At 49.1% G+C, this 144,179-nt stretch overlaps 4 protein-coding genes across 4 annotated transcripts; 3 read left to right on the top strand and 1 right to left on the bottom strand.

Annotated features, from left to right (window-relative positions):
- Positions 1–1,031: 1,031 nt before the first annotated feature.
- Positions 1,032–20,673, bottom strand: LOC133358534 (myelin protein zero-like protein 1). Its single transcript, XM_061576895.1, has 8 exons — positions 20,644–20,673; positions 19,204–19,286; positions 13,195–13,246; positions 11,773–11,942; positions 9,705–9,915; positions 7,903–8,143; positions 6,527–6,603; positions 1,032–1,849 (listed from the first exon to the last, which is right to left on the bottom strand). Exons 3-7 carry the CDS (start codon positions 13,226–13,228, stop codon positions 6,540–6,542), a joined length of 720 nt encoding a protein of 239 aa, XP_061432879.1. The 5' UTR covers positions 13,229–13,246; positions 19,204–19,286; positions 20,644–20,673; the 3' UTR covers positions 1,032–1,849; positions 6,527–6,539.
- A 6,270-nt stretch (positions 20,674–26,943) lies between these two features.
- Positions 26,944–34,066, top strand: RPS25 (ribosomal protein S25). The gene is made up of 5 exons (XM_061576909.1): positions 26,944–27,015; positions 29,958–30,053; positions 30,783–30,966; positions 32,055–32,189; positions 33,993–34,066. The coding sequence occupies exons 1-4, from the start codon at positions 27,013–27,015 to the stop codon at positions 32,183–32,185; spliced, it is 414 nt and encodes a 137-aa protein (XP_061432893.1). The 5' UTR covers positions 26,944–27,012; the 3' UTR covers positions 32,186–32,189; positions 33,993–34,066.
- A 38,818-nt stretch (positions 34,067–72,884) lies between these two features.
- Positions 72,885–94,181, top strand: LOC133358548 (cornifelin homolog A-like). The gene is made up of 4 exons (XM_061576915.1): positions 72,885–72,943; positions 75,071–75,236; positions 82,310–82,446; positions 90,904–94,181. The coding sequence occupies exons 2-4, from the start codon at positions 75,128–75,130 to the stop codon at positions 91,021–91,023; spliced, it is 366 nt and encodes a 121-aa protein (XP_061432899.1). The 5' UTR covers positions 72,885–72,943; positions 75,071–75,127; the 3' UTR covers positions 91,024–94,181.
- A 21,041-nt stretch (positions 94,182–115,222) lies between these two features.
- Positions 115,223–127,488, top strand: LOC133358541 (cornifelin homolog). The gene is made up of 4 exons (XM_061576903.1): positions 115,223–115,380; positions 123,897–124,085; positions 124,518–124,654; positions 125,919–127,488. The coding sequence occupies exons 2-4, from the start codon at positions 123,911–123,913 to the stop codon at positions 126,063–126,065; spliced, it is 459 nt and encodes a 152-aa protein (XP_061432887.1). The 5' UTR covers positions 115,223–115,380; positions 123,897–123,910; the 3' UTR covers positions 126,066–127,488.
- The last annotated feature ends 16,691 nt before the right edge of the window (positions 127,489–144,179 follow it).

Raw genomic sequence — 144,179 nt, 5'->3', positions numbered from 1 at the left:
GGATGAGGCACACGGATGGAGGAGGCCGGAGCAGGGAGCGGCACCCCCCCCCCCGCTGCCCCTGACCCGCTGCTCTGTCCCCTACGCACTGCCCCGCCAAGCTGCGTGGAAAGCGACGATCCGAGCGAGGCGTGGGGCAGGGGCTCCGCTCGCCCTGCGGAGCGAGGTCGCCTCGTGTGGGGTAGGCAGGCGTGGCTGGGTGCCGCGGTGAGAGCGGTAAATCGCCGAGGTCACAGTCCCCCCCCCCCTCCTCCTTCTCCACGTTAAATTTGGCGAGCTGCTTGCAAAGGTCGCTTGGTTTGTGGATGGAACCCCGGGGGGGGGGGGGGGCATTGCCGGCGAGAGTTCCCTCGCTGGGTTCGGCCTCGTGCCGGGAATATATGCCAAGGAAGCGGGGTTTAAATTTTTTAAAATAAAAATGTTGGTCAACAATTATATTCTATTTCAGATGTATATAGTGCCCTTTCCAGGGCTGTGTGTGCCAACCGTGCTCATCGGAGGTGCGGGGGAAGGACAACTAAACACGAAACGCAGTTGTAAAGAAATTAATTGGCCATGGTAGATGATTTAAAAGTGCATAGCTCCAGTGGCTTCCTAATATCGAAAGAGCGTTCCAGACGGCGACAGAAGCGCATCTGAAAGCGTGCGATGCGGTCTTTGTTCGATGGTCAGCCAAACGCTGCTGCTGCTGCGAGGATGACCGGAGCTGAGTGATGATGGTTTATGCTCCTTGACGAGATCAGCGAGGTATTGTGGTTCATTTGTGGCAAGCACTTTGTGTATACTTTATATAGATATATACAACAGCCCGTCTATTCTCATCCACAGTATGTTAAAGTTATTTTGCACTGTACGAAGCCAATTGGAGGTGCGGGAGTTTGTGCAGCCACCACACCATACCACCGACTCATTTGAGACTGAGTCGACCTAGAGGAGGCCCAGGACCAGTTCAGATAATTGTCACTGGTGTTGGCCGTGAGCAGTAATCGAACTCGGATCGTCTGGTTCGTAGCCGAAGTGCGCCAACCGCTACACTACCACTCCTCACATCCACTTAGCCACTGACTCGGTGGTGAGATGTTAACTATCTCGCCTGGTAGAGAGGTCGTGGGTTCGATCCCGATTCCTGTATATTTAGGGTTTGCATGGTCTCCCCGTGGCCGCGTGGATTTTTCTCCGGGTCGTCCAGTTTTTTCTTCCACATTTAGAATCAACATTAGGCGTTTAGAGTATTTGGCTGCGATACATTTCCCCATAAGCCACTTCGTTGAGCTATCATTTATGGCCAGGTCACTTCTCAAAGAGTTACATAGCAGCTTAGTGGGCCTTATCTGGTAACATAAAAGTTTCGTTTTAGTTTAACTCGCCCAATCGCTCGCTCACCCGCCTTCCACACTGCAGGTCACAACGTCTCTCTCTGGGAGGATCTCTCAAGCCAGCGGGAGAAATTACACGTTCCCATGGCATAAACAGATTTATTGTTGTGGGACGACCCACCGTTGACTTTTTTGACACGGGTGAAGCTCGGTTTTTTATTTTACAAACCCCAGAGAAGGGGATGGCGACGATTTAAAAAGATGACAGTGGGCCCCGTAAGTTGAACCCTCACCTTTGGATTTGCATTCGTGACTTTGGCGGCTTGTGAGACGAGTTGCGGTGAGCCTTTGAACCGCTCTATGAAGAACGCGAGTGTGGTTTGACGTACAAGGCTTATTTATTCGAGAGCGCGAGTGTGGTCTGACGTACAAGGCTTATTCGAGTGCGGTATTAGCAGCTTTCATTCCGCTCGTTTCACTCCAGGAAAGCCGCCCGAGTCTCAAGACTTGTTTTTGTTTTTCTAGGGAGGGTCCTGCCAAGTTTGCACGGAAAAAAAAAAAGTTAAGCTCCTGGCGAAATTGCAATCGACCCTTTCTGGCAATAAAATAGGAGGTGTTAAGATATTCAAGCACCAGATACATTTTACAAGGCATCACACATCTCTATTAACCACACTTGTGGTGAACATGCAAACACACATGCTCTGATAATATAAGCATTGCCTATGAAACTGATTGGCCTACACAAGAGACAGCCTTCTTTATTGCCTAGTCTCACCGGTGCCAGACCAGAGAACGCCAAAAGGCGAATATCACAAAGACCACGCTCCTATCAGAGCACTTGCAGAGCTCGGGTTGAGCAGCTATATCCATGGGACCCTTTTTGCCAGTATCAAAGTATGAAAAACACAAATAGGTTTTACTCTTTCTGGCAATAAAACAAGTGTTCAGATGTTTTATTGCCAGAAAGGGTAAAACATTCTTATTTTTCATATTTTGATACGAGCAAAAAGGTCCCTTGATACCAGTTACACGATTGTGTAACTGGTAGAAGCCGGAGAAAACCCATTGCAGAACAGAGGGTGGGAGAAAAATAATAAAAAACACCACTCGATCTCACACAAACACACTGTCGCTCACGCTCTGCAGAAGAGGGAGAGAACTTGCAAACTCCGTACAGAAAGGCGCCCCAAGTCGGGAATTGAACTCGGGCGCAGTGCCAGCGCCCTGCCGCCCCATGTATACCCCCCCCGACAGGCACCTTGGATCGTCTCGCTAAACAAAAACAATTGATATATTTTTTAATGCTTACATTAATCATTGGCGTTAAGAATGACAACACCAGAGCACGAAATGACATTGAAGCCAGCAATAAAGGAGTGCTTTAATTTACATTCAACCATTCATTACACCGCCATGTATCACTTTTATATCTCCACTGGCACGATCAGAATGAAAGGCACGGAGAGAAAACTCGCCCCCACACACACCCAGAGACTGGAGTGCAACACAACAATGTCTAATGTACTGTGGACTCTCCATTATCCGCGCTAATGATGGGGAGGATGGCCGCAGATAATTCAAAATCACGAACAATTCCAAAAATATCCATTCATCGATACGCGTGCTCAGTGATAGCACTTCCCTGCTCCCGTGCAGAAGACTTCTCTCTAAGTGGATGACAACAGAGCCACCCCAATCAACATCAAACTCCACCCACTGTTGTAAAGACTGCAACTACTGTACTGTAGAGGCGATCACGTGGATTTCGCATTAATTGGAGCACATATTTGTTGGGTTTAAGCACGTGACTTGCAATAAACATTTCCAAGAATAAAAATGTCTAACTTTTTAGGATTATTAATTTGGGCTCAAGGGAAAATCCATGAGTTATAAATTTATGTTAAAATCTCAGGTGCGTGATTTATCAGCAAATCGGATGAACCGCACGTGTATAATCGAGAGTCCACTGTATTTATATTTACTCATTTTTTCCCCCCCACTGGCAGAGGCGAGCCGAGCCAGGGCATCACGGGTCAGTGGGTCGCGCCAGGGCTGGATTTAGTTTTCTCCCCCACTGCAGAAGCCGAAGCCTCGTGCAGCGAGCGCGCCGACGTCACACACCGCACGTAACCACGATGCGACGTCTCCCACCGTTGATTTACATTGACGAACATTGCAGGCCGGCGAGCGAATCACACGACGCTAGCCCGCCCCCCACCCCCCTTGCTAGATTGAGACGTCTTCTTATGAGGGGGGCCGTCGTATGGCATCGCGATTTAGTAACGAGTCAAAACAGCAGCCAATGAGGGAAACCGGCAGTAGCATGAGGGGGGCCATGCCTGCCGGGGGGCCTTGGATTTCACCAGCAGAAACGGGGGGGGGGGCCTGGGGGTTGACACCCAGGAGAAGCCTCACGGAGTCTCAAGACTCGTTCAGTGGAGGTGGGGTGCTGGACACGTTTGGAAGGTTCGGACAATTCCAAAATGGAGACGTTTGCGCTTCACGGCGACAAGGGCCCTGGTTTCTAATCCCGACTCTGGCGACCTTCTGTATGGAGTTTGTGTGATCTCTCTCTCCCCCGTTCTGCATGGGTCTCCTCCGTGTTCTTTACTTTCTCTCTCCCATGTGAAAGTATTGGTCAAAATATCCCAATCCTGAAAAAATCCCAACTTGAAAATTGTTCAATTTGGATCAAACAAAGTCAAAGATCCCCCACATAGCCTATAACAGACTATAGGGGCAAGTGCTGTGAGCGAACACCCCCTCGTGTGCCGTTCCTGCTGGCCACCGACCCCCTCGAGGGGGTGGGTGGCCAGCACCACTCCCCGGTAGCAATGTACTTACACACCGCACCAGCTACTCATTTGAGGGTTAGCCGACCTAGGGGAGGCCCAGGACCGGTTCAGATAATCGTCACCGATATTGGTGGCCGTGAGCGGGAATTGAACTCGGGTAGCTGGGCCCATAAGCGCAGCACGCTAACCGCTACACCACCGCTCCACTCAATTGGGATCGTGCACAACTCTTGAGCGAAGATTTTTTCTTGGTAAACAAACGTGAGTACAAACAACGGATTAACTCACGGCCCACCCTGGGCAAGGACAGAGAAGCGATATCACCGGGGCCCTATTCTCATTCGCCTCCGAGGGTCTGCGGCGTCGCAAGGCAGGACACACCCCGAGACGCACTGGGGCACGCGAGTCGGTCCGCCTTTCCAGGGGAGCCTCTCCTCTTGGCTTCTGCCAGCACGAGCCCCCCCCCCCCCGCCGCCGAGAAACGGGCTCCCACTGACTCCAGCACAAGAGCCGGCGTCATGTTACGGGGTCCAGGATTCACCCACCGACGAACTGCCGATCGGTGCGTCCTACCGCACGTTCCAGAGCCCTGGGGGTGACTGAATTAATTTTAAACAATTTTTTTCTACGTCGCAGGTGAGGCCCACTGAGCTACGTAGCTCTTTTTCAAAAGTGACTTGGTTATCACAAATGATAGCTCAACGAAGTGGCTCGTCGTCATCACGTGGAAATGTGATAGCGGTAGGCGAATACTCTCAACGTGCGTGACGTGGATTTGGAGAAAAATCCACACGGCCATGGGGAGACAGACACGCAAACTCCAAATGTCAAGATGCATATTCGCAGGTTGGTGATCGAACGCTCGACCTCATGCACACCAGGCGAGGGAATTAACTCGTCACCACGGCGAGTTGCGTCTCCCGACGCGGCCCATTTGTGAACTTCCGACTAAGAGTCACGCCTCTGCCCTAGACAGTCTGGTGCTTCTATGACACCTGTAGACGTGTAACAGCAGGGTCGACATGACAATAAATAACACCGACAAATACTCATAATAAAATAGGAATAACTTAAAGAGATGCCACAGTCAGCGATCACCGCTTGCTGGAGAGGTTCCGCGGTTCGAATCTGGCAGGCCTGCCCTAGGTCATTACTGCGGCAGTGAGCGTTGAGCACATTAACTCCAATGCGCCGTCCGCTTCACTCGCATTTGACGACGGAGAGATCCCGTGACGTCGTGCAGAGAGAGAGCGGTTGGGGGCGGCTCTTCGTGAGCCAGCAGCAGGAATCAAAATTTGGCAAATATTCCAAAAAGTGTATGCTCAGCGATGTGGAAAATGTCAATCAAAAATTACCCAATTGGGATCGCACACCGTAGCAGCAGCGACATCGCCCGCTGCCAGTGTAAGCTGTGCAGACCGCTCTCTGGCTGTTGCCTGATGAGGCTGGTTGATGTAATTACCGGCGAAACGTCACTGTACTCAAACTGTAAATGTTGTTGTGGGTTTACTCTCCAACACACATTGGTGTGTGCTGAACTAGCAAAGAATTGGCATGTTTTGTTTAAATGACAAACCCTTAGTAAGTGGGTGTGACGGGTGGTGGCGGGTTAAATGACACATTCACATTTACGCGATCTAATCCAACAAAACCTCTATTATGGACAAACTTCTGTGAAACACAGCAGGCCCAGCAGCAGCGCCTTCCGTGTGCTGTAAGAACAACCGCACCGGTACCAAATGTACTCGATCAGAACTATTTCTGTGGAACGGCCACTGTTGCAGGAAAGATGTCGTGGCAGCAGCACCTCACACGCGTGAGAAGGACATGATTAGATCTGTACGCGGTGTACGCAGTGGGTTCATGTAACCCCTGGCAGCCCACTACAGGCGCCAAAAAGCATTCACCACAATGCTATAAAAGGAACGATTGTTTTTGGAATCAAACTGTGATCCTGACTCTTTGGAAGGGGGATAATCATTTCACCACTGGTTACCATCGTTGACTCACAGCCTCAACACTGACCAACAGCCTCAATGCTGACCTACAGCCTCAAAGCTGACCCACAGCCTCAACTCTTCACAAATAGCTTCAACGCTACCTAGAGTTGTCAACGCTGCCCATAGCTTCAAATCTTCCTACAGCTTTAACGTTAACTACAGCCTCAGATTCAATGCTGACCCACAGCCTCAATTTTGACACACTGCCTCAATGCTGACCGACAGTCTCAACGCCAACCCAGAGACTCAACGCTGACCTATAGTACACAGCCTCAGTGCTAACCAACAGCCTCAATGCTGACCCACAGCTTCAACGTTAACCTACAGCCTCAACATTGACTAACAGCTTCGTCCTCCCCGGCCCTCCCGCACCCCCCTCCCACCGCCCCCATTGTCCCCCGTCGTTCCCCACCGCCGTGCTGCCCTCACGAGGTCACCAGGGTCACGGTGCTCCCATCCCCGTGCTCCTCTGGCTCCTCGAATCGACTCCTGTTACACGGAGACAAGGAAGTGAAGACGCAACTCCACACCCATGCGTCCGTTCAGCAGCGAAGACAGCAGCCGCAGGAGCAACAGTAGTAGCAGCCACAACAATAGCAGCAGCTGCAGTCGCAGCAGCTGCAGTAGCGGCAGCAGTAACAGCAAACGCAGTAGAGGTAGCAGCAGTAGCGACAGCAGTAGCAACAGCAGTAGCAACAGCAGTAGCAACAGCAGAAGCTACAGCAGAAATAGCAGCCGCAGCAGTGGTAGCAGCAGCAGCGTTCATTCACCACTAAGTGAAGGCGTCGTCACCACAGCGCTTGTGTCAGGCTAGGTGCATGTTGGTGATCAAAGATCGAATGATCATTCTTTCCATTATGGACTGTAATATGTGGAATTGGACATTGATTTGTGATCTCCTCAGCAACCCGCGACCACCACTCATCTTCAGTCTCCAACGTGGGATGTTTTAGGCCAGTGTTCCTCACTAACTTTCAGAGGGGGGCCCACTTTCACCGATTAGACATCATCAGTGAAGGCCGCCACATATTTGAAACCATTGGGGTTTTTGACAGTACGATGATGGGGGGTGTTTTCACTATTTGTGTATTATTGGGGGCCGCATGTCAGAGGCTGCACTAAAGGCCACCCCGGGGCCGCCAGTGGCCTGTGGGGCCTTGCAATGATAAACACTGTTGGAGACGATGGGAGTGGGCCTGTCACTTTCTCTCAAGCCAGCTGGAACACCTCCTCTGTCAGCCAGGGTCTCTGGTGAGGAGGTCTGAACCGTGTATCAAATGCAACCTTTGCAGCTGCATGAGCCACAGTCCTGAACCTTACTCAATTACCCTCGGAATCTGGAGAAGGGGGGACGATACCAACTCCAACTTTCAATGGCTGAGATGAGGCTATTATTGGTTTGATTGGAGTTCATAGACAAAGATTCCCCACATAGCCTTTAACAGACTGCTGGAGCAAGGGCTGTTAGCGAGCAACACCTATGAAGGCTTAAATGGCACATGAGGGGGTGGGTGGCCATCACCACGCCCGGCCGCCTTTGTCTCCCAAGAAGCGATGCTTGCACACCGCACCAGGTACTCATTTGAGGCCGAGTCGATCTCGGGAGAGGGTCAGCTACCGGTTCAAATAATCGTCACCCATGTTCGCCGTGAGCGGGAATCGAACTCGAGTCACCGGGTTTGTAGTGCAGCACGTTAACCACTACGCCACCATTCCCACACACACCCACACAATCAGACCCCAACACAATCACACCCCCCCTTGTCAGCTGTAGCGGAGCCGCCTCACCTCGTCGCCTTCCTCCGTGACCTCTTCACGAGCGCTGCCGCTGCGGCCAGCAGGGCCACGCCCACCAGAAGGCCCGCACCAGCCAGCACAAACTGCATGGCGCCAGACCCCGCACACGACACGTTTCCCCACGCCCTCTCGCGTCGCTCGCTCTCCACGGTGGCGTGCGCGGGCGGCGTGGGCGTGGGCGAGTCAGACTCCGACTCCGGTCGCGTCCTATTGGTAGGTCTGGGGGTCGGCGCTGCGGACGAGGAGAGGCGAGAGACGGGGCGCATGGACGGCACTGAGAGCCGGTTTCCCCCGCGCCGCCACAGAAAGGCTTTGTTGCCCCGGGGGGGCTTCAGCTGGCGCTGGGGCACCACGGGGGCAGGAGCCGCCAACGCCACAAAGGCGGCGGACTGTGGGATCCCGGCAATTACCCCCCAATTAGGGCCAATTAAAGGGAAAGCAGATCTGAGAACGTGCCCTGCTCCGTACGGCTGGATGGTGGAAATCGGCGGAGAGAGAGCGCCTTTGATGGCTTCACTCTCTCTTTCTCCCTCTATTTTTCTAACTTAACTCTCTCCTTCTCTCTCTCCTCCTCACCCACATTCCCTTTACCTCTCTACTTCTCTACCCCCCCCCCCCTTCTCTTTCTTTCTCTGCCCCGTCCCACAGGGGAAGGAATCGTGCCTCAGGAGGCTACAGCATGTTCCAGCACCTCGAGTACAGACCGAGCGAGCACAACCATTCCCTCCCCCCTATAAACTACTTTTTTATTTTACCAGGTAAGGCCCCACTGAGCTGCCAAGTAGCTCTTTTTTCAGAAGGGCTCTGGCCATCACAAATAAAAGCTCAACGAAGTGGCTTATTTTCGCATGAAAATTTATAGCAGCAGCCAACTACTCTGAGCGTATGACGTTGATTCTACATGTGGATGGAAAAACCAGAGGACCCAGAGAAAAATCCACACGACCACAGGAAGAGAGACATGCAAACTCCAAATATGCAACAGGCGTGAGGCTCGGGATCGAACCCACGGACCTCCTGGATACCAGGCGAGGTAGTGAACATCTCGCCACCATTACACCCTCTCATGAATCCACCCCCCTTCTCCCCTCCTCTCCCTCCTCTCTCACGCCTCCCTCCCGAAATCGTCTGGAGGTTCAGAGAGCCGTGAGGCGCTGCGAGTATGAGTGGTGGTAGCGGGTTGCAAACTTTGCTCATCCTCGCAGCAGCAGTGGCTTTTGGCTGGCCATGGAACAAAGACGGTCACCGCATCGCGCGCCTTTGGATTGCGCTTCTGCAGCCCTCTGGAACGCTCTTCTTATCCGATATCAAGAAGCCACTGGAGCTATGCACTTTTAAATCGAACGTGACATCTTATTTCTTATAAACTGTTTTTTGCGCTGTTTGTTGTCCTTCCCCGCCCCTCCGATGAGCACGGTTGGCTGCATACGGTGTGAAAGAAGTTCAACATGCATACGTCAGAGACTACGCGGGGAATCTTTGTCATTGCATTATCGTCTCCCTACGCGTCCGCGAAGGTAACACCTGCAGCCTTGTGTCAGTTTCATAACTCAGCCTTGTATTAGTTTCATAACTCAAAGTATTCTGTGTTGTGTAATTATAGAGGTATGTGAAAAACTAGCACTCATATCTTGCTTCTATAAACATCTGAACGTTCATAAGCAGTGGTGCAAGCAAACCTTGCTCTGCTGAAACACTGAATGTCGAAACCGGTCCAAAGATTTTACACGCTACACGGGGGGGGACCTTTGTCTCAGTGTGTGCGTGCGTGTGTGCATGTGCGCGTTTGTTACCGCGCGCGAGCACAACGAGCTGCGTGCGGGTCGGCACGCCGTCCACGTCGGGGAGGTTGAGGACATCGCACAAATAGAGGCCCGAGTCGGACGGCTGCGGCGCCAGCAGCTCCAGCGCGGCATTGCCCTCGGTCACACGGCCCGCCCAGCGAGCACGGCCACGCAGAGGCCCCGCGCTGCGCCAGTCGCTCGGCCCCTCCAGCAGCAGCACCTGCGCCGGTTCACGTCAACCACACGCACCCGTACAGCCTTGCTCAGGCACACGTGCCGCACCCCGCATGGGTTCCCCGTGACTACCACGCACGGTGTTGATCTCGCATGCAGAGCCCGGCAGGTGTTCCTGCGAGTTGCTCTGAATGTGCACTGCTGCCACCAAGTGGCAGGGAAATAAAACTGGCATCACGTGGCAACGTCAAGTGGCAACATTGTGTGGTAGCAAGTTCTCAAGGTAACGTATCATGGCAACTATCGTGGTATGGTAATTACCCCGGATTACGTCGGGGGAAGCATTCCTGAAAGGTGCTAACAAATAATATTCAAAACGACTTAATTAAAAGAAGCGTTTGACAGGGTAGGTGGTGGAGGCGAAGGTTGAGAGGCAACGGAGAGCGAGAAAGGACGGACGATGCTGTCAGCGACGTAAGTGTGGTGGTGTTGAGGCGATGCTAATCGGGTAGCGGTGTTAATCAAGTGACGATGTATTTGCGTAAATGAGGGTATTGGGTGAGGCGTAAATCAGGGTTTTGCCGGGGCACCGCGGTGGCTAGGAGATGTTAACTACCTCGCCCAGTATACCAGGAGGTTGTGGGTTCGATCCAAACCCTGAAGCCTGCTGTATATTTGGAGTTTGCATGTTCTCCCCATGGTCGTGTGGATTTTTCTCCAGGGTCCTCCAGTTTTTCACTCCACATTCGTGTTTAGAGCATTTGGCTGCTATAAATTTCCGTGTGTAAAGCCACTTAGTTGAGCTTTCATTTGTGGCCAGGTCGCTTCTGAAAGAGAGCTATACAGTAAGCCCTTCTCTATCCGCGAGGGTTATGTTCTTAAAAACAATCACTAACTCGGAATTTGTGAATGCAGAAAAAACCTCATTTGAAATGGGAAAAATGGGGATTACGTTCCTGGTACGAGTGAACATATTGGGGGAAATGGTAAATGTTTAATAACAATCACTACACTCAAAAAAATATAAATACAGTAAAACCTTGGATTGCGAGCATAATTCGTTCCGGAAGCGTGTTTGTAATCCAAAGCACTCGTATATCAGTTGTGATCACGTGACGCTCGGCAGACAAAGCGTATACTGTACGTACTACAGTACTCGTATTGCAAGACCTTTCTCGTTTATCAAATGAATATTTATTTTAAAAAATTGCTCATCTTGCAAAACACTTGCAGACCAAGTTACTCGCAATCCAAGGTTTTAATGTATTAAACTAAGTGTTTTTAATAACGTTTAATGATTTGACGACGATTGAGGTGGTGGTGATGAATTCAGGAGGATAACTCCTCGGGAGATGCAGGGGTGTTTGATAACAATGTCGCACAGTTGTTATCATTTTAGCACTCTGGGGAGCGAGCGCTAGCCTGCTTCCTGATTGCATTCGCTTTCCTTTAAAAAAAACTCAGTCGACTTGTTTATACAAACATGTGTAGCCGAGTTGACTGTAAGTCGTACGCATAAAGTAAAAATGCACAATGGCGAGTTCTGAGATGGATTACTGCGAGACTTGTGGATTAAGCGGGCAGCCGAGGTGGCATGCCTAATCATCGCAGCAGACCGTTTCCAATGTAACAACATTCAATATGAACAACATTCTGCGCACACCCCCCTGGTGTCGGTGGTCTGCAGGCACTATGCCCACTGGTGGGTGTCGCGAATAGGGAATCGGTAAACATTTGAGTAACTCGCGAATATGCAAAACTCGCGAATCCAGAACTCGCGCATGGCGAGGGTTTACTGTGTAGCTCAGTTGGCCTTACCTGGTAAAAAAAAAAAGTGTAATAGTTTTTAATTTTATTACTGTAAATACTCACAAGAACCTGCCCCCCACCACCCCCCTGGTACCGGCTGTGCGGGGTGCTCTGGCGAGTCCCGGCGCTGCCACACGACGCGCAGCAGCGGGGAGATCGGCGCCACCGAGCGGAAGTCGCATGGCAGCAGCAGCACTGGCGCCCCCTCCACGGCGCGCAGCTCCCGCGGCCCCCACAGCTCCATCGCCAGTGCGGCATGCAGCGCTGCACCAGTGGCAGCAGCAACAACAGCAGCAGCAGCAACACCGGAACCAGCAGCAGTACCATAAGTGTTCGCATATTGAGCACCACAAACAGGGTTATTAATAAAAATTGTAATTTCATCACTGTCATGAGGATCATCACCATCAACACTGTCTGAATCACCACCAGAGCATCTGCATCATTGTGTTTGGGCGTGTGTACTCGATGTGTGTGCTTTATGTACACGTGTGCGTTTGTGTGTGTGTACCGTGTGTGCTATGCGTTGTTTGAGGTTGTATGCATATGTTTGTGCTATGTTGTGTATGTGTTTTAGTGTGCATCGTGTGTGATTGGTGCTCACTAACAGCAATTGCCCCAATAGTCTGTTAAGGCTATATGGGGAATCTTTTTCTTTGTGCGTGTGTGTACTGAAGTTGTTGTGTGTTGTGTGTTTGAGCGTGTGTACTGTGCATGTGTGCTATGTGCGTGGTATGCGCAGTGGTTAGCATGCTGCGCTACGAACCCGTCGACAGGAGTTCGATTCTCGCTCATGGCCAACACCAGTGACGATAATCTGAACCGGTCCTGGGCCTCCCCTAGGTCGACTCAACCTCAACTGAGTAGCTAATGCAGTGTGTAAACATCGCCACTGGGGAGACAAAGGTGTCAGGCGTGGTGCTGGCCACCCACCCCGTCGCGTGCCGTGCCGGCCTTCATAGGTGCGAAACGCTAACAGCACTTTCCCCAACAGTCTGTTAAGGCTTTACGGGGGTGACCTTTGCATTGTTCCCATTTTGAGTGAATTATAGGTCGTTGTTTCCGCATTGCCGATATTTTTCGCCAATACCAGTCACACTGCGGCCTCCTTTCTCTGTGTTTGCACAACGTGGAGCCCTCTAAATGAACGTCTGTGCCGGTTAGAGAAACATTCAGGCTGGCCCTGCCTACGATCCATCCTGGGCTTTACCAGCAGGCAGGATTGCGTGCTGAGCTCACAAATCCTTGAAAGATCTGGACACAGTCCCATCGGTGAGCTCCTCTGGCAGGCGAGGCTTGCGTTGGCTGGGTCATTGAAGCCCGCATGCCAAGCCACCGCATACCCAAACAGCTTATTATTAAGAAAAGAATAAGAATAGGTTTTACCCTTTCTGGAAATAAAACAGTTGTGTTAAGATGTTAAAACACCAAATAGAAACCGTTTGCAAGGAATCATGTCTGCATTAATCGTTGTCTTCGTGTTGGTGTGGTGCGCGTGCGTAGGGGTGCCACTCACCCAGCAGTATCTGTATGGTTACTGCGAGCATCATTGCTTCTCCTTCCGCCACCTACAACCGACACAGACAAAGTATCATCGTTACCTCTTCCACTCGTTTGCCCAGGAAAGCCTCAACGAGTCTCAAGACGCCTTTTGCAGGAGGGTGGTGCTAGTCCGTTCTGCAAAAGCCGCGTGTTTTCATAATGCGAACTGGATATATAACGCGATGAATGTATCATAGGGAACATTTTTTTTTAGAATACGGATGCGAGTTGTGATATAACGAGATTGAACGAGCGGAACTACATCTGGCGAGTAGGTATAAGCAGCTGTACAAGGTGGGATGCTGCTGGATGCTTCTAGATGCTACCCACCACGCCTCAGTCTTTGATCGGTCTTTGTTACGCATCTCACGTGCTACCAAACGGTTAATATAACGCGGTTTGTTCCTGTTATAATTGTTCCATAACGTGGTGTTCTTCAGGAATGCAACTACCACTGCTTTATAGGAGATCGGACTGTTTGTTGTCTTTAGCTATAGGAATAAACCCAGAGGAAGAACACACAAACTCCACTCACTCGCACACAAAGATGAAGATCCCCCACGTAGCCTGAACAGACTGTTTATGGCAAGTACCCATGAAGGCTGGCACGGCTCATGAGGGGAGGTGGTGTGGCCAGCGCCACGCCAGTACTGACGCGATACATACCGCACCAGGAGGAATGTATCGTAGTCGATCTAGGAGAGGCGCCTAAGGGCTGGTTCAGATGACTGCCGCTGATGTATCTGTGAAAGGGGAATCGAACTTGGGTCGCCGGGTTCGTAGTGTCGTGTGTTAACCACCACACTGCAGCTTCCCACAGGCATCAACAGGCACTAAAAAAAGATCCCTTATAGCCTTCACAGATATTCGCCTGATCGCATTGTCTCCCCAGTGCTGATGCTTACACACTGCAGCAAGTACTCATTTGAGGTTGAATCGACCTAGGAGATGCCCAGGACCAGGATCAGACAATCATCGATGGTGTTTCCCGTGAGTGGGAATTGAAATCGGGTGGCCGGGTTCGTAGCGCAGTGCGCGACCCGCTATGCCACCGCTCCCCCCCACATTCACGAACAGATACAAACACAAGATCGAGGCGAACAGACAATGCACATACACTGGCACACACATACAGACTCAAAGAAACCGGAAGATTCAGACACGTACAATTCGACACCCTCACACAAACGCACACTCACAAAAGACAAAGATCCTCCGTATAGCCTACACGGACTGTTGGGGAAAGTGCTGTGAGCGAGCACCTACTACCTTCTTGCACCAAGCACAAACACACATTCATACATTCACTCACTCTCTCTCAGTTTCATTTCATTTATTAGGTATAACCCTGTGAGCCAGGCGGCTCTTGACTCGGGTGCAAATGCAACAAACAAAAACATGAACAAGAAACATCTTAAAGTGACTACACGCAACAGAAAAATCCAGGAAAAAACAGCAAAGTCTTCCAGAAAAAACACCGTATTTCAACGCTGTGTGCAAAAATCCAGTGGGATGCAAGTCAAACAATAACAACCACAAGACAATTTAGATTCAAGTTAGCAGGCTAACTCTGTACTACAACAAACAAACATGGCCAAACCAAAATGTTTTCAAAATCACCAAAATAAAGCTATAAAAACAATGTAACAGTGATCATAGGAACTGTGATTCAAATGTAACAATAAACGATATACATAACATGTACGACCAAAATTTGCAGCCACAGCTGGCTGCATGAGTCACTCCATAACAGCAGGAGTATCAGTAGCAGTTTCAAATGTTTTCCATACACCACCCATACCTACTCACTTTCACACTCTCGCGTTCTCCTACAAAGACAAAGATCCCCCTATAGCCTTCAGAGACTGTTGCGGTAAGTGCTGTTAGCGAGCACCTATAAAGGCCACCACGGCACACGCGGGGGTGGGTGGCCAGCACCACGCCTTGCCCAATGGCGAAGTTTTAACACACCGCACCGAGTACTCGTTCGAGGCCGAGTCCACCTAGAGGAGGGCCGAGGACCGCTTCTGCAGCGCGTTAACCACTGTGCCATCGCTTCCAACAACATTCACTCTCCTACGGAGATAAAAATCCCCGGTACAGCCTGAACAGATTGTTGTTGGAAGTGCTACACAAATTGACACACACACACACCTGTGTGACCCTGTCCCACACACACACACACCTGTGTGACCCTGTCCCACACACACCTGTGACTCTGTCACACATACACCTGTGACTCTGTCCCACACACACCTGTGACTGTCACACACACACACACCTGTGACTGTCACACACACACACACCTGTGACTGTCACACACACACACCTGTGTGACCCTGTCCCACACACACACCTGTGTGACCCTGTCCCACACACACACCTGTGTAACCCTGTCCCACACACACACACCTGTGTGACCCTGTCCCACACACACCTGTGTGACTCTGTCACACACACACCTGTGACTGTCACACACACACACCTGTGACTGTCACACACACACACCTGTCCACGTGGGCTCGCTGAGGGATAGTGGGCCTGCTAAGTGAGGGAGGTGGGGGCCCACTGGGGGAGGGAGGTGGGGGCCCACTGGGGGAGGGAGTGAGGTGGGAGGGAGTGAGGTGGGGGGTCCACTGGGGGTTCACTGGGAGAGGGAGGGAGGTGGGGGGCCCACTGGGGGAGGGGTGAGGTTGGGGGCCCACTGGGGGAAGGGTGAGGTGGGGGGCCCACTGGGGGAGGGGTGAGGTGGGGGGCCCACTGGGGGAGGGGTGAGGTGGGGGGCCCACTGGGGGGAGACGGGGAGGTCGACCATTGCCATCACCAGGGCGTGTCTCGACGTGTCGGCGTTGCCGGGCGCGGTGGCAGTGCACAAGTGTGCTGAGTCACTCTGACTGGGTGCATTTACCTGGACAGTCACGGAGTGCTGTGTCCGCTACCTAATAGTAATGTTCGATGCAACCTGTACAGCATTCCATAAAGCCGACTAACAACACTGGGGGCATCATTAAACACGCGATTCTCAGCAGGGCCCCAGAGTTAAATTTCGATTTAAAGCTTTCGTGACTGCAGGGATTCATCTTCTTGGTTCTTTCGGTAAAGTCACGTAGAAGGGAAGTAATAAAATAATAAAAATAAAACATAATAAAACAATTCTCACGACGTTTCGGCCACAACGCAAGCAGCCGTCCTCAGGTGAAGAATGAGACAATGCCAAGCTAGGAGCTTATTTATAAGCTGCGTTGGAGGTGGAAGAAAGAGTGCCTTAACTATATGCTATATGCTATATGCACATTCTTTAGTTAAGGCACTCTTTCTTCCACCTCCAACGCAGCTTATATATAAGCTCCTAGCTTGGCATTGTCTCATTCTTCACCTGAGGACGGCTGCTTGCGTTGTGGCCGAAACGTCGTGAGAATTGTTTTATTATGTTTTATTTTTATAATTTTATTACTTCCCTTCTACGTGACTTTACCGAAAGAACCAAGAAGATGGCCCCAGAGTTGTAAGCAAGTGCCGACTCCCACTCTCTTCTGGCATATTTCATGTGCTCTGGAGGACCGCTGCCCGAAACATCGTCAATTGTATCATCGTCCACACACCCAGACGCGGTGTGGTTCTTGACAACGGATGGTGGTTGAGTTTCGCTACCTGTGCGCGTACAGCAGCTAAGGGACCGTCCATAAATGACGTCACGCGATTGTGGAGAATTTTTGACCCCCCCCCCCCTTCGTCACACGCCGTCACAAAAAGTCAGACCCCCCCTTAAATATGACGTCACAAAGCCCCCCCACCCCAAAAAAAAACATGCTTCAAATCGCTTTAAACTATTGTCATTGTAGTGCGTATTTAATGTGCCGCTGCACTGAATTTGTAGGAAAAATATGTATTAAAAAGTCTACTTAATTTAGTAGAACGTGTTGTCTATATTTATTTAAAGTTGCGCATTTTGATGTGACGTCACATTTCTCAACCCCCCCCCCCCCTAGGTGCGTGACGTAATTTATGGACGGCCCCTAACACTCAGAGATGTACTACTGTATAGGGGGGGGGGGGGTAGCATGCAGTGTAGTGCGACAGTAACTGAACCCGAAATGATCCTTCTGCCTTCCGTCGATGTTGATGGAGGGCGACTGCCTCCCAGCTGCCCAGGAGCAGCAGCGTCCTTCACGAGCCTCCTCCTCCTCTGACCCACAGAGGCCGATCTTGACACCGCTGCTACCGGCCATCGGCGAGTCCACTCACGGCCATCGGCGAGTCCACTCACGGCCGTCGGCGAGGCCACTCAGGGCCATCGGCGAGGCCACTCAGGGCCATCGGCGAGTCCACTCACGGCCATCGGCGAGGCCACTCAGGGCCATCGGCGAGGCCACTCAGGGCCATCGGCGAGTCCACTCACGGCCATCGGCGAGTCCACTCAGGGCCATCGGCGAGTCCACTCACGGCCATCGGCGAGGCCACTCACGGCCATCGGCGAGGCCACTCACGGCCATCGGCGAGGCCACTCAGGGCCATCGGCGAGGCCACTCAGGGCCATCGGCGAGTCCACTCACGGCCATCGGCGAGTCCACTCAGGGCCATCGGCGAGGCCACTCACGGCCATCGGCGAGGCCACTCACGGCCATCGGCGAGGCCACTCAGGGCCATCGGCGAGGCCACTCAGGGCCATCGGCGAGTCCACTCACGGCCATCGGCGAGTCCACTCACGGCCATCGGCGAGTCCACTCAGGGCCATCGGCGAGGCCACTCACGGCCATCGGCGAGGCCACTCACGGCCATCGGCGAGTCCACTCACGGCCATCGGCGAGTCCACTCAGGGCCATCGGCGAGGCCACTCAGGGCCATCGGCAAGCCCACTCACGGCCATCGGCGAGTCCACTCAGGGCCATCGGCGAGGCCACTCACGGCCATCGGCGAGGCCACTCACGGCCATCGGCGAGGCCACTCACGGCCATCGGCGAGTCCACTCACGGCCATCGGCGAGTCCACTCAGGGCCATCGGCGAGGCCACTCAGGGCCATCGGCGAGGCCACTCAGGGCCATCGGCAAGCCCACTCACGGCCATCGGCGAGTCCACTCAGGGCCATCGGCGAGGCCACTCACGGCCATCGGCGAGGCCACTCAGGGCCATCGGCGAGTCCACTCACGGCCATCGGCGAGTCCACTCACGGCCATCGGCGAGTCCACTCACGGCCATCGGCGAGTCCACTCAGGGCCATCGGCGAGGTCACTCAGGGCCATCGGCGAGGCCACTCAGGGCCATCGGCAAGGCCACTCAGGGCCATCGGCGAGGTCACTCAGGGCCATCGGCGAGGCCACTCAGGGCCATCGGCGAGGTCACTCTGCTCCGCACGCTTCAAGCCCCATCTCTTCCCCAGTCCCGTGTCGCGCCCGTTTAGCCCCCTCTATCCGATCAGTTTCAAAGAAAATGCCATGCATTGTTGTCAGAGCATGTTTGTTTGCATGTCCACCACAAGCATGTGTGGTTGGTTCATGCAGACATGGTTCTTTGCAAAATGTTTCTATTTGGTGTTTGAACATCTTAACACCTTTTTTATTTCCAGAAAGGGTAAAACTTATTCTTATTATTTTCTTCATAATAAGCTGTTTGGGTATGCGGTGGCTTGGCATGCGGGCTACAATGACCCAGCCAACGCAAGCCTCGCCTGCCAGAGGAGCTCACCGATGGGACTGTGTCCAGATCTGTCAAGGATTTGTGAGCTCAGCACGCAATCCTGCCTGCTGGTAAAGCCCAGGATGGATCGTGTGCAGGGCCAGCCTGAATGTTTCTCTAACCGGCGCAGACGTCCCTTTAGAGGGCTCCACGTGGTGCAAACACAGATAAAGGAGGGGACGCAGTGCGACTGGTATTGGCCAAATATCGGCAATGCGGAAACAACGACCGATAATTCACTCAATGCAAAGGTCACCCCCGTAAAGCACCAACAGACTGTTTGGGGCGAGTGCTGTTAGCGAGTAGCACCTGTGAAGGCCGGCACGGCACACGAGGCGGTAGGCGGCCAGGACTACGCCCGGCCGCCTTTGTCTCCCCAGTGGCGATGTTTACTGCACACCGCACCAGGGATTCACTTGAGGCCAAGTCGACCGAGGGGGAGGCCCAGGACCGATTCAGACAATCAAACATGGGCCCCCACATACACAGCATCAACATCACCCCCCCCCCCCTCTGCTCCTGACAAGAGTCGTGAGAGTCGGTGAGTTTCCCGAGGTAAAACACAAGCGGAATGGCAGCAATCATCATCATCATAATGATACCCCCACCACAGGTAAAGCGTGGGGGAGCTGACGAGTTTGTGAGCACGACTCACCTGCGGCTTGTGCACCTCACCCACCCCTCACCAGCCCCCCCCACTCGCTCTGTCCCACCACTCTCTCTGCCCCCACCACTCGCTCTGTCCCACCACTCTCTGTTCCACCACTCTCTCTGCCCCCACCACTCGCTCTGTCCCACCACTCTCTCTGCCCCCACCACTCTCTCTGCCCCCACCACTCGCTCTGTCCGACCACTCGCTCTGCCCCCACCACTCGCTCTGTCCCACCACTCGCTCTGTCCCACCACTCGCTCTGTCCCCACCACTCGCTCTGTCCCACCACTCTCTCTGCCCCCACCACTCGCTCTGTCCCACCACTCGCTGTCCCACCACTCTCTCTGCCCCCACCACTCGCTCTGTCCCACCACTCTCTCTGCCCCCACCACTCGCTCTGTCCCACCACTCGCTCTGTCCCACCACTCTCTCTGCCCCCACCACTCGCTCTGTCCCACCACTCTCTCTGCCCCCACCACTCGCTCTGTCCCACCACTCGCTCTGTCCCACTACTCGCTCTGTCCCACCACTCGCTCTGTCCCACCACTCTCTGTCCCACCACTCGCTCTGTCCCACCACTCGCTCTGTCCCACCACTCGCTCTGTCCCACCACTCGCTCTGTCCCACCACTCGCTCTGTCCCACCACTCGCTCTGTCCCACCACTCGCTCTGTCCCACCACTCTCTCTGCCCCCACCACTCGCTCTGTCCCCACCACTCTCTCTGTCCCACCACTCGCTCTGTCCCACCACTCTCTCTGCCCCCACCACTCGCTGTCCCCACCACTCGCTCTGCCCCCACCACTCGCTGTCCCACCACTCTCTGTCCCACCACTCTCTCTGCCCCACCACTCGCTCTGTCCCCACCACTCGCTCTGTCCCACCACTCTCTCTGTCCCACCACTCGCTCTGTCCCCACCACTCGCTCTGTCCCACCACTCTCTGTCCCACCACTCTCTCTGCCCCACCACTCGCTCTGTCCCACCACTCGCTCTGCCCCCACCACTCGCTCTGTCCCACCACTCTCTGTCCCACCACTCTCTCTCTGCCCCCACCACTCGCTCTGTCCCACAACTCTCTCTGCGCCCCCCCCCCTCACCCAACAGCGCCGGCTCCCGCGATGCCGCCACTGCCGCGTTGTGAGCCAGACGCGCCGCGCCTGACGGACCAATCGGCGGCGAGAACGCGCGCCCTGGCCCACAGGAGCCCGCGCGTGATTGGACGAGGATGTTGTAAAGTAGAAATTACGTCATCGCAATGTTTGAAGAAGCGGAGGGTCAGGGGGCGGGTGTAGAGCGGAAATGGCGTCATCGCAATGTGTGAAGATGGCCGCCATCTTACCTGGGGGTGCTTTTGTGACCAGGACTTTATGTGAAGGAATGACACAAATGCACACCACGTTTTCTCATTCAAATTAGGCACCTTTCAAAATATCACTGTCCTAGTCACAAAAGAAAAGTTTGTGGGGAATAATAGCCTTTTGAGGCTTAAGAAATTAGATAATAACACTTACTACCCAGGAACCAAAAAATTGTTACAGTGTAATCATTGTTAGCGTCGTTGTGGAGAATATAAGTAACAGCATAAATAAGATAACACGTATACTTATTTTACCAGGTAAGGGCCACTGAGCTATATTGTTCGTATTCAGATGCCACCTGACCACAAATCATAGCTCAACGAAGTGGATTCTCACGTGGAAGTGTATAGCAGTCAAATATTCTAAACGTTTGTACTCTTAAGCTTGTATAAAATAAAACACCGGAGAAAAATCCACGCAACCATTGGAAGAAAATGCAAACTCAAAATGTACAGGTTTCAGCGTAGGGATCGAACCCACGACATCCTTCACACCTTCCCCACGTCAGGTGGCAGAGGAGGCGGCGCTTCACAACGATTTCCCAAGCTCTGCCGTCCTCTATATATGAAGGGTGTTGCCAGACGACGAGAAAACCGGAGAACCGGGAGAATAACGAAATAAACACAACACGAAGTTTATAAAGAAATACAATTTCAAGCTATGAGTCTTTGGGTCTTTAAACGAGTCTGCATTTCAGAGTGTATGGGGTCTCTATGTGATTCTATAGATTTATATGCGGATCTATGAGTCTCTATGTAAACCACTGGATATCCACGTAAGTCTATGGCTCTGTGAGTATATTGGTCCCTTTATATTGGTAGGAACGAAGTGGACCAGACCACCAATAGATTAATGTGTCCGTCCGACTGTCCGTCCGTCCGACTGTCCGTCCGTCCGTGTATCAACATCGCCCCCTACTGCAAACACTTGGCATGACCCTACAAAAACCTTTAGACTCAGTGACGCTATCCTGGTAGCAACATCGCCCCCTACTGCAAACACTTGGCATGACACGTGTAACATTCCCTTATTCCCTGAGATAGCTTTTAATTAAAACTTTGAAATTAAATAAAAAAACTCACAGCGCCCTAAAGCCTACAGCTAGGCCTAAAGCCTACAACTAGGCCTGAAACTCTCCCTTCGTATCGTACCCCCGCGTGTGTGAAAGGGAGTTATGTTTAACAATATTACATTCCCTCATGTTTTTAAATAGAAACATTTAAATTTAAAGCTTTTACATAAATCATTAAAACATTTAAATAAAAAATTAACTCACAGCGCCCTAAAGCCTACAGCTAGGCCTAAAGCCTCGAACTAGGCCTCAATCTCTCCCTTCGTATCGTCCGATTAGGTGTAGCAACATCGCCCCCTACTGCAAACACTTGGCAGGACCCTACAAAAACCTTTTGACTCAGTGGGGCTTTCCTGGCTTAACAAGTGTAATAATAAACTTCGCTTCAAATTTACTTTACTGAAACGCAGCACGTTTTTTTAACACAGAGACAAGATACATTTATTAACACAGAGACAAAATACATTTAATCGCCTTATTTGTGCACGAAAAGCACGGCGCGAGGCCTAGTGCGGCAGGCTTTCGCGAGGCCTACTGCGGAAAAGGCTTCGCGAGGCCTACTGCAGAGAAGGCTTCGCGAGGCCTACTGCAGAGAAGGCTTCGCGAGGCCTACTGCAGAGAAGGCTTCGCGAGGCCTACTGCAGAGAAGGCTTCGCGAGGCCTACTGCAGGGAAGGCTTCGCGAGGCCTAGTGCAGGAAGGCTTCGCGAGGCCTACTGCAGGAGGCTTCGCGAGGCCTAGTGCAGGAGGCTTCGCGAGGCCTACTGCGACAGGCTTCGCGAGGCCGTCCGTCTGTCTGACAAGATGGCCGCCCGCTCCCCCTGCGATCCGTGAACTAAATGAACTAAACAAGATGGCCGTCGCATCCGGCGCAGCCAATGACATCGCCTGTTGCAATCCTTGCTCTGTGTGCGCGCGAGTCAGTGGGGAGGGGGGTGTGGACGTCATCGCTCTGTGGGCTCGCGAGTCAGTGGGGAGGGGGGTGATGACGTCCTTGCTCTGTGTGCGCGCGAGTCAGTGGGGAGGGGGGTGATGACGTCATTGCTCTGTGTGCGCGCGAGTCAGTGGGGAGGGGGGTGATGACGTCATTGCTCTGTGTGCGCGCGAGTCAGTGGGGAGGGGGGTGTTGACGTCATCGCTCTGTGGGCTCGCGAGTCAGTGGGGAGGGGGGTGTTGACGTCATTGCTCTGTGTGCGCGCGAGTCAGTGGGGAGGGGGGTGTTGACGTCATCGCTCTGTGGGCTCGCGAGTCAGTGGGGAGGGGGGTGTTGACGTCATTGCTCTGTGTGCGCGCGAGTCAGTGGGGAGGGGGGTGATGACGTCATTGCTCTGTGTGCGCGCGAGTCAGTGGGGAGGGGGGTGTTGACGTCATCGCTCTGTGGGCTCGCGAGTCAGTGGGGAGGGGGGTGTTGACGTCATTGCTCTGTGTGCGCGCGAGTCAGTGGGGAGGGGTGTGTGGACGTCATCGCTCACCCCCCATGCACAAATCATTTTCTTTTTAACGCCTCTATACCCGGTCGATATCCCTGTACCGGTATTAGTATTATTCCTACCAGCCCACCCCGCAGGGTCCTGTTATGTTAAAGGGTCTCCGTGAGTCTATGGGTTTCTGTGTCAGTCTAAGGGTCTCTGAGTCTGTAGGTGTGTGTTGTAAGTTTGTGCGTATACGTGAGTCTGTGGGTCTCTATGTATGTTGAAACTTCTTTCGCACCGTACACGTAAGCCAACCGTGCTAATCAGAGGTGCGGAGAATCGCTTACCCGTTCAGAGGGAACAGGTGGAGTCCATACTCTTTGGTTCTTTCGGGAATGTCACGTAGGTATAAAATATAATAAATCACGACGAAAAGGTGGGAAAAGGCTTTTCCTACCTGATGACGGACGCGTGTGTTGCGCCCGAAACGTCGTGATTTATTTTAATTTCTACCTACGTGACTTTAAACCAAAGCGTATGGATTCCTGCAGTCACGAAAGCTTCGAATCAAGGTGGAGTCCACGCATTATTGCCGTGCCACTATTTCCTGGCGAGCCAGGGTTATACGGCTCATTGTCAATGCCCATGAGTGAGTTGCACAGCATCTGTGTGTGTGGTGATCCACCAACACTCGCCTGCACGGGTTTGGTGGTCCATGTTGTTTATGTCGTTTATTGTGAAAATTCGGTCATAGTTCCTATGATCACTGTTACATTGCTTTTATGGCTTTATTTTGGTGATTTCGAAAAGTTTTTTGGTTTGGCCATGTTTGTTGTAGTAAGGAGTTAGACTGATGGCCTTAATCTAAGTTGTCTTGTGGTGGTTGTAGTTGTTTGACTTGCATCCCACTGAGATTTTTGCACACAGTGTTGGTGTACGGTGCTTTTTCTGCAATATTTTGCTGTATTTTCTTGGATTTTTTTGTTTGCACTTAGTCACATTAAGATGTTTTTTGTTCATGTTTTTGTTTTCTGTTTGTTGCACCCGATTCAAGAGCCAAATGGCTCACAGGGCTATACCAAATAAATGAAACTGAAAAACTGAAATAATTGCAGGCGTCCGTCACCACCGGACTATTGCACTTCTATAAAAACTGCGCTACCCCCCCCCCCCCAACTCGCCTTCCCCAAAACGCAATGAGACCAAAACATTCAAACTAGATTCGAAGCTTTCGTCACTGCAGGAGTTACTCTTTGGTTCTTTCGGTAAAGTCACGTAGAAAGAAATTAAATAATAGCATACAACATTTCGATTGCAACACAAGCAACCATCATCAGGTACAAATGAATGAGAAAACAAACCCAGTAAACTTAGAAATATAATGCAATACAACACAGAGAGTCGGCCAACACAACAGTCAACACCACACCTGGTTGATTACGTTCTTCCAAAGATTGCAAAATTTTAGAGACAGAGACAAAACATAGACACGGAGACACATAGACAGACACACAAGCAGAGAGAGACTTATACAGAGACAAACAGAGAGAGACACACACATAGGCACACAGAAAGACAACGTCTCTGTGTCGAGGCCTTAAATAGAGAGGGGGGGTGGGGCAGAAGGGGAGTTGTGTGGAATTACTGCCCAAAGCGGCCAGAGGAGAGAATGGACTTAGAAACAAGCACGGAACAAGCACGGTAGAAAGCAAATTTAGCATAATTAGGAAGTGTAATGCAATGCAACACATAGAGTCGGTTAGCACACAGTTAACGCATAGCCTGGTTGATTACGTTCTTCCAAAGATTGATAAATTATAAGTCGTTTTTTTCTCATTCATTTGTACCTGATGATGCTTGCTTGTGTTGCAATCGAAACATCGTATTCTATTATTATTTTATTTCTACCGAAAGAACCAAAGAGTAACCAAAACATTCGCCTAGATTATTCCCTTCCTTCTTCTAGACTTGAAGCTTTCGTGACCGCAAGGATTCCTACTCTTTGGTTTTTTCGGTAAAGTCACGTAGGTTAAAAAAGGAACGCAAATAAATTAAATCACGACGTTTCGGAGGCAACACACGCTTCCGCCTTCAGGTGAAACCGTCACAGCAAAATTGCTGTATCAAGTGAAGAGCAGTCCCAAGAGAGCTTATATATAGTAGCTAAGGGGGGAGGAGCCAGGATGGGCCGCGGGAGAGGAGTTGTTGTGAGATGGTCAGTACAGCTGCTGGAACTGAGCCTTTGTAATGTAGATGGCAGAAGTAGATAAGCAAGCTAGGGTTAAGCCGCATTTTCTTATGCTGCTGGGTGGGTAAAATTCAAATCAGGCCACCAGCGTGTGAAAAAATAAGCTAAACATGATACATCTAAACTGGCTGTCTATCAGTAAACTGCACGGAAACTAAAGTTTAACTTGGTTAATTACATCTTTTCAATGATTGCTCAATCTGAATCCATCATCTCGGTTGAAGTTATGTCTGTGTTTGTATATCTGGATGGCCTCATGGACAAATCTTTGATACTACCAAAGATTTGTCCACGTTGCTTATCATGTGACGTCACATGAAAATGCGCAAATTTAAATAAATACAGACAACACGTTCTACTTAATTAAATAGTCTTTTTAATAAATATTTTCTCCTACAACATCCGAGTGCAGCGCCACATTAAATGCGCACTACAATGACAATAGTTTAAAGCGATTTGAAGCATGTTTGAAAAATAAATGGGGGGGAGGGGCAGAGCTTTGTGACGTCATATTTGAGGGGGGTCTGACTTTTTGTGACGCCGTGTGTCGAGAGGGGGGGCGGTAAAAATCGTCCAAAATCGCGTGACGTCATTTATGGACGGCCCCTTACACATCCCATCAGCCACACAGTGCCTTTCGATTATTCCCTTCCTCCTTTATTGACTTATTCACGTAAATAAAAGTACAGTATGTTACACATCCCATCATCCACATGCGGCCTTCTGACACTTGTGCTGAATGTGCGGAGTGCCGATTGCCGAGACAGCTCCCCCTAGAAGAGGACCACTCTTCCGCCAGCAGGAGCGTGAGCAGTTGGAACTGCCAACGCCTTCCCTACCTAAGATGGCGCTTTGGGCTCGGTCCCCACGGAAGATGGCGGTTGGACTCAATCCCTGCGTAAGATGGCGGTTTGGGCTCGGTCCCCACGTAAGATGGTGGTTGGACTCGATCCCTTCGTAAGATCGGCCAGGGAGATGTATTTGATAAGAGTAAGAAACTGCACTTCATACCATAAGGTTTGATGATTGCATGTTTATATGTTTCCTAGTAGTGCCTACTGTGCAACGTTTTCTACAAAAGTAACATATACAGGGTATTTTAAAAAGATGGACCCAATTTCAAAGCAGTACTGCTTTTAAATCTCCTTTGAAATCGGGCCCATCTTTTTAAAACACCTTGTATATAACTACCAATGAAACTAATGATCAAAGTAAAATGATAAAAAAAAAATTATTACGTAAAACGTTACCCACGTAAGATGGCGGACGGGCATCTTCCCGCGTAAGATGGCAGTTGGTGCTCCCGGATGTGACGTCACCGTGCGCGTGTTTCCGGTTCCCTGCCCCCCCCTCCTCCTTCTCTCTCTCAGCTCCATCATGGTGGGTAGTGCGCTGCGCTCCTCCTCGCGTCCGCCCCGGCTTTCCGCGCGTCTCTCCGCGAGTCTCTCTTCGCGTCTTCCCCCAAGCCGGCAGAGACGCGGCGGAGGGCGAGAGCCTGCCTCGGGATTAATTCGCTCGTCAACTACGACGATTCGCAATTTTATTTGCTTGCAGAGGCCGCGCGGCCTGGCGACGCAGGCTTCGCCAGGCGAGGCCTCGTGTCAGCCTGTGGAGAAATGTATCGCGAATTATAACTCGCGGGTTTATTATTATCTGGGCTTGTTGAGAGGGGCTGAGCCTGACGGCGCTTTGCAAGAGGCTCGCGGTGGTTTATAGAGCGGCCGATGTTTTTTTTATGGGAGGCAGCGCTGCGTTCGGAAATGTGCGCAGTCTAATCTCGTGGCTCCCATTTGTGTCTGCGGCGTCGCGGGGCTGCTCTGGCCATACTTCACCGCGCTGCTCCCTGCGTGGGTTGATGTGTAGAGGACGGACGGGGGAAGGTGTTGAGACATCCGCTTCATCGCGTGTTACAATCACCCTGAGGCACTGATGGTGGCCGTGGGGTTCGTCGCGCATCGCGGTAACAACTGCGCCACCGCACTCGAGATGCGTGCAGTGGTCCGCAGCGTTTGTATCGCGGTTTCTGAGCACGGGATAAACACGTCAAGCGGCCGTAACGCAGCGCTGTTGAAGGTGTCATGGATTGAAGTGTAACACGTATCTTTTGAGTCGAGCAAAGCAGGCATTGTTAAAAGCTTGGGGGGAGAAGAGCCTATGATTACGGGATGGAATCTCCCAAAGTGGAGTAGTACGGACGACGAAACGTGAGGTGACCTTGCAGTGGTGTTTGGGTGGACGAGTGGTTGAGTGAAGCGAATGTTTTGTAGACCCAGCCATCGGTCTGATTAAATGAATCAAAGAGTGCAATTTCAGGGGACAGTGGGAACCGTGGTAGGAACGACAGAAGGGCGACAATGAAGCTCGTCCAACTAATCGAGGCGATTCTATGGGGAGACTACACGGATCCATTGTTAAGTTCGCCGCAACATGTGCGTGCGTTGGATCGCGTGTGTGAATCGCATCACTGGTTCAACATCAAGTGTCGCGTGAAATATTTTAACTGCTCCCCCGGGACACCCCAATTCATAAACTCCTCGCTCTGACCAGTGCGGTGAAGTCAACTCAACCCCCACGAGCGAGACACAGCGTTGGGGGGGGGGGGTTAATCCATAAGTATATTTGACACAAGTATAATTCATTATTATTATTAGGCAGCCATTGACGGATAACAATGTATTGCCAGCACCTTTTGCGAATCAGCTGCTGGATGAGAGCCCCACCACCATGCCTTGTATGAGTATGTGGGTGGTGTTATTTTACCATTCTTCACTACTGTGGTAAGAGCGTATGAGTATAAACGTGAAAACATGTACGGAGCAGGGGGGGCGCGGTGTAAGTGAATTTTGTTTCACTGCTATCTACTGCCCACCATGTAGCACACAACCTGCAGCAGCAGGAACATGTCTTGGTGGTCACCCAACCCTATCCAGGCTCATTGCGGGTGGTGGTCACTTTCAGACTTTAAGTGTCACGGTTATTTTGTTTACATCAACAAGGCCTAGGTGTATGCTTGCGTGGGTGTGACCGCATTCTTTTGCGATGTAACCTTTTTTTATATAATGAAAGCATCGGGAGCATTTAGAAATGAGGGAATTTGGGATCGTAGAGAGGTTGTAGGAAGAAAGCGGCGGATAAATTCAAATCGGAAGAGTTAGTAGGGAAAGGAGGGGGATGCATTCTCACTCGGGCTATTCATTCAATTATAACTAAATAGGATATTTCCAAAATACCGGATTGGGGAAATTAAGGCAAAGCATACATGATTCAATAGCGTTATATTCTATTCGCATCTGCGTTATAAAATATGCGTTCCATAATATAGTCATCGCGTTATTCCAATTTGCGTTATGTAAACAACACATGTTATGGAAGAACAGACTTGAACACACGAGAATGATTCTAGCAAGGGGGCGAGCGTGAACCACTGGGTGGGTTTGTCCGATATCGTTCCCGGTCCGAAGCGGCAAGAGTGACAGCAAAAGGCTTCCTTTGTAGCAGGAGCGATTGTTTAGAATTCCAACAAGATTAGGTGGGAAAATGGGGGCCGTTATGGTAATGGTCTCGTGAAAATCTGGCAGGCAAGACGGTTCCCACTCGCCCCACGATAGTCGGAAGATTTGTTGGCATGTCCCCAGGGCTCGGTGTGACATGCGATATAGAATTTGTTTAGTCGGGTGCAATTCTGAACAATAGCTATATTTGATATTAGTACATCTCATCGGTAGCATCTGTTCACTGAACCACAAAGACTCAGTCCTACAAGGCGTGTGGCTGAGTTAGGAGAGATATCCGTGGTCTCGGCATTTGAAGGCCTGAAGACAAGAATGAGTGATTTTGCCGATCGTGTTTAGGGAGGCAGTTCCATATCCGCACAGCAGAGCGAAGGGAGCTTCTGTCCAGGAAGCATGTTCTGGCAACTCGGGGGCAAGTGCGTGTGGCTTGGCACGTTATTCACGAACTTGCTATCCACAATTTTGGCTATCCGCGAATCACATCTGGAACTCTACATAACTGCATTGGTATTTCATGTTTATTATTCGAAAAAAAACATGTTAATTTCCATTTAATAGCTTGTGTATGTATTTAAGGTCATTCTTTACAAAGATTGGTTTTCGTTGGCCAATATCCACGAAGTTTGCTATCCACGAATATCTCTAGAATGAATCCCCCGCGAATAACGAGGTGATATTTTACCTTACGTATGTTGAACGTTTTTAGCATGTACGTATCCAACCGTGCTAATTGGAGGTGCGATCTTGGAAGGACAAAAAACTAAACTCACACAAAAAATATTAATGCAACTCCCCCTGCCTCTCCCGCAGCCGCCCAAAGACCAGAAAAAGAAGGCCGACTCCAAATCGGCCCCGCGCAAAGACAAAGATGCGGCCAACAAGGCCGGAGGCAAGGCCAAGAAGAAGGTAAGTAAAAGACAGGATAACACCCAGTGGCCGTCTTTCGGCGTATGGCGCTTAAGCAACGAGCAGCAGGCTACAATTGTACATTTATTGTTTTGAGTCATTCTGCAGTATCTGGGTTGGTTGGGCAGTAGTCAGTGATGCGCGGCTGATGGTTTGCATCTCGCCGCATTGGCAGTTTGGTGGAGTCCTCGATCATTCCACTTATGGGAGGACGTGGTTGAGAAGCGGTTCCCAATGTTGTTGGAGCAGCAGAGAAAAAATTAGGGCTGTTCCATTGGTCAGTTCTTGAGTAGTGTTTTTGTTTGGGACGCAACTGTTTCTCAGGTATTGCCCTCTATTTATGAGACACTATGGTGGGCGGCCTAAAATGGGAATGTTTGGCCAATTTTAGAGAGGAAACTGAAGGACCGAGAGAGCAAAGCCATATATCTATAATATTTTTTTGTGATATTGCATAAATATGAATGTCATTAAACCTGCCACCACCCGACACAGCCAATTTGTAAGGTTTGTTATGTAAACAAATCATGCCAATTAGTTACTAGTGCAGCACACCGGTGTGTTGGAGAGTAAACCCACAACATGTACAATTCTATATACACAAGTGGATAACATTTGACCAATGTTAAAATCTTGTGTTGTCGATGGGTAGTAGTTTTTTGTGACCCGTGCGCTGTTGACCATTGCCCGCCATTGCTGATCGTCGACATTGTGTCGCGTGCGGAGTAGAAGTGGTCGAAGGGGAAGGTGCGCGACAAGCTGAACAACCTGGTGCTGTTCGACAAGGCCACGTACGACAAGCTGCTCAAGGAGGTGCCCAACTACAAGCTCATCACGCCCGCCGTGGTGTCTGAGCGCCTCAAGGTGCGCGGCTCCCTCGCGCGCGCCGCCCTGCAGGAGCTGCTCGCCAAGGGTGAGACACGCGCGGGAGAGACGCGGGGTACATGCGCAGGGATGCACGGGGGGACACAGGGACACTTGGGAAGACGTGTGACCATGGAGAGATGGATAGCCATGGGGAGATGGATAGCCATGGGGAGATGAAGGCACACAGGGAAACTCAGACACACGGGGGGATACGGACAGATTGCAAGATGCGTGGTCATGCGGAGATGAGGACACACGGGGAGACGTGGGGAAATGCGGGGAGGATATAGGGAGACGCAGGGATTGAGGGAGATGCGGGGATGGAGTGACCCACAGGAAAACATCAGGAGACTGAGGTCGACATGCCGAGACACAGATACGTGGACACAGAGACTCGACACATCAGGTGGGGGGGATACACCGACAATGGGAGAAACGGACATCGAGGCACGTAGAGACACGAGTGCAGACACGGAGACGCGGACACAATAAAGACATTGATGGTAAATGGGGTTGTGTCCAGGCACAGAGATACGGGCACAGACCCAAACACTAGAAGAGAAGAGGACAGGTACATAGGGGGGAGACAGGAAGACACAGGGACAGGAGAAAGGGAGATGCTGAGATCCTAGCTTCCACTAAAATGCAACGCTTGCATTACAAGTCGCAGAGTAATGCCTTCCGCAAGTTCTGCATTATCTGTGCAAACGCAAGGATCCTGACACCATAGTTATGTTGCATCGCCACAGAGGGTGGTGCCTGGCCCACAAGCGTCCACATTGTTACCACGCCAAATTATGTTCTTCACTGTCACTAACCAGCACTGACTAGCGCGGTGAGGTATGGTGAAATATAACCCCCCATGATTCAAATAAAAGTGACAGATAATCGTCACCGGTGTTGGCCGTGAGCGAGAATTGAACTCTCGTAGCCTGGTTCGCAGAGCACTAATTGCTACTACACTGCTGCTCCCCACAACTCTCTCCACACACTCGCACTCACTGCTCTTACTATCTCTGCAGAACGAACAGGAGGAGAAAAAACAAACTCCTGTTCGTACTCCGGCAGCGTTGCCACCACCACCCTGCGTTACCGTCGTTGACGCGCGTGTGTGTCGGCGATTATGGTGCGCAGGGCTCATCAAGCTCGTTGCCAAGCACCGGTCTCAGCTCATCTACACGCGCAACATCAAGGTGGGCGAGGGCGCGCCCGCCACCGACAAGCCGGCCACCGACAAGCCGGCCGCCGCCACCGAGGACGCATGAACGGGTACGCAGCTACTTAGGGGGCCACGGGCAAAGTCAGCACAGGGGCCGGCTTCGCACAACACACAAGTGTTTAGTCGGTTCACGACTTGTAATAGAATGTTATTGATTATTTAGAATACAGCAGTCCCTAGAATACGGCAGTACCTCTCCAACCGCGGGGGTTAGGTTCCTGGAAAAGGTCGCGGTAGGCAAATCCGTGGTTGGTAAAGTACAGGAGCCTATGAGAAATAGGGGGCTAGGGGAACCACGGCCGCGCTCACCCCCATCATAGCTTAACTAAGTTGCATATTTGTTAACTAAATACCGAATAAAATACAGTGCATCACACAACATAACAAAACCTGAATACTCATTACATTCACTTCATATACTTTTAATATAAATATTGATGGGGGAAGGGGTGCTTAGACGGAGGCCACAGACGGAAGCCTTCACTCGCTGCACGCTTCGGGTCCATAATTAAGGGCTAAAATTAACCATTTCCTGGAATCGTAAGAAAAAATAAAAACTATCAGACCAGTTGTCTTTAACAACGTCACGCAAGGCAATGACGTAACATGCGTCATGTGACTGCTTATTCGTGGATACTCAAATTTCCAGGCCGCGGTTGGTAAATTGGTCTTCAATTAATAGATCACCTAATCCACCATAAACCCACCATGAAACGTTCCAATATGACACGTTTTGTTTACGTGACAAACCCCTTACTAAGTGGCCGTGTCGGATAGTGGTGGGTTAACGGCACATATTTACGCGATCTAATCCAGAAAAACCTTTACGATTGATGTAAATTAGATGTAACTTTTTGGCCACTCATGCCACTGCCCCTCCTGTGGAGGTTTCCTGGCTCGTTTGGGAAGTTGGGATTGTGGTCTAGGATGTGTAGTAGAGCTCATTAACTATTTTTTCTCGTGATAACTTTGTTGTTTGTGCTGCTTTTTGATTTGATGCCATTTCTTAATTAATTTATGCATTTTTGGATTTTGTTTGGTATTAGTAGGGTTTTCATTTGCTTGGTAGTAGTGACTGTATTTGCGATTTGGTCCCCTATATATAATTGAAATATACAGCATTCAAGGATGGTATTAGCATGAATGACTGCAGTATAAAATGAAATTATTACTACCCTAAATCAACAGGGAAGCTGAACGTCTGTAGGCTGCACGCCTTCCTGATTATAGCCCGTCTTCTTTCTCTTTAGGCGCCACCGCTTTCTTTTTATGCCCCACTCTTTTTCTCTCTAATACCCGCCACTTTTTTCATAGGCGCAGCAGTAGGAGGGTATGAAGGGATGGTAGTGCTGGATGGGGACCAATGGGGTTGGGGTGGGTTCACGGTGACCAAACTCCCTCGGAGTAAGATAATGGATTGGTAATGTTTTTTTAAGGTAATAGGTAATATGAATTGTATGCAGTACCCAATTCTTCTTCCCTCAACATTTACGGGGTACCCAACGGTAACCCCCCCACCTTATATGCGAGACATGCCGTGTGAATCTGCTCGATTTCTACTCACGGCCAACTTTGGTGGCCATTATCTGAACTGGTTCCTGGCCCTGTCCGAGGTTGGTTTACTCAGCCTTAAAATGAGTATCTGGTGCGGTGCGCATGAAGCATCGGCACTGAGGAAGCAAACGGTGGCTGGGCATGGTTCTCGCCACCCACCCCTCGTGCGCTGTGCCAGTCTTCACAGTTACCCGCTAATCACTCGCCCCAAGTCTGTTTAGGCTGTAAAGGGTGATCTTTGTTTTGATTGGTCGCTGCCATTTGCGCTCACGCTCTTCTCTTCTTTATCTCCCCCACAGGTGTTTTGCCGCCGGTTTTGTCAACGTAACGGTGATGATTGGAAGTTTTAAATAAATGTTTTAAATCCACCACAGCGGCACGCGTGGGCTCGTTCCTGTTTGTCCGTGGTGCTCATGCGATGGGGCTCGGGAACTGTTCACACTGCACCCCCCCCCCCCCCGAGTCACTGGAGGAATCGGCGCGATTCAAAGTCGCGGTTTGGTTTCTTTGTCGTTGGGCTGTGATGATGCCAAACCACGGCCTCTTATTGCGGTGCTTCGCAGCCGGTGTGCCCGGGACGGCACGCCGGCAGGGTGTGCCCGTGGTATCTAATTAATAGACAGAAACGGTGAGAGAAAATTCAACTTTATTAATTAAATCTTTATTTGAAGCTTTTGTGACTGTAGGAATCCATACTCTTTGGTCCTTTTTGGTAAAGTCACGTTGGTATAAAATAAATCGCGACGACGTTTCGATCGCAACACAAGCGGTCGTCCTCAGGCGGAAAAAATAACAGGACCCTGCGGGGTGGGCTGGTAGGAACGAATATTACACTTGTTTAGCCAGGAAAGCCCCACTGAGTCTAAAGGTTTTTGTAGGGTCCTGCCAAGTGTTTGCCGTAGGGGGCGATGTTGCTACACCTAATCGGACGATCCGAAGGGAGATTTTGAGGCCTAGTTCTAGGCTTTAGGCCGAGCTGTAGGCTTTAGGGCGCTGTGACCTAATTTTTAATTTAAATGTTTTAATTATTAATGTATAATTTAAATGTATTAATTATTAATGTAAAAGCTTTAAATGTAAATGTTGCTATTTTAAAACATTAGGGAATGTAACATTGTTAAACATTAACTCCCTTTCACACACACGAAGGGAAACTGTGAGGCCTAGTTCTAGGCTTTAGGCCTAGCTGTAAGCTTAAGGCGCTGTGAGTTTTTTATTTAATTTCAAAGTTTTAATTAAAAGCTATCTCAGGGAATTATAAGGGACTGTTACACGTGTTTAGCCAGGAAAGCCTCATTAATTTAAATGTTTTAATTAAAAGCTATCTGAGGGAATTATAAGGGAATGTTACACTTGTTTAGCCAGGAAAGCCTCAGAGTCTAAAGGTTTTTGTAGGGTCATGCCAAGTGTTTTCAGTAGGGGGCGATGTTGCTACACGTAAAAGGACATCGGATGGACGAAATAATCTATTGTAGGCTGGTCCACTTCGTTCCTACCAGTATAATCCAGCTACAACTATATATAGGTCTTGTTGTAGCTGCTCTCTCGCTAGTTCAGCAGGTCCACTGCTGGATTATATTTTTTCTGCCTGAGGACGACCGCTTGTGTTGCGATGGAAACGTCGTGATTTAGTTTATTAATTTGCTAGATAAGACCCCCACTGAGTTGTGTGCAGCTTTTTTTCAGAAGCGACCTTACCACAAATGATAGCTCAACAAAGTGGCTTATCGTCGTGTGAAATTTTCTAGCAGCAGCTAAATACTCCAAACGTTGTGATGTTCATTCCAAATGGAGAGGGAAAAACTGGAGGACCCAGAGAAAAATCTACACGACCACGGGGAGAATAGGTAAACTCCACATATACAGGCGTCGACGTCGGGATCGAACCCACGATCTATTTTATACCAAGCGACTTGAGTAAACGTCATGCCCCTGTGGCCAGAAGGCGCCACATGAACACATAACTATCCGACACAAACATTGACATGAACACAGCAGATAACACGAATCCAAGCAAAACTATGAAATAGATTAATACAATTCCACATTTCCATGAAGGTGCCAAGTCCCATCCGTAGCTGTGCATAATTTTTAAAAGATGCGCGCACTTCATGATCTACGACTGGATGAAGGGTACGCTGTGAGTGTTGTATTTTGTGATGCGAGTGCAAAACATTCAGCCGTTATGATTTACAAGTATGTCCGGAAGTGGACTTTTGTGAAAAAAAGGAAGTTACAGCAGCGAATAAATGGTAACATTGCACACTTGAGAGGCAAACACTGGAGAAAAACATTGAAATTGTACACCACTCAAGTAACACTGGCAGGTGACGACGCCAACTCGTGTGGTGTTCTCTCACCATGTGTGCAGGTGAAGGAGACATCCTAAATTAGGGAAAGGATTTTAAAAGGCTGGGGAAGGGGGACGGATTTGAGCTGTTTTGCTGTGACGTGAAGATTGAGCGGGCTCCAGTGCCGTGAGGTTGAGAGGCAACGCGGTGCGGTAATCCCGTCTCCTTTGTAATGGCTGCCCAGTTTGTGTTGCGCGACTCGTCTGTACAATTTCAATCGTGTGTTCTGTCTGCACCGGACCGTCTTGTTTGTATAGCCTGTTTTCATTTGCTGCATGAGCCTGATGGTACGTTTGCGTTGATTATAATTTGCACTCCCAAGTGAAAATTCGATTCTCGGGTGATGCTATGCTCTTTGAGAGTTCGTGTTTTAGTGACCTGTTCAGATAATTTTCATTTAGACTGGGGCTCACTGAAGTCTTTTGGGAGGGAAATTGTTGAGGTTTTTTTTATTATTTAAGGGTGATGGTTACTCTTCAGCTGTTGCTGCTGCTTTGAGGAGCTGCCCTGCGGTGGATCGGCCTCGTGAAGCGTGTGACGCGAGTTCGCCTCCCGCCACCCTGGCGTGTGGAGCAACGTGCCGAGGACTCGGGCCTCACGGCTTGTGGCTCCCATCGGATCGACCGCTGCAGTCGAGACCAGGAGATAGAGGGGAGCACACTGGGTAGCTTTGCCAAGAAGAGAGCCCATAGGAAGGGAGCTGGGGGGGGGGGTGTTGCCAGGTAAGACCCCTAGGGAGGGATCTCACTGGGGGGGGGGGGGGGGGGGTGCCAGGAGGGAGTCCTCTGAAGGGGTCTCACTTGGGGGGCGTTGCCAGGAAAGACCCCTAGGAAGGGATCTCACTTGGGGGGCGTTGCCAGGATGGACCCCTGTCTGGGGAGGCCATTCCCCGCACCTCCCATGTTGCCCCGCACTCCGGTTATCACGGTAGGTTTACGTGTACGTAGCGAAAGACGTTTCAACATATATCGAGACCCACATACTCACAACATACACAGTCAGACTCGTAGAGACCCTTAGACTTACACAGAAACCCATCGACGCACAAACCCATAGATTAACGGATACCTTTCAACATAGAATGGGACCAATATACTCACAGACATATCCAGGGGTTCAAGTAGAGACTGATAGAAGCGCATTGAAATTTATAGACTTACTAAGAGACCCATAGACTCACAGAGGTATAGACTCGTTTAAAGACCCATAGACTCATACAGAGACCCACAGACGCATAACTTGAAAACTAATTTATTGATAAACTGAGTTTTGTGTTATTTCGTTACATTATTCCGGTCATTCGGTTTTCTGATTAATTATCTGGCAACACCCTTCATATATAGAGGACAGCAGAGCTTGGAAAATCGTGAGGCGCCGGCTCCTCACCACCATCCTACGTGGGGAAGGCGCTTGCAGTTACCAGTTGCCTGCTGCTCACGACCCCACTGCTGCCGGAAGAGTCGTCCTCTTCTAGGGGGGCTGTCTGGCACTCCCCACATTCAGCACAAGTGTCGTGGGTTAAATTCAGGCGCACACTGCACTTTGGAGGCAATACTTTATTATTTAAACACAACGGGTAACTTTTAACATTAACAGGATAACGACATAGGGTGGTAACCACCGTTCCTAACTTAGCTAACACACCGGGGATACTACATCACTGGACCGGAGACCGAAGATCGTAGATGGTGGCTTCATCCCAGACTTGACCCAGCAGAACAGCCCAGCTCTCCGTCCACGCCCGGCTTATAACCACTCCGGCGTGGCCGGCTCCACCCCAAGCCACGCCCCCCCTTCCTGAAGGATCGGGAAGGCCCGAGCCCCCAACCACGTGACCCCCCTGGGGCCCCTGCCCCCCCTTTATTCGGTCACGTGTCCCGTTGGGTTTAATACCGAGCCACAGTAGTTTTACTACACTACACATGTATCAGAAGGCCGTGTGTGGATGTTGGGATTGGTAAAACGAATTCTACATACAGTAATTGTATTCATGATATGAAGACGTCAATATGGGAGGAAGGGAATAATCGAGGCGAATGTTTGTCTCATTGCGGTTTGGGGAAGATGGGGGTGCAGGTTTAGCCCACCGGTGTGTTGAAGAGTGAATCCACAACACTTACAATCTGAGTACGACGTTTTGCTGGTAAATACATCCAGCATCATCGAGCGAAAACCGAAGTAGTAACTAGTTTTGGTTCTTTTGGTAAAGTCACGTAGAAGGGAAATAAAATAAAACAAAACAATTCTCACGACGCGTGGTTTTCACACCTGATGATGATTGCTTGTGTTGCAATCGAAACGTGAGAATTTTATTGTTTTTTATATTATTTTATTATTTCCCTTCTACGTGACATTACCGAAAGAACCAAGAATATTTATTCCTGCAGTCACGAAAGCTTTAAATCGAAAAATAGTAGCTATTTGTCGTATTGTTTACGTGACAAATCCCTTAATGATTGGCCGTGTCGGGTGCTGGCAGTTTTCGACACATTTATACTCACAATCTAACCCAAAAACCTTTATTATAAAGTAATTGTATTTTATCATTTGCTATACAGCCCGATAATGCGAGAAATCGCTAACCTTGAACACCCAGTTGTTCATAAAAGTTGAAGGGCAGTACAGTACTATAGTAATAGAGCAAGTGCAGAATCACTGAACCGGAATTGATAGCTTGAAAGTGTTTCGCGCGGGGCCCTTGAAAGTGCGGGGCCCGTCGCTACTACACGTGTTGTAGCTACTACACGTGTAGTAGGTACTTTTGCTACTAGGATAATCCGGCACTGAGTGTGCCTCCCTTCCCTGACCCAACGTGGTTCTCATAAATAAATGGAATGAATAATGAATATCATCAATATTTTTTTACCGATTGTCCATTTTGTGAGGTTTATTCTAACTAGCGAGCAACTCCAAGCGAATACAAAAATAATAACGTTTTGCGTGCGTGATTTAGTTTGTTACCAAGGTTAACGCTAGTTACCCTTGGAATCCAAATTGTTTTCGATCAATGAGTTTAGAAGGGTCTTTCATATCGCTCTGGGTTCCCATATGGATTAAAATGTTATCCTAGTTATATTATTGCCAGATTCGTTCCGGAGTATTCACCGACAACTCACGTAACGATGCTAATTTAACACATTTATAGATCACCTCACATATCGCATGTCCCCCCCCGCCCGGGACATTGCCAAATCGTTACCCCCCGGAGGATCCACGTCCCCCCCGCCCCCATCCCTGGGTTGAGGACCACTGTTCTATGAGGCGTAGCAGTGTTACAAAGCCGGACACATTGTGCTGCATTGCCCTCTTGCTGCCCACAGCCACACTGCTGTGGGCAGCGTCAGCAATCTGCAGTGGTGCATGGTCACATCCAAGGGGCACAACTATGGGTGGGTGGGTGGGGGGGCAGCGTTATGCGACGCATAGGGGCCGCGGTCGGCCACAAGATGAAGGCAAGTACAAAAACAATGTTAAGACATTTTATTGTAAACAAAAACTATATTCCTACAATTAACCACGAATGCCAAAAAAACATTGTCATGAATGAAAAATCATGTTTCCAAAAAATACACGCAGCGTAAAATCTTAGTCGCGATTCTGTCGGTGTTTGTTACGAACTGACATGTGCATGAACTTAATTGTGAGTATTGTTATCTTTAAATCTGTTTTACTAATACGGTGAGGTTGTCTTCATTTAAACCCAATACACGATGAAATTAAACTACTAATATATAGTTATAGCCTACATATTATTGTATACGGGGTTAAAAAAGACATACATAGCTATTTCAGTGAAAGTGAGTCGGGAGAAAGGAGCGGGGTCCACATTCGCAGGCCCAACAGCTGCTGAGCTGAGATAGGACGAGATGGGAGCGAGTTGCGGGTGATTTAGCTTCAGAGGCTGTTCACCAGGGACGTGCGGCCAGGGGAGGCAGGGGAGGCACAGCCTCACCTGTCATACTCCAACAATGAAAATAGCTGTTACTAAAAGTAAAAAAAAGAATAATCAAATAAATATTACGATTTTTCCACTGATCTGTGTTATAAATGTCATTTCTTTACGATTCCTATCATTTTTATAGTCAAAATCACCAAATTTGGGGAGCTCTGCTCCCCTCTGATTGCACAACCCCTCAGTAACTGGATGGAGCGCAGGCAATAAGCGCGTGCCTGTTACTATCTCAGTGTGTCACCAATGTAATGTTTTGTAGACCCCTTCATTTCATGTCCTCACCTTCCATACTCCAGCTAATTTATTTCACGTATGTGTATAAAGATATTTAGGCTCGCTGGTCTCGTCATGAAACCAATGAAAAAGCACCAGGGGAGGCAGTTATCACATCTGCCTCACTGAGGGGGGCGTGTCTAACACGCCCCCATCAGTGAGGCTACGCCCCCTCCGTGAGGCCTAGTCCCCCTCAGTGTGTGAATCTGCTTCTGACTCTAGCCCAGGGGTGGGAAAACTTTTTGACTCGCGGGCCACAATGGGTTCTAAAATTTGACAGAGGGGCCGGGCCAGGAACAGGTGGATGGAGTGTTTGTGTGAACTAATATAAATGACATGTAAAAATCATTACATGAAAGGATTTGGCCTTTAACAGGTAGCAAAGCATTTATTTGCAAGGCAATTTAACAAATTGCACGAACATGAACAATACAAAAACATGTTGTAACGTGACTGATCAAACATCATGAAAACATCTGAGGCCTGCGCCAAACTAATGACCTCACTTTAACTTCTTTATTATCTACATTAACAGGTTAGAGCAGCCACGCAGGCTGTGTTGCGGAGATTTGGCTCCAACCTCGCTGCAGCAACACATCATCAATTTCAGTTTCAGTGGGAACAGTGTTGTTGATCTCCCATTTTTGCCAGTGCATCCAAGTCTGGAGTTATTTTGGTTGTGGCAATTCTCAGGATAGATCTGAGGTGCTGATCCGTTAACTTTGATCTGTGACGGGCTTTGTTGGCGTTCATGACGCTGAATGTCTGCTCAAACACATAAGTCAAGCCAAACAAAGTCAGTATCTTCTGTGCAGTCCTCCTGAGGTTTGGAAACGTGGCTCTGTTAAGTGAAGCATAAAAGTCATTCAGTTTAACAGAGTTGAACTTCTCCTATTGGACGGAGTCAGACTGAAGATATATCAGTTCCAACTGCAGCTCCTGTGGTGCTGTTTCAGGGTCTTGTGACAGGGGACAGGACACCAGCTGAAGTGACTGTTCAATGTTTTCGAAATCAGAGAACATACGGCAGAATTTTCCGTGCAGGTCCTCAAGTGATTTGCTGTAATTTTTTGCGTTTCGCGGTGCCTCTTCCTGCATGGCAAGTGTGGGGAAATGAGCAAAAGATTTGTTCGCAATTTGTCCGGAGAACAAAGTGAGCTGGATTTGAAGGCTTTCACATGTTTGTACATGTCGTGAACAAACTGATCTTTCCCCTGCAGTTTCACATTCAGCTCATTCATGTGTGAAAATATGTCCACAGCAAACGCAAAGTCACTAAGCCAGTTCTTGCAAAGTCACTAAGCCAGTGCGCCTTTTGGCGTCTTCTGGTCCAACCCATGTGAGACTAGGCTCGAAGGAAAGCTGTCTCGGGTGTGGACCAATCAACTTCAAGGACAGTGCACATTATCAGAGTTATGTCTTTTGTTTGTATTTATGACTGCAGGTATTGCGGTCTATGCAAACATGACTCCTTGTAAAAAGGTGTCAGTTTTGTTGCCAGATAGAAGGGTAAAGAACCAATTATCAAGCCAGTTCTTGTCGCTTAGCTCAGGGAATTCGTCAGATTTCCCCATCAACTCCAAAAATGCGATGATATCTTCTTTCAGCTCCCACACTCGTTGTAACACTTTCCCCAAACTTAACCAGCGGACACGAGAGTGGTACAGCAAGTCTTGATGATCCGCATCAGTTTCCTTCAGGAAGGTAATAAACTGACGGTGCTGAAGTCCCCTTGCTCGTATAAAGTTCACAAGTTTTACGACTGGATTCACGACACGATTAAGCTACAATACAGACTTACACAGGGATTCATGTTGGATGATGCAGTGAAGGAAAATAAGATCCTGGACAGGGTTTTCCTCTTTCACTTTATCCTGGATTCTTTTCAGCAGCCCAACATTTTTTCCAGTTAAATTTGTCGATCCATCCGTTGTGACATTGACAAGTTTACTCCGAGGTAGCGTCATTCTTTCGATGACAGCAGATACCTGGTTATACAAGTCCTCTCCCCTCGTTGTTCCTTTCAGGGATTCTATGGTCAAAACCTCCTCTGTTATCGCAAAACTGTCAATGCCTCGGATAAAAATGAGGAGATGAGCAGTGTCTTTTACGTCCGTACTTTCATCCAGTGCTAGTGAATATAATTCAAAGGAATCAGACTTTTTGTTTAATTGACTGGCTATATCTTCTTGGTTCGTTGAATTACACAAAGCGTAACAGTTATGTATATAACTTTTGTTATATCAAATTTCTAGTAAGATTAATTTTGTGAGTGTAGTCATACCCCTCCCCCTCATTCAAGCCGTAATTTAGAGAGCGAAAGCGCCGAGTACGTAAATCGCTAACATAAGAACCCGTTAATCTCTTCTCGCATCATTCATACGATGATGCGGTGAAGTAAACGTTGATACGATATTACGGTGAATGCTTCCAAAAACAATACTGTACCCAAATATTACTGTTAACTTACTTTCAATATAAACATGAATTGTTCATACGAATATTCTCTCTCTCTCAGAATCGACCGACTGATGTAGCAGACGAAACAATCATCTTGTTGAACGATTCTAAACCTTGATGCGGCAATGTTAGTTTTCTCTGTTATTCAAGGTTATCTCAGTGTTATTCAATGTTGTTACATTTAGTTTACTATTACACTGAATTCTATGGCCTAATTAACAATTTTTGTGCTTAATAATCTTTAAAAAAACAATATTTATATACAGTTCGTAGGAGTCTGGAACGGATTAATTGTATTTACATACAATCCAATGGGGAAATTAGGTTCGAGTCACGACCAAATCGGGTTGGACAAGTTCGGCGGGCCGGATTAAAAAGCCCAACGGGCCGTAGTTTGCCCATGTCTGCTCTAGCCAGTGCCTCCCCAGCCATTGACCTCACCGTGCGTCACTGCTGTTCACGTGGAGCTGTGTTCGGCACAGCGAGAGAGAGATCAGTCTACGTGAACCCAGTTTTGAGGTGGGAGGCCTTCATTGAGCCTGAACTTAAACGGGCGTCGCAGTGGGGAGATGCTAACGACCTCGCCTGGTATACGGGAGGTCGTGGGTTCGAGCCCTACCCTGACGTCTGCTGCTGTATATTTGGAGTTTGCATGTTCTCCCTGTGGTCGCGTGGATTTTTTCCGGGGTCCTCCGGTTTTTCCTTTCACATTTAGCAACAAACGTTTAGAGTATTTGTCTGATATAAATGTCGATATTATGATCCACTTCGTGGAGCTATCATTTGTGACCAGGTCACTTCTGAAAAAGAGCCATTTCGCTCAAGTGGGCCTTACCTGGTAAAATAAGTATATACATAGTCTGTGTATATTTACTTATGTCTGTTATTCACTGTTTACATGAACACTTACTGCACAAGTGATAAATGTGTGTTTCCGTTTTTTCAGTTTCATTTATTTGGAATAACCCTGTGAGCCATTCGGCTCTTGATTCGGGTGCAACCGCAACAAACAATAAAACTACAAGATACATTTAACATTTACTGTACGAAAATGAAACATCTCCTACAAAAACAATAAAATCTTCCAGAAAAAGCCCCATTTGTTTATGCTGCGTACGTGTCATCGTGTGTTTGCTGTGTGTGTGTGCCGGGCGTGGTGCTGGTTAAGCACTCACCTCGTGTGCCGTGCAGGCCTTCATCGGTGCTCACTTAACAGCACTTGCCCCAACAGTGTGTTGAGGCTATACGGGGATCTTTGTCTTTGTGTAAGTGTGGAGAGCGGTGGTGTAGCGGTTAGCGTGCCGCGCTACGAAACCCGGCGACCCGAGTTCGATTTCCGCTCACTGCCAACACCAGTGACGATTATATGTGCCGGTCCTGTGCCTCCCCTAGGTCGATTCGGCCTCAAATAAGTGCTTGGTGTGGTGTGTGAACATCACTGTTGGGGAGACAAAGGCGGCCGAGTGTGGTGCTGGCCACCCACTCCCTCTTGTGCCGGGCCGACTATCATAGGTGCTCGCTAACAGCACTTGCCGCAACAATTCGTGAAGGCTACGTGGGGATCTTTATCTTTTGCTATGCATTGTGTGTGTCAGATGACACCCTGCGACTCCCTTGCACACGAGATGTCCTATCATGAGGGATATTCCAGGTAAAATATTTCAATAAATAAAATGTAATTGCGTGAAATATGATTAATGCACCCCAGCAAGGGAACGATGCTGTTGCTGCTGTTTTTTTAAATATTCCAATTACGGAGTGGTGGCGCAGCGATTACCGCGCTACACTACCAACCCGGCGACCCGAGTTTGATTCCCGCTCACAGCTACCAACACCAGTGAAGATTATTTGGACCAATCATGGGCCTCCCCTAGGTCGACTCAGCCTCAAAATTTGTACCTGGTGTGGTGCATAAACATCACCATTGGGGAGACAAAGGCGGCCATGTGTGGTGCTGGTCACCCACCCTCGTGTGCTGTGCCGGCCTTCATAGGTGCTCGCTAACAGCACTTGCCTCCAACCGTCTGTTAAGGCTACACGGGGAGTTTTCTTGTCTTTTTTAAAATCTCAATTGAATAAAGTGCAGGCAATCATTAAGCATTGGGATTCGTATTCTTTGGGTCTTTCGATAAAGCCACGTAGATAGAAAAAATAATAAAAATAATAGTGATATTGTTATTATTTTTCTATCTACGTGGCTTTAGCGAAAGACCCAAAGAATATGAATTCCTGCAGTCAAGATTTAAGCATTGGGATGTTAGGCCAATTCCAAGTGGCCGCTGGAGGGCAGTGTTGTAACGTCAACCTCTGGTGCATGTCAATTTAAGGTCTACCCTAAATCGCATTCACTGCAACAAACCTTGGCAACTGATGCGGATACCTGATGCGGATACCTGATGCACAAATGGACAATTAGAAACTATCCAGTGGTGTGCAACTGTGGTCATCCAGAACAGAGGCCGTACAACATGTAACGACCCAATGCACCGACCCACAAATACGATGGATACATCACAGTGATGATACGCTACTCCGCTACTGCTCCTGACGCGGTTCTTTGGCTTGAACACCTGAATGTGAAAATGGTAAGTTGTTGCTCTGCATCTACAACAGCCGTACGAAAGAAAGAGAAATCGGTGCATGTAAGGTGCCTAAACGTGTGACATCGTGGGTGACAGACAGATGGAAATGGTCAGATGGTTGATTTCGTTGAACAGGTGGAGAGAGCTCAAGAGGCCACGATGTGTCTCGTTTGCAAGAGAGGCCTAGGTCAAGGAAATGACAAGAGCAATAATGTTTAATAATGCACCAAATAGAAATCAGAGCAAAGAAATCCCACATGTAAGTGAGTGTAAAACTAAGACGTAGTAATTAGAGCAACGACAACCACGTTACATCAGAATTCCAATATATGGTACAAACGTAAACAAAAATATTAAATGCGATATACATTTCCTGTAACGGGGCAAATTACTTCTCACAGACGGTTCATTCGACCATTGGGGTTGGGAAACATTACTATGGGATCTGGGTGCTGTGGTCCCATGTGCCAGTTACCTGATAAAGAGTCGAATCGGTCCCACGCAAAATGGCTGGCATGTGCTAACTGTGATATGTTAGAAGGATTTCCTCTCGAGATTCCTGATAAGATAGCAAGGTTATAGTAGTATGTTTATGATTGAGAAAAATATTCAATGGAGTCCTTTCCTTAGCAATGTTGAGAGCATGCAAGTAAAATGTATCTTCACGAAGTCAAATGCAATATCACCCTTTGAGGTGGTGAGTGAATTTAGAGCCATGCCGTAAATCTTTTTGCGGTTAACCTATCAGAGTGGCCTTTAGCTGTCGAGCCATACATCACAAATGTGAGGTGACCAACCAATTCAACCACTTCAATAAACACTTTGACTTTACATGAGGGTTCACGAACACAGGCCACACACGAACATTCGACTAAACTTTAAATTTTCTTTATTTTATCAGGTTAAGGCCCACGGAGCTGCTATATGGCTCTTTTTTTCACAAGCGACCTGGCTATCACAAATTATAGCTCAACAAAGTGGCTTATCATCACGTGGAAGTGTAAAGGAGCCAAATATTCTCAACGGATGTTTCTAAATGTGGAGAGGAAAGCCGGAGGACCTGGAGGAAAATCCACGTGACCACAGGGAGAACTCCAAATATATGGCAGGCGTGATGGTCGGGATTGAATCCATGAGCTTCCTGTATACTAGGCGAGGTATGTATGTGTAGTGCTGAACTTTACGCGGACAACTTCTTTTTCCGTCGTCACTTTATTTTACAAACTCAGCACATTCCACAACCGAGACTTCAGCGCGTTCTCTGCTCGCTCGCCATGCTCCGCTGGCCTCGCTCCCTCTCTCTCTCTCCGACTCTCCTCTCTGCTTCGCCTGTCTCGCCTTCGACTGTCTCGCTCTCTCTCGGCTTCTCCGTCTCACTCCAACCGTCACTCTCTCTCGGCTTCTCCGTCTCACTCCGACTGTCTCTTTTTCGTGTCTTCTCTGTTCCCGTTCCACTGCTAGCCTATCCTATCTCTCATATCTTTTTCTTCTCCTGCTCCACTGCTAACCTATTCTTCTTCTTCTCCCCGACTGTCTCCGTCCAGGCTCTCAGCACAACTCCCCGTCTCACTCTCACGCTCCCGTATTTATCCCCGTCCTCATTAATTACCAAATAATTAACCGGCGTCCCCACCGACGCCCCGCGCCGGAGGCCCCCGCCACCACCTGCTCCCATCCCCAGACTTGCTGTCGCCACCTTGTCCCTGACAACAACAACCGGCCAATCACTGTCCTGCATCCCATAATCCCCTAACGAGCCTTCTCTCTCCGGCCGTTATCCCCCACCAACACCTGCGTGCCCTGATGCGACCCCAATGTCCATAACCCACACGTGTTTCCAATTTCCCCCCTTGGCGCGCGTTAATCCACTACATATATATGCATGTTGAACTTATTTCGCGTAGTACGTAGCCACCCATGCTAAATGGAGGTGCGGTAAGTAACATCTCGCCACCGTGGGGCCCATGACAGAAAGCAAGTCATGTAAACAGGGTCAACGTTAACGGCAGGAGTGAGTGCGAGGTCATAACGAGACAAACATGGTCCTAAGAGCCAGCGATGGAAGAAGTGGAGACTGCAGTGCTCAGTCAAGGACACGGGCGTGTTCGAAGTGGGAGAATACACGTCGAGAAATATGAACCTGAACAGGAAATGAAAGCTACTCAGAGTATTTTCGCACTGCCCATTGCAGAACACTGGCGGCCAGTAAAAATGGCACATGTGAAAACTAGGAAAACATGGCACAATGGGTTCGGGTTAATCAGATCTGTATATAACACTTATAACTGTTAATACAGTCCCGTTTCATTGTACACTTTTTTACTAGTTCTTACTTGTGCCATTTTTATCGTGCTATTTTACTGCCATTTTGTCCCATGCCATTTTGAACCGTGCCATTTTTTCCGTGTGCCATATTTTTTTTACCTCTTGCCTTATTTTTTACCTGTGCCATATACTTTGTTTACCTCTTGCCATATTTTTACAAGTACCATTTTTCTTTACATCTTGCCACATTTGTCACCCGCGCCATAGATACTTTATTTACCTCTTGCCATCTTTATCTAAGATCACAGAACACCCCCATGATCACGTGACCTCTCTTCATCGCCCACGTGTCAGCTTTCTGTCTGTCGTACGAAATCCAACCGGGCACCAATGGCGCTGTGCTCCACCATTGCCGTGTGTGAACTTTGCTGGCTGTGCGTGTTACTACGATATTCGGTGCTAAGATGTAAACCTCCTGCGTCATTCAGATTTATAAGTGACAAAACGCCCAGTGCGCGGTGTGTATTGGCGTGGCCATGGTCACACGGTTATTTGACGCATGTTATTGTGGTCTGTTTACACACTTGTGCAAAACAAATAAGAATAATTAATCACTCTAAATCTATTTTACATTTTTTGAAACTTATTTTTAGGATGGATATGTTTATATCTTTAAAATGTGTCCGTGCCACCTTCAATTGCAGGACATTAATGTCTTTACAAGTCGATTATGTGACAATGCACTGATTTTATTATTCCTTCCATAAATCTGTTGCTTTTGCTGCTATTTCTATTTGCTTCATTGCTGTTCTTTAAACAAAATTAAAAAGTGATTCTCTCGTCATTTATTTGTGACCAAAGTCACCCTTGTAAACGAAACGAATCCTTAATAGAGGTTTTTTTGGATTACATCGCGTAAATATATAAATGTATCGTTAAAACCTGCCACCACCCGACACAGCCAACTAGTAAGGGTTGTCACATAAACACAACGTGGCCAATTCGTCACTAGTACAGCACTAACCGCTGTGTTGGAGAGCCAAGCCACAACATTCACAATCTGAGTACGACGTTTCGCCAGTAATTACAACCAGCTTCATCAGGTGACAGCGAGATTTATGCGCTCTTGCGCAAGTGAGGGGGGGGGGATTAATGAGTCAACGTCCATTATACATGCGTATTATGCGAGCCATTTGATCTTGTCCTTCCTGTCCATTGTGTGTATTAAAAGAGCCCTACCAACGGTAATCCCTATTGTAGTATGGTGGCCTGTATAGGCATGCATTTAAATATTGTATTATTTGATTATTCCCTTCCACCCAGTACTAAGTCGTTAGCTATCCGAACGGTTAAAATGACTTGTACTTGTTTCAATTTCGATAGATTATCTAATTAGTCTTGGTCAGTAGTGAAGTACCGGTGAAGACACTTGACGCCGAGGTGGAGGCACACGGATATTTATTCAACACAACTCGTATGTGACATACAGTACTGGAGGGGGTATCGGCCCCCTCACCCGATTAGCTCAAGGATACACTTCCTGGCTAAGTCCTAGCCTACCTCACAGTCCTCCACTACTGGGCTAGGGGAGGCTACTTGGCCCGACACTGGTAAGTCGGGCCGGTACCCGGAGTCCCAGACCAGCTCTTAGAAGAGCACCGGCTCTGGCTTTCGGGACCACGCCGCTGGCTCGATCCTGTTCGGCCCTGACAAGGACATCGAACGAGGGAGTCCAGGGCTCTATCTAAGACGTCTTCCGTCTTCTTAGTTAACTATAACATAACTAACCCCCGAGCCCATATAACGTCCCCTTTTATACCCAACCCTCCCTGAGGGGTGGGGCCCCGGGGGATCATAACGCCAAACCAGCCCCCCCCAGGGTGTCTGGCTCGGACGTCGCAGAGGGCACCTCCCTGTGCACACACGTAGCCCCGCCCACTGTGTTTCTTTCCCATAGACTGCCATACATAACGGCCCTCTCTCTAACATCCCTACATCACTCCCCCCTACATAGCTCGCAGCCGTCCCGGCTGCCAACATACAGAATGACAATAAAAATGAATTTTTACCGTAACTGCGCGTGTGCCTCATTAATTACCAACAATAACAAGAACGGTAACAAGAACACAAAAAAAAATGCAACAGCAAGAAGGAAAAAAAAACAACCCGACGCACCCCCCCTTGAATAAATACGAATTCCGTAAGAACAAGCTATATACAATTTGCAGCGAAGCCACCATACATACAACAGCAGGTGAGCACAACGTATGTAATTTCAATGGGCAAGGAACACACCCCCCCACACAACACACAATGAACACAACATATATACACATCTTGCGGTTTCACAACAGTCTGCGCATTTTTGCGCGTGTCCTTGCGGCGGGCCCCTCACACGGGGAAACCCCGGGTGGCGGACCGTCAGGTGGTAATCGTCCGTCCCGGAGTGAGACCTCCTCTGATGCCGCGTGACTGTTGGTATCCCCAGAAGGGGTGGTCGGGCGTGAGCCCGTCAGTCTCGATGCACCTGGAGGTGGCACGGCCGGCAAGGCATTAGGTGAGCGCGGTGGAGACGGACCTAGTGAGTCGGTCGACCCCCCACACGTCTGGCCACGCATGCGTGAAGTGGGTTTGTGTACCGCGACGAAGGGTTTCAACCGAGAGGGGTGCACGAACCATCGCCGCTTGCCCCATCGAATGCGCACGCACTGTGGTCGCAAGACCTCGACCACTTCCACAGGGCCCCGCCACGGCCGCGCCAGCTTAGGGGAGGTAGCCAGGGGCACTTGGGGACAGTGCAACCATGCCCTGTCCCCCGGTTTCCACTGTATTACATGCGCCCGACCCAGCCTGAGGCGCTCGTTCGCCTTTTGACGGCGGTCCGAGTTCAACCTCGCAGCATCCCGCGCCTCAGTTAATTTAGCCAGATTAAATTTGACGTGGTCAGCCAATTTAGTTTTTCCTTGCGGGTCGGGGATCTGCAGCTGGGCGCGAACAGGCGGGTCGGGTTCGCGACCGTACATAAGGTAAAAGGGGGAAAATCCCGTAGCTGCATGGGGTGCCATCCGGTATGCTGCCAAGACCCCCTGAATATGCAGGTCCCAATCAGTCTGTGAATCTGAGACCTGCTGTGCCATCATTGACGAAATGGTGCGATGCAGGCGCTCGACCATTCCGTCAGTCTGTGGGTGATACGGGGAGGTCCGAATTTTCTTTGTGCCTAAGAGGTCACAGACTTGTTTAAGTAATTTGCTGGAAAAATTTTTACCCTGGTCGGTCAGCAGCCGTTCCGGAGCACCTTTGTCCAGGACGTATCCCTGAACAAAGGCGTCCACGATGGCTGCTGCCGACTGGTTGGCAAGGGGCCAGGCCATGGGCCAGCGCGTAAAATACTCGACTCCTGTCAGCAAATACCTATTGCCCCTGGGGGTGGCGGGAAATGGGCCCAAGATGTCCAGCGCGACAAGCTCATTTATTCTGGACACCTTGATTGATTGCAAAGGCGGGTTAGACTCCCGTGCCGGCGGTTTCCGTTGCGCACACCGCGGGCATGAACTCAAAAGATCCCCAACATCCTTTGTCATACCAGGCCAAAAAAAATCTAGTTGTATCAGTGCAAGGGTCTTTAGAGTCCCCAGATGTAACAGGCGCTCATGCGCGGCCCACACCACTTTGCCTCGCAACTCAGAAGGGACGACCAGCCGATGTCGCTGTGATTTGCCGTCCCAATGCATGAGCAGACCCTGTACCATTTCCCATGCACCCGAATCACCTTTCACCCGCCCAGCACCCCCGACGCGATGACGCCACCCGAGGAGGGAGGTATCCTCCATTTGGAGGCGCCCCCACTCAGTGACGGGCAACCCCAACAGGGAATCCCTTCCCTGTTGTTCGATCGAATTATCAGGCAGTGGTTCGTCGTCATCGGTGGCTGCCAGGATCGGAACCGATGCGTCCCCTGAAGGTCTGCAACGTCCCGACCCCAGGAGGCATGCACATTCCGAGGTGGTTGGCATGCGTGACAGAGCGTCCGCGTTGGTATGGCGAACGCCCTTACGGTAAGTGGTCTCAAAATCAAAATCCTGGAGAACCTCCAACCATCGAGACAACTGTCCCGATGGTTGTTGAACTCGCAGGGCATACTGTAGTGCCGCATGATCTGTGCGGACGGTGAAATGCCGACCGTACAGATATGGGCGATACTGTTGGATGAAAAAAACAATTGCCAACAGTTCTCTACGGGTGACACAATATCTCTGCTCCGCAGGAGACAACACCCGACTACCGTACGCGACCACCCGTTCAACGCCATCAACCACCTGGGAAAGCACACCCCCAATACCCGTGTTGCTCGCATCGGTGTCGAGCAAAAAGGGCTTCGAAAAATCAGGGTAAATCAAGGGAGGGGCTTTCACCAGGGCGTCCCGAAGGGAGCGGAACGCAGCCTCCTCCTCTTGACCCCAGTGGAACCGAACCCCTTTAGATGTTAAAGCGTGCAGGGGTTTAGCAATTGTTGCAAAATCAGCAACAAACCGTCGATAATACGACGCGAACCCAATGAAACTCCTGACCTCTCCCACCGAGGTGGGAGTCGGCCAGGAGCTGACACACTGCGTTTTGGCGGGATCGGTAGCAATACCTGAGCGTCCCACGATGTGCCCCAAATAACGCACCGAATCACGCAACAAATGGCATTTTGGGGCTTGATTTTCAAATTAGCAGCCCGCATCTTTAGGAAAACCGCCCGCAACCTCTGGAGATGTTCATCAAAAGTTTTACCAAAGACGATAACGTCATCCAAATAAATGAGGCACGACTCCCATTGCAGTCCAGCCAAAACCAATTCCATTAAACGCTGGAAAGTTGCCGGCGCTGAGTGTAAGCCCATCGGCAACCGGTTGAATTGAAACAAGCCGTGCGGTGTACGAAAAGCAGTTTTAGGCTTTGACTCATCATCCAGAGGAAGCTGCCAGAATCCCGAAAGTAAATTGAGTGTGAAAAAGAATCGCGCTCCCGCCAAGGCGTCAAGCGATTCATCCATCCGAGGGAGCGGGTATGCGTCGGCAACCGAAATTTTATTAAGACGCCGGAAGTCAACGCAAAACCGCAACGAACCGTCCTGCTTTTTAACCAGGACGATCGGCGCTCCCCAAGGGCTGGTGGAAGGAGAAATAATGTCTGCGGCCAACATGTCATCAACAGCCGATTTGACATGGTCCTTTTCGGCGGGACTCAACCGAAACGGATTTTGGCGAATTGGCGCGCTGTCACCCGTGTCAATATGGTGACGCAGCAAGTGAGTGCAACCCAAATCATATTTATTTCGACTAAAAACGTCGGAAAATTCTCGCAGTAGTGTTTTAAGTTGTTGACGCTCTGAATCGGACAGGTCCGTCGATCCCGCACAAAGCGCCTCGAGCCACCCTTCATCGCTGTCCGAATGCGGTTGCGACGCAGGGACAGTGTTGACGCTATTTACGGCGGGTTCCTCACACGGCACCGGCGTTGCGTGAGCAAGCACGGTCCCCTGTGGGACCACCACCGTCCGCGAGCCCACATTTAGGACCGCGATGAAGGGTTCACCATTCCCTCTCACTATGGTCTGGGCTGGAAGTAAGTCAGGTCCACTAACCCCGGCCCTAGACGGTCCCAACAGTACCCCTTGTGCCCCAGCACCCGTAACGAGGGGCCGCCGAAGTTTCAAGGGTACCAACATTTGCGTCCCCGGAGGGACGCGTACCGTTCTCTCCACGAACGCCGGCACCGTCGCGAACGCCGTCCGCGTCGCAACCGGTGATGGCAGAAACGCCATGCGTCTGCCCGACGGAAGCTCTATGCAACCCTGGTCGATCAAAATTACAATCGGCATTTTGGCCAGGAAGTCTGTCCCCAGCAGGCACGGAACCGCCAGCGAGGAAGAAACAAAAATCGGCCCAGATAATTTTATTTCCCCGATACAAATTTGGGCACGAATTTGTCCGATGATGCCAAGTGAGCCCCCGTTAGCCGCATAGAATGGTATGTTAACTGGCATCAAGGGACGACTCCGGACAGGGAGAATATTATAAATTAATTCCGAAATAATAGTCGCCGACGCTCCCGTATCGACCAGGATGCGCACTTCAACCCCGTCGATATACCCCACAACGGCCGACGACCCCGACGATGCGGCAACCACACGATCGGCCAGCATGGACCACTGGCCGGGTTCGATATGGGTACCCGGAGTGGTGCGTGATGGTGCGATGGTGCGTGATACCGGCCCCCCTCTCGTCGCGGTGTTTGAGTGCGTGACGGGTGTGTGTGTGGGCCAAACGTGTGGGGTGCCGCGACTCGCCGGTTTTTGATGGTGGAGCTTGGGATGAGGCCCGTCGTCCCGGTGAGGTGTCGTCCCGCGCTGACGAGGAGAGCGGCACCCCGAGGCGACGTGGCCCCGGACGCCGCAGTTAAAACACCGTGGGAGCGGCGTCGGAGGTGACGAATGGTCGGAACGGCCCGACCCGTCCTGGCCCGGCCGTGCACTCGTCGCCTGTTGCCGTCGGTGGTCGACGGCGTAGAGTTCCTCCGTCGGAAGGGTGGCTGCAGCCACCGCACGCCCCGCCGATGCCCTGCTGGCTTTCCGCCGGAGCGACAGGAGGTTTGCGTGGAGGAGCCGCGCCGCCTGGAGCGATGTCATTTCCGCGTCCTCCTGTGTGACGACAGCGATGTCAAGGTCGTCAGCCAGGAGGAGTATTTTCTCCGTCACCATAGCGTCGATGCCGTCGTCATCCATACGGGGGAAGGCCGACTTGGCCATCGCCAGGAGGCTCGTTCGGTACGCCAGGGGCGACTCCTTTTCACCCCGCTTGCGGTCGTAGAACTCCTGTCTGCATTCCGCCGATGGTCCGTAGACCCCTCCCAGCAGCTGCAGCGCCATCGGTAACGTCGCCCGCCTCTCTTTAGGTGCCGATGTGAGGGCTGCGAGCGCGTCGCTGTCGAGGAGCGCCGGCAGCGCGCAGAGAGCCTCCTCGTCTGTCCACTTCGCCATCTCTTGATGGGCGAGGAATCGCCTGCGGAACCCGGCCCAGTCCCCCTCCGCGCCGACGAACTCTTTCAGCGGGGGCAGCCTCTGATGGAGTGCAGCGGTCGTTGTTGATTCCCGCGGGCGGATGTCACCTCCACTTGGCTGTGCGTTGGTACGAGCGGCCGATGGAATCGCCTGTCGCGGTGGTGATGACGTCGTGGCTTCAGCGACGGCGATGCCGGAGTGGATGTTTAGGCTGGCCACGCCCCGAACAGCTGCAGCGTCGATGGCGGGAGATTCAAACTCGGGCTGCTCCGAAATGGCGGGAAGGCGCCCTGGTCGTTGGGCCGTCTCGCCCCGTGCTGAATCACCGGCCCCCAGCCGCGTGATGGACTCCAGCGTGGCGGCAGCGGCGTATAACAGCTCCGCCAGCCTCCCGTGAGCCAGCCGCAACGCGTCTGACTGTGATCCTCCTTCACTCGGATGCCCCGGTGAGGAGACATCAGGCTCCGGCTGCACTGTGGCTTGTGTAGCCGTCCCGGGCGTTTCGATCTCGGCCGTATCTTCTTCTTGCGGTACTATGGCCCCCGTTGTCTTCCGCGTGTCCATGTTCGAGTTTTACTTCTGACACCAGTTGAAGTACCGGTGAAGACACTTGACGCCGAGGTGGAGGCACACGGATATTTATTCAACACAACTCGTATGTGACATACAGTACTGGAGGGGGTATCGGCCCCCTCACCCGACTAGCTCAAGGATACACTTCCTGGCTAAGTCCTAGCCTACCTCACAGTCCTCCACTACTGGGCTAGGGGAGGCTACTTGGCCCGACACTGGTAAGTCGGGCCGGTACCCGGAGTCCCAGACCAGCTCTTAGAAGAGCACCGGCTCTGGCTTTCGGGACCACGCCGCTGGCTCGATCCTGTTCGGCCCTGACAAGGACATCGAACGAGGGAGTCCAGGGCTCTATCTAAGACGTCTTCCGTCTTCTTAGTTAACTATAACATAACTAACCCCCGAGCCCATATAACGTCCCCTTTTATACCCAACCCTCCCTGAGGGGTGGGGCCCCGGGGGATCATAACGCCAAACCAGCCCCCCCCAGGGTGTCTGGCTCGGACGTCGCAGAGGGCACCTCCCTGTGCACACACGTAGCCCCGCCCACTGTGTTTCTTTCCCATAGACTGCCATACATAACGGCCCTCTCTCTAACATCCCTACAGTAGCACCTAGTTTTGCACAAAACTTCAACATCAAAATCAATTGAGTGTCCTTGTTGGCACGCGTGTTCTGCTACTGCTGACAGCTGTATTTGGGAGCATTTAATATTTATCTGATATTCTTTTAGTCTCGTGCTGATATTTGTCCTGTTTGCCCAACATAGCATTTGCCACAAGTACAGTTAATCATGTACACAGCTTCTGTTGATAGCTTTGGTAATACATCTTTGTACCAGATATTAATTTCTGTATTTTATGTACCGTGCCAAATCTGACTCAGATGTTTTGAAAAACAAAACTCATCTGGCTAGTTTATGAGTTACTCCCGCAATGTCCGGTATTTTGCTCGTTTTAATTACTTGGGCAGTTTCAATGCTCGTGTTATTTGATTTGGTTATGGCATTCAATTCCCTGTTGATTTGTGCATAATTGTAATCGTTCATTTTCAGCGCTTCTTTAACATGTTGAATTTCACTTCTCAGACTGTCACCATCTGACACTTTCTTAGTTCGATGAATGAGCGTCTTGATAAGAGCAGATCTCTGTGCGGGGTGATGGTGTGACTGCATTCAGATAGACGTCAGTATGCGTTTTCTTTCGGCAAACACCGTGTGTTATTTTACCATTTCGAACCCGTCCGACCAGAATATCCAGAAATGGTAGGGTTCTGTCAGCTTCCACTTCAATGGTGAACTGCATGGATGGGTTTTGCGAGTTGAGATGATTTAAAAAATTCGTTAAGTGTGGCCAGAACACCAATGTGTCATCCACATATCTAAACCAAGCAGAGGGGTTTAGTGTGCTTGAAGCTATTGCTTTGGTTTCAAAATCTTCCACGTACAAATTCGCTAATATGATTTCTCTACTGTTTAAAACAAACACACCCTAAACACTACTCTCCCCGTGACCTTCCTTTGCACCCCCTCCCGCCTGTTGTCTCGTCTCCCTATGGCCTCCTCCTCTGTTAGCTCGGAGGATGGTAAGCAAGTTGTCGAGGGCAATGTTGCGGTGACGGTTTTTGTTATCTTGTTAATGTCTATCAATAAATAGGGCCCGTGTGTCTGGGCTCGCTGTCGAGTCACATGGAGAGGGGGGAGGGGTCTCCCAAGACTTTTTGTTGAGCTTGTTTGTCTTTGTCTCTCTCTCTCCCATTTTTCATACCCCCCCCCCTTTGCGGCAGCTGACATGAACCCCCTTGGTTCCCCTCCGCTTCCCCGAGACCGTGCCCCCGATAAAAAAGTGTAGAACGCAACACCACACGTGCCTGTCCCCGCTCTCCCGACCCCACAGACAGCTGTGATAAAGCAATTCCACTTCCCCCCCGACCACCCACCATTGTGGTTAAACTGAACATAATCTCCCTCAATGTAAACGGCCTCAACCACACTCCATTAAGAGGAGGCTTGCAGCGCACCTCATGCAAGAGGAGACGCACCTTTCCCAGCTGGAGGCTAAAAGGATCGAGGGGGGCTCCTGCGGAGGCGAGGTATCTCACGCCGCTTACGCTGCGGGTTAGTGGACGAGTGGCTGTTTTCTAAAAACGGATTTTAAAAAGGGTGAATGTTGCCTCTTCTGCAGCAGCATCATCGCAGAGTGAACCGCCAATAGCGCCCCATTCTACCCACACTCAAGCGCCCCTCCTCCTTCCACGTTCCTATAACGGGAGCCAATAATGTTACTCCGCAGAAAACTGACACTAGACCCACGGGGTGTGGAGGGGGTGTGTAGAAAGGTAGGAGGGTACGTGTACCTAGCAGGAAAATGTTGTGTCAAAGAAATCACGTTAATGAACATGTACAATCTCGCCTCCACCCCCGTCGGATTAACTCAAAACACTTTTCCACAATCGCGGCACTGTTCGAGAGAAAGGAACGGGCGGGGGGGGGGGGGGGAGTTATTGCGGGAGGCGATCTAGAACTTGGTCCAGGACCTTACCCCAGACAAATCACACGCAAACTTTATCTCGACAGGAAAGGCTGCACAGAGACCGCTTTTGGATGAAATCATCTCCCAGCGCCAGCTCACCGACCCTGGGAGGACCCCGTAGCCCGCTTCTTTTTCCCCTTCTCATTATTCGTGTCCTCCAGTTCCTTTCCATCTGCCCTCGTGTGGTTTGGGGAAGCGAGCCTGTTACCCGTCTTTCTATCTCCTGCTTTTCATAACCGGGTTGCCTGATGTTGATGGTGTGTGTGTGTGTACGTGTGTCAGAAAGGGAAGTATTGAGCCCGCACATTGCATCAATAAAAATAAATAAATAAGAGAAGGTGGAGAATGTGCTGAACATTTTTTTGGTCTTTGTCAAAGCAATCGAGGTAGCTAAAATAAACAAACTCAACCTCTTTTGGGCAATGGACAAATTTGGAATCCCATCCCAGTTCATGGACGCACGTAAGCTTCTTCAGCCCCCCCCCCCCCACGGCTTTGGTCATAGCAAACGGGTTGACATCACGTAACTTTGCACGAGGCAGAGTAACGGTGGCGGGGGAGGCTCAGAGTATCAGGAAGAAGCAATCCATGACTGGAGTGACCCTTTGGCACGGCAGAGAATGAAACGAACCTCTACGTGGACGATGTCCTCCTAACGTTCAGGGAACCGGAAGTATCAATCCCTGGTGGCTGACGACGAGAAGGCATCGGGATATAAAGTCAACGTAGCGACATGTGAGTTCACGCCCCTGTCACGAACCACTCACACGCGTCTCCAGTCTGAACAGACTGTTGGTAGAAGGTGCACACACACGCCCCAACAAATACACTTCATATATAACACGCGTGAACACGAATGTGTTCTGTTGTCCAAATATTGAATTTAGATACCAACGTACAAATTAATCAGAATATTTATTTATACCAATCAATCACTCACAAAACCACCTACCCACCCTCTCAAGCTCACACACACACAATAACTCATTCGCCAAGCCGTGCTGACCTTCACAGGTGCTCGCTAACAGCACCTGCCCCAACAGTCTGTTAAGGCTGTCGGTGCAGGTGCTGCAGGATATTTGTCTTTGCGTGAGTGTGTAAATGTGGGAAACGGTAGTGTCGTGATGAACACACTTCGCCACGAAGTCGGCCAACCAGTTAGATTCCCGCTCACGGCAAAGACCAGTGACGATTGTCTGAATCGGCTATGGCCTCGCCTAGGTCGATCACTGTTACATTGTTTTTATAGCTTCATTTTGGTGATTTTGAAAAGTTTTTTGGTTTGGCCATGTTTGTTTGTTGTAGTACAGAGTTAGCCTGATAACTTTAATCTAAATTGTCTTATGGTTGTTATTGTTTGACTTGCATCCCACTGGGATTTTTGCACACAGCGTTGAAATACGGTGCTTTATCTGGAAGACTTTGCTGTTTTTTCCTGGATTTTTCTATTGCGTGTAGTCACTTTAAGATGTTTCTTGTTCATGTTTTTGTTTTTTGCGGTTGCACCCGAGTCAAGAGCTGCATGGCTCACAGGGTTATACCTAATAAATGAAACTGATAATGAAACTGAATATCCCCAAACCTCCAGAAGACGTCCTGTCCTTTCAGTGGTCCCCATTGGTCGGGGTCACGATCCCGTCCTCGTTGAGCTCCCTCTACCCACAAAAATGTTACCCCCCACCCCTTGCTTCAAGAAGCCACCGCCTGGGTCGACATAACCTCTATCCCTCTACAGCAGGGTACACTTTAGTACAATGAAGATCCTCCCCGGGTATAACCACTATAGATTGGACGGGAGTCGGACTCGGAGGGGTGGAAGAAAATTGTTTTATGTCATAAGATGGAAAAGCCTGGAGGGAGTCCGGCATGGAAAGGGTCGAGGATCTGCTGTCCGTGGACGGAGGGGTGCTGCTGCCTTTCAAAGTGGTGCACCGAATATAACATCCCGAGCTCTGGATTGTTTTTTAGAGATGGTTGATCATCGATTATAATCGATGATGGCCTGTGCCTCCATTGGTACCACAACACAATCTTGGACGCGTTGTTGGTCCATCCAATCAGTGTGCTGGTTAGAGACAACAAGAGTCAATCATAGGCCGTCCGAGGCCTACTAACTCCAGGTAGAAAGGGGGGACTGATTTGTGCCTCACGAGCTCACGACGCAGATCTGGCGATCCACCAAGATCCGGCCCAAGAGGCTTCCCGCTCAGACTCACGGAGCATATTTGGAGGTGTCACCACAACGCCCAAGATGGCCGCCGGGCACGATAACAAACGTATCTCCACGCCTCCTGGCTCTGTCCAAGATGTCACGAAACTTTAACTCGAGATCACGAGATTGTCTTAATGGCCTGTGGCTGCACAAAGCTCTCCCCGTCGGTAGAAAATATTCTCTGGGGTGGGGGGGGGGGGTCGGAAACCAGACACGGTGGCCAGACATCAGCATGCCCTGCTGCAGACCTGCAACATAATGGCCAGGAAAACGATGCTGGTCAACAGGAAGGACCCACGAGCCGCCTTCATTGGAAACAGTGGCATAATTTTTCTTCTCATTAAACTATTTTGTATTTTACCAGGTAAGGCAACTTCGGGCTATGTAGTTCTTTTTCAGAAGCGACCTGGCTATAACAAATGATAGCTCAACGAAGTGGCTTTTTAGGAAATGCACAGCAGCCAAATACTCTAAACGCGTGGCGATGTTGATTCTAAATGTGGAGGGAAAAACTGGAGGACCCGGAGAAAAATACACGCGACCGCGGGGAGAGAGAGAGACACCGCAAACTCCAAATATCCAGCAGCAGGCATCGTCAGGGTCAGACCCCCTCCCCCGTCACCCTCCTCCCATTAAAATCTTCATCTCCCCAACAACGTGGCGTCCTCACTGAGTTGGGGCAGCGCCCGCCCCCCCCCTCATTTTAGCCCTTCTCTCCTTTTACCCCCCTCATTTCCCTCCCCCTCCTTTCAATACCCCTCCTTTTACCCCCCCCCCCTCATTTTTCCCCTTCTCGTTTTACCCCCCTTCATTTTACCCCTTCTTCTATCACCCCCTCATTTTACCCCTCCCCTCATTTTACCCCCCTCAAATTACCGCCCCCTCATTTTACCCCTTCTCCTATCACCCCCCTCATTTTACCGCCACCTCATTTACCCCCCCCCCTAATTTTACCCCCCTTCATTTTACCCCCCCCCCCCTTTTACCCGCCCCTTCATTTTACCACCTTGCTTTTACCCCCCCCCCGCCCTCATTTTACCCCCCCCCCTCATTTTACCCCCTTCATTTTACCCTCCCCTCATTTTATCCCCCCCTTCCTTTTACCACCTTGCTTTTACCCCCCTTCATTTTACCCCCCCTCATTTTACTCCCCGACTTTTACCCTCTCCTTTTATCCCCCTCCTTTTACCCCTCTCCTGTTACCCCCCTTATTTTACAGCTTTCTTTTTACCCCCCCTTTTACCCTCCATATTACCCCCCTCCTTTTACCCCCCTTTTTTACCCCCCTTTTTTTACCTCCCTTCTTTCCCCCTCATTTCCCCCCCTTCTTTTACCCCCCTCATTTTCCCCCTCGTTTTACCCTCTCCCTCCTTTTACCCCACCCCCCTCATTGTATCTGTTTCAGCCACGGGCTGAAACGGCCTCGCGTTTTATTAAAATGAAAGCAAAACAAAACTGAAAACTTGACACTCGAAACGTGGATCCTGGCGGTTGCCCCCTCTGCAGCAACAGCAGCAGCAGCAGCATCGCAGAGTGAACCACCAACAGCGCCCCCCACACCGAAGCACCCCTCCGCCTTCCACGTTCCTATAACGAGAGCCAATAGTTTATGAGAGAGGCACAACCGCTGAAGAAATCATCCGGTTAATCAATAACACGTTTCATCTATAAAACGGTGAATCAATAACACTGTTCATTAATAACACGTTAAAACTATACAGTCCCGCAACTGCGATTAGCACGGTTGGCTACATGCGGTGCGAAGGTCAACATACGTACGTACATACACGTATTCCTCTGGGGCTCAAATACATGATTCTCCGGATGTGCCCTTGGAGTAGCAACAATAATATCCTATCTTTTTTTTTATAAAGCTTCGTTCATATAGAAATCTCTAAAAGCGTAGTGCATAAAAAATAAAGACTACACTCACAAGTGTTGGTAACATCTAAGCCAAACAGACGTCAAATAAAAATATCAAAGACAACTGCACTCGAAATGCAAATTAAATGAAGAACCAATTGTGATAAAAGCGCATAATTGTAATTACACAGTCATCAAATCAGACAAAAGGAAAAGGCAATTAATAAAAGTAGGTTTTCAAGTCTTAAGTTACTGGGAAAGCCTCTACAAATAGGTGTGTTTTAAGACGAGATTGAATAACTTACATTTGTAAGTTTAATTTAAAAAATTGCTTTAAATGTATGTATTGTATGTTGAACTTTTTCGCGCCGTACGTAGCCAACCAATCGGAGGTGCGACGGGGGAAGGACAACAGCTAAAACACAAAAACTCAGTTCGAAATAAATTAGTTTTTTATCTGATTTATTTAAAAGTGATTTAAAGCTTTTGTGACTGCAGGGATTCATATTCTTGGTTCTTTCGGTAAAGTCACGTAGAATGGAAATAATAAAATAAATATATTTTCAAATTATTTTTATTACTTTATTATTTCCATTCTACGTGACTTTATCAAAAGAACCAAGAATATTTAAAAGTTATTGCCACTTTATGGAAGCGGGATGTTAACTACCTCGCCTGGTATGCAGGAGCTCATGGGTTTGATCCTGATGGCTGCTGTATATTTGGAGTTTGTGTTTAGAGAATTTGTCTGCTGGTATATAAATGATGGTAAGGCTACTTCGTTGAGCTATAACTTGTGATGGCCAGGTCGCTTCTAAAAATAGCAGCTCAGTGGGCCTCACCTGGTCAAATAAAAACGAGTTTAGTTTAGTCTCTTGGCAATCACTGTGGCTTTGGCACGAGAGAGAGAGGAGATTGGTCGCACGGACCACGCGTTACCACCAATACCGGCACCCGCCATTCGCCAATCAGTGACGGGGGCACTTTGAGGCTACCGCTCTCGCTGCTGACGGGCGGTCACGGGACGGACCCCAGGTGCCATGGGGTTGACCGACTGAGATGACCGGCAACCCTTTGGCTCCCAACTGTGCCAACTTGCTGCGTTTATAGCTGCCCGGCACTCCGCTCATCGTTGTGGCCGTTGCTCCTCTCCCTCCACTGATGTTAATCTTCGGTGGGTGACGTCACCACGGCGTTTATGCCAGGCTAGGTGCACCTTGAGGCCATCACGTGAAATGTCTAAGGATGTCATGAGAGAGACCTCAGGTGTTATGGGTTGACTCACTGAGACGACTGGCAGATGCACACCAGCCGTGCTCCTCTTACTGTGCCAACTCGGCTGCGTTTTAGCCGTCCGGCGCTACCGCTCGTTGTTGTGAGCGGCGCTCCTCTGCCCTCCGTTGTTGTTGGAGAGCGACTGCCTCCAACTGCACACAGTAGCAGCGTCCTTCACGAGCCTCCTGCATAGGAGGGCGACGAGTTAACCGCCTTGGTGACGTTCACTCGGCAATATCATGGCTGGCATTTGAGCTCACACGGGCCACCTTTCTATTGGGCCGATAGTTACGCAATTATTATCAATCATCATCATCATCATTATGTTCATTTATAGAACGCCTTTCGCAACCTCAAGGTTCAAGGGTGCTTCAACGCACGTTAAGGTGAAGCCAAACTTTTTGTTTTACAAATACGACTTTTGTAAAGAAGGAATAAGGCAATAAAACAGGTGCAATATGTTCAAACACCACCTACTGTATTTCAAGGCATCGAGTCTGCGTTAACCAAGGCATCGATGCATTTTTGATGCCTTGCAAAAGGCTATCTATTTGGTGTTTGAACATCTTAACACCTCCTGTTTTATCGCCAGAAAAAAGGAAAAAGCGATTCTTATTTCTCATCATGTTGGACAATGGAAAAAAACAAGCTCCCGTAGGCTTGAATGAATCAGTTAAACAATCATCGCGAGATGCCAGGATGAAAATCAGATGAATAAATCATGGAAGTATGTCTTCTTAAGCCACGACGGGGGAAACATCTGGATATGATGGGGCAAAGAGAGCTCCTCCGTTGGCGGTGCCTGAACCCGCAAAGCAAAGCGACGCCTCGGCATTCCTCTTTGCCGAGAGCTCGCGCTCCGAAAAACTCGCGCGCAGCCTCCTCCTCCTCCTCGTCGTTGAAACGCGGCAAAGCCCCACCCCAGCTACGCCGCTCTACGTTCTGAATGATGGGAAAGGAAGAAACGTGGCCGTTCTCAAGCCGGGCCATACGCGAACTCTCTGCTCTCTCCGTGCCGTTCAATATCCGATCCACACCCACACATCCCACAACCACCCCCCTGCCCTCCCCTCACTATAGGACGCAGCGCAGTAGGGCAGTAGACAGCCGTCAGCTGATCACCCCGGGGTCACCTACTCACCCGGACCCACAGTGAGGATTTGGACGTGTTGGGGGTACACCGGTGCAGCGTAACAACACACCGGCTCCTCATACACAGCGTGACGGTGTCGCTATTGCCCATCGGGTGAGCTGCAGGACTCTCAATCAGTAGCCGCGTTCACATTGGACGTGTTGGTGGTGCCACCAGCACGAGTCGTAATCTTGTGGTACAACCGTCTGCCAAGAAAACATTCCGTAAATGAATCGATGAACCGTTCGAACAAGTCTAGGGCACGATGAGTCAAATCTTGACTTTGGAACACGAAGCAGCCAATCGTCATCAGGCTGGGTGCTCGTACACGGCAACAGACTGCGAAGCTTCGTGTTCAGCCGCTCGTTACAACATTCTGTCTTCCGACTGCTTCTTCTGCGTCTTGTCTCCTGTCCAACCTCGACACGGGTCTTTCCCGATATTCTGCGAAGGCCACCGCTTCTCGTGTTGGCATTTCCACATCTTGAGGAGTAGCAGCGTTGTGGTGGCTGCAGGGCACCTCGGGTGATGGTCCACGGTTTGCTTCTCCCGACCGCTTTGACATCACGAGAAGCGATGTTGACGCACCACCACCCCGCAAGATTTTCTTGCCGGGTGTTGCGAATGACGGGAACATAATTAATCAATCATAATTCAAGAAAATTATTGATTTATTATACCGCGCACCATCGGTGTACCGTCAATGCGTTCACATGTCCACTCATGAAGTAGCTGTGCCCTTTTGTTTATTGATGTCCTGATGCGTGCGGTTGATGGTTAGACCAGTGTGTTGATGGGGTGCCACGGTGGTGAGATGTTAACAACCTCACCTGGTATGCAGGAGGTCATGGATTATATCCCCACCCTGACGCCTGCTGTATATTTGGAGTTTGCAAGTCATCTCTCCCCATGGTCGCTTAGATTTTATCCGAGGCTCCCCACGAATCTTTCCCTCCACATTTAGAAATGCGCGTTTAAATGTCCACGCGATAAGTCACTTCGCCGAGCCATGGTTTGTGATATCCGTGAAGTGACTCCAGTTTGAGACGCACTGGCCTCTGTGTAACGAGCCCTCCTCGATCGGCCACCGTGGCACGCACGGTTGCAGTCTAAGACAGCGCGGCGAGGTGTCCCGTGTGGCCCTGAGTGGCGCTTACTCCTCTCCATCCCCTGTGGGACGTCAGGCCGAGTGACGCAGAGGCTGCCAATGGCTCAGTGGCCGCGTGCAACAACGCAAAGGGCCGCGAGTGGCAGAGAAGGGGCGAACGCAACAAAGGCGTGAACCGTCATCGCGTGTGCGGCAAATCCTCGGCGCGTCGCCTCTCCCTTCCCACCTCCTGCACCCCCCCACCACCAACAAAACAGAGCTCCCCGTGTAGCCTTCACAGACTGCTGGGGGCAAGTGCTGTTAGCGAGTAGCACCTATGAAGGCCGCCACGGCACACGAGGGGGTGGGTGGCCAGCACCACGCCCGGCCGCCGTTGTCTCCCCAGTGGCGATGCTTTTTTACACTGCAACAGGTATTAATTTAAGGCTGAGTCGACCTAGGGGAGGCTAAGGACCGGTTTAGATAATCGTCACTGGTGTTGGCCGTGAGCGACAATCGAACTCGGATTCAATTTCCCCCCACCCCCCCACCCACTCCCCACCCACCCACCAACCACCCCGCCACCCACCCACCAACACTCCACCCACCCACCGACCCACCAACCCCCCCACCCACCCACCAACCTCCCATCCACCAACCCCCCCACCCACCCACCAACCGCCCCACCAACCCCCCCACCAACCCCCCACCCATCCACTAACCCCCCCACCCACCAACCCCCACCCCACCCCCCCCCACAACCCCCCTTCACCAATCCCCTACCCACCAACCCCCACCCACCAACCCCCCTAACCCACCAACCCCCCCTCACCAAGCCCTCCACCAATCCCCCCCCCACCAACCCTCCCCCCACCAATCCCCCACCCTCGTGGCGGAGCGGTCAGGCGAGTTGGGGCGGTCCGACATCCGGAGCTATTTCAGTAAAAGTGAGTCGGGAGAGAGCGGGGGGGTCCACAGTCGGATCTTGAAATCGTTCGTTGCGCTTCTTGAGCCAGCCATGCTGTTATTATTACATTGGCTTCTCATTCGGAGTGGAGAGATGGTCTCTACCCGGTCACCAATGACTCCATTTGTGCTATATTCGAGCTCTGAAACCCCACAAACACTGCGCATATATAATGATATCTTTAATACAGTGAATATCAAATCAGTGTTGATGGTATAGAACGAACATCACTCCCAGTGGGAGAGCAGCAGTGAACCGTGCTACCTCGTGGGCCTCCTCCACCATTGTAACCATCAACTTAAAATCCAACCTCACGGCACTCCCCCCACCACGTTCCCTCTCCTGCCCCTGCCCTACAAACGCACCGTGTTCCTGATCGTTGCCACATGCGTGAGTAGTAGGGCAGTGAGCCCAATCGCCCTTCCCTTAACCCCGGGGCCAGGTGCCCACAGGGTGTCGTCCGCGGAATATCTCTGAGCCCCTTGGCCTCGCCGTCCCATCGCGCGTCCTCTGTACTGGGTTCTTGCTCAGTGCACATCTATTCTCACGTCACCTGATGCAAGAGGAAATCGTACCATGGACCCTGTTCATCCATACCATCCTTGTTGGCAAATCTGCGCTGTAGAGTATTGCGCTAATCCATTAACCCCATTGTAAAACCCAAGAAACCTAAAACGGCATTCTAATAATTGCCATTTAACTATCCCAAGAATTGCCGCTGTAGCAGCAGCAACGTTTTGGAACAACAACGACCATGTTCCTCCCTTAAACAGCGTAAACCTTCCTTCAAGAAAGTAATCCTAAGGCAGACAACTAGTGCCAGGTACAACCACGTTTTTTGCAAATGTGATTTGTAACTTGGAAGTCCATGCAAGTGTAGCGAAAGTTCCATTTTAAAGTGCAACTTTATGGCGTTATCTTGGCATGGTCTGGGACTGTTGTTGTTGTTTTTGCATTGCCTTTAGTGTTGAAAAATCAGGCTTTCATACTTTATTTATTGATCATATTTAGTGACTTGCTCACATTTATCTCTATTTTACACTCCAATCGTTTTTTTTATTTTGCCCCGGTTTGCCGTTGGAACTTTTGCTCGCCCCATGCCCCAAATGGACGTGTGTGTGACAACAAAGAGCTTCACAGCTTATCAGATTCCTCCTGCTGCAGTCGAAACGAACATTTCGATTCTTGTTCGCGTGCTTTAGTGTCACCTCGAAACGCAACTGGTAGCAGCGAAATAAAAACAGAAATGTATAAAAAAAGTGGTTAATTTGCATCCATGATCAGCGAGGTCGCTTGATGTGTCTGTGGCAACCACAGACGGGAAATTCCCACTGCAATTTGCCCGCAGTAGTTTTCCTGGCACCGTGTGGGGATGACGACGACGATGATGATGGCGGTGATGCAATGAGACTCTGCGTACCCAAGTGAGTGACGCAGGCGGAGGAATGATGAGCCCCCGCCACCCCCTCCAGGCGCCACACCTCCTGGTTAGTGATCCTGCGATTCAAATGTGCCCCGAGAGAGGGGGGGGGGGGCGATGTGAATCCTTAATAATAGCTGTTTAAGGAGTGGGTGGGGGTTAAAATGACGCTCATCGGAACGGGAGTGGTCATTCAAAGCGCGTGCGCATTTCTGTTCACGTGCGCACGAGTGAGTCAGAGCCACACCACCCCACCCCCATCCTCGTGTGCCGAAACGGCCTTCATAGGTGATGCTCGCTAACAGCACTTGCCCCGACAGTCTGTGAAGGCTATATACTGGCGGGCGGGGGTCTTTATCTTTGTTTGTCACAGCCGTTCCCTGTTTACCTTGGGGTGTAACGGGAATGTTCACTGCCCTCCTGCACTATTTAATATCCTGGGCCGCGTAGTTCGAAAAGCTTGATATGGCTGTCCTGGAGGAATTTCCCTCTGGTACAGATACAATGGGACGACTGAGCGATGCCCGGGTGTTGTTAAGGGATAGCTCCCTATTTATTAGTCAACCATGTTATGTAATAAAGAATCTGCCTGGGTGGGTATTTTGTATAATCAAATGCTCCACCCCCTCTATCCCCCATTAATGATGGGACAGTTGTGGAGAAAGTGGAGAAGTTTCCGTACCTGGGAATTTGTACTGATGGCCAACTTAGGTTTTGTAGTGGAGGTCTCACTCCGAATCAGTCGAGCGGCATCATTGTTACAGTAGCTGCATAACGCTGCGTAAAAGCTGCGTGGTCTATTGCTCCGTACGAAGCTCAGGATCTTCTCGGCCACAGTTATGCTTGCAAGACATGGAGCCTTTCAAATGAACATCTGCGCCGGGTTGAAACATTCAAGCTGGCCTGTCTATGATCCATCCTGGTTTTAACCAGACTGGATTATGTGAGTAACTCACACATCAATCTTGATTTGAAGCTTTCGTGACTGCAGGAATACATACTCTTTGGTTCTTTCGGTAAAGTCACGCAACACAAGCGATCGAAACGTCGTGATTTATTTTATTTTATTTCTAACCACGTGACTTAACTCGCACATCCTGGGAAGATCTGGACTCAATCTCCCATCAGTGATCCGCTTCGGCAGGGCAGGCTGCGTTGGCTGTTCGACGTAGCCTGTACACCCGGACACCGCATGCCCGCTGGCTAGAGAAGAGATGGACCGATGTGGTACAGAAATATGTGGAGCTGATTGGGCTCGCCGATGACTGATACCATCGGTGGCAGGATCGGCTTGTGTCGAGGTCGGCTTCAAACGACGCTGCCGGCCAATTGCTGGGCGGAGGAGCGACGCTCACAACAACGAGCGCAGCGCCAGGTGCCAGTCGGGAGCACAGGTGGTGGCATCTGTCAGTCATCTCGGTCATCTCTGTCATCTCAGTCAGTCAATCCACAGGACCTGGTGTCTACATTGTGACATCCTGCTGGCGAGCCTTGGACGCTTCACGTGATAGCCTTTAAAGTGCACCTAGCCGGGCATGAACGCTGTGGTGACGTCACCTACCACGTAGTGGTGAGCGGTGGCTATTGTTGTTGTTGTTGTTGTTCTTGTTGTGTGCACGTGTGTGTGTGTGTGGTGCTCCGCACTCCAAACCCGGCCACCCAAGTTCGATTCCCTTTCAGTGACGATTATTTGAACCGGTCCTGAGCTTCCCCTCCGTCGACTCAGCCTCAAATTAGTACCTGTTGCGGGGTGTAGTAAACATCAACCACTGGGGAGACAAAGGCGACCGGGCGTGGTGCTGACCACCCACCCTCTCGCGTGCTGTACCGGTCGTCCAAGGTGCTCGCTAACAGCCCTTGCCCCAAGAGTCTGTTAAGGCTACACGGGGGATCTTTGTTTACGTGAGCGTGTGCCTTTGTGGGCTTTCTATGTTCTCGCTCCGGGTTCTCCAGTAGCTAAACACAATCTACAGTCTGTTCTCCTATAACGCGGTGGTGGCTGCGTTCCTGAAGAATAACACCGCGTTATGGAAAAATCGCGTTGTAATAAGCGTTTGGTAAAGTACCGTCTGCGCTAACACGTGAGCTGCGTGTGCAGGGCGAACGAAGACTGCGACGGCCGTGGGTAGCGTCGAGAACAGTTGGTTCTTAACCTTTACTGCAGCCTGCACCCCTTTGGTACTCAATCGTAAAAAAAAATTGTACAATATTAATAAACACACCAGGGTTTGATGAAACAAATTAAGTTGTTGTTACTTACCTGCTCGCGCTTAATTTGTGTTTTCGATAAACTTTTTAACTTCTAAAAAAAAATCTGGCCACGTCTCGCCTCCCCCAGAGGGTGCGTGCCCCCCAGGTTAAGAACCACTGAGTCTAGAAGCATCCAGCAGCATCCCAATGCCTTGTGCGATGATGCTACGCCGAAGCAGCCCATAGCACACAATTAAACTGGTTTGGACCAAACTCTCCTAATGATCCATAATATAGGTTTTTTTGGGGGGGGATAGATCGTGTAACTATAAGTGTGTCGTTAAACCCGCCACCACCCGACACAGCCAATTCTTGAGGTTTGTCGCGTAAACAAAATGTGCAAATTCGTTTCCTCCAATTCACCCAATTGGGATCACACAAAGCAGCAACATCGCCCCGTAAAAGCATTTAGACTCGGTGAGGTTTTTTATGGGGAAAATGCGTAAAAATACGAACAATGACGATTATAGCATTGGTTCTTTTGGTAAAGTCACGTAGAAGGGAAATAAAATAGTGATAATTTTATTGGAATCCCTACAGTCACGAAAGCTTTAAATAAAAAATAATGATGATGATAATCATCATTGTAGGTATTACTGCTGCAAATGATAAAATGTCAACTCGTTCACTGCACAGGAGCGAGGATGACTGAGAGGGAGAGAGAACGACTCAGAGAGGACGACACACAGAGAGGACGACTCAGAGAGAGTGAGAGGGCGACTCAGAGAGAGAGGGCGACTCAGAGAGAGAGAGGATGACTCGGAGAGAGAGAGGACGACTCGGAGAGAGAGAGAGAGGACGACTCAGAGACGCCAGCAGAAGGAGGAGAAACCACAGACGAGCGGGAATGCAGCGGCATCCACGCAGTCAGGAGCCGGCGAGAAATCTCTTCCCCCAAGCTCTGCGGTCCTCTGTATATGACGGTGCTTATTATACACGTGGGAGGAAACTCGGGCGTTTAGAGAACACGTATACGTGCGAGAGGGCCACGCGATTTTCAGTTTTTTTACACATCCCATCAGCCGCACGGCCTTCTGGGAGAATGCGGATGGCGAGATGTTAACTACCTCGCCTGTTATGCCGGAGATTGTGAGTTCGATCCCGACCCTGACGCCTGCTGCTGTATATTTTAATTGGTGGTGTCTCTCTCTCCTCTCTCTCCCCATGGTCGCGTGGATTTTTCTCCAGGGTCCTGCGGTTTTTCCCCTCGACATTTCGAAACAACGTCACCACGCGTTCAGAGTCTTTGGCTGCTCGAGATTCCCACGTGATGGTGATGATGATAAGGGGCCGTCCATAAATGACGTCACGCGATTTTGGACGATTTTTGACCCCCCCCCCCCTCGTCACACAGCGTCACAAAAAAAGTCAGACCCCCCCCCTCAAAAATGACGTCACAAAGCCCCCCCCCCCAAAAAAAACATGCTTCAAATCGCTTTAAACTATTGCCTATTTCATTAAGTAGAACGTGTTGTCTATATTTATTTAAAGTTGCGCATTTTGATGTGACGTCACATTTCTTAACCCCCCACCCCACCCTCGTCACACATCGTCACAAATGTCTGACCCCCCCCAACCCCCCCTAGGTACTTGACGTCATTTATGGACGGCCCCTAAGCCGTCAACTTCGTTGAGTTACAATGTAGCTCAGTGGGGCCGCCTTTACCTAGTAAAATAAAAAAATAGTTAATAGCTAAATTGTTAATAGTTAATAGTAAAATAGTTAATAGTTAAATAATTAATAGTTAAATAGTTAATAGTTAAATTGTTAATAGTTAATAGTTAAATTCTGGTGGTACGCAGTCTGATATCTCTCTCTCTGTGCAGTTGTAGAGCAAACCCCCCTCCACTGACCCCCAGTAGCTCTGTGTGAGCCCCCCAAAACCCCCACAGCCCCCCGCCAGCCTCCCCCGAGACCCCCCCCCCGAGCCGAGCGCTCTGAGACCGCGTGGCTGCCTCCGCGAGGAGCGGGCGCGGCTCGCGACCTCCATTGTGATGCCACTCCACCTGAGTGTGTGCACGTGCGTGTGTGTGTACGTGTGTATGTGTGTACGTGCGTGTACGTGTGTGTGTGCACGTGTGTGTGAGTGTACGTGTGTGTGTGTGTGTACGTGTGTGTGTGCGCACGTGTGTGTGTGCGCACGTGTGTGTGTGTGTACGTGTGTGTGTACGCGTGTGTGTACGCGTGTGTGTGTGTGTGTTCGTGTGTGTGTACGTGTGTGCACGTGTGTGTGTACGTGTGTGTGTACGCGTGTGTGTGTGCACGTGTGTGTGCACGTGTGTGTGTGTGTGTACGTGTGTGTGTACGTGTGTGTGTGTACGTGTGTGTGCGCACGTGTGTGTGTACCTGTGTGTGTGTTCGTGTGTGTGTACACGTGTGTGTGTACACGTGTGTGTGCACGTGTGTGTGTGCGTGTGTGCGTTCGTGTGTGTGCACGTGTGTGCACGTGTGTACGTGTGTGTGTGTACGTGTGTGTGTGCACGTGTGTATGTGCACGTGTGTGTGTACACGTGTGTGTGTGCACGTGTGTGTGTGTACACGTGTGTGTGTGTGCGTTCGTGTGTGTGTGTATGTGTGGGGAGCGGTCGTGTAGCGGTTAGCGCGCTGCGCTAAGAACCTGGCGACCCGGGTTCGATTCCCGCTCACGGCCAACACCAGTGACGATTTCCTGAACTGATACTGGGTCTCCCCTAGGTCGACTCAGCCTCAAAACCTGGTGCGGTGCGTAAAAAACATCGCCACTGGGGAGACAAAGGCGTTCGGGCGTGGCGCTGGCTCCCCATTCCCTCGTGTGCTTCCGGCTTTCATAGCTGCTACTCGCTAACAGCACTTGCCCCAATAGTCTGTTACAAGCTATAAGGGGGATCTTTGTCTTTGTCTGTGGGGGGGGGGGTATTTGGGCGGTCCGACGCCCTATGTAAGCCATGGGGTGCCGCTCAGCTCCCTACTCCGTCTCTACTCTCATTCCTCGACACCCTCCCCTCCACCACGGAGCTCACCTCCACACACAGGTGAGTGAGTGGTGTGTGAGGGTTGTGAGTGAGGGTTGTGAGTGAGTGAGTGGTGTGGGTGAGTGAGTGGTGTGGGTGAGTGAGTGGTGTGGGTGAGTGTTGTGAGAGTTGTGAGTGTTGTGAGGGTTGTGAGTGAGTGGAGTGAGGGTTGTGAGTGCGTGGTGTGAGTGTTGTGAGTGAGTGGTGTGAGTGTTGGGACCGATAACTAATCGCAGTGTATGACATTATAAAACATACAATCCGCAACATTTTGGGCAATGGACCTCGTGTGTTATGAGTAAGAGCTATTTTCTGAAGCGTCGCCTATTATTTTTTCTTTTCAAGACCACACGGTTTTTACCGCTGCACGTGTTGAGTTGATATTATCTGTGCCAACGCAGCAGCATCGCTATAATTTGTGCATTAGAGAATGTTGTTGCCTCCATCTGGTACCCATTATCTAAAGAATATGTTGAACGTCTTTCCGTACGTAGACAACCGTGATAATTAATCGGAGGGGGCGCGGGAAGGGCAATAAACTAACACGTAACAATTCGTTCTTAAGAAATTAGTTTTCAATATATGCGAGTCTGTGGGTCTCGACGTGAGTATATGGGTCTCTGTGTGAGTCTATGGGTTTCTATGAGTCTATGGGTGTGTATGTGGGTGTCTGTGTGTGCGAGTCTGTGGGTCTATATGTATGTATGTTGAACTTCTTTCGCACCGTACATAGCCAACCGTGCTTATCGGTGGTTGCAGGGGTTTGGGGAAGGACAACAAACTCGGCACAACAATAAGTAGTTCTAAAGATTTAAAAGTGCACAGATCCCAGTGGCTTTCTAATTTTGCAGAATTATTTGAGTTGAAGTGCGATCCATTGTTTTAATATTTTAATAATCAGGATACTATCTTGATTTGAAGCTTTCGTGACTGCAGGAATCCATACTCTTTGGTTCTTTAGGTAAAGTCACGTAGGTAGAAAAATAATATAACACGACGTTTCGATCGCAACACAAGCGGTCGTTTTATGGCGGAAAAAATAATTATTTTTTCCACCTGCGGACGACAGTTTGTGTTGCGATCGAAACGTCGTGATATATTATTTTAGTTTTATTTATGTTTTCTGTATATTTGGAGTTTTCGTCTCTCTCTCCCCGTGGTCGCGTGGATTTTTATCCGGGTCCTCCAGCCTTTAACCTCCACATTTAGAATCAACATCACGCGATGAGAGTGATTTGGCTGCTGCTATAAATTTCTACACGATGATGATAAGACCGCTTCGTTGAGTGGTGGCGGCGGGGTTTAACAACACTTTCATATTTACGCGATCTAACCCAAAAAAGCTATTATGGATAATGATTAAAATTACAGGAACACAACAATTTTTTTAGGTTGGTGCGGGAGGGGGGGGGGCATTTTGATTTTAGTTGTAGGGTAGTTTAACCAGGATAGTTTACCTAACTTAACTTAAATAACAATTATATATTAAGATCGACCAACTTGCACTTAACGCTTGCCCGCCGTGAGAGTTAAGCAGACGGCGCGCAGCTTGCAGTACTTTGACGCTTAATTTCTCACAGCCGCGGTTATTAAACCAGGGTGGCCCGCCACGTGCGGTTCCAACAGCGAACGCCTGACCACGTGGGCCCCACAAATCTTTGGGCCGCCACGGTGATTCGGAGATGTTAACTACCTCGCCTGGTATACAGGAGGTCGTGGGTTCGATCCCGATCCCTGATGCCTGCTGTATATTTGGAGTTTGTGGTGCGTCTCTCTCCCCGTGGTCGCATGGATTTTTCTTTTTGTCCTCCGGCTTTTCCCCCCCTCTACATTTAGAATCAATGTCACGCGTTTTTGGCTGTTGCTATACATTTCCACCTGATAAGCCACTTCGTTGAGCTGCCATTTGTGATGGCCAGGCCGCTTCCGAAAAACTAGCAACATAGCAGCTTCGTGGGCCTTACACCGAGTAAAATACAAAAATAAAACATGTTTAATTTTAGGTTCATCTCATTATTTGTGCAACACAGCTCACGTGGAGACCCAATAGGTGAGACAACCGGTTCTGGGTTCTGTTTTTGCTGCTGCGCTGCGATCGCTTCATCTCATTCCCGTGCCGCTGTCCTGCTCACCCCATCCACCCCACAGCCGCAAGCCTCCTCCTCCTCCCAGCCAGCCAGCTAGCCCAGCGTGCACGTGGCGGTGATGTCGCAGCCGACCGTGGTGACCCAGCAGCCCGGCGTGCCGTACGCCCCGCGCGCCCAGGAGGAGTGGAACTCGGGCCTCTGCGACTGCACTGATGACATGGGCATCTGTGCGTGAGGGTGGGGGGGCAGCGAGGTGGGGTGGGGGGCAGTGGGGTGGGGGGTGCGGGGGGGGGCAGCGGGGTGGGGTGGGGGGCAGTGGGGTGGGGGTGCGGGGGGCAGCAGGGCGGGGGTTGGAGGTTGTGGTGGGGGGGCTAATAACAGTTAAACACAGTCGGCTTTCGCAAGCAATATTATCCATGAGGGTTTTTTTGGGTTAAATCGCATAAATATAAATGTTTACATCATATATCTTTTTTTGGGTTACATCGTGTAAATATAAATGTGTCATTAAACCCACCACCACCGGACACAGCCAATTAGTGAAGGTTTGTCATGTAAACAGAACGTGCCAATTCGTCACTAGTACAGCACACCGGTGTGTTGGAGAGTGAAGCCACAACATTTTCAATCTGGGTACCACGTTTCTCCAGTCATTACAAATAGCATCATCAGGCGGCAGCCAGATTTGTGGAAAAATCCTCCTGTTTCGTTCCATAGAGGGATAGATGTGATGACGTCACCTGTGAGCCGTTCACGTGGGAGGGTTAATGAATGCATACAAATTACAATGGGCATCGACTACCACTTGGGTCATTCATATCAACGTACATTATGTATACACATTGTTCTTGTACCTCCTGTCCCTTGTGTGCACTAATATAACAAGTACATAGGCATAGTCTGTTATTTATTCTCTTATTTATTTTATTTCTACGTGACTTTACCGAAAGAACCAAAGAGTAATTCTTGCAGTCACGAAAGCTTCAAATCAAGTCTGAACCACCTCTACAATGGAGGATTTCCAGACAACTCATACTTAACTTCAAATTTAGCAATCTTTGGAAGAACGTAGTCAACCAGGTAAAGTGTTAATTGTTGTGTTAGCCGACTCTCTGTGTTGCATTGCATTACATTTCTAAGTTTACTAGGTTTGTTTTCTCTAACTTCCAACTTCTTTCACCCTGCCGCTCTCATTGACATGCTAATTTCTCCCCCCTCTCTCTATATAATACCTGGTCACAGAGGCGTTGTCTCTGCGTGTGTGTCTCTCTCTGCGTGTGTGTCCCTCTATGTGTGTCTCTCTGTGTGTCTCTTTCTCTGTGTGTTTGTCTCACTCTGTGTGTCTCTCTCTGTGGATGTCTCTCTCCGTGTCTGTGTTTGTCTCTCTCTGTATATGTGTCTCCGAGCTTGCATTCACACCTGATGACGGTTGCTTGTGTTGCAATCGTAACGTCGTACTCTATTATTGATTTTATTAGTTGATGATTCGCTTCCAAGCAGCACTAAGCCTGTAGCTATCCGAATGGTTAAAATAAAAAAAAAATTCTCCCAGTTTCAATAGATTATCTAATTAGTCTTGGCCAGTAGTAACTATTCTTTGGTTCTTTCGGTTAAGTCACGTCTAAAGATAAAATAATAAATTAAAATAAAAGCATATTACGACGTTTCGATTGCAACACAAGCAATCGAAACGTCGTAATATGCTTTTATTTTAATTTATTATTTTATCTTTAGACGTGACTTAACCGAAAGAACCAAAGAATAATTCCTGCAGTCACGAAAGCTTCATAATTAAGACAGTAGTAACTAGTTTTGCACAGAACTTCAACATGATCAAAATCAGTTGAGTGTCCTTGTTGGCATGCGTGTTCTGCTGCTGCCGACAGTTGTATTTGGGATTATTTGATATTCCTATATGACGTTATTTTAGTCGCGTGCTGATCTTTGTTCACGGATGGTGATAAAGTCTGAGAAGTGAAATTAAACATGTTAATTTAACTTCTGAGAAGTGAAGTGAAATTAAATAATCCCAAACACAACTTGAAATTAAACTTGTTAATTTCACTTCTCAGAATATCACCACTAGATTGTGATCGTCTAAGAAGTCAAATTAAATAAGTTAATTTCACGTCTCATGTAAAAAAACGCTGCAATTGAACGGTTACAATGATGCAAAAATCAACAGGGCACTATGTCAAAACCAAATTAAATAACACGAGAGTTGAAACTGACCAAGTAATTTAAACTATTAAAATCCCGTACAATGCAGGAGTAACTGATAAACTAGCCAGATTTTGGGAAAAACAAAACATCCGAGTCAGATTTAGCATAGTACATAAAATATAGAAACGAATATCTAGTACTATAACATTTATTACCAAAGCTATCAACAGAAGGTGTGTACTGGATTCATTGCCCTTGTGGCGAATCCTATGTTGAGCAGACAGGATGAAGAATCAGCATGAGGCTAAAAGTGACGTCATCACATCTATGCCTCTTTAAGGAACGAACCAGGAGGATTTTTCCACAAATCTGGCTGTTCGCCTGCTGATGCTCGTTGCAATTACTGGCGGAACGCCGTACTCCGATTGTAAATGTTGTGGATTTGCTTTCCAGCACACCGGTGTGAGGCACATACGTTTATTCTACACTTAAACACTTCTGTTCACACACGGGATAACTACAGATGGGTCAGGACAGCCGGCACGCCGCCTGACCCACGACGCCGTAGAGACTGAGACGTAGCACGACGGGTTTCATTCCAAACGACAGCCCCGATCCAGCCTCGGGACCTCCCTTTGATGCCCCCCAGCGTGGCCTGGCTGCGCCCTCGGCCACGCCCCCTTCTGGAACCTACCAGAAGGTTCTGGGCTATACCCCACGTGTCCCCTCTGTCACCTTTGCCCTACATCCCTTACCCTGGCCTATCACGTGCCCTGTTAGCTGGGTGGTGGCGGGTTTAATGACACATATTTACGCGATCTAACCCCAAAAAAACGATATTACAAATGTCATTAAACCCACCACCACCACCCGACACAGCCAATTAGTAAGGGTTGTCACGTAAACAAAATGTGGCCAATTAGTTACTAGTCCAGCACTAACTGGTTGTGTGTTGGAGAGTAAATCCATAACATTTAGAATTCGAGTACTGTGACGTTTCACCGGTAATTACAATAACGAGCACAATCAGGCGACAGCCAGAATTGCGGAGAAACCCTCCTGTTTTGGGTGGTAGCGGGTTTCACAACACATTTATATTCATGCGATCTAACGCAGAAAAAAACTCTGTTATGGATTTCTGTGTGTAGTTTTTGGCATCTTCTCCTTTTCTGCAGACTATTTATGAGTGAGTGGGAGTGTGTGAGAGGTCGACTTAGCCGAGAGTACCTGGTGCGATGTATAACATCATCGCCACTGGGGAGTCCAAGGCGGTCGGGCGTGGTGCTTGCCACCCACCCCCTCGTGTATCGTTCTGGCCATCATAGGTGCTGCTAGCTAACAGCACTTGCCCCAACAGTCCGTTGAGGCTACATGGGAGTCTTTGTGTGTGTGAACCCCAATGGCACCTGGGTCCTGTCGCGTGGCCTCTCATGTCAGCGAGAGCCTTCAACACGTCACGTGGCCTCGGATTGCGTCTGGCCTGGCACTGGCGCCGTGGTGACGTCACCGCCACTTACTGGCGAATGGCGGCTGTTGTTGTTGTGCGTCAACCAGTCCCTGGGCTTTCCGAAGGTCGACTCCGCCTCAAATGAGGACCTGGTGTCAAGTGTAAACTAACTAACTATTTTTATTTGACCAGGTAATGCCCACTGAGATATATAGCTCTTTTTCAGAAGCGACCTGGCCGTAAATGATAGCTTAACGAAGTGGCTTATCATCATTACGTGGAAATTTATAGCATCCAGATACTCTAAACGCACGTTTCTAAATGTGAAGGGAAACACCGGAGGACCCAGAGAAAAATCCACGCGCCCACGGGGAGAGAGACACGCAAACTACAAATACACAGGCCTCAGTGTTGGGATCAAACCCACCAAGTTCCTGTATACCAGGCAAGGTAGTTAACATCTCGCCACTGCGGCACAAACATCGCCACCAGAGAAACTAAGAAAGCAGCGTGTGGTGCTGGCCACCCACCCCTTCGGGTGCTATTCCGGCCTTCTTCATAAGGTGCTCGCGAACAGCACTTGCCCCAACAGTCTGTGTAGGCTATCCGGGGGGCAGGGGGACTTTGTCTTCGTGTATGAGTGTGCTTGAGTGTGTGTGGAGGTTGTTGCGGCTGGAAACACAACCCCCCATCCTTCTCGTTGGGTGCCGGTCCGGTAACACTTTGGTGGCTGTGAGCAACGCCATTGGGGGAGAAGGGCCGATACGAGTCAGCTGTTACCCTCGTGGGCAGTGCCGGATTAAGCTAGTGCGGGGCCTGTAGCATATGTTATAATAAAAAAAGTCATAAATATTAAAACAAAATTTTAACTTGCATAGTAAATTGTATTTTTTCATTTGCTATACAGCTAGATAATACGACAAATCGCTAACCTTAAACACTCAGTCGTTCATAAAATTTCGATTTAAAGCTTTCGTGACTGCAGGGATTCATCTTCTTGGTTCTTTCGGTAAAGTGACGTAGAAGGGAAGTAATAAAAATAAAACACAATAAAATAATTCTCACGACGTTTCGGCCACAACGCAAGCAGCCGTCCTCAGGAAAAAACCAGGTCCGTCGAGGCGACAGAGTCTGAATGAAACAGCACACGAGCTTGGAGCATGTATATAAGCTGGGCGCAGCAGCAACTGCAGCAGCAGCAGCAACTGCAGCTCCCTTTGATGCTGTTAATCCTGCATAATGCACATGCATATGTAGTACTAATCACATTCCTGCATTTCCCATAAATATGCTAAATTCCTCTTGATATGCAAATTCCTTTGTCAAGGCGCCCAGCTTATATATATGCTCCAAGCTCGTGTGCTGTTTCATTCAGACTCTGTCGCCTCGACGGACCTGGTTTTTACCTATGGACGGCTGCTTGTGTTGTGGCCGAAACGTCGTGAGAATTATTTTATTGTGTTTTATTTTTATTATTTTATTACTTCCCTTCTACGTGACTTTACCGAAAGAACCAAGAAGATGAATCCCTGCAGTCACGAAAGCTTTAAATCGAAATTTTCCTGTTGTCCACCCGACAGATGTGTCCAGAGTAGTATCCAGTGTCCTTCTCTTCACTGCCTGCATTATCAGGTTGTCGTCTATCTCTGATGCAACCTTTGTCTCACTACGTTGGTTACTCTCCCATCTAAATAGTTCCAGTGTCCTCTTCGCTGTCTGCAGCTTCATGTTGTCTTCTATCTATGGTGCAACCTTTGTCTCACTACCTTGGTGACTCTCCCATCTAAATAGTTCCAGTGTCCTCTTCGCTGTCTGCAGCTTCATGTTGTCTTTTATCTATGGTGCAACCTTAGTCTCACTACCTTGGTGACTCTCCCATCTAAATCGCAGTTTGATGCGGAGCTGTCGAGTCTTCACGACAGCGTCACTCTCAGCTTGACTCGCGTGGTCACCACCCCATGTCAGGTTCACTGTTTCTGCGACGTCATTTTTGCAATTGACCAGTCCAACAAACGCGTCTGCTGAGCCGACTGACGCTGCAGGCAACTGATTTATTTGAATGCTCATTCACGTTTGCGCGATATTTTTTTAAATTTCGTATGCGACGGAGTTGTTTGGCTGCGATGTCTCTGCTTAAACCGAGCTATGACAAATGTTTTGATATTTGCATTTCTGTTGTTGTTTGCCTGTTGGCATTGTTCTCCAGTCTAACATTGGTGCGGAGGACAAGGCCGTAACAGTATGCTGCCTCTGCCGTAGGCCGATCAGTTTCAAACACAATGCGTACATTACATGTTTTACCACAAGTATGTGTGTGGTTAATGAAGACCTGGTTAATGCCTTGCAATAGGTGTGTCTATTTGATGTTTCAACATCTTAACACCCCCCCCCCCCCCCGTGTTATTTTTATCGTCGGTGTGCGGTGAGTGTCGAGTCGGAGTGCGGTGTGGTGCGTGATGTCACTTTGGGTGTGTTGGGTGAAATGTTTGCCGAGTGTTTGTTAAATGATCGGAGAGTGGTTGGTGATTGTGTGGTGAGTGTCTTACGAAGCGTTTATGACGTGGTGCTTGGGTGGTAATATTTTGGTGAGTATGTGGTGTGCCGCCAATGCTTGGCGAGTGGCTGGCGAGTTTGCCGTGAGTGTTTGGTGAGCTTCGTGCGTGACGTGCCAGCAGGCTGGGGAGCGGTGGCGAAGCGGTTAGCGCGCTTGCGATTCCAACCCGGCGACCCGATTTCGATTCCCGCTCACGACCAACACCAGTGACGATTATCTGAATGGGTCCTGGACCTCCCCTAGGTCGACTCAGCCTCAAATGAGTGCCCGGTGCACTGCGTAAACATTGCCACTTGGGAGTCAAACGCGGTCGGTCGGTCGGGCGTGGTGCTAGCAACTCACCCCCTCACATGCTGTGCCGGCCTTAATAGGTGCTCGCTAACAGCACTTGCCCCAACAGTCTGTTAAGGCAATTATTTGTATGTTACCAGGTAAGGATGACTGAGCTATGCAGCTCTTTTTTAGCAGCGACCTGGCCACAAATGATAGGTCCACGGAAGTGGCTTATCATCCCGTGGAAATTCATAGCAGTAGCCAAATATATCTACGGATGGGTGACGGCGATTCCAATTGCGGAGGGCGACAAAGCCGGAGGACCACGGAGAAAAATCCTCGTGACCACGGGGAGAGCGAGAGATATAACACGCAAACTCGGGTGCTGTTAGCGAGCAACTATGAAAGCCGACATGGTGGTTGGCCATCACCACGTCCGGCCGCCTTTGTCTCCCCAGTCCTGATGTTCAGACGCACCAAAGACAAAGATCCCCAGTATAGCCTGAACAGACTGTTGGGGAAAGTGCCGCTGGCGAGCATCTAGAAAGGCTGGAACGGCACACGAGGGGGTGGGTGGTCAACACCACGCCCGGCCGCCTTTGTCTCCCCAGTGCTGTTCACACACACCACAGCAGATAGGACGGACTCATTTTAGGCCGAGTCGACATAGGGGAGGCTCCACGGCCTTTGCAGGCATTCGACGTCTTGGTCGTGAGCGGGAATCGAAATCGTGTCGACGAGTTCGTAGCGCGGCGCGCTAACCACTGCGCCAACACTCCCCATACACGCATGTGCTTGCGTTGAACTTCTTTCGCGCCGCACGTGGCCAACCGCGCTTATCGTCGTCTTCTGTCGCCCGCCAGGCTGCTGTGGGCTGTTCTGTTTGCCGTGCCTCGAGTGCCGCGTGGCGAGGGACTATGGCGAGTGCTGCTGCTTGCCATTGTTGCCCGGCACCAGCTTCTCCATACGCACCGGCATACGGGAGCGTTACCATATCGAGGTGAGGGACCGCCACTTCCACCCGTTTTTTTGTTGTTATTTTTTTTCCACTTCCAGGTAAGGCTCCACTGAGCTATACAGCTCTCTGTGTGTGTGTGTTTTTCCCAGAAGCGACCTGGCCATCACAAATGACGACTCGCCGAAGTGGCGGCTCGTCATCGTGTGGAGGTTTATTGTCTTAGCCGAATACGCTCCTCTCAAGGCGCCCAGTCGCACCGTTAGCGCCACTGTGGGGTAACGCTGCACTCGCAAGCCGCAATCTCTGCTGTAGAGAGAGAGACGAGAGAGAGACGGTACCAGGGTGGGTCAGGTGGGTGGGTGGGTTGGCTATGGGTGGGTGGGTGGGATGGGTATGGGTGGGGAGGGTATGGGTGGATGGGTGTTTTTTTTGCATTCGACTGCAGGAATTGTGGTTAATGAAAACATGATTCCTTGTAAAAAAGGCTTCAGTTTTGTTGCCAGAAAAAAGGGTAAAAAAAACTATTATTATTATTATTCTTAGAGGATGTTTGTTTGCATGTTTTGCCACAAGTATGTGTCGTTAATGCAGACTTGATTCCTGGCAAAAGGTATCTATTTGGTGTTTGGACATCTTAACACCTTTCGATTTAAAGCTTTCGTGACTGCAGGAATCCATACTCTTTGGTTCTTTCGGTAAAGTCCGAGATTTGTTCATGAAGCCATCCAGATATATAAACACAGGCACAACTTCAACCGAGAAGATGGGTACAAACTGAGCAATCATTGGAAGGACGTTATTAACCAGGTAAAGTCTTAACTGACTGTGATGTTTCCACCTGCCTAGGTCAGCTGTTATTTCCGACTCTCTGAGTACATCACCAGGCTAAATATCCGTGAGGCTGCCTCGCCGCCTCCTGTGGCCGAGACCGTCACACATTGACACGCAAATCTCTCACATTTACATTTACTTACAAATTCCTTCTTTAGCTCCGCCCACTTACCCTTGGGTTGAGCCCACCAAAACCCTTTATAACTCTTGTTGCAGCAGCTTTTTCTCCTATGTCAGCAGTTCACCTGCTGTATCTGTTCCACCTGATGACGGTCGCTGGTGTTGCGATCGAAACGTCGTGATCTATTAATTTTCTTCCTACGTGACTTTACGGAAAGAACCAGAGTACATGTTGTATTGCCAGAAAGGGTTGGACCTATTCGTATGTCAACATTATGCAACATCCAATTCAGACGTTGGTAAAAATGTCAGCCGAGTGGCAGTTGCGACATATGAGCCTCTCGCATGCGAACGACACTGATGGCTTGCTTCCAAGGTAAACGAGCGCAATGATCTTGCGATCATCGTGCAGCGTTACTGTCACGTTTCTACTCGACCTATTGCCAAGCGCAAAGCCACAAACAGCGAGTGCAAGGGCGTGCCTTCAAGGGAATGCGAAACTTGGCCGCAAATGAACGATTCAAAGAAAGTAGATGGATCCTGTCCAGTCGGCTCTCTAGCCATGCTATTGGCCTACAAGGCTGCCACAATGGCTTAGCCCCCACATTACTTACAGGTACTGATCCATTTACTGCATATACACCAGTACCGGATTATCATCGTAGCAAAAGTAGCTACATATACTACGGGCCCCGCACTTTCAAGGGCCTCCGCGCTAAATGCTTTCAAGTTATCGATGTCAGTTCAATGATTCTGCACTTGCTCTATGACTATAGTACTAGACTGCCTTCAACTTTTATGAACGACTGGGTGTTTAAGGTTAGCGATTTGTCGTATTATCTGGCTGTATAACAAATGAAAAAATACAATTACTTTACTGTGCAAGTAAAAATATTGTGTTTTAATATTTACGTGTTTTTCTTCTATTTAGGGCCCCTTTATAACATATGCTACAGGCACCGCACTAGCTTAATCCGGCACTGATTTACAACACCAATGAGGACCTTGAGATCTTATGATCTCTTTCTCAGTTTTCCGAGGTCAAGGCTCCGTTCCTGGGGGCAATCGGGGCTTTTGCCAGTGCAGCTCCGAGACTGTGGAACGCGTTGGCCTCCTGACAATGAGACAATTCAGAATCTTTAGAGATTTTTTTTAATCTCTCCTTGAAAACTCACCTCTTTAAGATGGCATTTTCCGCCGTAGTTTTTGTCACTTTATGGCTGGCTCCATCTTATTTTTCTGCTTTCCATACATGGTAGCGCGTTGGCTTCCTCAAATGAAATGCCAAAACTATTTTAATAATATTTGCAAAACTTACATTCCATAATATGGTTAATAAAAATTGGGTTAGATTGCATTAATATCAAAGTGTCGTTAAACCCGCCACCACCCCGGCCACAGCCAATTAGTAATGGTTTGTCGTGTAAACGAAATGTAGCCAATTAGATACTAGTTCAGCACTAACCGGTTGTGTGAAGAGTAAACCCACTGCAACATTCACAATTCGAGTACTTTGACGATTCGCAGGTAATTACAACACAATCAGCTTCGTAAGGCGATATCCAGAATTTGTTCACCAACAACAATAATAATCATGATGATGATGATGAAAAATAAGAACAGATTTTACCCTTTCTGGAAATAAAACAGGAGTTGTGTTAAGATGTTCAAACACCAAATAGATGCATATTTCAAGGCGTAAAGTCTGCATTAACCACACATACTTGGGAAAAAATCATGCAAACACATGCTATGATAATTATGTATGCATTGTTTTTAAAACTAATTGGCCTACACCAGAGACAGCCTTCTAAAACCTATTCTTATTTTTCAGTATTTTGTATGCTGGCAAAAAGGGTATCCCAAAGATAGAACTGCTCGACTCTAGCTGGAAGTGTTCTGACACTTGCATTGTGTTTCTATTGTTCACCTGTTGGGGTTCTCTGGTCTAACACTGGTGGTGAGGCAAGGCCACAAATGAGGCTGTTTCTGGCGTAGGCAAATCAGTTTCAAAGACAACGCGTACATGATTATCAAACAAGGCCGTAGCCATGGAGTCAATATTGGGGGGGACCAAATCTTACAGGGGGTCTAGGGCCCCCCCCCCCCCAGAAAAAAATATCTAAATTTGAAAACGAATTTCCTGCCTAAAATATAAAAAAATTCACTAACACATGGGATGGACTTTTTATTTATTTCTTACAATAATGTCTAATAGTGTATTGTATTGTATTGCTTCGTTTTTTCTTTTTTACATTTTCTTGTTTCATTGTATGTAATGGCAGAGATTAGGGCTTAATAAAGTACAACCATAACTACAATAATATCAACAGAAATCTATGCATTGTTATATGAAGACAAGTCCAATTATTGTGGGCAAGGTTTAGCAAATTGTTTATATTTGCATAGCAATTTTTTTTATATTGTTTATAGCAATATATTGGGGGGGGGGGGACATTTTGAGCATATTTGAATATTGGGGGGATGTGTAATTACGGCCTTGTTATCAAAGCATGTTTGTTGGCATGTTTTGCCACAAGTATGCTCTGATAATATACGCATTGTCTTTGAAACTGATAATGACTTGGATATTAATTTACATTTACGGGGTGCCCGTGAACAATGCATCTCAGATGCACAGCGCGTACAACGGAACGAGTGAGACGCAGCCGGAGAGAGAGACTAACGAGACAGACGGAGATCCTGAGAGATACTTGGGGGGGAAGGGGGGGCGTGTTAATCAGGCGTCGTGGGGGTCATCAACCGGGAGACTTTTTGTCTCACATCGACCGCTGGTTGCTGAGCCTCCTGCAGTGTAGAGACAAAAGCCCCAAGGCTGGGAGTGCGGTGCGGTGAGTAGTTAATGGATGGATCTGGGACTCGGATCTTCTATTTTTGCATCAGACCTACTGCGAAAGAGCCACCTTCAGAATCAGAATATCGATTTATGCTGGAGGAATTCGACGAGCTATGAAGCTCATCTTCACAGATGTCCAGTCGGGGCACGGGATAAGAACGTGACAACAACAACCAGTTACAAAACACGGTAGGAGTGGAAAGTACAAGAAAGGTAACAAATCACCCAAACACAAACAAATACAACACTCACCATACAGATAAAACAAAAGACAAAGCCCACTGAGGTATGAACTCAAAGCGACCTGGCTAAAACTCAAATGATAGCCACTCAACAAAGTGGCTTAAAGGGCCGTCCATAAATGACGTCACGCACCTAGGGGGGTGGCGGTCAGACATTTGTGACGATGTATGACGGGGGGGGGGGTGGTTGAGAAATGTGACGTCACATCAAAATGCGCAACTTTAAATAAATATAGACAACACGTTCTACTTAATTAAATATACTTTAATACATGTTTTCTCCTACAACATCAGATTGCAGCGGCACATTAAATACGCACTACAATGACAATAGTTTAAAGCGATTTGAAGCATGTTTTATTTTCAAAACGGAAATATGGTTTTGGGAGGAGTGGGGGGCAGAGCTTTGTGACGTCATATTTGAGGGGGGGTCTCACTTTTTGCGAGGCCGCGTGACGAGGGGGGGAGGGGTCAAAAATCGTCCAAAATCGCGTGACGTCATTTAGGGACGACCCCTCACATCTGTCGGTCAAGACGAGACGGCTCAGGTTGGTAGGGCACGGCGTGTGTTGGCTACGCGCGTGCGCTTGCTCCGCGGCAGGTGTCGCGATAGCGCTGCACGCCCCCGGTGTTTAAAGCAAAAAACTAATTGATTAGAATCCAAGGGCAGTGTTGGTGCCGTTTCGTATTCCGCTTCTTTTTGTCCTTTTGCTGAGACCTGGCTTGATAGTGTGCAGATTGTGTGGTCAACGGTGCCCTGTAACAGCAGACCTTCGGAGACTGGATCCCTGGGTCGTTTTGAACCTCGATAAACTTTAAAAACAGAGTAATGCAAAAGAACGGGTTGTGTAAAAATGTCCTAGGCACAATTGTCACAGCAATAAACCATTCAAGGTTACTCTCTGATTCTTTCGGTAAAGTCACGTAGGTATAAAATAAAATTAAATCACGACGTTTCGATTGGAACACAAGCAATCGTCATCAGGTGGGAAAACCACAGCAAGAAATATGTTTTGCTGAAGTGGGAGAGAGATGCCGACTACGGCATGCCGACCACGGCATCTATCTCCCACTTCAGCAAAACATCTTTCTTGCTGTGGCTTTCCCACCTGATGATGATTGCTTGTGTTGCAATCGCAACGTGATTTATTTTTATTTTATACCTACGTGACTTTAGCGAAAGAACCAGAAAGTATGGATTCCTGAAGTCACGAAAGCTTCAAATCAAGACATTCAAGGTTAATGAGCCCCGATATGAATCACGTGACGATCGTAAATACTGCCACCAAGTCTCTCTGAGCTGTGTCCTTTCTCAAGATGTCGGTGATCATGGCCTTCTTTAGGTTTAGCTCTGTCCATAATATTACTCAAGGACCTGTTCGTCTATTGGTATTGTTAGTTTTTGGGCAATGTTAGTCAATGGGCAATGTTAGTCTACGGGCATGTTAGTCTCTGGACAATGTTAATCTATGGGCGATGTTAGTCTATGTGCAATGTTCGTCTATGAGCAATGTTAGTCTATTGGTAATGTCAGTCTATTGGAAATGTTAGTCTATGGGCAATGTTAGTCTATGGTGCAATGTTAGTCTATTGGTAATGTCAGCCTATGGGAAATGTTAGTCTATTGGTATTGTTAGTCTTTGGGCAATGTCAGTCTATGGGAAATGTTAGTCTATTGGCAATGTCAGTCTATGGTGCAATGTTAGTCGATGGGCAATGTTAGTCTATGGTGCAATGTTAGTCTATTGGTAATGTCAGTCTATGGGCAATTTAGTCTATGGGCAGTGTTAGTCTATGGGCAATGTTAGTCTATAGTGTAATGTTAGTCTATGGTGCAATGTTAGTCTATGGTGCAATGTTAGTCTATTGGTAATGTCAGTCTATGGGCAATGTTAGTCTATGGGCAGTGTTAGTCTATGGGCAATGTTAGTTTATGGGCAATGTTAGTCTATGGCGCAATGTTAGTCTATTGGTAATGTTAGTCTATGGACAATGTTAGTCTATGGACAATGTTAGTCTATGGGCAATGTTAGTCTATGGACAATGTTAGTCTATTGGCAATGTTAGTCTATGGGCAGTGTTAGTCTATGGGCAGTGTTAGTCTATGGGCAATGTTAGTCTATGGACAATGTTAGTCTATGGGCAATGTTAGTCTATGGGCAGTGTTAGTCTATGGACAATGTTAGTCTATGGGCAGTGTTAGTCTATGGGCAATGTTAGTCTATGGACAATGTTAGTCTATGGGCAATGTGAGTCTTATCTCTTTATGTGCCGCGCCCTTTCCGAAAGAAGTCGGTGAACTTGGCCTTACTTTTATGTAGTTCTGCCCATGGTAATGACTCAATAAAGTTGTCCCCGATGCTCCCAGTTGCATCCAATCGTTAAAATGGGTTGTGGTGCAACTCAACCACTGGCAGCGCCAGTGTGTGGGGGGGGGGGGGCAAGTGCCCCCACAATGATCCGATCGAAATACCTAATTTTGATCGGATCATTAGGGTTTATTAGTAATAAATCGGGATTTTGCGACCCCCTCTGCTACTGTGAAGCATATTATTACGTACCAGGAACTCTATGAGATGATAGGACAATAGTCTGTGTCCATAATTGGCAATAAGTAATGGAAAAGCAGTTATAATTGACTCAGAATTGTGCGCAGTTGCATATACAGCACACGACTTCCCTGAAGGCATCAACACCTTCAGCGAGCGCGATGCCGATCACACAACGCGGTTCGAATTCGACCCTCGATCGATGGCTGCGCCATCGCCTCACACGCGTCGAATAAAAAGCAAGGGACAAGTCCTTACTTACCAACAACTCCTATCATTTTTAATTGTTGGTGGGGTTGCCCCCCCCCATCCTGAAAATCCTGGCTCCGCCATTGCCAACAACCCCCGCTTCTTGTAGTATAACTTTCCAGTCATCTCCGATTAGCACGGTCGGCTACGTACGGCGCGAAAGAAGTTCAACATACACACACGCATTCATACCTAGTCTCTTGTTTTCTCGACGACGTGGTCAAGAAACCGACCCCTGCCACCAGGTGACATTTGAAACGTAGCTCGGAGTAGGAGATGGATAACGTCCGTAAAACCGCCCGCAATGCGCACATGTTTATTCCCCATACCGCAGTGACCCCCCCCCCGCATTAGCCACCACACCGCCCACACTACCCGTGCCACCAATGTATCCACACCGCCACTGCTGCTTTGCACGCGACCTCCTTCTGGCTACATCCAGGTATAGGAGGTCTTTGACCGCATGGCGTGAGAAACGCGCATTTCTGTGCGTGGGAGGCAATTCCAGAAGGTTTGCAAACCTCATCTGTATTGTGAGGTGTGCCAATTTCGGAACGGCGAGTGGCTGTTGTAATGTTGAGGGCGCGTTCTACCAGGAACTTGTGTTTCAACCACCACCACCACCACGCTGCATGCCACAACACGGCCGCTTCTGCTGCTTTTCCTCACACTACTCGACTTTGGAATTCCCTCCCAGGATGAGCGGAGTTCACGCAATCTCCGCTCATCCTCGCAGCAGCAGCGGCGGGTGGCTTTTGGCTGGCCATCGAACAAAAACAGTGACCGCATTGCGCGGCACTTTCGGATGTGCTCATGCGGCCGTCTGGAACGCTCTTCCTTCCGATATTAGGAAGCCACTGGAGCTGTGTACTTTTAAATCAGATTTAAAATCTAGATGATGATGATTTAAGCATCGATATACGGTGCTTTTTCTGGAAGACTTTGCTGTTTTTTCCTGGATTTTTCTGTTTGCGCGTAGTCACTTTAAGATGTTTCTTGTTCATGTTTTTGTTTGTTGCGGTTGCACCCGATTCAAGAGCCGAATGGCTCACAGGGCTATACCTGATAAATGAAAAATGTTTTTTTTTCTTTAGAATTTTTGTGTTTAGTTTTTTGTCCTTCCGCCGGACCTCCGATTATCACGGTTGGCAACTACGGTGCGAAAGAAGTTTAACATACATACATACCCAAGCTGTTATCATGAAGAATATCAACATAGTGAGAGCCGAGGCCGTGGTGGCGGCTTTGCCTGTGGCCTGTAACCCAGCACTGTTGGAGGCAGCAGCAGCAGCTGCAGCAGGGGGATTGGTGGATCACAACACAGATGATGCAAAGCTCTCTTCCCGTGAGCGTCGAGGAGGAGCCGTGTGAATGTTGAACTTCTTTGTCACCATACGTAGCCAACGGCGCTAATCGGAGGTACGGACGACAACGCGTGGACTAATCCCCATCTGTTCCAACTCCATTTTCTGTGAGCGTTGAGGAGGAGCCGTTCCCGGCCAGGCATAGTGCTGTCCAGCAACCACCCCTTCGTGTGCCACCGCGCCAGCCCCATAGGTGCTGCTACTCCCTACTAACAACACTTGCCCCAACAATCTGTTAAGGCTATACGGGGGGGGGTGTCTTTGTCTTTGTGTGTGTGCGTGTGCAGGGCACGGTGTGCCGTGATTGGGTCCACCTGGCATGCTGCTTTTCGTGCGCCTTGTGCCAGACTGCGCGGGAGCTCAAGCATCGGCGCGCGCAGGCGAACGTGGTCACCTACCGCGGATAAGAGGGCATCGCCATCATCACCACCACCATCGTCATCATCATGATTAGCACTATCATCATAGAACAACCATCATCATTACCACCACCACCACCACCTACATCACCACCACCAGTACCATCGTCAACATCATAAAACAACCATCACCTTCATGATCATCATCATCATGATCATCATTACCACCGCCATCATCATAGAGCCACCACCAACAACCTACATACAACAACCACGACTATCATCACCACCGCCATCATCATAATCATCATCACCACCACCATCATCATAGAACCACCACTAAAACCTACGTACAACCACCAAGATCAGCATCATCCTGAAACACATGCCGGGTGGATGCCGTGTGCGTGGATCAGGCTTCAAGGGAACACTTCTGCGCACGGGCAGCGGAGACACAATCACCCCACTCCCGCCCCGTGTTCGAAAAGAGCCCCGCTGAAGTGGCTGTGTGCACACACGCTTCGGATTTAGTTTTTGGCATCGAGATCCGTGAAACATATATATTGTTGGAATTATCCGCAGACAATTGAGAGCCTCGTGCAGTACGGGTTCACCACGTGGATGTCACGAGGGGCACGGCACTGACAATCGGCAATCGGTGCCTCCCAACATCCCCACTCCACCGCCACAACTGCATGTCTATCTGTCTGTGTATTTAACTTCTTTTTTATCGAAAGTAGCCAACCGCGGTGGTGCAGTGGATAGCGCTACGCTGCGCTTTGAACCTGGCGACCCGATTTCGATTCTCGCTCACGGCCAACGCTAGTGACGATTATTTGAACCGGTCCTGGGCCTCCCCTAGGTCGACTCAGCCTCAAAAATGTACCTGGTGCGGTGTATAAACATCGCCACGAGGGAGACAGCAGGTCGGGCATGGTGCTGGCCACCCACCCACCCCCTCGTGTACTCTGCTGGCCTTCATAGGTGCTACTCGCTAACAGCACTTTCACCAACAGTCTGTTAAGGCTATATGGGAGCTCTTTGTCTTTCTGTTGAAATCCTTTCGTCCCGTGCGTAGCCAAACCGCGCTAATCGGAGGTGCGGGACATCGCGTGTGTTTTGTGGCACGCCAACTCTGCACGCCTCTGTGTTATGCACTTTTAAATCACCTCGATTGAAAACGCATTTCTTTAGAACTGCTTTTGGCGTGTTTAGTTTGTCGTGCTTCCACCCCCCCTCCGCACACCTCCGATCTATCACGGTAGGGCTATGTACGTTGCGAAAGAAGTTCTACTACGTACATAGGCCCACGCGTGTGTGTGCTGTCGAATCTGTTTGTGTTTCCGGCAGCCTGAATGGATGTTTCCGTTACGATGGGGCTTTACAGATTTGCAAGATTGAACTCCGCAGCCACTCGTCACGTGTAGCCACCACCCCGCAGTTTCCAAAATGTAGCTAGCCGATCGTCTCGGCTCGGTCACCCACTGACTCACCGAGAGACACGTAGCCTTACATAGAGACCCATCTGATACAGGGAGCTTCAAACAAATACCACAAGAAATGTGACGCCACCGGGCTCTGGAGACCACCTGGAGAAGATTCCAGGGCATGTGTTGACAATGATGGCGAACAAGTGGAGACTCTTTGAGTTTTCGAAGCTATGAACATTACATTTGTTATCATGTTGCAGTGTGTTATCCATTAAAAACAATAGCCCATGTAAGCGTTAACATTGTTTTGAAGCACCCAGCATATATGGAGAGGTATAAACTCGCACACACGCACACATTGAGTTGTCACCACTCAGACTCATAGCCACCACTCTGCCCGTTGAATTGTAATTGTCTTCAAGAAACGAGACGCAATATGTGGCAATGTGGCTGCTGTCGCCGCTGTTACTGCGTTGGCAGTGGTGCACAACCACAAACCCTCAACACGCTCGTCAGATACAACCCTGTGACCCCGAAAGGAACACAGGATGTCGAGGTGATGTGTGCGGTTGGGCTTCTTTCACGCACCGTACGTGAGCCAACCGTGCCAATAGGTGGTTGCGACCTATGGGTCTTGAAGGGCCATCGTCTAAAATAATCGTGCCGGCGTGTGCGTAAACCGTAAGATGCAAAACGGCTAAGGCTAAAGATCCCGCGTTTAGCGCCGTTGGCAACGTACGTTGCGACAGAAGTTCAACATACATACACATCCACACACACACGATTTACTTAGAAACCTTTTTACCGAGCCGTTGTGCCTACCCCCCTCCCTCCGTCACGGTCTAATCTTTTGCCGAATTATTACATTTAATAAAATGACTCCATTTGGAAATCGTTGACTCAATTCTGCGAACGCCTGTCAGGAAACCCTCCTGCTCGAGTCTTGAGGCTCGTGGAGGCTTTACTGCAGGCTAATCGAGCGGAGTGATGAACAATACCATGTTTTCTTTTAGGTCGGTGTGAATAGTGAATTTATTGCTTTTTTTAATTCACCAGGCAAGGCCCGCTGAGCTGTGTAGCTCTTCATGCAGAAGCGACCTGGCTGTCACAAACAATAGCTCAACGAAGTGGCCGATATCGCCATGGCGCGTAAATGTATAGCACGAGCTAAATATTCGGAACGAGTGACGTAAATGTATAGCACGAGCCAAATATTCGGAACGAGTGACGTAAATGTATAGCACGAGCCAAATATTCGGAACGAGTGACGTTGATCCACGCGACCACGGAGAGAGAGACGCAAACTCCAATTATACAGCAGAAGGCATCAGGGTCGGGATGGAACCCACGACCTCCTGAATACCAGGCGAGGTAGTTAACATCTCCTAGCCACCGTGGTCGCCACGGATTCCCCTCATTTGCCCCGTTTGTACCGTCTCGTTCGTATTCATTGCGTGTTTAATCTCGCCTGGAGTTAAGTTCGCTTCCACGGCTCGCCAAAACGAAACGGTCACGCGTCAGATCGGACGAGTCGTAAACGAATCAATTTCTTTGTTTATCTATCGCCAGTGTAAGAATGTATTGAGAATCATCGACTTGTTATGACTTGCCTATTGTATCGCGCTTTTTTGTTGCATAACGTGCACCGAATTCCCTTTGGCGCGTACACTGATGATTGCGGTGTACACTGATAATGATTACGGTGTACACTGATAATGATTACGGTGTACACTGATCATATTTACGGTGTGCTTTCAGTTGCTACTTTGATTTTTGAGTGAATAAAAAAACAAAACGGATCCCCTCGTGCCGCTGTCAGAGCCTCGCCGAGTGTTCGTGAATGTGGTAGCCGTTTCGTCTGTGGGCAATACGTTCACGTGCGTGTTGAACTCCTTTCGCTCCGTACGTAGCCAATCATGCTCATCGAAGGTGCGGGCAATGATGGCTACACTCTGCTGATGTGTCCCGGTCACAATGAGACCGGTGATACTAAACCTTGTCTTTGTGCTACATAAATGATAAATGGCCACATCATGATTGTGACAAGCTACCTCTCTGAGATGCAATTTGTGGTAGCTATATTGCAGCTCAAATGGGCCTTACCTCGTCAAACAAAAAAAGTGTAATAATAGGATTTTCTCCTTTTTTCTGGCAACAAAACTGAAACCTTTTTACAAGGATTCATGTCTGCATTAACCACAATACTTGCAGTCAAAATGCAAAAAACCCACTAATAATATATGCATTGTCCTTGAAACTGATTGGTCCACACCAGAGACAGCTTTCTTTTGAGTCTCGTCTCAATTGGTGCTCGGCCAGATTTTGGTACTGGCAAAGGAGGTCTAATGATATAAAAAAGTGTAGTTTGTTAACCAGGATGGCCTGCGCGGATTTGAACGCGAACCTCTGCAACAAGTGACTAACGCGCTACCGCAGGGCCACCGTGCGCGCACCAAACCGATTTAATCATCTTCGCACGTGATCATGCCGGCATTCCCGTCACATTGTGCCGTTTTAAGGCACCTTGTTTGTTCGTATAATCTACTTACACGAAGCACATCGCACGCAAGAACAGTTCCCAACCTAAATGGGGTCATTCTGCCCACTCTACGGCCAAATTGCCGTATTCCTCCCCGCAGGTGCCAATGTAAGCCAATCACAGCTCGGTCACGCCAAATTGACTGCTGCGCACGTGCACCTGCAACCAGTGGGCGTTGAGACGGCGAGACGACGCTCAATCGCGGCAGTCATCCCATTATCATCACGGTCGAAGAACTCAACTAAATCGATTTTTTTATTTTACCAGGTAAGCCCCCACTGAGCTATGTAGCTCTCTTTTTGCAGAAGCGATCTGGCCACAAGTCATCGCCCAACCAAGGGACTTATCATCATGTGGACATTTTTATCAGCCAAATACCCTAAATCAGTGGTTCTTCTTAACCTGGGGTGCAGGCATTCCCTGGGGGTGCGAGACACGGGCAGATTTTTTTTAGAAGGTAAATCATCGAAGCACAAATTAAGCACATGCACGTAAGTACAACTACTTTTATTCTTTGGTTCTTTCGGTAAAGTCACGGAGATAGAAAAATTATGACAAAAAATAAAGTGAATAAAAAAATAAAGTATACTGTAGCCTGGTTCTTAACCTTGGTGAGTATATTGGTAGTCTATAATGTAAACTGTAGCCTGGTTATTAAGCTGGGTGAGTGTACTGGTTGTCTATAATGTAAACTGTAGCCTGGTTATAATGTAGACTGTAGCAATGGTTATTAAGTTGGGTGAGTGTACTGGCAGTCTATAATGTAGACTGTAGCCTGATTCTTAACCTTGGTGAGTGTACTGGCAGTCTATAATGTAGACTGTAACATGGTTGTTAACCTTGGTGAGTGTACTGACAGTCTACAATGTAGACTAGCCTGGATATTAAGCCAGGTGAATGTACTGGCAGTCTATAATGTAGACTGTAGCCTGGTTCTTAACCTTGGTGAGTGTACTGGTAGTCTATAATGTCGACTGTAGCCTGCTTATTAAACTTAATGAGTGTACTGGCAGTCTATAATGTAGACTGTAGCAATGGTTATTAAGCTGGGTGAGTGTACTGGCAGTCTAATGTAGTCTGTAGCCTGGTTCTTAACCTTGGTGAGTGTACTGGTAGTCTATAATGTAGACTGTAGCAATGGTTATTAAGCTGTGTGAGTGTACTGTCAGTCTATAGTGTAGACTGTAGCCTAGTTCTTAACCTTGGTGAGTGTGCTGGCAGTCTATAATGTAGACTACATTCTAGATTGCCAGTACACTCACTCCGATTATCTAAATGGCGGAGGGGAAAATCCGAGGGCTCGGAGAAAATATCTACGCGACCACAGGGAGAGGGACATGCCAGCTCCAAAAATACAGGCGCCAGAGTCGGGGTCGAACCCACGACCTCTTCTATTCCAGGCGAAATAGTTAACATCTCGCCACTGCAGCGCCCTGTCCAGCACTCCGAGAATATATTGTAGCACATCAACAATAGCCGCCATTCGCCACTAAGTGGCGGTGATGTCCCACGATGCCTGTGCCAGGGCCGGTGCACTCTGAGGCCACGTGAAGTGGCGAAGGCTCGCTGGCAGATGGTCACGGGACAGATGCAGGTTCCATGAGTTGACCGAGATGACTGGCAGATGCACGATGCTCTCCACTGCGCCAAATTGCTGTATCTTAGCCACCCGGCGTCCCGCTCGCTGTCGCTGTTGTGAGCGTCGCTCCTCCGCCCTCTGCTGTTGCTGGAGGGCGACTGCCTCCAGCTTCCCAGTAGCGTCCTTCACGAGCCTCCTCCACAGAGGCCGATCTGTGACCACTGCACAATGTACCAGCGACATTGTACGATTTCACTTCTGATCTAATTGAATACATTTGGCAATAGGGTTTGGTTATTGAATGGTGTGGCTGTTACCCAACAGCTACTAGTAGTCTTGATTTGAAACTTTCGTGACTGCAGAAATTCATACTCTCTGGTTCTTTCGGTAAAGTCACGTAGTTAGAAAAAATGATACAATAAAACACGACGTTTCGGTCGCAACACAAGCACCCTTTTCTCACATGAAGACGGACGCTTGTGTTGCGACCGAAACGTCGTGTTTTATTTTACTTTATTATTTTTGCTTCTATCTACGTGACTTTACCGAAAGAACCAGAGAGTATAGCTACTAGTAGTGTCACTACTCATATGCCGATTTAAACAATACTTGTCATCAGAAGACGTGGTGTAAAGTGGCAGTATCCAACTCTTATGATCCACTCTCTCTCTCTCTCTCTGGTCTCTCTACTTACGTGCTATCGTCTTCGTATGGCTGGTGCTGATGTAGTGCAATGGTTCTTAACATTTGCTGCAGCCGGCACCCCTTTGGTTCTCAGGAATGGCATCGCGCACCCCCTGGTTAAGAGCCACCGATGTGGAGCGACAACTAGTGGCGGATTAAACTAGTGCCGGGCCTGTAGCATATTTTATAAAGGGGCCCTAAAAAAACATACCTATTTTTAACTTGCATAGTAAAATAATTTATTATTTTCATTTGCTACAGCCAAATCATACGACAAATCTCTAACCTTAGACACCCAGTCGTTCATAAAAGTTGAAGGGCAGTATAGTACTATAGTAATAGAGCAAGTGCAGAATCACTGAACCGGAATTGATAGCTTGAAAGCATTTAGCGCGGGCCCTTGAAAGGGCCCGCAGCTACTACATATGTAGCGACTTTTGCTCCGAGAATAATCCGGCACTGGCGGCAACCTCTCATTTCACGCTGAGCAGGTTGGCCCGGATAATTGCGCCAGCAGCGGCGGAGTGTTTTGCTGTGACAATGCCTCAGCCGCGTCTGTGAATCGGACAATGAAGTCGTTATACGACCCACTGCGGTTTCTGCCAGGTTTCCAATTTCGGAGAGTTTGTGTTTATTTTACACGTGTGTGTGCGTATCGATCATCCACCGCACCTGTCATGGTTTTGTGTGGATGCGGTTTGGGGTTGCCTATAAGATCGACGGAAGATCGTAGCCGGGGATGTTCTGCGTTGCGTCTGTCTCGAGTCGTGTGTGACTTCTTGTGAACTCCGTTCTCGGGCTGTCCGAGCTCCATCAGGTTTGCCGTGTTGCATTTGGTGACGGGGGAACGAGATTGGGTTCCAAAGGGCGTGTGCCGAGGCCGAGTTAGACTTCGACATATTTGGCGGTGTGGGATTTCACTTTGACCCTCAAATATTATTTACAACCGAAACTACCGTTGCCTGTTCAAATTCATTACCCTGATTTAGAAATCCCTTCGCGGTCTTGCCCCCACCGTATCTTGCCACTCTTGTATCTTGCTACGTGTCGCCTTCTCTCTCTCTCTCTACGTTCTCACTCTTTGCTGCCTCTCTCTGTTCTTCCTTCACCTTGTGCTCAATCCACGCTGTCGCTTTCTCACTCTTCTCGCCCCCCCCCCTCTTCACCTTCACTGGATCAAACTTCCCCCTCCACATTAGGCGGCCACCTTCGCTCAATAAGTTCCCGCTCCTCACTTCTTGTTACCCCGAGCTCACGACCCCCCCTTAATCTTCCCCCTCATAACCACCACAAATACCACCGTTACTGTTCCCTCTTCACATTCTTATTACACGGCTATCACTCATTAAACACATTCATTCAATCTTTTCACCATCATCTACTCTCAGAATAATGATTATTCTCATTACACGGCTATCACTCACGAACTCCATTCATTCAATCCATTCATCATCATCATTTACTGCCATCAATTTCGCTCTCACCGAATTCACGCGTCACATATTCACCACTATTTCTTCCTCGCTTCTGTTTCATTCACCTCATTTACCACCATTACATTGACGCACACGTTATTCTGCTGTTCTTAATTCTGTAAAGCGACTTGGTTAGGGCGCTGTATAAATTACGTTAAGATAAGTTGAGGGGTCATGGGAGATTATAACATGTAGTCCAGCTTCACTCCTGGGGTAGGTCAGAGTTGGGTCACGTTGCACAGTGTTGACACAAACATGGACACTCCAGGGTGCGCTTGAGCATTCCTGCTATCGAGATGAAATCCATCCGTGGAACCTTTTTTGGCAGTATCCAAAATTATGAAAAGAAAAATTAAATAAAAAATAAGAATTGGTTGGACCCTTTCTGGCAATAATACAGTTGTGTTTTGATGTTCAAACGCCAAATAAGATACCGTTTGCAAGGCATCACGTCTGTATTAACCACATGTACTTGTGGCAAAACAAGCAAACATGCTCTGATAATAATGTATGCATTGTTTTTGATCGTAGATAAACATTTTAAAAAAATTATATCAGGATATTTATTAAATTTATTGCAAACTTTTGCCTGGCGAAGACAGGCTTCGTGAACTAGTTTTACATTTTTCTTGGTTCTTTCGGTAAAGTCACGTAGAAGGGAAATAATAAAATAATAAAATAAAACATAATAAAATACAATTCTCGCGAAGTTTCGGCCACAACGCAAGCAGCCGTCCTCAGGTGAAGAACAGGTCTGTCGGAAAGACAGCGTCTGAATGAACATCACCAAGCTTGGCAGCGTATATTTAGGCTGGGTTAGAGGAGGAAGGGCGCCTTGACAGAGGAGTTTAGCATATTTATGGAAAATGCAGATATGGGATTAGTTACTACTTGTGGAATGCGTAGGAAGTGGTGGGGGGTCTCAAAGTCATATTATGCCCGTGCATTATGTAGGATTAGCAGCAACAAAGGGAGGAAGTAGGGTTAGCAGTAATAATCCTTTGTCAAGGCGCCCTTCCTCTAACCCAGCTTAAATATATGCTGCCAAGCTTGGTGGTGTTCATTCAGATGCTGTCTTTCCGACAGACCTGTTCTTCACCTGAGGACGGCTGCTTGCGTTGTGGCCGAAACGTCGTGAGAATTGTATTTTATTATGTTTTATTATTATTTTATTATTTCCCTTCTACGTGACTTTACCTAAAAAACCAAGAAGATGAATCTCTGCAGTCACGAAAGCTTTAAATCGAAATTTAGTTTTAAATTATTATTTAGTGATTTTCCGGCATTTTTGAAATCCGGCACCCCGGATTTTGTGTGAATTTGTCTGGAGGTTGTGCCCGTACATCACTGCCGATGCAGCATCACCAAGTAATTTGCTCAGCAGCCATAATCCATAGGTCCTTGGTTCATCTTGGCCAGAATGAGCCCCACGTTGACCTGTGTACAATGAGAATGACTCAAGCGAGCGCTGCGATCGTGCAAGGCTTCTTCATTACGGCGTTGCTGACACTAAACACACGACCCGTTTGTCAATCAAACTGCTGGATGAGGACCTTTGGATACCATTTGATTGGATAGTTGCTCGCATGGGCTTGTGATATCAACACATTTTACTGATTGGTCAAACATCCCAATGCTGAAAGCACAAAGAGAGTAACTGGATATGAATCAATGGGGTGGGTGGGGGGGTTACACATTGCAACATCGCCACATACTGTGAAAACCTAGGAAGACCCTTCTGAAAACGATTTCCCGAGACTCGGCGAGGCTCTCACGGGTGAAACAAGTGGAAAATTAATAACAAACACCAGGGGCCATGACGGATTAAGGTTATTGTAGGTCCTATGCACTTCTGTTTCGTAGGCCTTCAAAGTGATAACTTTCGACAGTTGGCACTGCTGCCCCATGCTACTATTACCGCCGCTGTCACTCACTTGATTGTGCGAACAAACACCATTTGAATACGTTATTTGCAAATTTTGCAATGAAAATTTTTCGAAAGGTTCATCTTCCGTGTTAATTTCTCTCACCTTATGGACCAAAAAAACTATTTACATCGATATGACCCCGCCTCTTTGTATAAACACTGTGCCTATCCTTGCTAGACGAATGTCTTCAAGAATATATGTTGGTTACATGTTTCTTTTTATCATAAAAAAACAGACATGGTCACAATTTTTTTTTCGTAGGACCTTTTGTTTTTGTAGGCTCTCGCCACAGTGCCAACTGTGGCCTATTGCAGGGGTCCCCAACCCTCGGGCCGCGGACCGGTGCTGGTTCGTGGCCTGTTCGGAACCGGGCCGCACAGCAGGAGGTGAGCGGTGAGTTCGCGCGTGGCCTGCCCGTGATTTTATTTACCACTTCCATCCTCGCCTCTTTCCCGAACTGCGCACTTGTCTCAGTCACAGTTTTAGTAAGCCCACAAGCTCTAACCCCTAGTAGCCAAAATGAGTAAAAAACAAACGTCGCTGGAGAGCTTCTTTGAAAAGGGGGAAAGACCCAATGATGACCCCCCCCCCGGTCCGTGAAAAAATTGCCTTCCACGAAACCGGTCCCTGGTGCCAAAAAGGTTGGGGACCGCTGGCCTATTGGATAATATGGCTCTGGTGGGTGGGCGAGTGGGTAATGAGTGGGTGGGTGGCTCGGTGAGTCGGCCCTAGGCACAGTGCCTACTGTGGCCAATTGGATCATACGGTCGTGCACGGGGCAGCCACCATGCACAAACAGATGGTCATCGGGCTGCGGGGCTACAGAGGGAAATGCAGCAATATTCGTGCCTTCAGAGTCACAATAATCGTATTTCCCGAGTCAAGCCCATTAAGCTGCTAGAAGCTCTTTTGCTAAAGAGGTGTTGCGTCAACATCGGTTCTCGTGATGTCGAAGTGGTCGGGAGAAGCAAACCATGGACCATCATCTGAGGTGCCCTGCAGCAACCACGATGCTACTCCTCAAAAATGTGGCCAAATCCAACATCAGGAGCAGTGACCTGCGCAAAATATTGGGAAAAGATCGTGTAGGTGAGACAAGAGACAAGACGAAGAAGAAGCAGTCGGAAGACAGAATGTTATAACGAGTGGCTGAACACGAAGCTTCACAATCTGTTGCCGTGTTGCAGCAACCTGCCTGATGACGATGAGCTGCTCCATGCCCTAAAGGCAGATTCGACTTGTCGCGCCCTAAAATTGGTCGGACGGTTCCTCGATTCAACGAAACCCAATCATAGGTCAATGTTGACCTTTTTTAGCAAGTCTGCGGGCTGATGCCCCCCCTCCACCTCTACCCCTTGGACCTCCTCTCCTTTGCGCCGGGCTGCCGCCGATCGAGTGATCGGCCTCTTCGCACCAGCATCCTCCCTGTGGGACATGGCTCGTGGCTGGCTCCTCACCACCTCGGGTTAACCCACACACTCCTCACGTAACCCACCACCAATGCGGAGATGGCGGTGTGCACGCGCGTGCCCGTGCCGGTCCACGTCGCTTACCACGGCTCGCGCTAAAAATAGCGCGGCTGCTGCCCCGAACGAGGACGTAGGCAATGGACTACTCCGGCGCGCAACCTCAAGCGCCCCCACGCTCAAAATACTAGGTAATATTCACGCGTCGTACCGTGGAGCGTTATCATCGCTATGCGGACACACCGCGTGAAGCGCGCCGTGTAGCCACGCGCACGAGCACCACGGCGAACTATTGATGACAATATTCGCGCGTTAATCCCCGGTGCAAACGCCGTCGATGGTCATATACGCGCGTTAATCCGCTGTTCAATCATGCACTAGGTAAATACGCCCGCGATCGCACGCACGTGAACGTCAACGATCGTTTTAGGACTGATTACCCGCGCGCTTCACACGTATGCACGGACCCACACCACGCTGACGCTCTCTCCATACACACAGAAACCACGCGGCGTCGTTGCTCTGCTAAAGTATATTAATGGGGTACCTGAAGAGAAGCCCTGCGTGGCCCGGAGCAAAAAAAAACCCTAGGTAAATCTTTACGCTACTTCTCACCTCGCAGACGTACTCACCGTGTCCCTCGGTCTCTGCCTGGGGTCGGGTTGCAGCGGCACTCGGCAGCGTCTCTCGGACGCTCCGAGCGGCTGGGAGTCCGACTGCCTCGCTCGCTGACTCGAGGAGAACTGACCTAACGTGTCTCCTGTTCCCTCCTTTTATCCCTTCCCAATTCAAAAAAATCCTGGCCAAGTTCTGTTACCCTCCCAGCCAATCGGGGCGCCTATCTTTCAATACTCAACCGATGCCCTGCCCACCACCTGCGTGGCACGGCGTCGCCTAGCGCGTCCTAGCCGTCATCCACGTGCTCGCCCATCCCTCTCGCGTTGCCGTGCTTGTTTTAGCTTTAGCCAGCTCGTTTGGTGTTTTGCTCTCCCCACGGCCCTATCCCCCCTGTGTTCGGTGTGTTCTCATTGCGGTTGCTCGGTGAGCTCGCCGTGGCCATGCAATTTTAAGCCAATTCACGGGGACCGCGATGTAACTCGGCCTGGGGGGAGGGGTCGGCCAAACTCTGGGCACTGGGAAACCGTGAGACATCCCCACGAGGGGGGTTCTCGGGTGAAAACCCAGGGTGTCAAGCAGTGGCGGCTCCTGCAAAATCTCTCAGGGGGGGTAAATGTCTGGATGATTGATAAGGATAAGGTCCACCCATGCAATGCATAAATTAACAGCTTAAGCATGTAAAGGCAACTTCACTTCTTTAATATTAATGAAAAATAAAGTGACTCTTACAATACATCTTGTTTGTTTATATACTCACTATTAAAACAAACCACTCAAGTTTATTTTATTAAAGATTCTACTAGGTAGCGATAAATTATATTGTTGGATGAAACGTGCTTACGTATGATGACGTTAGCACGTATGATGACGTAAGCACGTTAGTGCATGCCCTCCCGGAAGCCATAGAGAATGCATTGGAGCGCCCCCGTTCGAAAAAAACATCTTTCAATGTAAGTCTATGGGGCCACTCGGGGCGATTCTCAGCCGTAGTGAAATCGCCCAAAAAGAGGCGGTACTCCACAGAACGTGACATGACGCTGATTGGACTATATCCAGAGGCTGACAGTGACGGCTAGCGTGACTCTGTGGTTGAATGACATTGGTGGTGCGTCGCCCAATCGCCCTAATGAAGAAACCGCCCCTGGTGTCAAGTGACCCTCCCACGAGGCCCTACGTGGGGGTATGTGTGTGTGTTCGTGTGGGGGGTTGCGAGGGGGTAGCAGCGCCGGCAGAGTTGCTCCGTTGATGTGGCACCACACAAGTCTCAGTCAACTCAATACACCTTCGAATGGCGTTAAACTTCGCGACAGGATCATTTAAAGACTAATGAACAGGTTTGCTCCATTCAAATTTTTCTTTTAGACTGTTCTATGAGGACCGGTGTGTTATACTGCACCGGTGTACCGCCAATACATCCCATTTAAAGACACAAGCCACCGTACGGAGACTATGGCCATGCAACCCAAACTATGGACCATATAGTAAACCCACTGTAGTCTACACTCCTTCACTATAAGTCAAAGAGGGGGGGAAACGGAGGGGGGGGGATATGCAGCAAGCGAGGGCGCCTCGTGGACGCCAAGGACTGGGAACGCGAAAATGGGCGGGTGGGGGGGGGAAGTAGGCGGGGCCAGAAGCGAGAGGCCGAGGTAGCTCGAGATGCACGGGGAGGGAAAAAGGAGAGCGACGCGGCCGCTACGGCCAAAACCAATGAGGGCACCCAAAGCGAAATAGCAGTACTGCTAAACGCTGGGGATGCAATTAACTCGGTATAATAGACGTTTTCCTTCCCGCACATCTCTAGCTCACTCGGCCTCTCGCTTCTGGCCCATCCTACTCCCCCCCCCCACCCGTTCAGTTTCGCGTTCCCAGTCCCTGGCGTCCCACGAGGCACCCTCCCTTGCTCCCTATCCCCCTCTCCGTTCCCCTCCCCCCACCCCCCTCTGACTTATATAGCCTCCTGGCATCTCTCGCACTTTAGTATACATTTTCTTGCTGTGGTGTTCACACCTGATGACGATTGCTTGTGTTGCAATCTAAACGTCGTGATTATTTATTTTTATCTTTTATTTTTATTTTATTTTTATTTGTTCTTTTCTTTACCGACGTGACTTTACCGAAAGAACCAAGAGTATGGATCCTTGCAGTCACGACAACTTCAAATCTAGAGTGTATATAAAACTTGAGCAAACCGGAAACATATTTAGGACAGGGGCGGTTTCTTCATTAGTGCGATTGGGCGACGCACCACCAATGTCATTGAACCACAGAGTTACGCGAGCCGTTACTGTGCCTCTGGATATAGTCCAATCAGCGTCATGTCACGTTCTGTGGAGTACCACCTCTTTTTGGGCGATTTCACTCTGGCTGAGAATCGCCCAGAGTGTTCCCATAGACTTACATTCAAAGATGCTTTTTTTCTCGCCACTTGCTGAGGGGCTCCCCGTCACGTGTTTCCGAGCCCCCTGTTCGGACCCGCTTGCCATCCTGTTTCCAGGATAACACCCCGTAGGGCCTGCCCGCGTGCCGTATGCACTCTGGCCCACGAGGGAGGTTGTAGGCTCCCAGCAGCACGCCTGTGACAGTGGCTGGCACTACCAACACAATACAAAAATCACTCTCCAAAATTAATCCTTATCCAACGTCGCGTATTTTACTCCGTCTATCTACCTTGGCTCTCTCAGCTACATTGCTCAAATAATAATAATTATCAGTGTTTCTCTCCCTGAACGATTCCTCGTGCATTCGTAATGAATGCTTTCACTCCATCCTTACCAACCAAACATCTGTGGTGCCACGACCGTGGATCAACTCCGCTAGCGCCACGATTCCCTCCCGGCCCCCGCACTAAACACACACCCGCATGCAGTGCACCCACGTAGTGTCCTGGCAGGGGATTGCCTGGCACATCGGGTTTTAATCCCAAGGGCCCCTAGAGGGAGAGTCCCACGGTTTCCCGTCACTAGAAGATTGGCCGACCCCCACAGGACAGGTTACATTGCAGTCCCCCTAAATTGGCTTAAAATTGTATGGGCGCACAGAAACTCACCGGGCTAACCGCAATGAGAACGCTCACAGCATGGGGGGAGGGGCCAGGGGGGAAACAGCATGCGGGCGGCGCAGATGGGGAGGGGGAAGGGAAAGCCCTGGACCCCCCACGGAGGTATATTCCGCGGGACGGCAACAGCGACCAAACCGGCTGAATCCGGAAGGGGGAGGGCGGGCGCGTAGACAATGGGTCGAGGCATATCGGAAAATAACACTACAGGTAAGGGCGGGGCATCCGTTTTAAATCGAAAGGTAGGCGCATGATTGGCTGTGTGCCGCGACGTCCCCCTGGGCCTTTGAAGTTTAGAGAACAAAAGGTAGGAGCCCCGGGACGATTAGTTAAGTTGTCTTCAACCTCTGGCCCGTCAAGACCTTCTCCCTGCCATCCTGCCTCTTCGAGCCACTCACAGCATCCGTGTGATGCCAGTGAGACAGTGATAGGTCAAGTCTTCTCTTGTCCTTCTCCCTCCGACTCTCACAGCATCCGTGCGACGCCGTGAGTCCAGCTTCGAGGTACGTGGTAGGACACTTGAGCAACTGGGTTCATAGGCAGAGTTAGGCTAAGCTCTTCTCGCGAAATATCCCCCCGCCCCCCCCAGGTAGTGTGTATTTGCGCTGGTAATAAACTTTAGTTCAGAGGATCGGTGCAGTGTGATTTGTGTGTGTGTGGGTGGAACCTCGGAGCGGTGCTGGTAATTTGAGCATGTGCGTGAGGCACGCGAGGTGCGCGCGTGTTGACATGTCCATGTGTGAAAAACGAGCGCCTGCAGTGTGCCTCGTGCGAGTAATTAGGGTGGGGGCAGGGTGCAATAAACTCCATCGCCGGCGTTTACACAGCATGTTTACACATCGGCGATAGCATTTACGGCGAGGCGTGCGTGCAAATTCGCGTAGCCCTTTAACGCTAGCCGTTGTGTGCAAGCGGATTGGGGCTTAGCCACCCGGAGGTGCGCGTGCATATTCATCCAGCCCTTTAGCATTAACATTTGTGTGCTACAGATTCGGGCTTAACCACCCGGGGGGTGCGCGCGCTAACCTTTGTGCGGAATAAGCGTCTATAGGGGCGCTCGTGGTTACGCGCGTGTTTGCAAAATACGCGCCTGCAGGGATGCACGCGTGCACGCCTCCGCGTTCGCTTTTGTGGTGGTGTACGTGGGCGTGTGCGAGATAACCCCGGGTGGTGGTGAGCCAGCCAATCAGCCATGTCCCTCAGAGAGGGTGCTGGCGCGGGGGAGGCGATTACCTGATTGGCGGGGGCCCGGCGTGAGGCAGCCGACGAGGAGGAGGGAGGAGTAGAGGGGGTAGATGACCCACCCCGCCCGCTTGCAGGGAGCGGGGAGGCGGGCGTCGGCCCCCACACATCCCTTGATGAAACTGACCACAGGCAACTACTGCCCCGCCGCCGCTAGTCGTTTCCAAGATTCTCGAACGCGACATCGGGTTCAACCGGCTTACTAAACGTGGCCCTCTGCGTTCTGATTCAATCTCTTTATGGTTTTTGTTTGCTTGGCACTTCATAGAAACTGCTCCTCAAAAAAAGGATTTGCTGCTCTCTTGTTCACTCTGGATTTCTGTAGGCAAATCCACGCGGAGCAGGAGGGGAAAGAGAACGCGCAAACTTTCCACACACGCGCAGAAAGGCGCCTGATGCATCGACAGTTCACTGAAGGGATGAACCCTGAAGGCCAGACGACGGGGGTTGTTACTGACACTGTAGGTCAGAGGGTCGACTGCGCCGGTTTAGAGATTGCCAGAGCGTGAAGGAGAAAGCGATGGTGACGTGTGGGTGCCTGCCATGAGCAACAACAATGGTTTTCGTTGAAGGCATACGTTGCCCTATTGTGAGTCGCTCGGGGAGTTGGGCTGAGTCGGAGGCGGGGGGGGGGGTCACGCAGGGCCGTATGATCCAATAGACCACAGTAGTTACTGTGCCTAGAGCCTACGCAAACTCAAAGGGCCTCCGAAAAAAAGTGACCCATGTTTGTTTATACGTATGATAAACAAACAATGTAACCAATACATCTTCTGGAATACATATATTTATATAGCAAGGACAGACAGTGTTTCAAATGAAATCGGCGTATCTGGGGCACACAGCACGCTCCCATCGAACTAGGGGGCAGATGAAATAATGAACGTGTCAGTAACGACATCTGTCCACCGCCACTGTGTTTTCTACTACATGGGGCAGCAGCAGCAGCAACTGTGGAGAGTTATCACTGAAGGCCTACGAAACAGAAGTGTCTAGAGTAACGTGCACTCTGGGGTAACGTGCACTCTGCCCGCTCCCCTGCCACACCGTGTCACTGCAAATTATTCAATGGGGGGGGGGGGGGGGGGTATTGACATTTCCACAGGCAACAAAGCGAGTGCGCAGAACAACTGCGGGATATGTTGCAGCAATAACCATTCCACTACCCCTTAGATACACTCACACAACAACACTCGCCATTCGCCACTAACTGGCGGTGACGTCACCATGGCGCTTGTGCCAGGCTAGGTGCACGTTGAGGCCACGTGAAGATGACTGGCCGATGCACCACCTGTGCCCGAATGTGCCCCCAACACTCAACACACACGTACACGCGCACGCACGTATGCACCCAAAATTAAGACTGAAGCGTCGAAAGGTTACGCGTTCAAATATCACAGGAAGAACATGACGATAGCGCTGGCAATATATATTAAAACATTTGATCTATATTTTAAAAGTGAGATTGTAAATGACAACAGAAACGATAATAACACTGCTCCAGTGCTACATATATCATGGTCTCCTGTACGAATGTGAAAGCCGGGCGATTCCAAAGAAGACAACTTAGCAGTAACAGATATGTGGTTTGTAGCAAGGATGAGGATGTTACACATTACATGGACAGACAAGATGCGTAACAAACGTGCTACGGGGAGCAGGTACGCAAAGATATATAATTCATAATAATGATTAAGAGAAATGTGAGTTACATTTCTTGAATATGTATTGAGACAAAAAGTGACGGTGTCATGCAGTGGAATGGATTGGCCTTGGTGCGTGCTTGCGAGGAAATTTGGCAGAGGACCATAGATCTCTTCTCCAATGTACTTTGCGTGTAACCATTCGAGAACTCAAATCGAACTGGGAACACAATAACACCGCAAATAACAGTACTTAGTCTCGGCACCGACACAAGGCACCAACAATGCAACTCGCACGCAACCGCCCGCCGTAGGGCATCTCCACACGGCAAGGCATCAGTACGACAACGTCTGCAGGGACATGCAGTTAATCGTCAGCGATGGAGGGTGAGTGGGCAGGATAGGCCTCGTCTCAGTTGGTGATACACAGGGGCAATGGAGGGTGAGTGGGCAGGATAGGCACCTAGGTAAAAAATAAAATAAAATAAATGAAAACAACTAAATTAAATCACGACGTTTCGGGCGCAACACAAGCGTCCTTCTTCAGTAGCGAAAGCACAACCGCTTAAGTGTGTCTAAGAAATGGTTGTGAGGAGGTATTATATAGTCGCGGGGGATGGAGGGAGGGGAGGGGCCATGGTGAGTGTGTGGGCGATGTGAGGAACGGGGTGGGCGCAACGTACGGAGTTCAAACTAAAGCTTTGTGATGCCGGGGGCGGAATTAGATGAGGAAGCTAAGATTACGCAGCCTTTTGTTATGCTGCCGGGGGGGTAAATTGCGCAAGCTGAAGATACCGTGTAGTAATGGTGATGGTAGTGTGTGAAGCAGGGGGTAACAGACTGGGAATATGGATATGATTATGAAAAAAATCAAAGAGTATGAATCCTTGCAGTCACGAAAGCTTCAAATCTCTAAGGATAGGCCTCGTCTCAGTTGGTGAGACACAGTGGCTGTGCAGGGTGAGTTGGCAGGATGGGCCTCGTCTCAGTTGGTGAGACACAGGGCAATGGATGGTGAGTGGGCAGGATAGGCCTCATCTCAGTTGGTGAGACACAGGGCAATGGATGGTGAGTGGGCAGGATAGGCCTCATCCCAGTTGGTGAGACACAGGGCAATGGAGGGTGAGTGGGCAGGATAGGCCTCGTCTCAGTTGGTGAGACACAGGAGTTGGTGAGACACAGTGACAATGGATGGTGAGTGGGCAGGATAGGCCTCATCTCAGTTGGTGAGACACAGGAGTTGGTGAGACACAGTGGCAATGGATGGTGAGTGGGCAGGATAGGCCTCGTCTCAGTTGGTGAGACACAGGAGTTGGTGAGACACAGTGGCAATGGAGGGTGAGTGGGCAGGATGGGCCTCGTCTCAGTTGGTGATACACAGGGGCTGTGGAGTGTGGAGTGTGAGCAGGGTAGTGATGTTTCTCGGTGCCTCCTGAAGACAATAAAAAGCACTAGTGCGTGACATAAACTGGGGGGTGGGGGCTCGTGTCCAATACATTTCTGACGCGTGGCCTTTCACAGCCTGTTCCCGCAAGAGCTGTTAGCCACCTTTGTCTCCCCAGTAGTGACATTCACACGCTCCACCAGGTACTCAATGCTCAATCGACCTAGAGGGGAGGCCCAGAACCGGGTCAGATATAATTGTCATTGGTGTTGACGGTGGCAGGAAGTCTAACCCGGGAGACCGGAGTAGTCGAGCAGCGTTTTAACCGAGACACCACCGCACACCCAGAGTCTCTATAGACACCACCTGATGTTGCTAAGGGCTCACAATGGATTATGTTCCATTCACTCCGCGTCCGCGTCCTCTTATTGACATTTTATATATTAGCGTCGTATTTAACATTCTATTCACTTCCCCGAAATTACAGAGTTGTGGCTTGAACACCAAATTCGGTCTCCATGGAGCATTGTAACAAAGTCCTAACTCAGGTCAGACTTGCATTACGCCTGTTACCCACCGTCCCACCCCATGAAATCACACGTGTACATGGACGAAGCCGGTTATGCACAGTTAAGAGGGCAATGTTGCAGCTGCATAAAATCTCAATTGAGTCATTTGCAACTAAGTTTTCAGCGTAGGGATGTTTGAGCCAATACCTGCCACGTTTATTTTAAGCTATGGCAGGAAAGCCATAAAAGCAGTTGCGTGATGTTATCTTCGTCGCCTGATATGCAAGAGGATAGGGTTCGATCGTGACCCTGACGCCTGGTATTGACCAGGCCGACCCAACCTCTATCACTACCCCTATCACTGCCTCTATTACTACCCATTATCACTACCCCCTATCACTACCACTATCACTACCCCTATCATTACTCCAATCACTACTCCTATTACTATCACTACCTCTATCACCACCCCTATCACTACCCCTATCACTACGCCTATCACTACCACTACCCCTATCACTACCCCTACCACTATCACTACCTCTATCACCACCCCTATCACTACCCTTATCACTACTCCTATCACTACCCCTATCATTACCCCTACCACTACCCCTATCACTACCCCTACCACTATCACTACCTCTTACACTATCACTACCATTACCCCTACTACTACCCCTATCACTACCCCTACCACTATCACTACCTCTATCACCACCCCTATCACAACCCCTATCACTACCTCTACCCCTATCACTACCCCTCTCACTACCCTTACCACTATCACTACCCCTATCACTACCACTACCCCAAGCACTACCCCTATCACTACCACTACCCCTATCACTATGCCTACCACTACCTCTATCACTACCCCTATCACTACCCCTACCACTACCCCTATCACTACCCCTACCACTATCACTACCTCTATCACCACCCCTATCACTACCCCTATCACTACCCCTATCATTTCCCCTATCACTACCCCTATCACTACCCCTACCACTACCTCTATCACCACCCCTATCATTATCCCTATCACTACCCATACCCCTATCACTACCCATATCACTACCCCCATCACTACCCCTGTCACTACCACTACCCCTATCACTACCCCTATAACTACCCCTACCACTACCCCTATCACTACCCCTATGATTTCTCATATCACTACCCCTACCACTACCCCTATCACTACCCCTACCACTACCCCTATCACTACCCCTATGATTTCTCATATCACTACCCCTACCACTACCCCTATCACTACCCCTACCACTACCCCTATCACTACCACTACCCCTATCACTACCACTACCCCTATCACTACGCCTACCACTACCTCTATCACTACCACTATCACTACCCCCACCACTACCCCTATCACTACCCCTATAACTACCCCTACCACTACCCCTATCACTACCCCTATCACTACCTCTATCACCACCCCTATCACTACCCTTATCACTACCCCCATCACTACCCCTATCACTACCACTACCCCTACCACTACCCCTATCACTACCCCTATCACTACCCCTATCACTACCCCCATCACTACCCCATTCACTACCCCCAGCACTGCCCCTATCACTACCCCTATCACCACCCCAACTCTTATCACAACCCCTGATACCCCCCCTATCCCTATCACTACCCCTATCATTACCCCTATCACTACCCTATCACCACCCCAACTGCTATCACTACCCCTACACTTTATCACTACCCCAAAGCCCATCACTACCCCAGCCCCCATCACTACCCAACCCCTTCCACCTGCCCTCCTAACTGTCACCATAACTACACCACCACCACCACTTTTAATAACACCACTTTTTATCTCAACCACTATCATCTCGCGTACACATTAAAACATGTTATAACGATAAGATGATGATAATGACGGCGATCATGATGATGATGCCATGTCCGGAGCTGGAGACTTTGAGCAGACATCAATCTCGGTGACGTCGTCGTTGTTGACGTCAAGGGATTCAAGCTCACGGTTACCGTCAACGGTTCCCTTTCGCGTCGCTGAATGCGGTAGGCGTACACGTGAAAGAAACCGATCGCTCAATGCCCGCGTGCATCGCGTGTCGTGTGAACGCGCAGACCTGCCCGTTTCAATAACCCCACGTGACGTCCCCAAATTTTGCGTCACTTGCCCGCGGCTGACAGCAACGGTGGGCGACACGTGAAACGCTGTGATCCATTCTGGTGGATCTTTGTGTGTTTTCGCAATGCACCGGAAAGCTATGGCCACACAATAATAGCCTGAATGTAACCCTGTCATGTCCTATCGCCACGGTGGCTAGGAGATGTTAACTACCTCGCCCGGTATACAGGAGGTCGTGGATTCCATCCCGACCCTAACGATGCCTGCTGTATATTTGGAATTTGCGTCTCTCTCTCCACGGTGATATGTTAACGACCTCCCTCGGTATTCAAGCAGGACCGGATTAAGGTATGGGCCTGAGGGCTTGCAGCCCAGGTGCCTCCGCCAACTGGAGGACCTCCAGAGATGAAGTGAAAAGTTATTTAATATGTGAATGCTGAATTTTATTTGTTGTTAGCCTTGTAAAAAATAAATGTTATATTTCTTTAATTTTGTTTTCCTTTTGAAAACATTACCGGGGGCCTCACAGTACTTATAGCCCACTGGCCTACAAAATCTTAATCCGGCCCTGGATAAGGAGGTCGTGGGTTCCATCCCGACCCTGACAATGCCTGCTGTACATTTGCAGTTTGCGTGTCTCTCTCTCCGTGGTCTAGAAAATAACTACCTCGCCTGGTATTCAGGAGGTCGTGGGTTCCATCCCGACCCTGGCAATGCCTGCTGTACATTTGGAGTTTGCGTGTCTCTCTCTCTCCCCGTGGTCGCGTGGATTTTTCTCCGGGTCGTCCGGTTTCCCCCCATCCACATTTTATAATAAATGTCACTCGTTCAGAATATTTGGCTCGTGCTATAAATTTACACACCATGACGATATCGGCCAATTCGTCGCGCTATCGTTTGTGATAGCCAGGTCGCTTCTGCATGAAGAGTTACATCGCTAAGTAGGCCTTGCCTGGTGAAATCAAATAAAAAATAGTTTCTAGTGAGTGAAACAAATTAATTAATGTTTATCTTCTCCGTGTCGTGACTAAAACGCGTTTTTTCTCTTAAGTCGTGCCCACATTGTTGGTGTGTGCATAACACACAAATCTTCATGAAATAGAAACTTGACATTATTTTTTTACGAGTCTTAAAACCTAGTAACGAGTTGAATCAAAGCATATAACAATATATATCTTTAAATAAACTCAACAACACGTAAATACGTACAGAGTGTAACGAATTATTGGGGGGGGGGGGTGTTCTATTGGCAATGGTGCGCGCATCGCAAAGAACAAGAGCCACTCAGTTCAACCCGTAGGCTTTCGCGACTAATGTGATCCATGATAAAAGCCACTCGGTACGTGAAGTAGAGCCATTGACCGAAACGTCGTCTATAATACATGAACATGGCAATTGCCTGCAACACCGTGTATCGTTATGCAAAATATATATTAGTCGACGTTTAGGGTGATTACACTTCTCTAGCAGTACATGACGTGCTATTGACGAATGTGTTCAGTTTGGTATTGAGTTCCAGTAACCCTGAGAATGTCAACAACATGAGCAGTGGCCCGAGGAACAAACCGAGCACACCCAGACACATTGCGTAATGCGAGGATCTTGATTTCGTGTGTGTCATGAAATAGCGCTCACCCACTCGGTAACCCCCCCCCCTCCCCTCGTCCTTCCACTCAACCTCTCATCCCCCATTAACCTAACTAGTGGCATGGCATGGCTGGAGCGCGTTCGCCGCCTGTTCCAGAGGTTCGTGGTTCGAATCTAGCGGCTGCCCTGGTTATTATGGCTCGGACATGCTAAATTCCTCGATCTCCACCCCAATGTTGGAACCGACCTTGATACCTGATCATGTTTATTCGGAGTTTGCGGTGTCTCTCTCTGTCTCTTCCCGTGGTCACGTGAGATTTTTCTCGGGGTCCTCCAGTTTTCCCCTCCAAGCTTAGAATCAACGTCACGCGTTTTAGGATGTTCGGCTACTGCTGCAAGTGTCCACGTGATGATGAGCCACTTGGTTGAACTATCATTTATGGCCTGGTCGCTTCTGAAGAAAATAGTTATATAGAGCTCACTGGACCTTTAGCTGGTAAAATAAAATGAAAAGTTTATAGTTTATTACCGCTGTGTGCATTAACCCAAAAATATTCGACTTTGGGCCGTCTGCATCGCTTCGAGTGGACGCCAAAGCTTTCCGTGACGCCACACGCACCCAGCGTGTATGTGTTGCTGGCGGCATGGTCCACAATTCCCTCACGCGATGTACAACTGAGAAATGTCACCGCGCCGCAAACTGCCGGAACTGGAATCCACACGGGAGCAGCCAAAGCGTCACTTCTAAAAAATACTGCCAACCCCAAAAAACGCTTGGGAGGAACCTCCCCTAAAAACCTGTTACGAGACTCGGCGACGCTCTCGTGCAAATATCCCCCCTCCCCCTACGGCTCACGCAGTCCTAACCAACCCCCTCCCTTCATCCACCACCGCAACACCACCTGCATGCCCCCCCCACACCCCCCGTCATGTGAATCGTGGACGGGATGTGGGGTGGGGGGAAACCTGAGGTTCTTAAGCAGGGGAGCCTCTCACCTCGCATCAACCACCACGAGCCTCGCCCCACATACCAGGTGTCGTCTCGCGCGCTGAGAGTCTCACGTACCAGGGGTCGTCTCACGTACCAGCTGTCTCACGCGCCACGTTAGGTGTCTCGCACTCCAAGTGTCAGGTACTTCACGCACCAGATGTCACACGTACCAGGTGTCTCACGTACCAGGTCTCACACACGCGCCAGACGTCCTCTCTGACATCGGTGCAGGCACTGCCCAGGTATGCCGACGCGCGGGGGTTGATGCGCTATGCCCGCGATGTCCTTCGGAAGCGAAGTGTCTCGATAGCGGTCAAGTCGGGGACCACCGTGCCCATCGACGCGCGTTATAGGCTGCGGGGCTAACGCCACTGGGCCGACGAGAGCGGCACATTGTTGTACTGCACCGTCTGTTGCTCCGCACCTTCACAGCGACCCCCCCCCCCCCTCCTTCCTTGCACGAACCGCGTGGTGCAATGATGGTGGGGGTGGATTGGACTACACTCGAACTTCTGAAAGATGTTTTCAAGATGCAAGTTACATGGAGTCTTCAAGGCGACGCAGCAAGCGGGGTGCCTATGTATGCGTAGTGGCTCGTGGAATCTGTCGCCAGGGGTAGGTGCGAAATTTCTCGCTGTCCTCCCCCGTGCGCCGTGTCCAGTTTGATAGCGGTGGGGGTTTCTCTGGTTTAGATGTTTCTATCCCCGTGACTGCACTCTCAGTTGTCACCCCCCCCCCCCAGTGGGAGATGCATCGTCCAATCTCAGGTCATCCTCGCACCAGCAGTGGCTTTTGGCTGACCATTGAACAAAGACGGCGATCAGCTCATTATCGGTGTCTCTCTCTCTCTCTCCCCGTGGTCACGTGAGATTTTTCTCGGGGTTCTCCGGTTTTCCCCTCCAAGCTTAGAGTCAACGTCACGCGTTTAGAGTATTCGGCTACTGCTGCAAGTGTCCACGTGATAATGAGCCACTTGGTTGAATTGTCATTTGTGGCTTGGTCGCTTCTGAAAAAAGAGCTATATAGAGCTCACTGGACCTTTACCTGGTAAAATAAAATGAAAAGTTTATAGTTTATTACCGCTGTGTGCATTGACCTAAAAATATTCGACTTTGGGCCGTCTGCATCGCTTCGAGTGGACGCCAAAGCTTTCCGTGACGCCACACGCACCCAGCGTGTATGTGTTGCTGGCGGCATGGTCCACAATTCTCTCACGCGAAGTACAACTGAGAAATGTCACCGCGCCGCAAACTGCCGGAACTGGAATCCACACGGGAGCAGCCAAAGCGTCAATTCTAAAAAATACTGCCAACCCCAAAATGATCGAACCCACAACCTCCTGTATCCCAGGCGAGGGAGTTAACATCTCATAACCACCGTGATAATGATGAGAGATAGAGACACGCGACAACTCCAAACATACAGCAGGCGTCAGGGTCGAGATCGAACCCACAACCTCCTGTATCCCAGGCGAGGTAGTTAATATCTCCTCGCCACCGTGATAATGATGAGAGAGAGAGAGACACGCAAACTCCAAACATACAACAGACGTCAGGGTCGAGATCGAACCCACGACCTTCTGTATACCAGGCGAGGTAGTTAACATCTCCTAGTCACCATGATAATGATGAGAGAGAGAGAGACACGCAAACTCCAAACATACAACAGACGTCAGGGTCGAGATCGAACCCGCAACTTTCTGTATACCAGGCGAGGTAGTTAACATCTCCAAGCCACCGTGATAATGATGAGAGAGAGAGAGACACGCAAACTCCAAACATACAGCAGGCGTCAGGGTCGAGATCGAACCCACGACCTTCTGTATCCCAGGCGAGGCAGTTAACATCTCGCCACCGTGGCGCCCATGATCGAGGCTATCCCGTTCCCTCCTGCAAGAAGCCAAACACGCGTTCATGGAGTTGGCCAAACTTCTCAAATGTAGTTCTTTGTACAGACCGATGTACTGTATGTTGAACTTATTTCGCACCGTACGTAGCCAACAGCACCAATCCGAGATGTTGTTATGAGATGAGGGCCTCCTTCACGCCTTGTAAGCCACGGGGATCGTTTGGCTATACTTCACCACTCTGGTCAGTACAGTGTTGATGAGAGTCTTTTCTATATAATATCTCGCCACAGTGTTGAAATGTTAATTCCCTCGCCTGGTATACAGGAGGTCGTGGGTTCGATCCCGACCCTCACGCCTGCTGCTGCTGTATATTTGGAGTCTGCGGTGTCTCTCTCTCTCCCCGTGGCCGCGTGGATTTTTCTCCGGGTCCTCGGGTTTTTGACTCCACATTTAGAATGAACATCACGCGATTAGATTATTTGGCTGCTGCTCTAAATTTCCACACGATGAGAAGCCACTTCGTCGAGCTATCATTGATGGTAGGGAGGTCGCTTCTGAAAAAAAATAATCTAACAGCTCAGTGGGCTTTACCTGGTAGAATAAACGTAGTTTTTAAAATTAGTTTACCTTTCCTATGTTTTACACTTCTTTCGTGTTTTTGTATTGTGTTCGTTTTTGTAACTTTGTGACCCGCCCCTACTGGACATCTGTGAAAAAGAGATGTCTAGCTCATCGGATTCCTCCAGTGAAGGTCGATAAAAGAGCAACCCCCGAATGTTATCTTTATACTCACACTCTGTGTTTTTTTCGGTAAAGTCACGTAGGTAAATAAATAAAATAAATAAAATGACATAGAATGAAAACAGCTAAAATAAAATTAAATCAAATCACGACGTTTCGGGCGCAACACAAGCATCCTTCTTCAGGTGGGGACAACGACGCGTAAGCACAACAGCAAAAACACAGACACACTTAAGCTGCTGTGCTTACTCTTCGTTGCCCCCACCTAAAAAAGGACGCTTGTGTTGCGCCCGAAACGTCGTGATTTGATTTAATTTTATTTTAGTTGTTTACATTCTATTTTATTTAATTTTTAAAAAATTTCACCTACGTGACTTTACCGAAAAAACCAAAGAGTATGAATCCTTGCAGTCACGAAAACTTCAAATCTTATCCTTATCTTAACGTTATTTATATATCGCCTTAACCAAGGTGCTTTACATAGAATTAACAACGGTACAACAACAACAACGCGTGTGTGAATGTGATGGTGGCGGACGAGGTGAATGAAATAGATGACAGGAAGCGATGGGGGCGAATCCGTGATGATGATGATGATGCGTGATGCGTGAATTCGGTGAAAGCGAAATTGATGCCAGTAAATAATGATGGTGAATGGATCTAATGAATTGGGTTAATGAGTGATAGCCGTGTCATGATAATGTGAAGAGGAAACAGTAACGGTGGTGGTGGTTATGAGGGGGCAGATTAAAGGGGGAGTCGTTGGGGTGATCTCGAGGTTACAATAAATTAACTTTGCGTGAGGAGCGGAAACTTAGTGAGCGATTGTTCAATGTGGAGGGGGAAGTTTGTTTCAGTGAAGGGGGGAAGCGAGAAGAGAGAGAAAGCGGATTGATAACAAGGTGAAGGAAGAACAGAGAGAGGCAGCAAAGATTGAGAACGTAGAGGGAGATAAGGCGACGTGTAGCAAGATGCAAGAGTGGCAAGAGACGGTGGGGGCAAGACCGCGAAGGGATTTGTAGACGAGGTTGGGGAAGTTGAACAGGCAACGTCAGTTTCGGTTGTTGAAGTGATTTAGCGAATCCGAACGCTTTGCCTGGCAGTTGGTGGATGGCAGAGCACCAAATCAAATGTTTTTTATTGCGTTTGGAGGAAGTGTTCCTTCAGCGCTGTGAAGAGATGAACGGAACTCGGCAGAGTCCATACTAATGATTGCCCCGTGCTAAGGCTCTAGCGGACTGTTGGAGCAATCAACCAAAGCGCCCCAGCGGATCAATTAAAGGTCTCAGTCGATCTCGGGGAGGCCCAGGGCCGGTTCCAACATTGGCCGCTGCTGTTGGTCTCCAGGAGGCCGCCTGTGAGTGTCGGTGTGCCACGAAGGAGACGTTTCGGGAAAGGTGCCCTTTCTTGCCAGCTGACCTTGCCACGAGTGGGGGGGCGGTGGTGCAGTGGTTAGCGCTACGCTGCACTACGAACCTGGCGACCCGAGTTCGATTCCCGCTCACGGCCAACACCAGTGACGATTATTTGAACCAGTCTTGGGCCTCCCCTAGGTTGACTCAACCTCAAATGAGTACCTGGTGCAGTGTGTAAACATCAGCCACTGGGGAGACAAAGGCGGCCGGGCGTGGTGGTGGCCACCCACTTTCCTCGTGCGCCACGGTGCCGGCCTTCATAGCTGCTTCTCGCTAACAGCACTTGCCCCAACGATCTGTTGAGGCTATACGGGGGGAGGATCTTTGTCTTTGTTTTGTACACGTGTCGAAGGGCCAGTTTTGGTGAGCACGGCGGGACAATCGCCTTCTCGCAGCCCGGTGCCCGTCCTTTGTGAGGCCGGACTCTCAGAGACGCCGACCTCCGCGTGTGTCACTGCCTCACCCAGCCGCTTTGACCGCCCCCCCCCCTTTTCTCTGTCTCTAGCCCGAAGGCAGCGCAAATTTTCGTAACAATCAATCCCATGCTGACACAGGGCGCGGCGGCTTAGATACCCATTACATGACGCGTGCTGTGTGTGGTGTGTGTGGTGTGTGCTGTGTGTGTGCTGTGTGTGTGGTGTGTGAGTGGTGTGTGTGGTGTGATCTGTGAGTGGTGTGTGTGTGATGTGTGCTGTATGTGTGTTGTGTGTGTAATGTGTGATGTGTGAGTGGTGTGTGCGGTGTGTGTGTGATGTGTGTGTGATGTGCGGTGTGTGTGTGATGTGTGTGTGATGTGTGAATGCTGTGTGTGGTGTGATCTGTGAGTGGTGTGTGTATGATGTGTGTGTGTTGTGTGTGTAATGTGTGATGTGTGAGTGGTGTGTGCGGTGTGTGCGGGGTGTGCGGTGTGTGGTGTGCGGTGTGGGGGTGGTGTGTGGGGTGTGGGTGATGTGTGAATGTGTGTGTGTGATGTGTGAATGGTGCGTGTGTGATGTGTGATGTGTGAGTGGTGTGTGTGGTGTGTGTGTGTGATATATGAGTGCTGTGTGTGAGTGGTGTGTGCTGTGTGAGTGGTGTGTGAGTAGTGTGTGAGTAGTGTGTGTGTGGTGTGTGTGTGTGATCTGTGAGTGGTGTGTGTGAGTGGTGTGTGCGGTGTGTGCGCGGTGTGTGTGTGTTGTGTGTGTAATGTGTGATGTGTGAGTGATGTGTGAATGGTGTGTGTGGTGTGTGAGTGGTGTGTGTGTGATGTGTTAGTGGTGTGTGCGGCGTGTGTGAGTGGTGCGTGTGGTTAGGACCAGCAGACACGTGTCCTAACGATACTAGACTACCAGACTCTATCCCTACCCCTAACCACACTCATCAACCAGACACGTGTCCTAACCCTATTGCAAACCAGATTGTAGCCTTGCCTATGATCCCCCTTGTGGCCGACTGGGCCCCTATGCATCGCATGCGCTGGATCTACCCCCAATGTTGCGCCCCTATGTGTATGTGTCTATGTGTCTGTGTCTATGTGTCTATGTCTATGTGTCTGTGTCTATGTGTATGTGTGTGTTTATGTGTGTGTGTGTGTCTATGTGTATGTGTCTATGTGTATGTGTGTGTGTCTATGTGTGTGTGTCTATAAGTGTGTGTCTATGTGTGTGTATGTGTCTATGTGTATGTGTATATGTGTATGTGTCTATGTGTCTATGTCTATGTGCATGTGTGTGTGTCTATGTGTATGTGTCTATGTGTCTGTCTATGTGTATGTGTCTATGTGTATGTGTGTGTCTTTTTGTGTGTGTGTCTATGTGTGTGTGTCTATGCGTATGTGTGTGTGTCTATGTTATGTGTGTGTGTCTATGCTATGTGTGTGTGTCTACGTGTGTGTGTCTATGCTATGTGTGTATGTGTCTATGTGTCTGTGTCTGTGTCTATGTGTATGTGTGTATGTGTCTATGTGTATGTGTCTATGTGTATGTGTCTATGTGTATGTGTGTATGTGTATGTGTGTATGTATGTGTATGTGTCTTTGTCTATGTGTCTGTGTCTATGTGTATGTGTCTATGTCTATGTGTCTGTGTCTATGTGTATGTGTCTATGTCTATGTGTCTGTGTCTATGTGTATGTGTATATGTGTATGTGTCTATGTGTATGTGTCTATGTGTCTATGTTTATGTGTCTGTGTCTATGTGTATATGTGTCTATGTCTATGTGTATGTGTCTGTGTGTGTGTCTATGTGTATGTGTCTATGTGTATGTGTCTATATCTATGTGTCTATGTGTATGTGTGTATGTGTCTATGTCTATGTGTATGTGTCTATGTGTGTGGCGGATCGCCTTCAGTACTTCCTCAACAGCGGTGCCATCTGTTGAGGAAGTACTGAAGGCGATCCGGAGTCTGAGACCAGGAAAGGCACCGGGCAGAGATGATCTCCCAAGCGAATTGCCCGAGGGAGGGTGGCGTTTGTGCACAGACTGCCCTATATGACATCATAACAACAGTCTGGACCGCTGGACGGGTTCCGCAGGATTGGAAGGATGCCCTGGTGGTCCCCCTCTTTAAGAAGGGGGACCGCACAGACTGTAAAAACTACAGGGGCATTTCACTCCTCAGTGTGCCGGAAAGGTCCTGGCAAGGATTATTCAACATCGCCTTGCTAGGCACGCTGAGGAGAGGCTTGCGGAACCCCAATGCGGTTTCAGGAAAGGGCGGTCCTGCACAAATGCCATATTTTCTGTCCGTCTGCTACAGCAGAGGTGTAGGGAATTCCAACAAGACCTACATCTCTGCTTTATTTACCTGGTCAAGGCCTATGATACCATCAAGAGGCCTGGGCTCTTGGTTGTTCTTCGTGCTTTCAGAGTCCCTGACCCTCTGCTCACGATCATTAAGGACCTTCATGATGGTGAGCGGGCCCGGGTAAAACTACGTGGCCGGGAGTCGGAGCCTTTCCCTGTACACCTTGGGGTGCGACAGGGATGTCCTCTGGCCCCCACATTATTTAACATCTATTTCGACTGTGTAGTTCGTGAAGCCTTCAATAGCTGTACCGGGGGAATTTCCATTTGGTACAGATATAATGGGAGGCTGATCGACGCCCGGGTGCGATCAAGGGATGGCTCCCTATTGGTCAACCACGTTATATATGCCGATGATTTGGTAATAGCTGTTCATTCAGAAGAGGAGATGGAGACGCTGCTGCTGAGACTGGAGCGTGCCACTAAGAGGTGGGGCCTTACCATCAGCCCCACCAAAACTAAGCACCTGCCTGGGTATTTTGTACCCTCGGACACTCCACCCCCACAATTCCCAATCGGTGATGGGGCAGTTGTGGAGAGAGTGGAGAGTTTCTCATACCTGGGCAGTGTGCTTATGACCGGCTCCAGTTTATCAGCAGAGGTCTCACTCCGAATCAGTCGAGCAGCAATATATTTTCATCGGTTGCGTAACGCTGTGTGGAAGCTACCTGGTCTGTCGCTCCGCACGAAGCTTCAGGTCTTCTCGGCCACGGTCATTCCCTCCCTTCTCTACGTTTGCGAAACGTGGACCCCCCTAATGGAGCATCTTCGCCGGTTGGAAACATTTAGGCTGGCCTGCCTACGATCCATTCTGGGCTTAACCAGGCTGGATTGTGTGAGGAGCTCACAAATCCTTGAAAGATCTGGGCAAGGTTCCATCGGTGAGCTCCTCCGGCAGGCAAGGCTGCGTTGGCTGGGTTATGTAGCCCGCATGCCCAGCCACCGCATGCCTAAACAGCTTTTGTTCGGCCGGATCGAGGGGGCTAAACGGGCGCGGCACGGGCTAGAGCAGAAATGGAGTGATGTGGTACAGGAGGACGTGGAGCTGAGTGGACTTGCCGATGACTGGTACCAGCGGTGTCAAGATCGGCCTCTGTGGAGGAGGCTTGTGAACGACGCTACTGGGCAGTTGGAGGCAGTCGCCCTCCAACAACAACGGAGGGCGGAGGAGCGACGCTCACAACAACGAGCGGAGTGCCGGGTGGCTAAAGCACAGCAAGTTGGTACAGTAGGGGGCACAGGTGGTGCATCAGCCAGTCATCTCGGTCATCTCGGTCAGTCGAACCGTGGCACCTGCTGGGTCTGCCCCGTGACCTCCTGCCAGCGGGCGTTCGACACTTCACGTGGCCTCAAGGTGCACTCGGCCTGGCACAAGCGTCGTGGTGACGTCACCGCCACTTAGTGGCGAATGGCGGTTGTTGTTGTCTATGTCTATGTGTCTGTGTATATGTGTCTATGTGTATGTCTGTGTCTATGTGTATGTGTCTATGTGTATGTGTGTATGTGTCTATGTGTATGTGTCTATGTGTATGTGTCTATGTCTATGTGTCTATGTGTGTGCTTGGCAGGTGTAGCTTGTAGAGTGCTGGGCTACGAACCTGGTGTCTCGGGTTCAATTCCTGCTTACAGCCAACACCAGTGATAGCGATTATCTGAACTGGTCCTGGGCCTCCCCTAGGTCGACTTAGCCTCAAATGAGAACCTGGTGTGATGTGTAAACATCGCCACTAGGGAGACAAAGGTGGCCGGGCATGGTGCTGGCCACCCACCCCTCGTGTGCCATGCCGGCCTTCATAGGCGTTGGTAGCTAACAGCACTTGCTCCTAACACTTCTGTGAAGGCTATAGGGGTAATTTTTTGTTTTGCAGGTGAGCACATCAGGATGGCGCATAAGGCCGACGCTTACCCTCCGCACCATCATCATGACCATCAGCAGCATCAGCATCAGCAGCAGCATTACCCGGTGGTGATGCAGCAGCCCATGCTGCAGACGGTTCAGGTGCAGAAGACCAACTGGTCCTCGGGGATGTGCGACTGCTGCAACGACATGGGAATCTGTGAGCAGCGCTCCCACACGCCGCACACGCGCGCGCGTGATCTCTGCAACAATACACACACCACGTGATGAACTGGACAATACACACACCACGTGATGAACAGGACAATACGCACACCACGTGATGAACATGACAATACGCACACCACGTGATTAACAGGACAATACGCACACCACGTGATGCAATGGCGTGAACACGGTGTCGATTGAAGCGCGCGCGGCAAAACACGTCACGACGACGGCACGGGCGCGCGCGCGCAACATCGATGCCTGACAGAACCGGCCATCGAATTCCCCCCCCCCAAAAAAAAAACCCCCACGACCATCAGAAGGAACCGAACTCGTCACAGCCACGACTCGAGTCGCCGCTGCGAGTGAGTCTTACCCCCCCACCCTCATCCACCCCCCCCCCCTGCGTCACCACCCTGCCCAGGTTGCTGCGGATTATTCTTCCCGGTGTGCCTGGCGTGCAAAGTCTCCTCGGATTTCGGCGAGTGCTGCTGCACCCCGGTGCTGGCCGGTGGAGACCTGGCGATTCGCACCGGCATACGCGAGCGCTATCGCATCCAGGTGAGCAACGCCTCGCTCGCTTCTACTCGACGCTGCTGTTGCTACTTCTGCTGCGTTAGCAATGTTCGCGGAATGAACTCATTAATAACGCAATCATTTAACGAATTTCACCGGTGTAAGGGAGCGCTAACGCATTGCAGGTGAGCAACGCCACGCTCGCTTCTACTCGACCCCGACGCTGCTGTTGTTGCCTCTGCTGCGTTAGCAGTTGGCGCTGTTTGGCTGAATTATCTCATTGATAACGCAATAATTTAACGCATTTCACCGGTGTAAGGGAGCGCTAACGCATCCAGGTGAGCAGCACCTCACTCGCTTGTGACGCTGACACTGCTGCTTCTGCTGCATGAGCAGCTAGTGCCGCGCAAACAGCATTAACCAAAACATTTAACTCAACGCATTGCGCCACGCTGACCTCGTCCAGGAGCATGAACCATCATCATCATCATCACCACGCCAACTCCTCGCAGCAGCAGCAGCAGCAGCGGCGGCGGCTTTTGTCTCAGCCGTCGAACGAAGACGCAGTCGCCACCATCGCGCACTTTCAGATGCGCTTCCCTGCGGCCCTCTGGCACGCTCTTGCGTACAATATTAGGAAGCCACTGGAGCTACGAACTTTACATCGTCATCATCGAGATTGACAAAACTAATTTCTTGAGAACTGCTTTTTGTGTGTTGTTCGTTGTTCTTCCTCCCCACCTCCGATTGGCACGATTTGGCGACGTACGGTGCAAAAGAAGTTTAATATACGTACATGAATACATACAATAAACAACGCTCTTTGTGGAATTAAATTAAATACATCATCGGCGACGTTTCGGACAATGGCCCTTCATAGTATCCGAGTGTGACAGAGAGATATATAAAGAGACGCTGAGAGACACACACACAGACAGAGAGAGACACACAGAGAGATAGAAAGACAGACACACAGAGACAAAGAGAGAGACGCATACAGAAAGACACAGAGACACACATAGAGAGACACACACACACAAACACACACAGAGACAAAGACAAAGCTTCCCCGCATAGCCTGGGCAGGCTGTTGGGCAAGTGCTGCCTACGAGCACCAATGAAGGCCGGAAGGGTACACGAGGAGGTGGGTGGCCAACAGCACGCCCGACCGCCTTTGTCTCCCCAATGGCAATGTTTATCTTCTACGGCCAAAGCGACCATGACATTATAGATAGCTGAATGTGTGCATGCAATGCGCTGTGTTGGTGTGGTGTGTTTATAACCACTCGCGCTTGTGTGTGTCGCACAGGGCTCGATCTGCGACGACTGCGTGTGCCTCTACTTCTGTTATCAGTGCACCATTTGTCAGATGGCACGCGAGATCAAGCATCGTCAGGTGCAGGTGGCCAACGTGCAGGTGGTCATGCAGCAGCCCATCGTGGGCTACATGGGCTGAACTAGATCGGTCGTCCGTCCGAGGACCAACTCTTAGGCTCTCCCCACCAACACCCCCGCCCCCCCCCCCCCGTGTTACACAGCAAAGAGATCCAACAAGGATATCTCACCTCCGATTAGCACGGTTGACGACGTACGGTGCAAAATAAGTTCAAAGCACACACACACGTGCTCTGATCGTTTAATCATCACACCACCTGGCATGTCACGTCTTGGAGTGACGCCCATAGGTCTGGGTGTGACTCTAATGCCCGGTCTCGGTAACCTTCCGTCTTCCACCTTGCGCTCGTTGTTGCCCACCCATCACACGCGGACCTCCTCTACCTGATTACGTCTGCAGTTGTTTTACTTGGATTTTCCTTGATCTCTTCTGAACTCACAAGTCGTTACACTATTCTTCGCACGATTACTTTCCGTGGAACTAATTTACATTTATGACATGCTTTTGATTGCTCTTATTTTCGAAGTTTGCAAAGATTATCGCAGGATTTGCTGCTGCTGTAGCCTGTAAAAAAATAACAAATTTTTATCACGTGATTAATTTAAAATATATATTCAGTTGTTTAACCTCAGTTACATAAGGTCAGTGCCGTTTATGCAGGAGTTGCTTATCTGCAGTCTCTCTGCCCTGCCTAAAGGCGGCTCGCCACACCTCGGCAATCAATCGCATTCAACTCCGCTGCAACCAGTTGCGAGCGTTTGCACACCCTCTTTGTTACACTCGAGTAAGTGCTTCGTCGCCGGTATTGTCGGGGCAAAGGTCCTCAGTGGGTTGTGCCGCGGTATATATATTTAGATATGAATTATAGGAATGGAAAGAACCGTCAATGTTAGTGAGCTGGGACAGACGAACTCTATCCTGCTGTGCCGTTCAGTGGCCGATCCAACCCCCCGACCCTCCCCTCTCCATTGGTTGCGCTGCAACAGGATACAGTAGTCACTCGGTTAACAGTGACATCATCGGTTAACGTTTCGCCTCCCATCAGAGCCCCCACGGTGTCGACTCAACGTTACAAACGTTGACGTAACGGTACCGTGTTTACGTTACGCACCTGGGGGCGCCAATTCCGGCCAATCCGAGTGCTTATAAGTGGAGGCTGAGTCACACCATCACTCAATCAGCGACGCACCATTCATGAGACGTTTAGACCTCGACTGGCTTTTAAGTTTACATTAAGGTCAACTTCCAATCGTCTTAGAATGGATGAATGATGTTAAACGTGTAATTGCTATATTCGATTAACCGTTATTTAAAACGGATACAAAACGTTAACCGAGGGACCACTGTTTAATGAATCCGCGACAGAATGAATGAACATTAAGTTAACACATTTTTGAGGCCCACATATGGAGTTATTGGGCGTGAATTTGCCCATGTAAGTGTAGTGTTGTAATTATTGACGAATAAACTTCTTTATGATGCACACTACTTTTATTGTCTTTCTTCGACACCGTCCCTAACACACAAGGGGTATGACGGTCCCCTTACCCGGTACCTGGGGCTGTATGGCCTCCGGACTCAGCGGGACCTAACACTGGTGACCCGTTAGCCTAACGTCCTCCGGCTGGGACCTAGGGGAGGCTGACTGACCCGACCATTTGGTCTGTGGCTTCACTGAGCCCCAGCCCTTAGAAGGGCTGTAGAGCTTGGATCCAGGGTCCTATCTTCAGGGACCTATTCTCCCCCCGACCACTGGCCTCACTGAGCTCTAGCCCTGAGAAGGACTGTGGAGCTTGGGGTCCAGGGTCATATCTTTAGCCCGGGCTTCAGTCTTCAGTGTGGAGATAAATGAGCCAGAGCTCTCAGCGCTCCGGCTTTTATACCGGTTCGTGGCTGGCTCCGCCCTAGCCACGCCCCCTTTCTGGAACCTTCTGGTTTATCCTGGGAGGTGACATCATCCCCTCAGGATCCGTTATTGGGATCTTCTGTTACCTCTGTTTGACCCCTGGCATTTCCCCCTTGAGGTAACGCTGCTGCACCCTGTTGACACCCAGTGGTACTGCAGGGCTATTGAATGGTGAGTGGCAATCACCTTTACATAAGGAATACTGGAACGGGAATCAACGGATTTTAATTGTGCTCACGATTCAAAACTCGATGTAAACGGGAATCGAACGATTTATTTAAACGCTGCAAATCTCGAACAACTGCTTGGATCCAAGTGTCTTTATGTTCGAGCAGTGATCACGGCGATCGGTTAAATTTATGCCTGTCACACGATTTCTGGAAAAAAGACGATTCGTTGATCGAAAAAGCACATATTTAGGGCGCTCATAATAGAGGAGATTTTTTTTGGGTTAGATCGCGTAAATATAGATGTGTCATATTCTTGGTTCTTTCGTGACTTTACCGAAAGAACCAAGAATATGAATCCCTGCAGTCACGAAAGCGTTAAATCAAAATGTATACATGTGTCGTTAAACCTGCCACCACCCGACACAGCTAATCAGTAAGGGTTTGTAACGTAAACAAAATCTGCCAATTAGTTAATAGTTCAGTAACTACACCGGTTGTGTGTTGGGAGAGTAAACCCCCAACATGGACGCTGATTGGCTTCCCTGATCATTAACATAAGTTTATCATTCATTCCCCGTTACAGCTGATGTGTAGTGGTGGCAACAGGCAGCCGTCTGTTCCCCACCTCCCCAAGTCCTCTCTTCCAAGCCGGCGATCTGTGTAGTGAGCTGCAATGCATTTGTTCCAATCCCAGTAGGGGCGAGCAGACACCTGTGACATTGGCAAATTTTAGCTCCAGGACAAATTGCCATCATACGTATAGAAAATACGCAAGTTAGTTTTTGGTTAGGTGTGTGTTGTGCCAGTATAGATTGGAGCTAGCTCGCAGCGTGTTTTCCACGGCATAAGAGAGGTCGAGAAGGAAATACTGCTGCAGAAGAAACAGCATTTAATTTAAAGCGGTGTTTTCCATGGGCAAGACCACTGGCGGCCCCTGGTGGCCTTTAGTGCGGCCCCTGACAAATTGTGGAAACAGCCCCCATCATCATTATTGCGCTGTTGTCACAACACCCCGCCACCCCAATGGTTATCAAATGTGTGGCGGCCCTCACACACACTCATCATGTTTTATTGGCAAAGTCCCCCTCTGAAATCGCCTTGGGATTGTATGGTTAAAGGCGTTGTCTAAGCTATCATTGGTATTATAAAGCAGTGTAACACGTAGGCTTACACGACTAATATTTTCCATGGCTATCGCCTGATGATGCTGGTTTTAATTGCCGGCAAAACGTCACAATACTCGAATTGTAAATGTTGAAGTGGGTTTACTCTCCAACACACAACCGGTGAGTAATGAACCAGTAACGCATTGGCACGTTTGGCTTACGTGACAAACCTTACTAATTTTCTGCGTCGGGTGGTGGCGGGTTTAACGAAACATTTATATTTAAGCGAACTAACCCAAAAAAACGATAATGGATAACGCAGTTTGTTTTTCATTGCAAGACCCCGCGGGCCACTGGCGGCCCGTGGGTGGCCATTAGTGCGGCCCTTGATGTGCGTTTTTTTTACAATACACATAAAGAGTGAAAAAATCTCCCATCATCATCGTCGTGCTGCTGTGACAAACACCCCAATGGTTGACATGTGTGTGGCGGCCATCACACACACTCATGGTGTCTTATCGGCCAAAGTGGTGCAGCCCCCACCCGCCTCCCTTTGAAAATGTAGCGAAGGACGCTGCTCTAAAGCATCGACACGCTCAGCGATGCGTTCGTGGCACAATTGTGAGCCGTGATTAGTTGCGACAAGTCCCTGACGTAGGTTGTTGTGGAGTACAAAGCAGAAAGGTCACGGTTGTGAAGGGACGTGACCAGGGCACTTTATTCACACCCACACACGGGCCTTGTGTTTTGTGTGTTAGTTTGTTGTCCTTTGCCCCCTGTACCTCCGATTACCATGGTTGTCTACGTACAGTGCGAAAGAAGTTCGACATTAACCATACCATACGCAATACTATACACTACATTATTAGACACTACTATACACGACACCACTATACTAGATTGAAAAATAATTTGTTTAGAACTAATTTTTGTGTTTAGTTTGTTGTCCTTCCCCACCATACCGCCGATTAGCACGGTTGGCCACGTACGGTGCGAAAAAAATTAAACATACCGACACGACACTATACACTAATATACACTACATTATACACTACAATACACTACACTATACACTAATATACACTACATTATACACTACAATACACTACACTATACACTACATTACTATCCACTACTGTGCACGATACTACAATAATGTACGCTACATTACTATACACTACATTACTATAGACTACTATTCACGACACTATACACTAATATACACTACATTATACACTAAAATACACTACACTGTACACGACATTCATATACACTACACCACTATACTACATTGAAAGCTAATTTGTTTAGAACTGCTTTTTGTGTTTAGTTTGCTGTCCTTCCCCCGCACCTCCGATGAGCACGGTTGACTACGTACGGTGCGAAAGGATTTCCACATCCATATTTTACAACTCGCACAGATGGGGACAAATCAGTTGCACGCGAATTAGTGTCACAACCCAAACTGCTGAAGTCGCTTTTGCTTCCGGAATTATTTTCTTTCTTAATTGAAAATAAACTGAAAGTAATAGTAATAGTAAATAGTAATCGGACGGAATGTGCTTGGTAAATCGACAATGAATAGAACACATATTAGGGGAATTGAGCGATCATACAGGATTGCCCATAGCTGCCTTTAATGAATCTGATTGCCAAACAGTAGTCTCTCGGTTAACAGTGACATCATCGGTTAACGGGTTTTCGGTGAACGTTTCACCTCCTGTAGGGGTCCCACAGTGTCGACTAACGTTAACATGTTGGCTAACGGTAGCGTGTTTACGTTATGCACGCGGGGGCGCCAATTTTGGCCAATCCGAGCGTTCGTTAAGTGGGGCTGAGCCATTCCCTCAGCCAATCAGCGACGCCTATTGATGAGCGGTTTAGACCTCGACTGGCTTTGTTTACATTATGGTCAACTTTCGATCGTCTTGGAACGGATGAATGCTTTGAACATGCAATTTATTTAACACGTTTTAATGTTTTGGCAGTGGAAACAGCTATTTTGTGCAGACTCACTGATTATCTTTTTTAAACGTGTATTTGAACTTATAAGGGAATTCAATGAACAACTTCGGAATTTATACTCTTTGGGTCTTTCGGTAAAGTCACGTAAATAGAACACAAAGCGGATCTGAAACACGGTAGGACTAATACCTCTGCCGTGGCTGATCATTGTTTTCACGCTGTGAGCACACGTGAAATTGATTTCTCCAAGACGAAGGTACTATGTAAACCCACTGATTATCAACAAAGATTTGTTCATGAAGCCATCCAGATACATAAACACAGACACAATTTCAACCGAGAACATGGGTATAAACTGAGCAATCATTGGAAGGACGTTATTAACCAGGTAAAGTCATAATCGGATGTGATGCTTCCATCCTACCTGCCGATGTGAGTAGTTATTTCCAACTCTCTGAGTTACATTACCTGGTTAAATGCCTTTACATTAACAGGCTAAATGTCTCACTAACATAGCGGCTGCTTCCCTCTTCCTCGATGTGGTGGTGGCTCTCGTTGTTTAATAGGCTGAATGTGTCTCATTAACACAGCCGCTGCTGCGGGAGCCATCTCACATTGACATGCTCATCTCGAATCTCTAGAAGAACAATGGCTTCTTCAGCACCCTATTCGTGGGGTTACATTAACAGATTGACATGCTAATCTCTAGCAATACAATGGCCGAGGTATATTACTGTAAATTCCCTCTCTAGCCCCGCCCACTTACCCTTGGGTTGTACCCATCTCAAACCTATATAACCTCTTGCTGCAGTAGTTTTCTCGCTATATTTATCCTGCCTCAGCAGTTCGCTTGCTGTATTTTTTCACCTGAAGACGATTGCTTGTGTTGCGATCGAAACGTCGTGATTTATTTTTTTATCTACGTGACTTTGCCGAAAGACCCAAAGAGTATAAACTTCCGTTAACAGTCTTTCTTTCGTGGAACGGATTTAAAAATAAAAAAAACCAAGAGGGGTGACTGTAAATGGGTTATGGTACTCGTGATAGACAGATAAACATGAAAAAAGGTTGAGGTCTTCCACAATGGATGCCTCAGAAATATCTGTGCCGTATATTTTGGCCAAACAAAATGTCCAAATGTGAATTCTACTTGAGGACTCGAAGCCCCGGGAGATAAGAACCGCATCCCTCAAAATTGCCCTGAGATGAATGCCTCCGGGCAAAAGAAAACCGGGGAAGGCCAAAACCCACCTGGCGAAGAACAGTCACCGAAGAGCTTGGTCTCGTGGGGAGAGGCACAGCATGCAGCCAAGGACAGGACAAGGTGGAGATATATCATTGTAGCCTCATATCCCATAGGGGATGAAGAGGAGTCAATAAGTGATACATTCCTCGACATTGCCGGCGGTAAACCCAGCAAGCGATTCTCTCTGCAGGCAGAGGGAGTCACGTGACCTGGCATCGACGAGTACACCTCATACATCTCAAAAAAGCCAAGCTGCAGGATTTGTGCCGGGAGTGTGTTTGTTTGTTTGTGTGGAGGTGACCAAACCACCCACTGCATTTTTGTTAAAAGGGGGATACGTGGTGGACAATCTGGCAAAAAATAAGAAAAAATGTTTTATGCATTATTGTATTGTATGTCTATGTTCCTCCGCCTCCGTTAATCAATGCTGACTAGAGTGGTGAAGTATGATCAAATAACACGCACATGTGTGCGCCACGTGTCTCTCACACATGTGGGACACACATAGGACAACACGAGAGGCAACTGATGTTTGGGTTAGGCTATATAAACCCCAAAATTATGATTACAAATGTTTTTTGGCCGAATCTACTTTGCATCATATTGGATATGAATACCTACGTATCAAGTTAACACGTGACACACATGTGAGGCGCATACGTGACACACACGTGGGACACGCGACAAACGTAAGGAAGCAGCAGCTATGTTAGTGAGGCATTTAGCCTGTTAATGTAAACATTTAACAAGGTAATGTAACTCAGAGAGTCAGAAATAACTGCTACCATAGGCAGGTAGGATGTAAGCATCACGGCCAGTTATGCCTTTACCTGGTTAATAACGTCCTTCCAATGATTGCTAATTTTGTACCCATCTCGGTTGAAATAGTGTCTTTGTTTATCATCTGGATGGCTTCATGAACACATTTTTGTTGATAGCCAGTGGGTTTGCATAGTACCTCTCGTTTTGGAGAAATCCATTGCATGTGTGCCCACAGCGTTAAAACAATGATCAGCCACGGCAGAGGTGTTGGTCCTACCGTGTTTCAGATCCGCCTTGTGTTCGCGAGCACGGTCTGAGACATGTCGCTTAGTTTCACCAATGTAACTACTGCCGCAGGCACAGCTTAGTTTGTAGACACCGGGGTTTTGCATATCAGGGATCACATCCTTCACAGATGGGATCAGATCACGAATTTTAAGTACTGTGTTGAATCGGACCTGGATATTATGTTTGCTCATTATTTTGGAAATATTTTTGGTGACCCCTGCTATGTATGGCAAGATGATGGTTTTTATTGGGTCCTTAGGTGGTTCTCTCCCAACGGTTAGGGTGACAGCTTTACAGATTCTACGATCCGAATATCCATTCATCTTGAGGGCTTGGTGTACGTGCTCAAGTTCACTGGCTAGGTGGTGATGGTCGGAAATGCAACGGAATTTTTCTGGGCTGGATGGTGGTGGGAGTCAGGTTTTAGATAGGCACCCGTGTGGGTGGCTTTCCTGTAGACAGTGTCCCAATGAGCCATCTGGTCTCTTTTCAATTAAAACATCCAAGAATGGTAACTTGCCATCCTTTTCCACCTCCATGGTGAATTTGATGGCTGGGTGTATGGAATTGATGTGGTTGAAGAATTGGTTCAGAGCTGGCAGGCCATGTGGCCAGATGACGAACGTGTCATCTACGTACCTCTTCCACAAGGAATGACTTAGGATGGATGTCTGGATGGCATCTGTCTCAAATTTTTTCATGAAAACATTGGCTACCATTGGAGATAAGGGAGAACCCATCGGGGTACCTTTAACTTGTTTGTAGAACATACCATTCTAGGTGAAGTAAGTGTTGGTGAGGCAGTGTCTCACCAGGGCCAGTGCATAAGCATTCAGTCCTTGTTGGACCAAATCTTAAATGATTACAATGGTGTCAGGCACATAAACTTTGGTAAACAAAGAAACTACATCGAAGCTGACAAGCAAATCACCTCGATGCGGCCGTGGTGCTCGTTGTTTAATAGGCTGAATGTCTCTCATTAACACAGCCGCTGCTCGGGAACCGTCTCACATTGACATGCTCATCTCTAATCTCGAGCAATTCAATGGCTTCTTCAGCACCGTAACCGTGGGGTTACATTAACAGGTTGACATGCTAATATCTAGCAAAACAGTAGCCGAGGTATACCTCGCTCTGCAATCTTATATTTACTTGCAAATTCCATCTCTAGCCCCACCCACTTACCCTTGGGTTGTACCCATCTCAAACCTTTATAACCTATGGCTGCAGTAGCTCTCTCGCTATATTTCTTCCTGCCTCAGCAGTCTGCCTGCTGTACTTTTTCACCTGAAGACGATTGCTTGTGTTACGATCGAAACGTCGTGATTTTTTTCATATTCTTTATATTTTTCTATCTACGTGACTTTACCGAAAGAGCTAGAGAGGAATAATTGGTACATTTTATGTCATGCCCTGGACAAAAGCTTATTAATAATAATACGTACAATGATACATTAAACCTCTAACGTGCCTCGCAGTATTCACTCACTTACAAAGAATGAGAGAGAGGCCGACTCATAGGCGTGAGGAGGAACCACACAGACACGAGAAGATAACATCCACAATTTCCCATGCTCTGCGGTCCTCTAAATACAAAGGTGGCAGCTTACATATTGAAGCAAACCAGAGCAACTGGAGACGTCGCAGGTGGAGTCCACATCGTTGCTGTACCGCCTTCTTCTGGCGAGTCAGGAGTACGGCTCCTCCTCCACCAACCCTCGCTGCTGCCTCCACAGTGCTGCATCATAAGGTCACGTGTTAAGCCATCATCGCTCAATATGGCTTGCATCATGCACAAATAAATGACCAGAAAATAATGGCTCCTTCATATACCTGTGGCTTCACGTAATATTTCACGAAGGTATTTTTAATTACACTACCCGTAAACTCCAAGGCCTCCTTGGAGTGCACACTTCCTATGCACAATGCTTTCTTAAAGCGTTTACGTAATTTCAGCATCGTTGGTACAGTGTAATTGTAGTGACACCCGACATAGTAGCCTTCAACAATTTGATTCTTTATTTCTTCCAGCACGAGACACAAGCGGGGTCTTCAATGATTCCTTTTCCTCCAAGGGTCCCGAACTCTTTCGCTTTCCCTTTATATATCTCTCAAGCCCCTTCCCCGAAGGTTCCTTGACCTTCTGCTTTCCCTCCAGCCAATCACCTTCCACTTTCCCTAACCGATCCCAACCGACCTCCATGTCAATCATCCTCCGTTTTCCGCTCTTTCCATTCTTGCATTTCTTCTCCAATCCCTTCAATTCCCTGCCTCTAACCAATCCCCTTTCAGGCCCAGTTAAGTACCAATCAGAGTGATTGCTTTTATTCCTGACTGTCCATGTCCGTGTCATAACATCGGTTCAGTATTTTCGGTTGTGGTTGAATCACTACACAAGCAAACGCCGGACTGATTTCGACACACCGTGTCTCGTCAGCAAAGTCTGGTTTTCCTTGAAACGTATCTTAAATAAACTCCTTTAAAAAGTTTTTTTTGAAACAACGGTTTTATTAATAACTTCGTTTAACTCATGGTCGAGAAGTACGTCAATGGCACCTGAGACATGCGGCGCCTGCTTTTTGTGCGAGCCGATTCCACAGTTTAGGGACCACAGCGTTTTTGACCTACACAAAAAAATATATAAGTAATAAGACGTCCATACAAAATGTAAATTGCTTTAAAGTAGCGAATTAATTTATTAAGTAATGCCGATTTTGATACAGGCATGCATTGTCCCCAGATTTGAGTACATGTGCAAAATGTGGAATTTTTGGACAACGGGAAGTGGACAAAATTTTGATTACAAGATTTGATCCAGACAAACAGAGGAATCAAGTTAAGTAAAACCGTTGAACAACAAGATTCCCACCTATAATAGCTGGCAATTGCCAGCAATTGGTTCAGCAAAAGCCTTAACTCAGCTGTGAAGATACATTGATAATTTTACGAACGAGTGTGGGGTGGCGCTCATCTCCCTTGAGGGCATATTGCCAATGGTGGGAATTCTTAATTTTCTTGGCAACCTTCAGTGGCTCCTCCTCATCATGGCAACTGAAAACAAACTAATAGCTCAGTGGCCTTTACCTGGTGGAAAAAAATATTGAATTCTCGTTTATTTATTTATGTTTTAAGTAATGTGCTTACTTTTCGTATACTCTGCACTCTTGTTGTGTTTTTGTGTTGTTTGTTGTTGTAACATTCTTACCCCGTGCCCTTACTTGACATCTGTGAAAAAGAGCTTCATGGCTCATCGGATTCCTCCAGTATAAATAAATATTCTGATTCTGAACTGTGCAGGGCTTTCAACTAAGTGGTATTAATTTAATCAACGCTGGACAGACGATAAAATAGTTGAATAAAATGTAATCCTAAACAGGATCTGTAATACCTGGTGTCCCTCTTCAATTCCTCCCTCTCCTCTGGTGTCTGAACCGCAATCTCTAAGTCGGCCATTATTCTACCGCTCCTCAAAAATATTCTATTGACAGCTCTTCCCCTGCCAACTGCTGCCCAATTTCCCTTCTCCCCTATTTCTCCAAACCCTTAGAACGCTTGATTTTCGTCTCACTCATTCAACCGAGATGGCTCTTCTTTCGGTTCAGAATCACCTGGTTAACTCTGCCCATGCTGGCCTCTCTTTTACTCTTATACTCCTCGATCTGTCCTCAGCTTTCGACATGGTTGACCATCCAACTACTCTTCTCTCTACTCTATCTTCTTTGGCATTTCCGATGCACCACTTTCCTGGCTAAATTCCTGTCTCTCTCTGCGCACCTCCGCGGTTTCATTCAATCGGTGCCACTTCCGTCCCCCCCAGCCTCCTTCACTGGGGGTGTTCCCCAAGGGTCTGTTCTTGGTCCCCTACATCTCTATATATCTCACCACTTGCATCTCTCCTTCGCTGAACTATCCCATTATTTATTCGCAGATGACATCAACATTTTATTGTCCTCGCCTTCCTTTTCCCCCGACCTCGCCTTCTGCATCTCATCTTGCCTTGTTTTTATCCAATCTTGTATGTCACGTCACTTCCTGTCCATAAACTCTTCCAAAACTCGAATGATCTTTTCCCCTGCTTCCCATTCCCCTCCTCCCTGTCCCACCATTTATTCCCCTCCTTTTTCTAAGTTACCCTATTTATTCAGCCCACAACCTTGCTGTTATCTTTCACTTTTCCCTCTCCCTCACCAATCACATTTCTGCCACTACCCGTGCTTGCTGGTTTCATTTGTTCAACATTTGCTAAATCCGCTGCAACACTCCTCTTCAATTCCCTTATCCATACTCGTCTGGACTTCTGCAACTCTCTTATGCTCGGTCTTCCCATTTTATCTTTTCCCCCCCGTCAACAAATCCAAAACAACTCTGCCCCGATCATATTCAACCTTCCCTAAAATCCCCATACCTCGACCCTCCTCGCGCAACTGCACTGGCTCCCTGTCTACGACCGTTGCCTGTTCAAATTCCTCACCCTGGTCTACAAATTATTTTGCGGTCTTGCCCTTCACCATTCCTTGTCACTATTGTATCTTTCTACGTATCGACTTCTCGTCCTCTACGTTCTCAATTGGTGCTGTCTCTCTCTGTTCCCCTTTCTCTTCCCCTTTGTGATAAATCCACGCCTTCTCTCTTTCTCTCTCTTCTTGTCCCTCTTCACTGGAACAAACTTCCTCCTCCACATTAAGCAGTCACCTTTGATAAGTTTCCGCTCGTCACTCAAAACTTACTTATTTTCCCTAGCTTACCCCACGATCCCCCCTTAATCTCCCCCTTATAACCACGACCATTACTGCTCCATCTTTATACATCATCATTTACTGTCATCAATTTCGCTTTCAGCGAATTCATACATTACAAATTTTGCCATTGCTTTCTCTAATCGATTTTGTTCATCTCAACCATTACATTCAAGTAAGAATAGGGTTTCCCCTATTTTCTGGTAACAAAAGAGGTGTTAAGATGTTAAAACACCAAGCTGAAACCTTTAACAAGGAATCATGTCTGCATAAAAGGTTTCAGTTAGGTGTTTTAACATCTTAACACCTGTTTTGTTGCCAGAAAAAAGGGAAAAACCTATTCTAATATTTTGGTACTGGCAAAGGAGGTCCCATGATTACATTAAAATGTTGTACCATTGCTATTATTTTGTAAGCGCCTTGATTAAGGGGCTATATAAATTCCATGAAGGTAATATAAGGAACATAAACCATCGCGCGAACTCCGGTCATCCTCGCGCAGTGCCTTTTGGCTGGCCATCAAACAAAGACGGGCATTATCACGCGCTTTCGGATGCGCTTCTGCAGCAGTTTGGAACGCTCTTCCTTCCGATATTGAGAAGCCACTGGAGCTATGCACTTTCAAATCATCATCTACCGTGTTTGGCTAGGTACATGCATACAAATGTTGTGGATTGCTCTCCAATACACCGGTGTGCTGAAGCAGTCATACACTGGTACGTTTGTTCACATGGAAAATTATTAAATGGGTGTATGACACATCTTACTCACGCCATGAAAAAAAAACAATGATAAATTTGATAAACACTCATAAGGTGTTGTGTCCATGAGTACCGCATTCATACAGACATGCACACTCACAGTGGAAGATGGGTCACCTGGCCAAATTGTTTTTCGCTATCAGGTTTTCTTTGAACTTCGATTTTGTGAAAGTCGTGAATGGGACTTTGGGCCATCACCCGAGTGGTGGCGGTGCTGTCCTGCCTTACACCGGCTTTTACTGCCCCATGCCGTGACACGAGATTATAAACAGTGTGTGGGCCTGCCTATAAATAAAGGGTGAATGCCTCCGGCTACTGTCATTTAGTTTCACTGCAGTAGTAAAAAGACAACGTCGGGATGAATCTGGTAACCACTACATCTAAAGTAGTAGGTTTGTTTTACATATATCATAGAATCGTGACGCACAATAAAATGAAAACAAGCATAAATATAACAAAGACAAAGATCCTCAATATAGCCTTAACATACTGTTGGGGCAAGTGCTGTTAGCGAGAAGGCCGGCATGGCACGAGAGGGGGTGATTTGCCAGCACCACGCCAGATATTTTTAACACTCCCCCCCCCCACCATATACATACTCGACATGATAGGACTATAAAGAAACGTTCGCCGTTTAATGAACCATGACAGTTCTATTTGGGAAAAATCTAAATATTAACCAGATCCTACTCTTTGGGTCTTTCGGTAAAGTCACGTAGATAGAAAAATACTTAAATAATAAAAAATCACGACGTTTCGATCGTAACACGAGCAATCATCTGCAGGTGAAAAAATACAGCAGGCGGACTGTTGAGGCAGGAAGAAAATATTTTTCTTATGAATTCCTGCAGTCACAAAAGCTTTAAATTAAGAATCAACCAGATCCTAGAAAATGCAAATGAGTAACAAAATACAATCGGTCATGAAGCCAATTTATTCCGTGGAAGGTGACGTAAAAGTGTACGTGACCAAATGCATTTGCATCTACATCATACTCTATAGATAATTCGTGAATAAAGGAAAGCTGTACACGAAGAGGGTGGTTAAAGTACATCTTAAAAATTAGACAAGGAGATATGCCCCTAATGCAGTATCACGATAAAAAATAAGTCATTGTTAGATTGTAGATACGAAAGCACCAGCAACACGAGTAGACAAAGTGGTGCGCTTAGAACGTAGTCACTCTAAACGTCTGTCGAAAATGAACTGCAGAAAAGTGCACAATAACAATGAGGTGCACGACTCGTGTTGCTGCATCAGTCCGATATCGCATTCACAATTGCGCTGCTATCTGTAAACACAGTTCCGTTTAATCATTGAAAACGGTTTTTACTCGAGTGTTAATGTTGCACACTCTAAATGAATGACGTGGGCAGGTGCTCCAAATCGAGTGCAAGCACATTTATTGTGGTTAATCTGTAATCTTGTGAAGAACAGCACCGTCACTCTGTAAAATGCAACAGCATGTGTGTCACACACCAGAGGTGTGGACTCGAGTCATGTGACTTGGACTCGAGTCAGACTCGAGTCATGAATTTGATGACTTCAGACTCGACTTGGACTTGCATAACAATGACTTTGTCCCACCTCTGAGGTGTGGACTCGAGTCATGTGACTTGGACTCGAGTCAGACTCGAGTCATGAATTTGATGACTTCAGACTCGACTTGGACTTGCATAACAATGACTTTGTCCCACCTCTGTCACACACAGCAATTCTTCCGAGTCGCCAATTAACCATGTTGCTGGTGTACACGTGCGGTTATTCAATAACAGTTTTCTCTTAAACCCAATTCTACTACTGATAAACCATCTTTGTCTTTGACAATCACATTTGCACATCACTATTCGAATATTCCTTTAACCCTAAGCTGTAAGTCTATCTATACCATCCACTTATATCGGTATATTACACCCATTATATGTACTGTATTTGTACAGTATACGTACTGTATGTCACCATTGTACAGCTTACTACTTTACATGTGTTCTATTCTCAATAGCATTGCAAGTAGTCATACTCTGGGTGCATGGACATGGTATAGACTAAACAGTATTAGGGTTAGATAATTACAATGACAGTAGGTAATTACAGTGCATCATCCATTACAATGCACAGTGCTAAAACCCCTCTAATTGCATATATCACAAACGAACAATTCAAAGCCAAGCTTAAAGTCAAGAACAAGTCTAGAACAAGTCTAGAACATTTATATAACGATCAAAAACAACCTTTGGGTCCTTTACCTGTGTAATACGAGAGTTCACTGCCGATCGCCGATCGGTGGGATAGGCTCCGCGGCTTGGGCCATCACCCAATCAGAGGGACGAGCCGGAGTTAGGGGCGGAGCTTAAAGGCTCTGAGGAGGTAACCATCGAGAAGGTTCGTGAGGGGGCGTGGCTGTAGGCGGGGCTTGATGACGTAGGCCAGGGGATATAAGGGGAAGCGGAAGAGAGCTCGGGAGCAGTGTGCAGAGTCAGAGAGCAGGGCCTCACGCACGCCTCCGGAATGCCAGCGGCCACGTGGCGGGCCGGAGGCTTCCTCCCAGCAAGCCGACTCTCAGCGGAGCGGGAGCAGGAGAGGCTGTGAGAGAGTTGGTGCGAGCGAACACCGAACCGCACGGGAACGAGGGTGCAGCCGTGCAGCCGTGCAAGAGAGAGAGAGCGGAGCTGTCTATCTGAGGAAGAGTAATAAACAAATAAGAAGACACCAGTCCAGATCGTCGTTGCAGTCGTTTATTTCACCTGTAAAATGCAATAGCACGTGTGTCACACACAGCAATTCTTCCGAGTCGCCATTAACCATGTGGCCGGTGTCCAAGTCCGGTTAATCATTAACCCTGCCTGCCACCTACAGGCCCAACTCAGCCATCACATGCTGCTGTACACACATGCATTGATGCACTGCACAGGACATCAGGACTTTCACAAAATCACAGTTTACTCCCTTGCTGCACAAGGAAATAATTAAAAGAGTGGCCCCTTCCTAATGTGCCATATTAATAACTCTGAGCTCAATGCTATTATTTAACATATCCATGAACTACTGATAGCGCGCTGAGAACGACATAGCGCCCTGAGAACGACACAGCGCCCTGAGAATGACACAGCGCCCTGAAAACGACACAGCGCCCTGAGAATGACACAGCTCCCTGAGAATGACACAGCGCCCTGAGAACGCCACAGCGCCCTGAGAACGACACAGCGCCCTGAGAACGACACAGCGCCCTGAGAATGACACAGCGCCCTGAGAACGACACAGCGCCCTGAGAATGATACAGCGCCCTGAGAATGACACAGTGCCCTGAAAATGACATAGTGCCCTGAGAATGACACAGTGCCCTGAGAATGGCACAGCGCCCTGAGAACGATACAGCGCCCTGAGAACGACATAGCGCCCTGAGGACGACACAGCGCCCTGAGAATGACACAGCGCCCTGAGAATGACATAGTGCCCTGAGAATGACATAGCGCCCTGAGAATGACACAGTGCCCTGAGAACGACACAGCGCCCTGAGAATGACACAGTGCCCTGAGAACGACATAGTGCCCTGAGAATGACATAGCGCCCTGAGAATGACACAGCGCCCTGAGAACGACACAGCGCCCTGAGAATTACACAGTGCCCTGAGAACGACACAGTGCCCTGAGAATGACACAGCGCCCTGAGAATGATACAGCGTCCTGAGAATGACACAGTGCCCTGAGAACGACACAGCGCCCTGAGAATGACACAGTGCCCTGAGAATGATACAGCGTCCTGAGAATGACACAGTGCCCTGAGAACGACACAGCGCCCTGAGAATGACACAGCGCCCTGAGAATGATACAGCGCCCTGAGAATGACACAGTGCCTTGAGAATGACACAGTGCCCTGAGAATGACACAGTGCCCTGAGAATGACATAGTTCCCTGAGAATGACACAGTGCCCTGAAAATGGAACAGCGCCCTGAGAACGATACAGCGCCCTGAGAACGACAAAGCGCCCTGAGGACGACACAGCGCCCTGAGAATGACACAGCGCCCTGAGAATGACACAGTGCCTTGAGAATGACACAGTGCCCTGAGAACGACACAGCGCCCTGAGAATGACACAGTGCCTTGAGAATGACACAGTGCCCTGAGAACGACACAGCGCCCTGAGAATGACACAGCGCCCTGAGAATGACACAGCGCCCTGAGAATGACACAGCGCCCTTAGAATGACACAGCGCCCTGAAAATGACACAGCGCCCTGAGAACGACACAGCGCCCTGAGAACGACACAGCGCCCTGAGAATTACACAGTGCCCTGAGAACGACACAGCGCCCTGAGAATGACACAGCGCCCTGAGAATGATACAGCATCCTGAGAATAACACAGTGCCCTGAGAACGACACAGCGCCCTGAGAATGACACAGCGCCCTGAGAATGATACAGCGTCCTGAAAATGACACAGTGCCCTGAGATTGACACAGCGCACTGAGAATGACACAGCGCCCTGAGAATGATACAGCGCCCTGAGAATGACACAGTGCCTTGAGAATGACACAGTGCCCTGAGAATGACACAGTGCCCTGAGAATGACATAGTGCCCTGAGAATGACACAGTGCCCTGAGAATGGCACAGCGCCCTGAGAACGATACAGCGCCCTGAGAACGACATAGTGCCCTGAGGACGACACAGCGCCCTGAGAATGACACAGCGCCCTGAGAATGACATAGCGCCCTGAGAATGACACAGCGCCCTGAGAACGACACAGCGCCCTGAGAATGACACAGTGCCCTGAGAACGACATAGTGCCCTGAGAATGACATAGCCCTGAGAATGACACAGCGCCCTGAGAACAACACAGTGCCCTGAGAACGACACAGTGCCCTGAGAACGACACAGCGCCCTGAGAATGACACAGCGTCCTGAGAATGACACAGCGCCCTGAGAACGACACAACGCCTTGAGAATGACACAGTGCCCTGAGAATGACACAGTGCCCTGAGAATGACACAGTGCCCTGAGAATGACACAACGCCCTGAGAACGACACAACGCCCTGAGAACGACACAACGCCTTGAGAATGACACAGTGCCCTGAGAATGACACAGTGCCCTGAGAATGATACAGCACCCTGAGAATGATACAGCGCCCTGAGAATGACACAGTGCCTTGAGAATGACACAGTGCCCTGAGAATGACACAGTGCCCTGAGAATGACATAGTTCCCTGAGAATGACACAGTGCCCTGAAAATGGAACA

Source organism: Lethenteron reissneri, chromosome 62 (assembly GCF_015708825.2).
Source record: "Lethenteron reissneri isolate LAM-NWPU_2019-01 chromosome 62, ASM1570882v1, whole genome shotgun sequence".
NCBI lineage: Eukaryota > Metazoa > Chordata > Hyperoartia > Petromyzontiformes > Petromyzontidae > Lethenteron > Lethenteron reissneri.
The sequence above is the reverse complement of the archived record's forward strand: the minus strand, read 5'-3'. Positions and strand labels throughout refer to the sequence as shown.

What these genes read in the sequence shown, in the direction of transcription:
- LOC133358541 (XM_061576903.1), top strand. Translation starts at nt 123,911, where the DNA reads ATGGCGCATAAGGCCGACGCTTACCCTCCGCACCATCATCATGACCAT. An exon ending in CTGCAACGACATGGGAATCT is followed by an intron (nt 124,086 to 124,517) that starts GTGAGCAGCGCT and finishes CACCCTGCCCAG; the next exon opens with GTTGCTGCGGATTATTCTTC. An exon ending in GCGAGCGCTATCGCATCCAG is followed by an intron (nt 124,655 to 125,918) that starts GTGAGCAACGCC and finishes TGTGTCGCACAG; the next exon opens with GGCTCGATCTGCGACGACTG.
- LOC133358548 (XM_061576915.1), top strand. Translation starts at nt 75,128, where the DNA reads ATGTCGCAGCCGACCGTGGTGACCCAGCAGCCCGGCGTGCCGTACGCC. An exon ending in CACTGATGACATGGGCATCT is followed by an intron (nt 75,237 to 82,309) that starts GTGCGTGAGGGT and finishes GTCGCCCGCCAG; the next exon opens with GCTGCTGTGGGCTGTTCTGT. An exon ending in GGGAGCGTTACCATATCGAG is followed by an intron (nt 82,447 to 90,903) that starts GTGAGGGACCGC and finishes GTGCGTGTGCAG; the next exon opens with GGCACGGTGTGCCGTGATTG.
- RPS25 (XM_061576909.1), top strand. An exon ending in GAGGCAAGGCCAAGAAGAAG is followed by an intron (nt 30,054 to 30,782) that starts GTAAGTAAAAGA and finishes CGTGCGGAGTAG; the next exon opens with AAGTGGTCGAAGGGGAAGGT. An exon ending in GCAGGAGCTGCTCGCCAAGG is followed by an intron (nt 30,967 to 32,054) that starts GTGAGACACGCG and finishes TATGGTGCGCAG; the next exon opens with GGCTCATCAAGCTCGTTGCC.
- LOC133358534 (XM_061576895.1), bottom strand. Translation starts at nt 13,228, where the DNA reads ATGATGCTCGCAGTAACCATACAGATACTGCTGG. An exon ending in GCTCGTTGTGCTCGCGCGCG is followed by an intron (nt 8,144 to 9,704) that starts GTAACAAACGCG and finishes CCTCGTCCGCAG; the next exon opens with CGCCGACCCCCAGACCTACC. An exon ending in TCACGGAGGAAGGCGACGAG is followed by an intron (nt 6,604 to 7,902) that starts GTGAGGCGGCTC and finishes TCCGTGTAACAG; the next exon opens with GAGTCGATTCGAGGAGCCAG.